The sequence below is a fragment of the Spermophilus citellus genome, assembly GCF_964194105.1.
Source record: "Spermophilus citellus genome assembly, chromosome: 17".
NCBI lineage: Eukaryota > Metazoa > Chordata > Mammalia > Rodentia > Sciuridae > Spermophilus > Spermophilus citellus.
The window spans coordinates 46665310-46809488 of record NC_138199.1 but is presented as its reverse complement, the minus strand read 5'-3'; positions in this window follow the sequence as shown (position 1 = coordinate 46809488).

Sequence of the window (144179 nt, the reverse complement as noted above, 5' to 3'; positions counted from 1 at the left end):
TTTGTGTCTGGTGAATGGTGTCTCCCTCTGCTTCTTGATCATCATGTGAGCTCTCTTCCCTTCACCACATTCTTCCACCATGATGTTCAACCTCATCTTGAGCCCTGAGGAACGGAGTCTACTGTCTATGGATTGAAGCCTCTGAAACTATGAGCCCCCAAATAAACTTTTCCTTCTCTATAATTTTTTCTGTTCAGAGTTTTTAGTCACAGCAGTGAAAAAGCTGCCTAACACAATATACTTAAGCAAATATTGCTTCTCTGCTTTGAGTATTAATTGTGGACAAAAATATCAATGGATATTTATAAATCAAGTTATCATATAACTTCATCACAGTCAGTCATCACTACAAACTTGGGAAGTAAATATTTGGAGCTCAGTTTTATATATTTTAAGAAAAAAAAGAAAACAACAACTACTCTGTATTTCAGAGATAAAGCAAACTTCCAAATTCAGTAGCCTGACAGGAATATAGAATCTGTTCCTTTGACTTTGGGTTTCCTTCCATATCTGATAGAACAAATTGCCTCTCATAAAGCAAAATGAAACATTATAGAACAATTTTTGGTCAACTCCAAATTCCCTCTCTGAAAATAACATGAAGACACTGAAGGAAGCAGATTCATAGCTTCTGTCATTCTCAAGTTCAAAGCTATAATCCCTAACTCTCTTGTGCCTCTGCAGGACAAGCTGGACCAAGAAATTGGGCAATCTTTGTTTATGGAATTGTAGGACCTGAGATGTGGAAGCTGTGAGGTTGCTTAATTGGAGAACAGAGGTGGAGGTATGCTTCACTAGACTCTGTGGGAGCAGCTGGAGATAAATCAAAGACAGCACTTGCTTCTGGTGGCTGTGAAAATGTCAAGACATGGAAAAAGTCAAAGTCAAGTTTCTGATGGTAACAGGTGAGAGCTAGAAAAATGTGAAAAATAGAGCTAAAGCTCTCCAAAAGGAAAAAAAAAATAAAAGGACAAAAAAATTGAGTGTGGCCCATACCATATGCCATTTTGCTGAGTTAGTCTGACACCCATTTGCCTTCACAGATTAAGTAGACAAGTCAGGTGGCAGGACACCAGGAAAACATGGACTCCAATGTCATTTTTAAAGGGGGCTGGGTAGCTATTGAAATCACCCAGGACCAAAACATTTGAAGGATTTGTAACTATGCCTTCATTATGACATTGCAGCACAAATTGCCAGTTAGAAAGTAGTGGTGATGTCTGGCCATCAAAGAAGACTCTCCAACTTTCTCATGGCTTAGATCTTATCCTAAAGGTGAATCAAGTCTTCTATGACTTAACTTACACCCTGCTGCTGCTTTTCATGTACAGTTGCCAATCTCTTTTCATTATGTTTTGAATGTTTTAAAAATTAGCAATCACAGACCCACACTATTTTAAAATGAAATAAATTATAAAGAAAAATGATCACATATTTGAATGCCACAGCAATGTTAGATTATTATTCGTATTTTCTGTTTGCTCACTTAATTTCTGTACTTAAATATTTTTCCAATACTGTAACAGTTTTTGGACCACTGACAATTGAGGGACCACATGTTAAGAAGCACTGGAGGGCTCAGAACTTCCCTTTACACTATTATAATTATATGTATGGATATGATCTTTATATATTGTATTAGAGTTCTAAAGTTTGAGTTTTAAAAGAATTTTTGCAAGTCTCATTGCTCTTAAAATAATTTGCAAAATAATATTAAAGAGATTTCAGTGCCTTCAATTAAATTTGGCTTTTTCTAAGGGAATGAAATAAAAAATGTCTATGGCACTGTCCTGAGTCTTGCTGAGTTTTCATGATTGCTCCCAGGTTTTCAAATTGATATCTGCAGGGTAAAGCACTGTTCTTCAGTGTTAACATGTTGCACACATACTGTGGTTAGCTTCTGCATGTCTTAAATTGAACAGTTCAAAGTATTATGAATCAATATTTTTTTTTTCTTGAACAGGCACAATGACTAGTTTGCAAGCTTGGTTAAACATTTATTTAAGAAAGGTATAATAAATTAAAATTCTAAGTTGTTCATACTTGCGCTGCACATTTATCAATTTGACTTTCAATCATTGTTGAAAATGAACACATCAATTTGTAAACCAAACATTGTATGTTTTGTAAGATTTTCAATCTTCTTTTATTTTATTTTTTTTTTTTGGTATTGCCGTAATAAAAATATCAGTTTCTTTGCTCACTTGCCCTTTAATAAAAATCTCCTAGTCTCAGCCGAAAGATCACAAATCACTAATAGGATTTTAGGACTATTTTTGAATAAATTGAAATGCAATAATAAGATTATAGTTAATCCATACATAGCATTTAGTATGGACAGAATTTGCTCTAAACTTTTTATATGCATTAACATGTTTGCTCACCTACCAACTCTGAGAAACACACACTGTTAACATCCACATTGTTCATGGCACTGTTATCATCTCCATTTTACCAGTTTGTGAGGATGAAACAAATGGCTGTCTTAGAGGATAAAGCACGGCTTTGTGCTGCAGTTACAATTCCCCATGTTAAATTATTGCAAATGGAATCTACCAAAGACAGCAAAGGAACACCAGCAGCTCTGTTGAGGTAGGCCAATTAAATGGCTTTGTCATATCCCTGGGCTGGGCATTTCTCTCATGCCATTTCACCAGGTAGAGCTTTGAGGCAGCAAACCAAAGAATCCTTTTTTCTCATTACATCTTCCATTTCCCATTAATCCTATTTGAAAGCAATGTCTCCTCCACATTAAAAAAAAAGTCAGTCTTTTATCCAGATATTTGCAGATTCTCCAATGGTTAAAACATTTAGACAGCATCATGGTGATTGTCTCCTTTCACTTTCAACCCAGTTGTACTGATCTGAAAACTATTTTTTTTTTTTGGTACAAGGGATTGAACCCAGGAGTGCTTAACCACTGAGCAACATCTCCAGTACTTTTTTTTTTTTTAATTTTGAGCCAGCCCACTAGACTGCTTACATATTTGCTAAGTTGCCAAGGCTGGCTTCAAACCTGCTATCCTCCTGTCTCAGCCTCCTGAACCTCTAGGATTATAGGCATGCACCACCCCATCCAGTCTCATCTGAAAACTCTTGATTTTATTTTTGCAATTGCAATTTTCACCTCTTTCCCTTTCAAACATGGTGATGCTCCAGCTTGCTGGAGTGTCAATGAGTTAATGTTATGGATTTGGGGCCAGAGTAACTGGTGCAATGAAACAGAATGCATTGATGATGTGTTATGTCAGCTATGATTTCTTCATTGCAACATTTCCCCAAAACCTTTTTTATTCTGTTGCCATTGGTCATGACCAAAACCACTCATAACCTGCAATGCAGTCTGGTGACATTTTCAGGAATGGAAGCCTGAAAATAGAACTTTCTCATACTTCCCTTGTGTTTTCTTTCTTTGTGTGACAAAATTCAGTCATTGTATTTTCTTCTTCTGGAAATATGGCATGGTCTAATATTCTACAAGTGCCAGTGGCCACTGAAAAAATGTCCTGAAGAGTCCTTCCATTATAGCATTGCAGGTGCTACTTGGGGCCACCGTACCATCTCCAATGTCAAATGTTAACAATGATGCACTAAATAGGTTAGAATTAAGTGACCTTCCTATCTATTTACCTACCAATCTGTTATTAAAGTCTTTTAGGAAAAACATAGTGTACTTTGTATTCAAATGGCTGTAAAGAAGAGAAAAGTAACGGAAGTATCTAAACAGGAAAGAAAGAAAAGTGCACTGAGGCCAGACTTGTGGGAACTGTCCAGTGACATTATACCCTTGTTTTTTATTCTCAATAGCAGATAAATCTCCCTCTGTTATTTCTTATGGAGACCCCTATTATATCTGTGAAACCCAATAAGTACACAATCTCCCTAGTATGTGAATGTACTTCCGTATGTAGTTACCAGAACCATTTATCCTCCAGTCCAATCAGTTTTACTCCTGAAATATAATTGAGAGTTGTCCACTTTCTCCAGCTGCCCTCCTACCACACAAGTACATTCTGCCCATGACTCTGCCCCTCTTCTACAGACATCAACTTGATTTGTTGCTTTGACTCTTCGATAAGGTACTTGACACTTCACTACTTATTGTGGAAATTGGTAGTACTCTAATCAGATCAATCCTTTTTCTGTTCCTAAGGGCTGAAGAAAATTATCAATGAGTCAGTTCCATCCTCAGAGTTTAAAAAATATCATTGATGGACTCTGTCACTTTTTATATTATCTCTACAACTTCACAGACTGTGCATTTCACACTTAAACACATTCAAGAGCTCATCATACTGTAACACAGATACACAGAAACTTTTCTTACCATAGTGAGATGAAGGCCAGAAATAGGCCTCTGTATTCATGCCCACGATATTTTCCTTATTGCCTTTGCATTACAATGATGTGGATTATTGCTGAACCAATAACCCCCAAAGTCCTGAGAATAACTTGGATATCAATGACCCATGAAAATCTGCAATATCACTGGTCACAAAGGAGGTCTGGCTCTCCCTACAAGCATGACATACAGTTATGTTTATGTTCCTCTAGAGAATCTTGCCTTTCTCCACCCTTTTATTTTATTTTATTCTATTCACAGTATTGTAATTTCAGAAGAAGAGAATAAACTACACCCTGTGGCCTCAAACCAAAACCATATTTTTATTGAATCTATCAAGTGACCTCGGACATCACAAAAGCAAAATCCAAGTGCACATTTTATCAATACTGCAAAAATCACTACATTCCTTATGCGTGTACCTGATCTTGTTTTCTGATCCTTGCATAAACCTAAATTCTTTATATATAAAGGTTCTAGTAGATGCAATTCTTGTGATTTTTCTAGGCAAGTCAAAGGGGCATTCAACTCAAAAGACAATGTATGCATATAATTTATGTATACTTTGTATAAAACAAAAATTTCTAGCTTTGAACTTGATTGTGGCATTTACCATCTATATTAACCCAGCTGTGCCTCAATGTTCTCATCTATAAGACAGGGAAAATCATAGTAACTACCTGATTAGGTTGCAATGAGAATTAAATAAATTAATATGTGTAAAACTATCAGACAGTGACTAATATACAGTATTTACTATAGGAGTGACAACAGTTATTACCTTTGGTAGATAATAATTCATAATGCATTTCAATCTAAAATGAAAAAAATATATATATCAAACTAGATTAGCTGCCAACATGGAAAAAGTAGAAATTCAATGATAAATAAATTTCAAGATACATCTCTCCACTTAGACAAAAGTAGTCATGAGATCTGTAATAATTTAACTCAAGCCTTTTGTTCATTCACTATTCTAAGAACCAGAGCTAGGGTAGTGTAACAAGAGACAATATCTGTGTTGTATTTTAGTGGTAGGAGACACGTGAAAATAAATAAGTGCGTTTGATTGTGATAAATGCAAAAAAAAATGTTAAGTTGATATGATAGGGACTAAATTGGAGGAAGGTTAGAAAAGCCTGGGGGGATTGGCATTTGAACTGAAACTTGATGATGATAAATAAGTGAGCCATACTAAGGGCTGGAGGAAGAAAGCTCCATTCAGATGGACCTTTGGCCTGTCATAGGAACTGGAAGGACCATTTGGCTAAAGCATGGAAATCTAGGAGGAGAGTCATGGAAATGGTATTGGAAATGGAGGAAGAGGGCAGATCAGGTAGAACATCGTATGCCAAAAAAAAAAAAAAAAAAAGGCATCATTATTATGGTCTGAGTGTATCAGAAAGCTATTAGAAAGTTTTATATAGGAAAGTGATGTAACTGGACACTAAAATACATTGAAATCATTCTAATATAAAGGAAAATGGATTTGGATTGGTGTTGTACTTAACAAGAATGAAGTCAGATAGGCTTATTAGAGAAAAAATGTTGCAGAAGTCACAGGCAGAATGTCCTTGTGCGGTGAGAGGGCAGCTGGAGAAAGTGGGCAGTCCTCAATTGTATTTCAGGTGTAAAACTGACTGGACTGGATGATAGATGGTTCTGGTAACTACATATATGGTTATATGGATTCTTCCAACCATAAGATCTGTGCAGGAAAATATCAGGCCAATGCTTGGTTATTTTTCTACTTCTTCAGCATCAGATGATGTCAAAGATCTAATGTCACCCTTGGCTTTGGCCCATCCCTTTTCTGTTTCAGTCTTCTCTAATCTTCTAGCTTCTGGGGACTGGAGTTATCCTTGAAAAAGACTCTTGTACCTAGTGGAAATTCTGTTTTCCAATTGCTAACCCCAAATTATTTTCCCTCAATTTCTAGTCCATCTTGAGCCTGGGGCAGCTATCCCTATAATAGAACTCAAGTGTCAGCTCAACTATTTTCCAGATCTGTAGTTGAGATTTGTAGGAAATAAGATCCTCTGATTTGATTTGCAGCCTACTAGGTAAAGCCTTGAAAATTAAAACCTGCCTATCCTTTTCCAATATGTTGTTACTAGTTCCCTAATAACTTGCTTCCTAGAGGACAAACCAGAGTGAATAGGAGGAGGCAATAAAGCTGTGGTGTTGCCATTGTTCTTATTTCAATTGCCATTTCCCTGAAGACACAACTTCATTCTACCTACAATATTAAACACCAGTATTGCTTCAAGTGGAACTTAATTTCATTCACTGGGCATTTTGATTTTTGCTACTATATTTTTTTCTTCAGGACCAACACCTACAGCCAATTTTCTCTAGTCTCAACTTATACCCCTTTCATCTTCCTTACTAGCTGAGCCCAATAAGAGTCTAGCACATTCTACGTGGTCACATTAATTCTTATAAATATTAAAGTAGCTTTGTTGGCAATATCAAAGAATGCTACACATCTCCAATCCTTCCATTAAAGACTGAAGTGAAATGTTATTTAGGGAAAAAAAGTAGGCTCTCATTAATCAGAGCACTGGCCCCCACGTAGGTCCTTCAAGATGCAAATGGGCAAAATAATGTTGATATAACTATACTGAATTATTAAAAATTTCCCTAGGTTGAAACCACAAAGACTGGATTAAGAAAGAAAATGAATGGCACAGATCATGATAACTTCATGCAGTTCGTTTGGAAGATGAACAACAAAATAATGATAGAAACCATAGCCACATGAAAAATCCAGAGTTGGGTAGCTTAGATTTATGATTAATGAGGCACTCGATTAGGTGCTTTTGAGCTTGTTTTTATTCAACATTTCACAGAAGATATGTCAGTGGGTGGAGTCTCTTCTCTGTGAAGGTCAAGACAGACATCAAAGATGGTAGGTTCAATCTAGAAGAGAAACAAATGCAGTTGCTTGGAAAACTAAAACAAATTAGGAAGGATTGACTGTCCCAGAAGTGGCCAAGTATATTCTCATTTTTCTAAAGAACACTCAGACTTGAAGTTGAGGCTCTGCTGTGGCCCTGAGTTAACCAGTGCAGGGTATGCTCTTCATGTGACTTGTCCTACTCCTCTGTGGGAGATTCTCTGATCATTTCCTCCACCACAACCACTATATTTAAATGCTCACTGTCAGATCACTTTGGTGTTCAGTATTACTTTTTCTCTTTTGAGCTATTTGCTCAAATAGAACTCAGTTTTCAGAAAGTCGATATATTAATTTTCTCAATTTCAGGAGACTTTTGCCCTTTCAAGAAGGGAAGAGATTGGCACATCTACTTCAGATGTTGTCAGAGATGTCCTATGCTTCCCGGCTGCAGTGGAAAAGACTTCATTTTTCATCATCGAGAGTTAACATCTTGGTAGATATATGTGTGACTTGGTGTTCTTGGGAAAGAGCTTCATAGTTTTGATCCTCAAGCCAAATTTATTATTAAAATTCCATAAATAAAGGAATAAACTGAAGTGCAGAACAGCCTTGAGACATTATGATAAAATCCCTGGGGACACCTGGCTTGTCAGTGACTTCTCAGGAACCTACACTTGTGCTTGAGGTCAGGCAAACAAGTTGCCAGAATTCCCAAGAACAGTTAGAACGAGGCAGAAGGCTGTTGCATTTCAATGACAATGTGCCATTCCTATTCATTGCAGGGATGACGTTCTTCCAAGATCAAAAAGCCAAAATGACTATTTGAGAGTTCAAGGCTTTTAATCTGTGTGATCATTTCAGTATGAAACAAAAGCAAAGAGGCAAATAAACAATACCAATGGCAACGTGCAAAACCCTACTCATATCCTCCAACATAACTGCTACGTTTATCTGACAAACATTGCCATTTCGTACAATCAGACTCATTTATAACCTCTCTGTCTTGATTCACAACTATAGAGTTAACTTCAATTGGATAATAGTACAATACGCACATACCCAAAACAGCTTGATAATTACATAGTATCTAAATGCAGATTTATAGATTTTAGCATTGATATCTCCATTAGCTATCTGTTCCTCTTGTTTCAAGTTAGGATTGGGTAGCAAGTGAGGATGAGGTAGTAGATACTAGGATATGTTCTGTTCTCCAGCTGTTGGCGATAATATAACTTCATTGCAGAATTGCTTGAGCTCTTCATCATTTGCCTATCAGAGTCCAATTCAGTTCACACTGAAATATTTTCCTTCTTTTAAAATTGTTATCTTCACTGACATTATGCCAATGCGTTTTGCACTGATTCACAAAAATGCTTTTTCCCGTTCATTTGATTTTTCACAGCCTACAAAGCATATGGGCTGTGCTCTCTCAGAATCTCCATAACCTAAAGGAAAGAGGTCTGGCTAAATGGATTTTTGAAGTCCCATTCAGCCCTGCCACTCTGTCATCCACCAAACATAATCAGAGATTTGTGATCTTTTGTGTCATCTTTTATATGATTACCCACATAGAAATTCCACACAACAGCGAAAGGATGATTTTCCATAGATTATTATATCATTGCTATCGGAGACCTTTTTTTTCCTTCTCTTTGCAATACACTACCTTTTATGTCATTCAAACCTTCTTTCACAGTAGGAAAAAGATGGAAATATTAAGTGACTTTCCAAGTGCTACCAGAGCAAGCCAGAATCAGAGTCTGCATCTGGCCTGAGGACATAGTTGATGGGTGTTTCATCCACAGGCCTGTTAGCAGCACCAGAGAAGGGCAGGGCTGGCAGAGTATTCAGAAGGAAGGAATGGAGATGGATTTAATAATGTATTGCAACTTTATAAAAAAATCTCTTCTGCTAACTGTAATCTACATAGTCTTCTTAAATGGGAGATGCTCCTAATAATATCCTAAATATCTTATACAAAGTCTTAATTTATCATCAACATGTCAGTTTCCGGAAATTTGTGTTCCTATCCAAAGTTTATACAATAGATCAGAGCTTTGGATTGGCAATATAGCAGTGATCTCTGTTTGCTTTGTTTCCTCCCAAATAAGCATATTTAAGAATAAGAATTAATTCATATTATTAAGGATATATTAAGTGAAAATTATAAGGAATTCATAATTTAATTCTTAAACTTGTATAAAACTTAAATTGATTTCAGGTCAAGTAAATTATATTTGATTTTGCATAATGCTTTGTCAGAGTCTACTTTTACTGTAAAAGTCTAAGGAAAGAGAATTATGTAATTATTATTGCTCTCCTTTTCCCCCCACACACATTGAGTGCTTTTAAGCTACATTTGATTGTATTTATATAATCTATACACTTTACTTAATGAATTTATGATATATACAAAATTTATATGTACATATTATAAAACTCATAAGAATACTAGCTACAGTTAAAAAACATCAAAATACCAATTAAAATAATCATAGTACAGTAAAAAATAAAAACACGTTATAGACCATATTGTACTTCTAAAACTCAAACTTTGTGCTCCTGAGAGAAATTTTACACTGAAAAATACTTTAAAGGTTTATTAATAAATAAAACATCTCTTATATTTCTATGCATTTCAAACTTTATGAAAAAGATTCAAAGTTTGGTGAATATTTTCTTCCTTATTCCTTGTAATTGAGTCATAGTAGCTATGACTAATAAATTTATACCAAAATAATATCTTAATTAATACCAAAATGATACATCAATTAACACCAAAATAATATATTAGAAAGATACCAACTTAAGGAATCTTTTTTTTAAAGATTTCAAGTAGCTATATTTTGCCTTAAATCAGATTCCACAGAAGCAGACTCTGACAAGAGGATTCATTTACAATTGCTTGCTGTAGAAATGTTTCCCTGAAAAACTAGAAAGTATGTGGAGAAAATAGCAAGAAGAAAAGGAAGCCAAATCTGTGTGAGTTTTGAAAATTCCATTCTCATCCTATTCTTAGAGGAAGCTCTGGGCTTTGGTTGTGCCTCAGTATTTGGTTCTACTGGACACAGGGAGCTGGGCTTTCACACTTCTGCACTGGAACCCTAAGATGAATAAAATTCCCATGTCCTTTGTGGACAAAAGGAGTTTCAGTAACCAAAGGACCTGTATCACAGAAGAGAGTTTTACTGTAGGTCTTCACAAGCAAATTTACACAGTAATAGAGACCTGTCTCAAAGCATCTAAGAGTACCCAAGCAGAGGACCAACAGTAGCTACTACACATTTGCTACAGGTAGCTTGAATTCATCAAGGAAGTAGTCTTTCCCAAAATGTAAAGTCATACTTATTAAGACTGTATATAATTATTCTCAGAATATATAGGAAAGTGTATACAAAAAATACAGTTATGTAATCTTCATATATCACTTCCAAGAATGAACTTGATTTTCTCTAAGATCTCCTTAAGAATTGTCTTCAACAGCAAGATAGTCTTAGTATGTGGCCATTTCAGTTTCTGAACTGTGAGTCCCATTCTATGTGGAGACAAAGATTGAGAGTAAGAATTTAGAGATAATTATAGTAAATGTTTACAGACAAATTCAATAGAATAATGTAGGGCATGTGTTTTCTACATATCTGTTTCCTAATTTCAGTTTTTTCTGGTAATTAGTTTATTTTTATTATATTTAACAGAGACATTGTTCTGTAATAAATTAGAAAATAAAAATGCTTGTCCTTCAATTTTGTAAGACAATTAGAATAGCATTCTTTTGTGCTATTCAAACAGTGATTTCACTCTCCTTATCCTTTCTTTCTTTTTTTAGTACCAGGGATTGACTCAGGGGCACTCAACCCCTGAGCCACATCCCCAGTCCTATTTTGTATTTTATTTAGAGACAGGGTCTCACTGAGTTGCTCAGCGCTTCGCACTGTTGCTGAACTCACTGGCTTTGAATTTTCCATCTTCCTGCCTCAGTCTCTGGAGCTGCTGGGATTGCAAGAGTGTGCCACCATGCCCGGCTCTCTTACTGTGTTCTTTACTCAACCTATTTCCAAAATATGCTTTTGTTTACTTTCTCTTTTAGTTTCCCAAGGCTGCCATCACCCAAGTACCAAAAGATAGTGGGAAACTTAAAACACTGAAAAATGTATTCTTTCTAACTTCTGGAATCTGGAAGTCAGAAATGAAGATGCTGGCAGAGCCCTGCTCCCTCTGAAAAGCTCTGAGAGAGAACCCTTCTGAGCCTATCCAGCTGGTGGCCTCAGGGTCTACTTGGCTTAGGGTTCCAAAACTCCGGTCTTTGTCTCTCTCTTCACATGGCCTGATTCTGAGTCTTCTCCTCTTCTTATAGTGGCGCTCTCACCAAATTTAAAGCCCTCTATACTCCCGTTTGTTTTCATCTTGCACCAGAATGAATTATACTTATAAAGACTCAATTTCCAAATAAAGTCACTTATGAATTTTGTTATGGACACTATGGGGGAGATCCACTAGAATTCTCCAGTTCTCCGGGTAGACTTATCTTCCCATTTCTAAATTGAATCAGTTCTATGTCCTCATCTTACTTGATTGATAGGGATCATGACTGTTTTGTTTTTAAACCATCGCGCAACACAGGTTTTGTTTTTACTCTCTAATGTGTTTGGATAACTGATTGAATGGCCACTAACTTTAACCAGTGTCTAACATCCTCTCCCTTCTGCCCCTCCCTTCCCCCCATTCCCAGGACAGCACAGTAGTTTGACTTTTCTTTTGCCTCACTGACTTACCATTTTCTTCCTCCTGACTTATCATTTCTTCTCCTCAGCCCCTTGAAGTTGGTTCACCTTAATGTCCGGTTCTTGGTCTATTTCTCTTCATTATGTATTCAGTCTTGATAATCTCAGGAATCCAAGATTTTAAACATCTTTCTAGGTCCAGAACTTCCAAATTTATTCATCTGGATTGATGTTCATGTCTGTAAATCAAACTGATTCCTCAAAGTGCCCACCTGGTGACTAACAGAAAATGGCATTTTGTTCATCAGTGAACGAACATCTCACTCCTTCACAGTGCTGCTTAATCTATGGCTTCTACATTTCAGGGGTGGAAAAGATGAGTAATTCCTGTATAAAAATAAGGGTGATGAGGGTAGACCTTAGTGATATTACATTCAAACCACAGACTTGAAGAACAGGAGGGAGTTTATCATACACATATCTAAAAAGTGTTTCAAACAATACAGTAACTAGTACCACAACCAGAGGGAGAAGCATGCAGCCTGTATGTTTGGATCTGCAAAGAGACCAAGATGGTTGGATAAGAATAAGCAAAGAGAGAAGAGTAGCAGAGAGCAACAGAGCATGCCAAGGAGTTCAGCCCAAAGTGAGGATTTTGAGTTTTACTTTGGGCCTCTGTAGGATGTTTTTAAAGGTATTCTGAGAGTCAATGTTTGTATTAAAGTATAACACATGTAGAAAATTGTAAAAGTTATAGAAGTCAATAAATTTTCATATGTTAAATACACCTTTGCAGCCAGTACCCATATCAAAACAGTATATTGTCAGCATCCCAGCGGCTCCATTCAGGTCCCATTCCAGCCATTAGTCTCATCTCAAGTTCCCAAGAAGAAAATTTTTGATTTCTAATAGCATAGATGAATGGACAAACACGTAACTGTAGTAATGGAAGATTCAATATAGATAATGGGTTTATAAAGGATGTGTATACCTTTTTAGTTTTAACTTCTCAGGCACAATTTGGTCAATCATTTTTTTTTTTTTTTTTTTGTAGCAAAGACTGAACCCAGAGGCACTCAACCACCAAGCCACATCCCCAGCCCTTTTTACCTTTGTTTTGAGACAGGGTCTCACTAAGTTGCTTAGGGCCTTACTGAATTACCAAAGCTGACCTCACACTTGTGATCCTCCTGCTTCAGTCTCCCGAGCCACTGGAATTACAAGTGTGTGCCACCGTGTGCAGCTTGGTCAGACTTCATGGGAATCAAGAAGGCCCCTCAGGAAGAGTAGTAGAGCCAGGAATTGAACTAGCTTCTGGGTTGATGGGAATATCCTAAACCCTGATGGTGATGGTAGTTCTGCAATAGTCTACATCTGAAAATACTCATAGAACTACATACATCAGAAGAATGGATTTTAATATGTGTAAATTACAACTGCAACATGCCTATCTTTAAAGATGAAATGCACATTAGGACTGGGGGTCATGAATAAACCAAGACAGTTTTAGGAATCCAGAAGCAGGAGCTCTTTGATTTTTGTTTCTCTGTTTTACTATTAATGTGCCTCAAGGATTTCCCTTTAGTCAGCCATTTATTTGTGCTTTGAAACTAAATTTTTTTTTTTTTTTTGGTATTGAGGATTGAATCCAGGGGAAATTTACCACTAAGCTCCATCCCTAGTCTTTTTTTTTTTTTAATTTTGAGACAGGAAGGGTCTCACTAATTTGCTAGGAACCTCACTACGTTGCTGAAGCTGGCCTTAAACTTGCGATCCTTCCGTCTCAGCTTCCCAAGCCACTGGGATTACAGATGTAAAGTTAACTTTCAAAAGAAAACAAACTAAAAAGAATGAAGAAAGCCTGTGCAATTTGGGGGACATAGTCGCCAAATACACCCATAGCTGAAATTCCTGAAGACAAAGAAAGAGGAAAGTCTTTGAAAACCTATTTCACAAAATAATGGCTGAAAACTTCTCAATTCATCAAAAAGGTATGAACATCCAGATCCAAGAAGGTAGGTTAACCTCAGATACTGCTGATTTTAGATCCCTTAAAGGTTCAGTTAGTACCTTTTTTTTGCCCCCCCACTTGTTACAAGATCTTGGATCTTGCTGCACTGTAGCATTTGGATTCCTGTCTCCATCAGCTCTGTTGCAATGGGGTCACCAACTCATAGCATGACACCCAACACTGCTTCCTAATGGCAGGTTGTGAGATGGTTCTACTTCGGAACAGCTATGCTCATGCCAGCAACAGGAATTCATACACGAGTGGATTTTCAAATTGCAGTATTTCCCATAATAAAGCATGAATTAAGCTGAAGATCTAGCTAACTCCTCATCATTTTGTGAAATCACAAGGCTTATTCTAGTATCATCCATCCTCATCAATTGCACTCCATTCCATTGATTTTTAACTACAGAAGTTTGACTGGCAAAGCTCTTGGGTTTTGTGTGAAATGATAGAATATCGAATCCTTGGTTAAGAGGCTGAAATTTTCAGACGAGGCGACTGAAGTATTACAGAGAAACAAAACTTAGCTCAGATACAGATTTGATCCATTAAGAGATAAATTTAAATTTGATTTAAATTCATTAGAGAAGGGCTATGCATATAATTACTCCAAACTCAGAAATAGCTATCACTTGTGATTTTGATTAATTTTTGATTAATGGATAATTGAGAAAGAACATATTTTTGAGGCCTCAGTTCTTCACTTTAATTTGTACTGAAAAGAAGGCTTATTTTTTCCTTATCTGTAAGCCACTATAGCAATGGGTTAAAAAGTGTGTGGTGGGGGGAAATCCATCACCAAATGCTATGTTGTCTGTAAAGCAAGAGAAAATAGTTTAAATTATATTTTTCATCTATTCAACAAACATGATTTAAATTTACGCTCTGCACAGGAGGCTGTGCTGGCTATAGCAGGCACGGCTTCTGCCCTCCCATAGGATGCATCTGGTGGGAGTGACTGATAAGTAAGTCACTATACAAATTGAAATTCGATATGCTGCAGGAGTGCAGAAGAGGGAGCCATCAATTCTGACTTCATGGATAAAGGAAGACTTTTGAATTGGGTCTTCAAAGATGAGTGGAATCTCAAGTGGGGAAATGGGAGGAGGGAATTCCAAATGGAGGTAAAACTACAAATTAAGGCACAAAATAATCAGCCTTTTTCTGAGAAGGGAATGAAATCCAATGTGACTCAGATAAAGTATGGAGAGGAGTAGGAAGAAATTTGTACCTAAAAAGAACTTAGTTCATATAAGGAAAGTCAGTAAGCAACCCTATTGCCGGTTACCCTTCTCCCTGTGATCCCCTGTGCTGTGTCTGTCTTCTCCATTGGAGTCCATCTCAATGGAAAATAATAGTTTTTACCTTTTTAAACACCTTAACACCACAGCCTAGCAGAGACCTTGCACACATTAGGCAATTGTATTCTATAAATGTAAATATTAATGAAATGAACAAGTTAATGTTGTGTTAACAATTTGCAGTTACTCCACTTTGGAGAGACAGAAATAAGCACTTAAAAAGTAAAAGTGAAATAACTGAAGACACACTTCAAACATAACAAGTAAGGTTTATAAAATGGATGTAATGGGAAGCAGGAGAAACTGGGGGTAGGGAGATCACACAGAATATATTGCAATATCCAACTGAGAAGCTCTGAGTGAGTGAGATGAAAATTGAGAAGATCACAGGAATTAAAATGTTCTAATAGAAATAGAATAAATAGGATCAGCAATGTAATTCTGTGTGAGGGGTGAGGAGTTATACATCAACGATGACACTGAAGGTGACATTAATTGAAGATGGAAACAAAAGAAAGAAACCCATTTGAGCAGAACATTAGGTCACTTTGGAGGATTTGGGCCACTGGAAAAATAAAAGAAAATGTCGAAAAGGGAGATGAAAACACTTCAATTGCTAAGTAATAGATTGAATAAAATCACCTACATTAAGTTACTTCAGATCAAAGTAACTAGACAATTTGAATGTTCTGTTCTGAGTGTTACTTATGATCCTAAAGTAGAATTTTAAAAACAAGTATTTTATTGTTCTTTTTTCATAGTTTACATTTGACTAAAATAGGCAGAACCTTAATTGTGAGGGCTGATTTCACTCTTAGAGTAAATATGTGTATTTCCCAAGGACTTTCTAATCATCACCGTGTGCTAATGAAGTATCTTTCATAGGGGGAATTGGCTCCCCACTACATATTGCTGTGAGCTAATTGGATATTTCTTTATATCGGTGGTTCTCCAAGTACAGTCTTTAGGTTGGGATTGTGAGTTTCCTCTGCGGAGTTATTAGAAATGCAGATCTTTAGCTCCAGGTCAGATTGACTCAGTCAGAAACTCTGAGATGCCTGAAACCCACTGGTGAACATCTCTACATAACAGCCACATGCTCAAGTCAGAAACCACTGCTCCATGTCATGGCTTACTTGTCTCCTGAAATTTTGTAGTGTATGTAAAGCATGATTGACCTGAAGACATCAGGTTCCTAACACAGGTGTGCTTAAGAAGCATCATGGAACTTCTTAAAAGCTGTGTGAGCATGGGCCCCCAATTTGGCAATTGCGATTTGCTCTGTTGAAGTAAAATCTTGGAGTCTGCTGGCCATTCTGGTAAAGATAGTCTCAGAAGTATTTCAGCTTCAATATTTCAACCTTTACTGATTTAAAGATGATATCAAATATGAGGATATTCACAATTCTTGCACCTTTGTATTCCACCATTCATGACTCTCTTTATTCCTAGAATTATGTTTTGCTGTAAAGCCTATTTTGCCACATATTGTCATTACTACATAGTCTTTGTTGTTGTTGATGTCAATATTTGCCAGATGTATGACTCTCCATTTTTCTTTAATATAATTTAGTATGTCTTTTATGTAACAAAATTACTTGAATCTTTGTATTCCTATTTGACTCTTTGTGTTCAACATTGTGACTTGAAATTATATTTCCTGAGACTACAAATTACTTGTTTTGAATATCGTTTTCTGTTTCCTTTCATATTCTTTTCCCTTCTTTTGATCCCTTTTCCAACATCAATTAGATCTATCATGTTTCTTTCCCTTCCCATGGCTTAAATGTTCAGTCTCCTTTTCAGATGCTGGGAGGAGGTCATGGGCTACCAGTATTTCTAAGTACCCTGTGATTCTCCCTTTATGTTGAATAACTTGCTAGAATGGCTCCTGGAACTCAGGAAATTCCTGTGTTTCTCACTTTTCAAAAAATGTGTATATAATGAATTTATTATTGTAGCCACTGGGAAAGTACACATAGGACAGCAAGGCAGGGTGTGTGCATGTTTGTGTGTAGGGAAAGGGGGATGAGTGGACCATCTGCAACCCTTCAGGTGTACAATCCTCCCACAAAGTTGATGTATTCATTGAGAATCTTTTAAAATCCCATTGGCCAGGAGTTTTCATAGAGCTCAATCTCCAGCTCCCACCTCTTTCCAGAGATTGTTGATGGGAGTGAAAGTTCCAATTCTCCAATCACTTGGTCTATCTGGTGATCAGTCCTTTCTGCTAAAGGTATTTAGGGTCCTTATCCTAACTCAAGAGCTTAGATTCAAGCATGGTCAAAGGGGCTTCTCAGGAATGATAACATGCACTCCCACACTTGGGAAACTCTGAGGGTTTTAGAAACTCAGTGTAAGGAAGTGGGGACAAAGACCAAATAAATATGTATATTTTTAAATATTTCCACACATTTAATATTCTTGAGGGAGCTCCATGATGCCATTGTGGAACAGAGAGACCACCCAGATGTTTCAGTCCTAGAGGATATCATCTGTACTAGATGGAGGAGAGGAACATGAGAAAAATAAGCCTCACAGAGTAAATTAGAAAGACTTTCAGAACTTTGAGGCAAAGGTTGACAGGAACTCCTGATGGGGCAAAGAGCAGTTATTCTGATTTCATCTAGCCCCTTAAGATGGAAAAGTCTGATTCTGTCCTACTGCATGTTAGAGACAATTATCCATTATTTTTATCTTATGTACTTTCAAGAAATATTTGTCTATTCACACTAACACCTGTATAACATGAAGACACAAATGCACATACAGATAGATAATTTAATTCAACTTATCCAACTTCTACCGGAAGCTTATTCTGTCTGTGTTAGTTATTGTGGTACATAAATGGGAGCGAATGGAGCCCTGCTCTCCATCCTGCTATGTGCATCCCAACCCGCATGTGTACTCACACACACACACACACACACACACACTGCACCATTAGTTACATTTGGTACAAAGAACACGTGTCTGGAATCTTCTTTCAATATCCTGAAATAAATAACCAATCAAACAAGAATAATTGTTGCCTGCAACAGGACTTTCTGAGAATGACTATTAAAGTCTATCCATATTGCCACTATATTAAACATGAGTGAAATATTGATTTCAAAATAAAACACAACTCCAAGGAACAGAACAGATCTGGTATTAGAATAGTCATTTATTCAATACAATGTTTTGTATTGAGAGAAACAGGTGGTTGTTAGAAGAATTTCATACACATGAGAAATAAGATATTTGTAGTTGCCTTGTATCATGCAGAGTTCCAAAGAAACAATTCTATTTCCTATTTGGCTATGCTCCATAAATCAAAGAAAGCATCAGAGGCAATTTCACTCAGAGTGACATAGGTAACTGTCAATATGCTATGATTTCAGAAGTGTTTTCTACAATATAGTTTTCTCAGTTGAGTCGTCTGTAATCTCAGAAATTCACTGCTGGATTATTCTTAAGTTCCTCCCACCCAAATTACAATGAAACACTTTTGAAAGCTTTAAGGATCCCAAGTTAACATGATTTATCAGTTATTTTACAGAATGTAGAGGAACAAAGGGGTAGAAAAATCCGACTCACTTAGTAGTATAGGAGAGAATCAAGATTCTTGGTATGAGAGTAAATGGGAAAAACCACTGATATATTGATTAGCAAATATTTGTTTAGCACCTATTATGTGTCTGGCCATTATGTTTTAGTCACTAGAAGTTGTAGGATTGAATAAGAAAGACCCAATCCCTGTTGTTTTGTAGCTGAAAATAAATCTAAGCTAGGAGTTCTGATGAAATACAGTTTTAATTTTAGTAGATTGGAGATTTGCCAGGGAAGTACTCTTTGAGAATTAGAGTGCAGTTTTGAATAAAATGAGGGGGCCTTAGATTTGCCTGTGTCTGGAAAAAAATGCTCGGTAGGCAAAAGAAAGAGCAAATACAGAAGCTGGGAGGCAGTTGTGTGGTCTCTATGGTCAAGGAAGAGCTCAGCCTGTCAAATGGCTAGAGAGACAGAAGGGGAAAGCCAACAGCAGGATCTAAAGACAAAGGCTGACAAGGCCCCAGTCATGAAGGATCCCGTGGGTTCTACTAAGCCCTTTGACTCAGATCAATAGCTAGTGGGATATCTTTTGTATAGAATGATCACAATCTCATTACTATTTTAAGGGGAATCAATTTTCTGTTTTAAGAAGAGATTATAGGGGTCAAGGAGGATAGGAGGAAGAAGATCCAAACTAGAAAAGATCTTGGCAGTGTAGCATATTAGAAGTAATCAACTTCTGACCACATTTTAACAAGATTATTGAAGAGTTCCAAGTGGGTGTGCAAGAACAGTCAAGGATAATTGGAAGATTTTTTACTTGAGCAATTGAAAGAATGAGGTTGCCCCTAAATAGAGAGAAGCTTCAGGTGGAGTTTGTGGGGCAATAGCCTGAGCTCAATTTCGGACAAGCTTGAGCCACATATTAGATTATCAAAAAGACAGGTCAAGTGAGTAGTGGGTTTATAGCTGTAGAGTTCAAGGCAGAGTTCAGCAGGAGATATGAATATGTCATGTATATCATATAAAGCCATGAATGTAATTGGTCCACCAGACATGTACAAATATCATAGCAAAACAATATAGGAAGAGAAGAGATTCAACATTTGAAGTCGGGGACTTGGGAAGAATCAGCAAAATAGTCCAAGAAATTACCAGAAATAGGGAAAACCCAGTCAAATGGATGTCTGGAGGCCATAGAGAGCAACTATTGTTAGGCAGTGCCCTAATAGGTCAGAATGGACAGGCCAGTGGGAGGAGGACCACAGGGTCAGCTTATCAACATGAGATAAAAGAAGCCTATGAAAAGGCAGAGAGAGAAGAGCATCTTTCATCAAACTGGCATTCAAGATGGCTCTGACATTCCACCCCATTCACCCTTCACAGCCTCTGTTGGTTTTCCCAGTGTATGTCCTTCAGTTTTCCTCCTGTTTCAGTCCTTATTCTGAATTGCTCTTTTGTCCCCCACCCTGTGGATACACGTTTGTGTTTTGCCTTTAACAGTCGAAAAACTTTCCTTTCAGGATGAAACCTTCCATAACCATCCACTACAGCAATAATCTCTATATCTTCTGAGTGTCCATGAGTCTCTTTTTTCTCTCTTCTCTTCATGACCACTTTCTATCCTATATTTATGTAGGTGAATATCTGAGGCAGAGAAGGCTAATTGCTTAACTCATGTACATTCCTCCCTGTCTTTCTCATGAAGAACTACCGTGTACTCACCTAAAATACATTTTCCTGGGTACTATGTAGCTAATATTTGGAGTATGAGAGTTAAGCAGAAATTATTGGGTGGGACTTCCAGGCACAAATCCTAAGAAGTGAATGGTCTCACTGGCGAGAGCCTTTCATTTTTTTGTCTTTACTGTTTCTTCTTTCTGAGATATAAATTCAGTCCTTTGTATGAGTCAGCCCCCTTGTGATGGGGAGGTGATGAGAATGTGCTGTGGTTGATTGACAGCAAAAGATGGGGTTCTTGTTAATATTTGGGATCTGTTCTGGTCTGCCTGACAGCTTACTCTGGGGACTTTGTACAGGGGGTGGAGGGGCTAGTTCCCAATTTTTAAGTCACTATGGGTTTTGTTTTGTTGTTATTTTTGTAGTAGGGGATCTCTTTGATTCATAAATGAAAATGAATTGTAAATGATAACATAGTTTTAGGATTTCATTCATTCATTTCTGAAATTCATTTCAAATTTAGGCATCCTCTTTGGATGCCTAAATTTCTTAGCAAATTTTATGGACTAAAGAGAAGTCAGCAAAGGACAGCCCTGCCCATGAGCCAAATTCATTTCTAGGTTTACCCAGTGTTCCATAGGAGCTCAGTAAATCTTTAATAGATGACCCTCTGGGTATTTAAAAAATTTGTATAAGGAAATCCAAGAATGGATGACATGTCACATACAGTGTTGGTTTCGTTTAGTTCAGGCTGGTTTTCTAGAAGATTCCCCCTCTTCCCTCATCTATACCTCACAGCAGAAGCAGCCATTTACAATTGAACCCAGATTTTGAGCACACCTGAGCAGCCAGACAGAGCACAAGCCTCAAATCCAAGTTAGACTGGTCAAGTTCCTCCCCGGGCGGGCACTTTAGACCTGGAGGTGAGAGCTAAAAGCCAATACCTCTTTGGTTGCCTAAATGTCTGGTCCAGGAGGAGGCAAAGACCATGTTGGATGCTAATTGGACTAGAAGCTTGAGCAAGTCATCTTGATAGATGGACAAATGAAGCAGATGGGAGGAGAGAGAGAGAGAGAGAGAGAGAGAGAGAGAGAGAGAGAGAGAGAGAGGAAACCAGCTATCACAGCACACAAATCCCAGTTCCCAGTTGTGCTTTGCACCTAAGGACAGTTGCCTATGTGTATTCGGTGACACATACTGCTGTCTGTTAAGAATGTCTATGATAATTTATGGTGTATTTCAAAATACATAGAAAAGACAAGCCTGAAGTTTCCTAACCCATAGAAACAAAAAATGTTCAAGGACATGGAAGTGATGATTTGATTGTTAGATATCATATATGTGTGTGGAATTACCACATATGCTCATAAATGTGTTAACTTAAAAATGATTAATTTAAAAATGTCCTTCTCTGCCTATGTAATGTTAATTTAAATTTTTTGGTTCTTTCCACCCAAAGAAGCATAACTAAAATGGAAACTGTAAACAAGAAAGGAATGTTATAGTAATGGATCAAAAACATGAAATGGGTCAGTTCAACACATAGTAGGGAAAATGATACACCTGACATGTTAATCACAATGTGAGCAGCCCTGGTTAGTAATGCCAGTGAGCCTAGTTAAACCACTATTTACTCTGGATACTCTATCCATAAGGGCACAAAGAGTAAAATATTCAGATTCACAGTCACAGACAACCATGATTTTAGAAATTTGTTAGCAAACTTTATGGACTAAAGAGAGGTCAGCAAAAGACAGCCCTGCCCATGAGCCAAACACACCTAATTACCTGTTTTTATAAATCAAACTTCCCTGGAATACAGTCACATCCACTTGTTTACATACTGTCCATGACTGCTCTCACACCACAGGGCAGAGTTGAAAGGTTGCTACAGAGGCTGCTTGGCCACAAATCCTAAATTATTCAGAATCTCACTCTTTGCAGGAAAACAAAACAAAAGCAAAAAACAAACAAACAGAAAAGGCTTGTGGACCCCTGGACTTGATGGAGACAAGAACCCAGAAAATTCCAGACCAAGGTGACCCTTCTGAAAACAGGACAACTTGGACACAGGAAAAAAAATAAAACAATAAGAAAGAAATTGCTGTGCATAAATTATGAGGACAAAATCAGACAGTTATTTGAGAACTCAGTTCTATTTGCTTGTGAATCTGAACACCCACCTGCTTTTATGTTCAATGAGAGCGCATGAATATTTTAATACATTTTCTTCTTTGTGCTTAAGCTAGTTGGAATTGGCCAAGAACAGACAAGATGGAATGGATCCTAGAAGCACAGAATCACGTTGTCTGGGTTGAGGTTGTGCTTGCTTCTGTAAGGCAAACTCTTCCAGAGACTCACCTATGAAGTGGTGTTAACAGAATATTAGTCAGCAGTAAAAGAGAATAAAATCATGGCATTTGCATATTAATGGATGGAGTTCGGGAATATAATGCTATGTGAGGTAAGCCAATCCCAAAAACCAAATGCCAAATGTCTTCTCTGATAGAAGGATGCTAATTCATAATGCGGATGGGTGGGGAGCATGGGAGGAATAGACAAACTTTAGATAGGGCAAAGAGAAGGAGAGGGGAAGAAAGAGGGAATGGGGGTTGGAAAGATGGTGGAATGGGATGGACATCATTACCCCAAGTACATGTATGAAAAATGGTGTGGCTCTGCTTTGTGTTCAACCAGAGACATAAAAAAATTGTGCTTTTTTGGTGTACTATGAATTGCATTGCATTCTGCTGTCATATATAACTAACAAGAATAAATAAAATTAAAAAAATTTAAAAAGTAATGTCTGCCCTTTACCCTCTTGTTGTGATGGTCAAAGGAGATTAACAGGTTTAAGACCTTGAACATGTACAAGAGAGAAGTGATTCCTCTGACAGGTGCAGCAGAGTCAAGGGGCAGCCTTCCAATTCTGATGGGTTGTCTGAATTTTTGCTCTGACACTTATAATCTATATGATCTTAACATCTCCAAATTCCAGGTTTCCCTTCTGTGAAAAACAGCTAACAACAAAGATCTTGTGAAGAAGAGGAAATAACAAAAGTATATAGTGCTATGAAAGACTTAATATTTACTAACTAATCACTATCATTCCTAAAGAGAGAGAGAAAAAGGCAACAGCCTTTCTACTACCCTTTTTAAAAAATTTGTTACAAATGTTAGGGGTGTCATATACAAGGAAAATTATTCAACTGTCATTCCCATTTAGATATGACCTAGCAGGGTACCATTAAGGGAAAGAGTCCAGGCTGTACCTGATTCTAACGTAGTAAGTGCTGGGCTGAATTTACAATACTGTGAAAACAGATCATTTTGCCAACCATATAGCTATCTTTTACAGTTTTCAAACACATGCTGATTTGCTATTAAATCAATTAAGTTGGTCCCCCTCTTGTCCCATTTATACAATGAGTTGCTAAAAGATAAGATTTATCTGAGGTTGAGAGAAAAAAGACACCAGGAAGTTTAAGCCGTGATCCCACTAGATACATTACACTAAAGCATTTGAAGGTTGGTTTAAATAAATAGTCACTGGAGTTGAATATGACTGCAGCTTACCACATTATTCCTGTCTCAATAATCTTTATGGTTCCCATACCACGATAGCATGAATTTCATTTGCAAAATAATTCATTAATGAGAAGCGAATGAGAAGGTGGGTTTTTTTTTTCTTTATTACTGAAAAAGACAGTCTCAACTTCTTGCTCAGAAGGAGCAAGGTTTTCAAAAATACCTTGGAAACATTCAATGTCATGGCATCTATTACTACAATTCTAATCAAATCAATATTAATTTATGTCTTCAACTTGCTGCATTTAAATTTAGAAGAGATAAGATTCAAACTAGGAGAAACAAACAATAAAACATAATAACATCACTATAATAAAACCAAGATTTACAATTCTGCATGCTTATAATTGGAAACATGTATAATACAGAATGTGGCTTGATTTTAGAAAACTTAGGTTTTTCTACAAGCAGAATTAAATCAAGCAGAAGAATTTGTATTATTCTCCTGCTTCTTAGGTTTTCTGAGTAGTGAAGAAGGTTAAGACGGTCATATATTATCTGGCAGGTGCTCATTAGAATAGATTTTCCACTTTTCCTGTGTACTAGTTTATATCATCATGGTTTCAATAGCAAATCATGCTATTTGATTCATAGTGTGAGACATGACTACTTCACAGAAGCTTTGCTCACAGTTCTTGTCACATTTAGGCATGAATGAGCTTTGGAATCTGTATTCACATGCCTGGGGGAGAGATCCTTGTTGACCTAGCTTGGGGCTGTATCTGTTTCCTTGGGGGAACAGGGTGACAAATATGGCTCTGTGTACCAGGAGCCATCCTTATGGATCAGGAATCCATTAAAAGGGCTTAACAAAAACTGGGCAGATTTTTCCTCTGTCTTTGACAGAGAACCCATGTACTCAGCAACGATCACCCACATACGCCCAGCTCGGAGAATAGTACATTGCACCTTCCTCAACAGAACGGATTTATTTTCTCATTCTAAAAGATGTATCCTTTTCAAGTAAAGCTCTTTAAAGCCCATGTGTTCAGGGTCAGACACTTAACATAGTTGAACACCTAGTGAAAGAATTCCTGTTTGTAAATTTAATGAGGAATTGGGAAAAGGGGGGAGATGGGGCAAACATGAAAGCTTACAAGGCCTGCGGGTAAAAGACAATCTGTCTGAGATCCAGTCAGTTATTAGCCTTCCCAGCATGCAGAATGCGCTACCAGGCCTTTTGATTTTTTTCTTGGGATTTCTGAAATCCAGATTCTTAGGGGAAATTTTCCTATTTGAAGATAAGGGAACAATAATAGGTTTGGGGTCTGCACCCAGCCCACTGACCACTAGATTGTGAACTTTGCTATGCACAATGCCTATTGAACAAATGTTTGAATGAGTGGATGAATGAATTCTCTCTCTTTGGTAACCTTGATTGCTTATCTTAACGGAAATGTCATGTCCTTCTGAACTATTCATATCTTAGGGGGAACTTTCCATTTGTGATTAAAAGTCTTAGGAATTTGCAAAGGAGGTAAATTTATCTCCTACATGAACATGTTTTTGCTAAGACTCACCTGGCTACTTTGAGTAATTCAACATAGGTTAACCTATTGATTACAGGTCAGCCAATACGAGTCCATTGCTCATTGTAATGCTTCGAGAGACTGGACTGCAGTGGGGTCAGGGCAGTCTTGCTGAGGAAAATAAATGGAACAGAGTTGGTGATGAATCCTCAGCAAATTGCCACTTAGTCCAATGGAGCATGAATTGCTTTGTGACTGTTCCAATAGGTGTCATCCAAGTGCTACCTGAGCTGTCCTGACATAACTAAAATGGTATGTCACAGCTTCCTGTTTTTGCCACAAACGGGAGAAGAGCTATTTAAGATGGAGAAAGAATCACCTATTGTATAATAGGTAGGCCGCATGTCTCCTTTGAAAAACCAGAGACCCAACTGATATTTTAAAGGTGGCAAACTTGGGCTACTCTTGAATAAAATAGCTGGGGTAGCTTCCTTGCAGGATTTCTGCTCCCCTGTAGCTGAAAGGTTGACACACTGAAACAAAGCTTCCATTTTAATTACCAGACAGATCTCAGAGCACATTAGCATTTAACCCATGCACAACATTACTTTTGGAAAACTTTTCCCTCTGGGGTTACATCTTGTAATTCATAGCTGTCATCTTCCCTGTACTTCACGGCCAGGGGAGTGACATTCCTAATGAGCACACTTGCATCATGTCTTATAGGATTTGACTCCAACTCTGACACTACCCACAGGATTCAACCCAAGAATCCAAATGGGAAAGATTGCTCTGGGGAAAAAATCTATTTGAGGAAATCACTATTTTTTTTTTCAGTGCCATTTCCCTGTCTTTGACATGAAGAACTATCCACCCCACAGAAATCATAATGAGACCTGTGAATGCCAACCATGTCTTCTTGCCATGAGTCACCTCAACTCCACCCATCTTGGCCTGCCTGTCAGGTCTCCTGGACTCTTGGCTCCTTATACCATCTGACTCTGATTCCCAGTTCTCCCACCCCATTGATTCATATACCTTCCATGGGATTCCTTGGAGTTTAATTCTTTTCTAAGTACTCCCAGTGTAATTCTCTCTCCATTGCTTCGGAATCCAGCTGATCAGTTTCCTCTATATTTTCTTTTGTCTTCTATTTCCATGACAAAGCCTGATATAATGTCTGCCTCCTCAAATCAGTAATCTCTGATCCTACCCCTACTTGATTTCTTTCCTCTTATTTACACTTTTATTTATAGTCAGATACCTCTTACCCATCAATGATGTCTCTATCATGACAAAAGTACTATATCAGATTTTTTGAGAATGGGCTATATTTCATAGCCCTTGAGCCCATATTAGCCAGTTCACCAAGGAATAAGAGTAAGAAAGTAAAGGGGGCATGTAGAACAAGATAAAGGAGATATGTTTTAGAGACCTCAGAAATAAGAACAAGCATATCAACAATAACCTGCTTGAATCTCAAGATTAGTCTTTCAGTTCAAACTTAGGTATAAGGAAAAATGAATGGATATCAGTAATTATCAGATAAAACCAAGTTAAATGCACACTCTGACATGTTCAGATTCCCTACTATTTCAAATTTCCACGTCAATTTGGCATTTTTGGTATTTCCTGTTTCCAGTTCACATATCATTCCATGTATTAATTCTTGCTGTCTGTTGGGGTGAAGTGGCTTTCCAGGCATCACTTGCAAAAGTTGGATAGGATATGCAATGGGATTTATGATCCTGTTTTTCTGGGTCAGGAACATTAATATTTGTATTTAATTTAGCTTCTGTCACTAAGGAGCTCTCAGAAAATAAAACACTTTTATAATTTAAGTTTATTGCACCTACATTCATCTCATTTCATGAGAATGTTATAGGTCAGCAAATTAAATTTCAGTTGTACTTTCCTTATGTCTATACATTATTTTCAATAATCAATAATTATATTCAAAAGAGATGTATAACTTTTTATTTTATGGGGTAAAGAAGTATTCCAAATGTGTTGGATAAAAACTTAATTATTTAAACTGACATTTATTAAATTTCTTGCTTGATTAAACATAGTAGCCGTCAGTTACACAAAAGGAGAAATAAAAATTGGATATACTTGAAACTACCCAGAGAGTGTCATTATTAACATTCTTTCCCTTTTGTTTGCTTTTAGACATTATTTTGCCAAAAAAAACTGAGAAAAAAATTTCTAATGATAGGTTTGTAAAGCATTGATAACTGTGTGGTTGCTACAATAATGGAAATTTATTCCTGAGTGACATTATTTTTAAAGTTAGAAGCTTTTTTGCCTCCTACTGAGATAATAGAGCCCTTTGTGCATTATTGATTGCTATAGGTTTAAAGATTATTCTATAATTCCAGATCCTACTTTTTGTATATTATATGAAATGAAACTGGGTCCTGAGTTACACATTTCTACAAACTGGTGAATTTGTGGAATCTATTTTTTTTCAGGCTAAACTTATTTATTATCTCTCTTCCTAGTTTTATTTATAGTGCCTGGATTTAGCATGAAGAAACAGCACTTCTCAAAGTGTGCAGTGAGGATCTAGGGTATATGCTTATATGAAGTTACTCCCAAAGTTTAAAAACTGATCTCTTATCTTTGAACCAGAATAATTCTCAACTCAAATGAAATAGGCATTAAGGAAGTTGAATGATATCAACATAAAAAATATAAAAAAATCAGAATCTAGAAATCCAGTAGTTCCCCAAATTTATTGTAGCATCACAAACCACCCCAAAACATGTGACTGAGACAACAACATTTACTTGCTTAGCCTTTGGTGAAAGCTACTTATTTCTGAGCTGTTGGCTTTGGCAAGAACAGTTAGAGAGTTAGATGCTGAATCAACTGAATAGTAACTCACACCAATGTCTGGTGAGAGGTCTCAAATATCTGAGTACAAGGAAGCTGGAAATTTGGGGACTTCTCTTCCTATTCCTATGTGATCTTTCTATGTGGCCTTTCCAGAATAGCAACTTCAGAATAGCTGGATGTCTTACATTTAGACTAAGGGATTCTGGGGCCCATATCCTAGGTGGAAATGGTATTAATAGCTCTTTATGACATGGGCTTAAAAGAACCCATTAACCTCATAATCTCTATTAAGAAGAAGTCACTGAAGTCTCCCGAATTCACTGGGGAAGGGATTAGACTGTATCTTTTGTGTGTCTTTGTGTGTGGTGCTGGGGATTGAACCAAGGGCCTTATGCATGCTAGGCAAGCACTCTACCAACTGAGCTATATCCCTGGCCCATAGACTAGACCTTTTGATGAAAGAAGTTCAAACCATTTGAGACACATTTAAAAACCACTAATATCTGAATAGTCTATCATTAATATCCATGTAACTAAATTAAGTATATTATTCTAGTGTTTTCTAGACTCACCCAAGCAATATCCCTCATAGTTAAAACTCTATTCAAAACATTCAGCATATTTCTCTAAATCCCAAACTACTTGCATCCTTAGTATTCACTATTTTCTAATCAACTGATCCATTTTTTCACATTAACACAATTGCTTGAAAGAGTATTTGTGTTAGATTTAGTCCTTCAAGAAGTAAATACAAAAAGAATTAGATATATGAGACTTATGGAGAAATTAATAGAATATTACTTGAACCTCCTCCTAATGGAGGGAGACAGAGAAGGTTATGGGAGACTTCAGACCATAATACAGGTCTGACACGTGCGAGAGAAGTGGAAGGAAGGAGAATAGGACATGGAGGGTGTCATGGTACATCACCATCCCAACAAAGATCTGATCAGGCCAATCTGAAGTTCTTGGGTCAAAGTCACTCTTTGAAGACTCATGTAGTTTGCAGGAGTGGATATGCACCTACACCTTATACTCTGTCACTGACTGTGGATGGCCTGTGGGAAGTGTGACCTTGGGATAAGGTCAGAGGCACATCAAGCAAGTCAGAAGGCCTGTGAGTTAATTCTAATTATGGTTTCCCATACCAGGACATTAGAGGGAACATGTATAGTGTCCTTATAGAAACTTTATAGAAATATGGTATAATAAAACAAGATTGCATAGCACCATAGACTTTAATCACAAAATACATATTGTGAATCAAAAAGATGGGTAATTAAGAAAACACAATTTAATAAACTTAGAACATTACTTCCTGGAGTATGAATACAGAGGACTTTCCAGTAGATTTCAAGATGGTGGACTAGAGGAGGGAAGCGCTTTCCACTTGCTCTGCTGTTTGGAATTGCAAGGACAGCAATATGGCTTCATAATGAGGTGGGTTTCTGAAGAAAACCATTATAAGTCAGTATTTGTCAGAAACTCAGAGAAACCTAGTTCTGATATGACAAATGGAGGATATAAGGAAATACACCCAAGCCAACAGTGACAGTGGCAGTAGTGTTGTATCACCACAGAGGGACAGACACCACAAAGGGAAGGAGAAATACAGCAGACAAAGATGGCGCTCAAACACCAGGGTGATGTAAAGACTGTCACATCAAGCGAGGTTTTAAAATGTGCTCCGCTCCGTGTTTCTAGACTTCCAAGCAAAGAACTAAAGTGAAGATCCAAATGGAGGAGTTTAAGCTACGTCTTATTCCTATGGGAACAGAGAGTTTTTAGCAAACACTGCCACTCTATCTCTGTCAGGCCTTACTGTGTGACCTAATGTACACCTGGCAAATCATGATCTCAAAATAGTAAAAAATAGTGGAACTAGGGGCAGAAGAGTGCAACCTGCTCTCCCATTGAGCTCTGTGGTGCAAACAGCTAACTGAAATGCATTGATTAGGTTGGTGTGATTACATACAGTGTAGGAAGCTTGGAAATTCATATTCGGCAGTGTGGAGATGATTACAGGAAATCAACTATGCACCCAGAGTCTGTCACCCTGCTCTACAGGTGGAATTTTTGTGAGATGCTAAAAACCCAGATGAGTAGGCAAGATTGAATCAGCCCTAGGTGTGCAAGGATTCAATCCCTCTCAGAAAGACACCCCAAATAAAAGTCCAAAATCCTGTTTAGAGCTTGACCCTAGCAGCTGGAACCTCCCTAATAGATTTTGCCATTCATTAGGAAAAGTAGCAATCTAAGGTATCCAGACAAAAATCTTAATAGAACCACTTCCAGTTCAATCCCCCCAACTGCCAGTATAGGCACATACAGAAGCTGAGAGCCATTTCAACCAGCTACATCTTCAATCTACTCCAGCAGGCAAAGTGGTGTGAATCACAGAATGAGGTTGAGTTTAATTCACCTGCCCTTGCTCTCTCTAAGAGATACATACCCTAGAAGTAAGGCAAAGAAGGAGGACTGGAATAGGATGCAAATACTCAACTTTAGCTTCCTCAGTGGAAAAATTTTTAATTAAGATTTTTTTCTCATTTTCTTATTGTTTTTAGTTGTTTTGGCTATATTTGCTGATTGGCTCACATATATTCATATATACATGTGGTTCTAGTTTTTTCCTATTTTATCATTTTCTTTTATTAATTATTTACTATCTCATTCTGGTTTGCTAAGAGGTAGTGACTGTTTGCTTTTTATTTGTTTGATATTGGGGATTCGGTTATGTTCTGCTCTACTTCTCTGCCTGTTTTATTACTTGTTGTTTTTTACTTCTTCACATTCTTTCTCATTAGGCCCTTCATGCGCTACCTCACTTCCAATTTCTCTTTCACCTGTTGAAAACTCAGGCTTTCTTTTGCTCTCATATCCCAAATTTAGTCTTAATAACTATAATTTTAACATCCTTTATATCCATGTGGTTTATCCCTTTGGAGAAGAGAGAATAGGGGAGACCAGAGGAAGCTCCATCATCAAAGACCTAGGCCTTAGATCAGAGACGGGGCACTTGCTAGAAGAAAAATTAGACCCAAATCTCCATCATGTCGGCTTAGGAACCAAATTCCTCAACAAAACTCCTGATGTGCAAGAAGTAAAATCAAGCATCAATAAATGGAATTGTATCAAACTAAAGAGTTTCTTCTCAGCAAAAGAAACAATCAAGAACATGCAGAGAGAGTCTTCAGAATGGGAGAAAATCTTTGCCACCTGCACCTCAGGGCATTAATCTCCAGGATATAAAATAACTCAAAAAACTTAACACCAAAACCACAAATAACCCAACCAATAAATGGGCAAAGGACCAGAAGAGACACTTCTCAGAAGAAGAAATATGAATGGTCAACAAGCCTATGAAAAAATGTTCAACATCAGTAGCAATTAGAGAAATGCAAATTAAAAACTATACTGAGATTTCATCTCACTCTAGTCAGAATGGCAATCATCAAGAATACAAGTAACAATAACTATTGGCGAGGATATAGGGAAAAAGGTCGACTCACACATTGCTGGTGAGACTGAAAACTGGCGCAACCACTCTGGAAAGTAGTATGGAGAGTCTTCAGAAAACTTGAAATGGAACCATCATTTGACCAAGTCACCCCACTCCTTGGTACATACCCAAAGGACTTAAAATCAACATACTATAGTAATGTGACCACAGCTCAATTCAAACTAGCTAAGCCATGGAACCAATCTAGGTGTCTTTCCATTGTGAATATGCACCACATTTCCTTTATCCATTCATCTATTTAAAAAGACTTACTTTACATCTATGAGATAATGAGATGATTCCTTGCATCCTATCAAATTATATTGTAGTGAAATTATAAATCAAAAATAAGGTAAAAAATTAACAACTGGAATTTAAGTAATATAGTTCTGAATGAGGAATAAACATAGGAGCAGTTGGGTGAAATAAAAAAATTATTAGAAATAAATGGGAACAGACACATAACATATCAAATCTCTGGGAAAGTATGAAGGGAGTTTTGAGAGGATAAATTACTGCATTAAGTGCCTACATTAAAAAAAATATAGATTTTTAAACAATGTTTTATGGAAATTCAAAATATTAAAAACAGAACTACTATACTATCTAGCTATAACACTCCTGGGTATATATTCAAAGGAGTCAAGTCAGCATACAAAAGACCTGCATAGCAATGTCTATTGTAGTGCTATTCACAATAGCCAAACTCTGGATCCATCATAGTTCTCCACAAATGGATGAATGAATAAAGAATATGTGACACACACACATACATGCAGGAATATTATTCAGCCATAAAGAAGGAAAAATTTTATGTTATTGGTAGGGAGCTTGGGATCATCATGTTAAGCAAAATGACAAGTATCACTCAAAATGACAAGTATCACATGTTCTCTTTCACATGTGGAATCTAAAAAAAGAAAAAAAAAACATAGACAATATGAAAATAGAAGGATGATGTTTAGGGAAGGGGAAGGTAACTAGGAGGAAGGATGCAAATGTGGAAGAGAAGGTTATAGGAAAGTTAGATCCAACTAAATAATGTTATATTAATGTATGGAAATGTCACAATGAGATACATTAATTTGAACAACCAATATGTGTAAATAATAAATAAGAACTAAAATAATTTAAAAAAAAAGTTTATTTAGAAAATTTGAAAGTTTGGGAATTTTTCCAGCTCCTTTAATGACCAAGTGCAGACAATTCCAAGATAAATCAGTGAGTGTGGGATTTAACATAATGCCCAATTAGCCACTGTTTATCTCTTAACAAAATTGAAAACAATATTTTGAAAATTCGTAGGCTTTTCCTTAAAATAATAAAGAGAAAGAGACAAAAAGAGAGAACTCTTAAAAATGATTCTAAGTCGTTAAAATGTAAGGAGACAAAAATGAACATTAATGAATCATTTACATTTCTTGTTTTTTATTTGTTTGTTTGTTTAGTTTGTTTTTGTGGTGCTGGGATTGAGCCCAGGTTCTCATGCATAGGAGGTAAATGCTCTACCATGGAGCCACATACCCAGCCCCATAACTGCATTTCTGCACACTAACAACCAAGTGTCTGAAGGAAAAATTAAGAAAACAATACTATTTTAATCATCAAATAGAATGGAATACTTTGGAACAAGTTAGGCAAGAAAGTTAAATATCTGTCCACTAACGAATTATACCATTAATGAAAGAAATTGAAGAAGACACAAATAAATGAAAAGATATCCAGTGACATAGATTAGAAGAATTAATGTTGTCACAATTTCCAGACTACCCAGAGTGGTTTGCATATTTGATACAACCCTTATCAAAACCCCACAGGCCTTTTTTCATAGAAAAGTATAAACCATCCTAAAATTCATATGGAAAACACAAAAGAGCCCAAATACCCCAGGCAGTCTTGAGAAAGAACAAAGCTAAAAGTATCAGCTTCCTTGATTTCAAAATATGTCATAAATCCATAGTCATCACGACAGTATAGTACTGGCACAGAAAGAAATACAAAGTAGATCAGTGAATAGAACAGATAGCCCAGAAATAAACCCAAGCACATTAAGTCTGCTAATCTTCAAAAAGGGCACCAGTAATACACAATAGGGAAAAATAGTCTTTTCAATAAATAGTGTTGAGAAAACTGATATCTGAATGAAATTGTACCCCTGTTTTATATCATATACAAAAATTAACCTGAAATGACTTAAACACATAAATATAAGGTCTGAAACTATAATAATGGTCTTGTCAATGATTTCTTTGATATGATACTGAAACTACAGGCAACATAAGAAAAAGAGGCAAGTTGGAGTACAGAATAAATGTCTTCTGCAAGAAAAGGAACAATGAATAGATTCGGAAAGGCAATCTAAAAACAAAATATGAACAAAAAATCCAGAATAGACATTTTCTCAAAGGAAACATACATCTGCCCAACAGTCCTATGATAACGTTTTCAAAGTTACTTGTTATAAGGCAAATGAAAATCAAAATCATAATGAAATGTCACCTCACAACTGTTAGGATATCTATTATGAATAACATCAGCCACAAATTATCAACTGGACAAGATGTAACTCTTACTGAGAGTGTGGAGAAAAGGAAACCCTTGTATACCAACACAGCCACTATGGAAAACAATACGCAGGCTGTTCAGACAATTAAAAATAGAACTGTTATCCAGCAAACCAACTTTTGGATATAGACCAAAGAAAATAAAATCAGAATATTAAAGAGATATCTGTTCTCCTCTGTTCTTTGTAATATTATTCACAAGACCAAGGACTGGAAACACCCTAAATGGCAATTAAAAGATGAATGGATAAAGATATGTGCTATGTATTTATACTAAATCCTGTCTATATAAATGCATATGTAAAATGAAGTATTATTTGGCCATAAAAAGAAGGAAATCTTGCCAGTTGGAACACATAGATGGACCTAGAGAATACCATGCTCAGTCAAATAATCTAAGAAAGAAAATGCTGTATGAGAATTTACATATAAAATCTAAAAATTTGAATTTATAGAAGCAGAGAGGAGAATTGTGGTTGCCAGGGGCTGGGTTAGGGATGTGGGAGCTGTGGGTCACAGCATAAAAACTCCCAAATTTAAAATGAGTAAGTTCTTGAGATCTAATGCATGAAATAATGATTTTAGTTAACAATATAATCTTGCTTACTTAAAATTGAATAAAGAGTACATTTTAAGGGCTATCACCACACACATATATACACATATGTAAACAGGACACATTCATTGGTGGTAACTATGGACAGTCATGAATGCATTAATTAATTTCTTGTGGTAATCATTATAAGACATGTATATATGTCTAATCATCACCTTGTATTACTTGAACATATTCAATTTTATCAGTTAAATGTTTTTAAGATTTAAAATAAATTCCTGCAAATCTAAAAAAGGAAAAAAATGGGCAAGCATTTTAAAAAATTGCTAGGAAAATAGAGCACTTATAGCTTGATAAATATGGACTCACAATCCAAATTTTAAAGCACATGAGGGCCTAAGTATGCATTTCAGGAAGCCTGTGTAGCAAAGAGAAAATCTGATTCCTAAGGCATTCAAATATTGGGATTTTCAGGTTATTTGAAAGTGGAATTTTAATGATACACTAGTATTAGCAAGTTGTTTACAAAAGTTAAAATGCATAAATCCAAGATGTTGCAATGAGATGTTTTAAATGATGCGGTAATATGTTATAAATGCACCTGAAAGCAGAAGAAAATAAGTATACAGAAGTAAAGTGAGAGCATGAGATTGATTGATTGATTTACTCCTCTGTCATTACCTATTTTAAAGTACAGTTTCAAATCATATTTATTGAGAGACAACTGCATGTCAAATACGGTGCTGAAAAGTGGGAGATACTGTAGTGATACAACTTTGGTTTTCATTCAATAAGTAGAGGAAAGGAATGTTTATGAAAATAACTGGAATATAAAAATCATAATTTTTAAAATATGGAAGTTCACAGATATGTGTTATTATTTAAGAAGAACTTATATTAGCCAGCTTTCTGTTACTATAATGAAATATCTAATACAATCAATTTATAAAGAAAGAAGGCCTATTTTGGCTGATAGTTTTGGAAATTCCACTCCATTAATATTTGCCCCTTGCTTTGTCCTCTGGCAATCCCATGTCCTCTGGATCATGGCAAAGGCACTTGGTGGAGCAAAATTGTTCCTTTCACAGCTAGGAAGAAAAGGCAAAGAGAAAGATGTGGGGTTCCACAATCCCCTTTGAGGGTACACCTTCAATGACCTAAGGACCTCCCACTAGGGCCCACCTCCTCAAGTTTCCACCAACTCCCAACAAGTCATCCTAGGAACCAAGCTTTTAAGACAATGAATATCCAACCTATATAGCTTCCGTTCTGGTTATAGATTTAGGAAGCAATATTTTTGTCCTGATGTCACCCTTAACAACTTTATCTCAAGGGAAATTAGTTTTCTAACCCCATGATATACAAAGCTTCTTAGCATGACTAGTGAATAACATAATTTAAGGACATAGGTTATAACACTGTTAACACTTTTAAGGCACATTTTATCCTTGATTTTAAAGTATTTACCAATTAAAAATAATATGTATAAACAATATAACTTCAAATCAAGCAAAAAATATATGGAAATATACAAAGGCTCTTTCACATTCTGAATACCTAGATTGGTATTTCACAAATATTGGAACATTTTCATCTAAAACATAGATGATGTGTGTTCAAATCTAAAGCAGGCTATGTACTTGAGTCTGCAAATATATGTATACTTTTTCAATTTTAAACATATGTCTTAGCGATAGTTCTACGTTAGAAGCTGTGTTTATATATGTAGAATGCATTTCACTAGAAAAATACACAATACTTTCCTACTAGTGGTTATATGCTTTTTTTTTCTTTTCTATTATTTTCCTGTTATGAAACAATGTTATAATTAACCTTACCTATAATACATTTATATAGCTGCATTGAAATCTTTAAGTCTATGTTCTGGGACTCTTTATCTCATTTTAGCCTGTCTACCTAGTATTTGTCCTTGAGTCAATATAAGCAAATTTTTATTGTCATATGCACACCTATACAGTTAAAGTCTTTTTAATATATTTTTTTAATATTTATTTATTTATTTTAGTTCTCGGCGGACACAACATCTTTGTTGGTATGTGGTGCTGAGGATCCAACCCCGGCCGCACACATGCCAGGCAAGTGCGCTACCACTTGAGCCACATCCCCAGCCCCTTAAAGTCTTATTTTATGTTATTGGATATGTTGTGGCTTAGAGGTTGGCCCCATAGTAATTCAAGTTTTTGATTTTGCCCCGTGTTCATCCAAGGAGCTGATAGCATAGGGGAACATTCTTGAATATATTCTAGGAATATTTATAATGACACGTACACAGTTTTCCAGAATGCCATTGATTTTATTTTTAAATCTGACATGATCAAAGCCACCTTGATGTAGGATGCAAAAAATAAGAAATAGGTAGAAAGGAGACATAAAAAAGGGCAAGAAAGAAGATTTTAATGCAGAAATTCTGCATACCTTTCTCAGCCTATTGCTCCCTAAGTCTATCTCCTTTTCAGGCCTGTTTCTCCCCAATTCCTGGGAAATCTGTAAACCTTCATGTGCACTATTAATTATCCAACATATAAATAGATTAAGCAAAGAGAGATATGATGCCTTGAGGAAACTATAATTTAGGGGTCTTTCCAATGCTAATTATTGATCAGATAATGAAGACCACATCAGCCTGAGGATCCTGAGATTGACCAAATCACAAAGAAACTGTCTTGAAGTCACTTTCCCATACCCACTCCTCACCATGTTCTCTTATAAAAAGCACTGGGTTACTTGGGCAGCATGTATAATAAAATTGGAACAATACAGAGATTGCAAAAACATAAAGATGACATGCAATTTCAATAAATGTTTCACATTTTGAAGTAAATAAATAAACAAACAAATAAATAAATACAAAGTGCCAGCAACCCCAAAAACCTCATATCCCACTCTTGAGATGGCCTTTTCTTCCCTTTTGAATGTATATTCCCATATTTCTTTCTGTACTCCCAAAGGTATTTCTATCTTAATATAACCTGCATTCTCCCTTTGTGTATTCTCTTTCCTAAATAAGCCTTTGTCTATATCATTAGCACATAATGAAATTCTTTTCCATCACAGATGCCAATAACCCTGCTTGTCCTGAGTCCTGTTACCCCTTCTCTCCAGGCACTCCACCAACCCTTCATCAGAGACACTTCACTCATGACAACCTCTGGTCACAGTAGTCTATTTCAGGATTAGTGTTTTCTCAGAGGTTATGACTAAGCCCCTTGTGCCAGGGAAATCTCCACTCCATGGGACATATAGGATTTGGGGAATGTTCTCATGTTTCCTCTGTGTTCTTGTCTTGCTGATCCTGAGTAGATGTGGTCTAGTGTGTGTGCACAGCCATTATGACTCCCAGTTTACTGTGAGCTTAGGAGGGCTCTTCTTGGCTACAACTTTCCTTGGTTTTTGAAACTTCTGCAGCTGTAGCATTTTCTTGGTATCATGCATGTACTAGTATCCATGCTCATACTAAATGCATAAGAGTATCAAATTCTGTCAACCAAGATCCCCATTGTTTTCACATTGTTAGACATGGATTTCTCCATGATCTATTGCAAATGAAGTCAGTCCTGAAACAGACTGAATTTGTTCCACCCTGCTCCCTGCACCCCCCTGAAATTAGGAAGATATAGATGCTGGCTCCAGAAAGTCCTGGAATGATAAGGATGATCCAGGGACTCAGAAAGAGGTGAGACTTGAAATTCTTTTAGGCTACAAATGACTCAAAGAAAGCAAAAGCTTCTATTGGATGCAGGGTCTCTGGTTTAATTCCTAGGTCCTTGGTCCACTTTGAGTTAATTTTTGTGCATGGTGAAAGATGGGAGTTTAATTTCATTTTGTTGCATATGGATTTCCAGTTTTCCCAGCACCATTTGTTGAAGAGGCTATCTTTTCTGCAATGTATGTTTTTAGTGCCTTTGTCTAATATAAGATAATTGGAACTTTGTGGGTTACTCTCTGTGTCCTCTATTCTGTACCATTGGTCAACCAGTCTGTTTTGGTGCCAATACCATGCTGTTTTTGTTACTGTTGCTCTGTAGTATAGTTTAAGGTCTGGTATAATGATGCCACCTGCTTCACTCTTCTTGCTAAGGATGGCTTTAGCTATTCTGGGTCTCTTATTTTTCCAGATAAATTTCATGATTGCTTTTTCTATTTTTATGAAGAATGTCATTGGGATTTTGGTTGGAATTGCATGAAATCTATATAATGCTTTTGGTAGTATGATCATTTTGATAATATGCATTCTGCCTATTCAAGAACAAAGGAGATCTTTCCATCTTCTAAGGTATTTAATTTCTTTCTTTACCTTTCTGTAGTTTTCATTGTAGAGGTCTTTCACGTCTTTAGTTAGGTTGATTCCCAAGTAGTTTATTATTTTTTTTTTGAGGCTATTGTAAAAGGGGTAGTTTTGCTCATTTCCCTTTCAGAGGATTTGTCACAGATATACAGAAATGCCTTTGATTTATGGGTGTTGATTTTATATCCTGCTACTTTGCTGAATTCATTTACTAGTTCTAGAAGTTTTTTGGTGGAATTTTTTGGGTCTTCTAGGAATAGAATCATATCATTGGCAAATAGTTCTAATTTGATTTCTTCTTTTCCTATCTGTATCCCTTTGATTTTTTTTTGTCTGACTAGTTACTCTGGCCACTGTTTCAAGAACTATATTAAATAAAAGTGGTGAAATAGAGCATCACTGTCTTGTTCCAATTTTCAGAGGGAATGTTTTCAATTTGTCTCCATTTAGAATGATTTTGGCCTGGGCCTTAGCATAGATAACTTTTACAATGTTGAGATATGTTTCTGTTATCCCTAGTTTTTCTAGTGTTTTGAACATGAAGGGGTGCTGCATTTTGTCAAATGCTTTTTCTGCATCTATTGAGATGATCATATGATTATCGTCTTTAGATCTACTGATGTGATGAAATACACTTATTGATTTCCATATGTTGAACCAACTTTGCATCCCTGGGAAAAAGTAGATCCAAATCTCCATCATATCAGATTAGCCCCCTACTTCCTTAATAAGACTATGATAGTGTATAGTGTAAGAATTAAAATCAATAATTAATAAATGGGATGGATTCAAACTAAAAAGCTTCTTCTTAGCAAAATTAGCAGTGAAGTGAATAGAGAGTTTACAGCTTGGGAGCAAATTTTTACCACCTGCACATCAGATAGAGCACTAATATCTAGGGTATATAAAGAACTCAAAAAATAAAACACCAAAAAAAAAAAAAGAAACAACCCCCCCAATAACCCAATCAATAAATGGGCCAAGGAACTGAACAGACATTTCTCAGAAGAGGATATGCAATCAATCAACAAATATATGAAAAAATGTTTATCATCTCTAGCAACTAGAGAAATGCAAATCAAAACTACTCCAAGATATTATCTTACTCCAGTCAGAATGGCAGCTATTATGAAGACAAACAACAATAAGTGTTGGCGAGGATATGGGGGAAAAGGTATACTCATACATTGCTGGTGGGACTGCAAAATGGTGCAGCCAATATGGAAAGCAGTATGGAGATTCCTTAGAAAACTGGAAATGGAACCACCTTTTAACCCAGCTATCGCATTCCTCAGTCTATACCCAAAGGACTTAAAAACATCATACTACAGAGACACAACCACATCAATGTTTATAGAAGCACAATTCACCAAAGCTAAACTGTGAAACCAAACTAGATGCCCATCAGTAGATGAACAGATAAAGAAAATGTGGTATATATAAACAATGGATTTTACTCATCAATAAAAGAGAATAAAGTCATGGCGTTCAAAGGTAGATGGATGGCATTGGAGAATATAATGCTAAGTGAAGTTAGCCAATCCCAAAAAACCAAATGTCAATTGTTTTCTCTGATATAAGGAGGCTGATTCATAGTGAGATTAGGAGGGGGAGCATGGGAGGATTAGACATACTCCAGATAGGGCAAAGTGGTGGGAGGGGAAGACAGGGGGAATGGGGGTAGAAAAGATGGTGGGATGAGATGGATATCATCACCCTAAATTCATATATGAAAACAGGAATGGTGTAAATATACTTTGTATACAACCAGAGATACCTAACATTATTCTCTATATGTATAATACGAATTGTAATACAATGTAATGAATGACTGTTTCCCCATTTTCTCTTGGCTTTGGGGAATTTCTAGAGATTTTAAATATTATTTTTTTCCTTTTAAATAATATTTGCCAGTTAAATTGTTGATTTTTCTGGAAAAGAATAAAAATTCTATTATGCATCAGTGTTCTACTTTAATTTTCTCATGAACCTTTTTCTCCCTCCTAACCTTGAACTCTCAAACCTTATCCTAACTTCATTACTCAACACCTGCTTTCTCTCCATTCCCCTAGGTCTCCTGGTTTAATGTTTTTTTTTTATTCTTTTGAATGCTGTCTCAAAAGTTTGGAGAATCATATTTAATCACATATTAATTACATAATATTGTATCTAGACTCCTTAAGCAAAGAACAAAGATATATATTCAGATTACTGCAGGTATTGGGATTTGCTTTGAATCAGAATTTCCATTAGTGTAAATAAAAGCCTTATGCATAAATCATTATTAAATTTTGTTTTACCAAGAAAAAAAAAGATATTTATATCCATTTTCATTCTATCAATTGATGTACAGTGCTTGGGAAGCACAGATAATACAATAATATAAGACTGCTGTATTCAAAAGCTCTGGGGATAGAGTTTCATTTTTTCATTGAAGAGTGAAATTCTTAGCTACCTTTCAGAAATTATGTTTACATCAAGTAAATTTTATACTTGTCTGGTGATAGCAATTTGAATAATGGATATCCTCTCTGTTGTTCAACTTTCAAATTGGTTTCTCATGCAGTTTTTAGATTTTACAGCTATTTGTTCACTTATATTTTCTGAAACCAAAAGCATTTTTATCTCATTTTTCACATTGATATTTTCTAATACAGAAAGCAATGTTCCACTTATAGGAAATCCAGTTTCCTAATCTGGTAAACTAATCCCTTTCCCATTTTTGAGAAACACACACACACAAAAAAAAAAACAGTCTCTTTCAGATAGATTATGTTCTCTAATCATAAAAATCTGTCATGTATTCATATGGCTAATTAATGAATCACCTTTATTGCAAAATGTCCATATAAACATAAACTATGTCATACATTATGTCTATAAGGGATGAAAAATCTTTTAATTTCAGCTGCTCTCAACGAAATTATTTTAATCCTACTGATTGCTGAAAAGCTATATTGTAACAAAATCTTGTTGGAAGTGATAAGTTGAGCTGAGTTGGCCACATGAACCTGTAAACCAAGGGTTCAGATAAGGAGCCTGTATTTCAGTCTGCATGTGAATACCAGACTGCTCCAATATTTCCTAGGCTACAAAATTATGGTCATGAGATACCACTGAGGCACATTAAAATAGTCTAGGGGAACTGTTTAATACTCTTCTCAGTATTTAAGACAAAAGTTAAATACTTATCAAGAAACATGGGGCAATAATTTAACATTATTTGTGAAAAATCCTTGCTGAATTTCATTAAAAGACCTTTATTTTTAATACAATACTTGAAACATTATTCTCAGTGATTATTTATAATACACAAAACAGTGTATTTTTTCTGTAAGACTATTATATTCCTTATAGCTTAGTAATGTGATAAAAAACATAATTTGTGTATGTGTGTGTGAGAGAGAGAGAGAGAGAGAGAGAGAGAGAGATTGAGGATTGAACCTAGGGCCTTGTACAAGTTAAACAGAACAATTAATTGCATGTCACTATGTAAAAAGTTACCCCAACACTAGTTGTTTAAAATATTTTGCAGGCCTGATGTTTGAAAGAAGCTTAGCTGAGCAGTTCTGGGTTGATCCATCTTGTGAGATTGTAATCAAGATGCAGACCAGGGCTGCTGTTGCAAAGTTGAACTGGGACTAGAGAATGCTCTCTAACTTAGTGGGTTAGGGCCCAGTTCAAATGGAATCACACTACAATTTCTGGGTACTAGAACCTAGCTGAACTTGTTATGTTTTATGATACACAGTAATCCTCAAACTCAACCAGATGAATAGGCAGGAATAAAAGTGTTAATAATGATCATAGCATTTTTATGGACTTGTTACTGGAGTCCTATACCAAAGGCCCAACTGTGGAGGTCCCAAAAAATCAAGTCTGGCCATTTATCACCCCCGCCCCAGGGGCAGGGGAACAAATGGAAAAAGTAGTAGTGAAAGCAAGAAAAGCCTAAACATTATAGGTAGATTGGGAAGGCAAATGAGATTCAGCATCTCAGTCATTTCTTTGAGGAATTCACATAAGCTTTAGGCTTAGAAGAAAAATCAGGGCAGGGGGTGAGAGGTGTGCATAATTAGTCTTGATCTAACTAACTTGATGATCATATCTGGGCTAGTTCTTGGAGGTGGCTCCAGAGAAATTCCTATCACTTGAAGGGGTAATCTCCTTTTGCTTTGTAGACCTGTGATCTTGGAAAGCCGCAACTCAACTCTTATAGACATTGGCCATTACTCCTGTTTAGGGGAGAAGTCTCATCTTGGGGCAAATTCCTATATGACTCCACTAGCTGTTCCGGAAGGTCAGCAATGAATGGAAATCTTCAGGCCTACTCTAAGGGTTTTTAAAGTTGGCGGTTGAATGTTCCTACAAATCTTGAAATTATTTTTGTCCCTCTTCTGCTTGGGTCTTTCACCTGGAAAGGAGTGGATTATCAGCTTTAGATGAACACACTTTAAGTGATTAACATACCTATTAACATGTAGAGCTGAGCAGGAATCTGACCTCACATTTAAGGTAAAAAAGGAGACAGACACAAAATAAAGGCAGAAATGCCAAGTTTTGTTCTGCTTTTATTTACCTGTTAGGCATCTGCCCAAATAAAGAGTTTGTGCTTTTATCAAAGCAACTTCTAATTCTCTATTACAAACTAGAAACACTCATTGGCTCTGCTACTCCTTCTATCCATTGGAACAAACACCATGGTCAACAGATACGAAGTGTAGGTAGTCTCACAAACAGCAGTTAAACACAGTAACATTTACTTTTAAAAGTTATAGCCTAGATGCACCTATAATCTCTGCAAAGTGGGAGGCTGATACAGGAGGATCCCAAATTCAAGACCAGCCTTAGCAGTTTAGCAAGACCCGTAGCCTTTTAGTGTGACCCTGCCTCAAAGTAAAAATATAAAAATTATTAGGGATGCTCAATCATTGGTACCAATTAATAAATAAATGTTATTGTCTAGTCTATAGTCAATGAATATGACATGTCGTTTCATGTCACAATGCTGGACTTCTATTGAGTTCTTACAGCAGTTTGATAGTCTTTAGATGATGAAAAAACTGACATATATTTTACATCCTTATACAACTTGTTTGCCCACTAAAAACCTCTGAATTGTTTAAAGTTAAGAATAGGATTTCTGAGAAGGGACCACTTTATTGGTTTCAGAGTTCAGACATTTCTTTGAATCAGTACGAAAGCTTTTTTTCTTTTAATTCTTATATGACTCTCTTAAGGTTAATAAAGATACAGCTGACATCACAGAATAGATTTCAGAACAATTATGTTCATATTTCAGAATATTTCTTTTTATTTATAACCTTAGGGTTTGAAACAGACTTAGACTATTTTTAAGTCACATGCTATAACCTTTTATGAAAACATGTTGAAATCAATGCAATTTTCAGAAAAATACACAAAATTAAAGGAATAAGGGGTCTTTAATCTAAAAATATATATATTATTCTGTACCTTGTAGAAAAAAATCTGTGAAGAATTTTCAAATAGACTCAAATATGGTTTTTAATAACATTTTCATTTTTATTGTTATATTTAAATTTTAAGTAATATTTTTATTGTATCAAAGACAATTGCTTCTAACGGTGAAAGATGTGCATATTTTTATCTATCTAGATTATTTTAATCTTGGTCTCATATGAAGAAAAGTGAATTTCATAGTTGAAATTCATTTACTATTTCACTACATTACCAAGTTTTCTTAGTGTCCATACTGAGATCCATTGTTACCAATTTTAATTAGTTTTGATTCATGAAAAGAAAAAAATGAATGGGCAATTCATTCATTGATTCATTCATTTAAGAATCACCAAGCCACTCTTTTTTAAGATTCAGAACTAGGAAATCTATGCCACATATTATTAAGATAGAAAATGTACTTTTTCTTGAAAGTTCAGAGCTATGGCAGATTGAGGTTTGTTTTATTCCTGCAGCTCAGGGCTTTCACTCATGTTTTTGATGTTATTTACTTCCTCTCCATTTGCCTTCCCTGGAATTAGTAGCATCTTAAACTCCTAAAGGTCACTAGAGAGCTACTTCAGCTTCAGGGATCACATATTTTTTGCATTCAAGGTAAAAATCTAGTGTTTCTTTTCTTAAACATCAATAGAAGGGCTTATTTGCATTACAACTAAATCCATTTAAGACTATTTACCCTCTTCCACAAATATACTACTCTTGGTCCTAGAATATGGTGCACAAATTGGACAATTGACTTCAGACTGGCCTGTTCATCCACTTCTCAACTGTGACCAAAACATTAAAAGGATCCTCCCCATATTATGCCAATCAAAGTATATCCCTGGATCTGGGTATACAGTAAATCCTCTCTTCTCCACCAAATTTCACGGCTTATAGATAATAAAAAAAGGAGGAAATGACTCATAAGTTTAAAAGATACTTAACTGCAAATATTAATTCAACTTGTCATTGTAAAAGATACCAGTTGGTTCAGAGTACACTCTCTTCATTACTGACAGCTGTGTATAATTTAGAATAGTTTTGTTTAGGATTTTTGCATTTATGTCCACAATTGAGATTAGCTTGGAATTACTCTTTATTCATGAATATGGTCAGACATCATGCTCTTTGGAAGACCTTCAGTACAACAGGTTTCAGGTCTTCCTTGAGTGCTAGTACACCCATGGGCAAGCAATCTGCATGAAGTTCCCCTTGACAGAGGATGTATTCACTGCTGTTTGGCTCAGTTTAGTCACTAGAGGGGTTTGCAATTTTTTCTATTCCTTCTTGAGTCACTTACATTTTTCTAAGAACTTATCCAGTTGATTTGTATTTTCAAAAGTTGTTCATACTATCCTCACTATTTTTAATGTCATTGTCTTTTGCTGTGATGTTCCATTTTTGTTATAGTTTGGATGTGAGGTGTCCCCTAAAAGCTCACTGTGGGACAGCACAAGAAGGTTCAGAGGAGAAATGATTGGGTTGTAAGTGTTAAGTGATTTAATCCCCTGATAGTAGGGATTATCTGAGGGGTAACTGAAGTGGTAAGGTGTGGCTGAAGGAAGTGGGAATTAAGACATTGGTTAGAGTTATTTATTTCTATATGGTGAGTGGAGATCTCTCTCTCTCTCTCTCTCTCTCTCTCTCTCTCTCTCTCTCTCTCTCTCTGCTTTCTGATCATGATGTGAGCTGCTTCCCATCTTGCCATGATGTTCAGCCTCACCTTAACCCCCCTAGAAATAGATTCAGACTTCTATGGACTAAGACCTCTGAAACCAGGAGCCCTTAAATAAACTTGCTCCTCTATAGTTGTTCTGGTAGGGTCCTTTAGTCACGACAGGAGAAAAAGCTGACTACAAACACTTTTGTAGTCTTGATATTGTTTGTTTGTATAATCTCTCCTTTATTTTCTTCACTGGTCTCAGGAGAGGTTTATCCTTTTTATTAGTCGTTCCAAAGAACCAAATTTGTTGGTAATCATCATGTATATTTGTGTCTTAATTACTTTCAGTTCTAGTCTTTATTATTCCCTTCCTTAAACTTTTTGTTAGTTTTCTGTTGTGGTGGTAAGTTATCACAATTTTAGTAGCTAAAAATAGCATGGCTTTATTGTCTTACAGTTCTAGAAGTGAGAAGTCTGACACCGGTCTCACCAGGCTAAAATCATGGTGTTAGTAGGGCTCTGTTCTTTTCTAGAGGCTACAGGGGAAAACCTGCTTCCTTCCCTTTTCCAAATTATGGAAGATGATCATGTGTCTTGACTTTTAGCATCCTTCTCCATCTTCAAAATCTACAGTGTCAGGTCAGATTCTCACTTTGCATTGTTCTGAACTCAATTCCTGCCTCCTTCTTCCATGAGGACTCTCATGATTATGTAACACAAGAAATCTTCCTTGTTTTAGGATAAGCTGGTTAGCACCTTACCATGTAAACTAACAAATTGACTCTGGATTAAGACTTGGATATCTTTATGGAATCATAATTCTTCTGCTATACACTTTTTGGTGTTATTTTGTCTTATTTTGCTGTCTTTTAAAAATATTTATTCTTAAATTTCAGGTAGACACAATATCTTATTTTACATTTATGTGGTTCTGAGGATTGAACCCAGTGTCTCATGCATGCTAGGTGAGTGCTCTACCACTGAGCCACAGCCACAGCCCCTGTCTTTTTTTGTTCATTAATATTTAGTCTTCCACATTGTCTAAGGTATTACTTTAAAGCTCAATTTTTTGTTAAGTACTACATGAGGTTCATCCTGTAACTTCTAATGTGCATGTTATACATTATTATTGAGAACAAATAGTACCACTTTTGACTATTTTTTTTAATTTAGAAAGGCATTTCTTAATTTCTAAATAGGAGATGTCTTGCTAGTTAGCCTTTTGTAATTGGTATTAATTGTATTGTTATCAGAGAATAAACCATGAAAGTTTTATCATTTAAAAGTATTCCAATTGGCTTGAAAACAATGTATATTTCACATTTATTCTGTTGGGTATTATATGTATGTACATCTTGGCATTAGTTAATTATTTTTAAAATATTTTAATCAGTACTGAAACTTTTTCTTTTCTATCAATTGCTGAAAAATTGATAGAATATTTTACATTGGATTAATGTTTATATTTACATTTGATGAGTATTTGTCTACTGTGTTTTTTATGCGTTTTTAAAATTTGTTTTAATTAGTTACACATGATAGTACAATGATCTTGACATATCATACATTTGAATCAGATGGGATATAATTTCTCATTTTTCTAAGTGTACAGGTTGCAGAATCACATTGGTCATGCAACTACTGTGTTTTAATATCTGTCAATATTCTTTTTACTTCATTTATTTGAAGGTTATTTTATTAAGTACATACCAGTTTAAATAGTTATATACTTGTAAAGCTTATTGTATGAAATGATGCTGTTTTTAAATAGCAATAGAAATATTTTATCAAATAAACTTATTTATAGAGATAACCAAGTGGGTCCACTGTAATCACTAGGTATTCAAAAGTGGAAAAAAATCAAAAGTAGAGGTCAGAATAAATTTTCCAAGAGGTTAAATAACTTTTTTTCCAAACAAAATTTAGAAAAAAATATTATAAGTATTATAGCTTTGCTTAGCCAACTAATATTTGTTTATTAGAGGCAAACTAAAATTCAACCGCTGATCAACTTCTGCCACAATTCTGACTATAAAATATAATTTGTGAGATGTTACATTTCTATCAATTAAAGAAATTTCAAAAGAAAATCAGAAGATAAATCAACTGTTGTTTCAGGGACAAAAGTATCCTACTGCATATAAACTTGCTGAGTCCTCACCTCTGCCCCAACTGCAATTTAATCTGAGCTAGGATTAGATGTATGAACTAAATCTTTGGGGAACAGTGAATGAAACATCCCACAAACTTTCTTCATAAAATAAGAATGAATGGCTACATTTAAAACTTCAGACACTCCACAAACCATTTATAACAGAATTTCTTTTAGTTGATCTTGATATTTACACTAAGCATTTATTCCAAAAATAAATGTGTGGAACTGTTTTTGTGGATGTATTATGTAATGGAACTACTATGCATCTTGTTATTGCAGTTTTTTGTTTTGTTTTGTTTTTTACATGCCTACTACATGCAAACCACTGAGAGGCATGGTGAAGAATTTGTAAATGATCCTGTTTTTAAGGAGGTTTCAAAAGAATAGGAAAAAAGTTTGCTTGAGATCTACCGTAGATGGACATAATTATTCACAGGAGGAATTGATATAAAAGAGAGAACCAGACCCATCTCTGGGCAACCAAATCTGAGTCTGCAAGGTTAATAGTCTAAGGCATCATTAACTTTTGTCATGTCTAGGAATTTATTCAAAAGAAATAATCATAGATGAATATAAGGTTTTCCATACAAGGTTTCCTATCACATGCACATATCTATAGGTAGATGTAAACTCACCCATAGATATAGAAACAACACTAAAACATTTACTATTGCTGTGTAGTGGGAACATGAATAATGTTTAATTCTTCTTGAAATATTCTCTCATTTTTTTTGCACCAAACATGTTAATGTTTTGATCAGAAGAACATCAAATCTTATTTTAAAGACTAAGCCAATGCTATGGCCAAGCACAGTACCTTGTACAAAATAGTTAACAAATAAATGTGATTTGAAGTGTATGTATGCATCAAATTAATTTTTGTATTTTTTTGTTTGAAATAATCCAAGATGCACAAAAATGTTGTAGAAATATGACAAATAATTTCTCCTACCTTCTGTCTCTAGATGCTACCATCATATATAACCACAGAACACTATTGAATTGACATTGTCAAATTGCTATTAACCAATATAAAATATTATTCAGATAATTGTTCTGTTTCCACTGTCTTTTTTAGTTTTTTTTTTTTTGACCAGAATTTAGTTACAAATCACACATCAAATTCACTTATCACATCTGCTTAGTGTTCTTTAACTTGACAATTTTGCAGAGTACTGACCAGTTATTCTGGTTCTTCAATTGAGTTTATCTGGCATTCTCTTAAGATCACACTCAGGTTTATTTCTTGCCAGACCATCAGTGAAGTGGGGTTGTGCCTTTCCAAGAGCATCATGGGAGGAGGAAAAAATAGTGTCAATTTATTTCATTATGAGTAAATGATAACTTTTATGGTGGTATCTGCAATGTTTCTCCAATACAAAACTATGAATTTTCCTCTGTAATTAATAACTAATATTATGATAAGTTACTTTGAGATAAGGTGTAAACATATCTATTGATTTTAGCACCTATTGATATAACAATTATTTCTGTAGTATTTACCAAAGAGAGATTTTTTTCCATTGCCATTATTCCTTCCATTTTGATTGGAAAATTCTATAAGAATTATAAATTCGCTCCTTTGATTAACTTATTCTACCATTTATTTATATTGGTATGACCTCATGGATATGTTTTCTTCTGTGGGTTACAATTCACTTCTTATTTATTTCCATTTTTACTTTATTGTCCCATTAGCTGGCCACTGGAAACTCCTTCAAGATGGCATTTGATAAATGGACTCTTCATCAGCAGTACTGAAGAGGACAGAGTGAGGTAAACATGGAGAACACAAAAGAATCATTGTAGAAAGTCAGTGAGAGTCGAAGAAAAAAGACATTTTTCTGGGCCTTCCTATACATGAAAATTTATCTGTGAATAGAGCTTTCCTCCTACAAAAGGAGATGGTCTTGGGGGAAGATGGTGGTGAGGAAGATAGAGATGAAGGAAATTCATGCAAAAAATCATGTGTAATGTTTCCCAACAGAAAGAAACCAGGGATTGTGTGACATAAAATAATTGCAGACAAATGGCATATTAATGACACTCAAAATTATAAATTTTAAATATTCTTTATGATTCTTAAGAAAAAATGAAATTTCTTTCAAATAATTTCTGAGTCATGAACTTTTTTCTGTGTGTTTTTTTAATTCACAGTTGACTAATATGGGAATAATTCCTAGAGACATGAAGGCCAATAAGCTTAGATAACCACAGAATATTCTATACTCATTTCAAAACAAGGTTATATAAATTAATTATTTTTACTGTTATTTCAATATTAGCACCATTATGTTTTTTGATTATTTTAAATCATTAAAGAAGATAATCTGGGGTGGGGTTGTGGCTCAGTGGCAGAACACTTGCCTAGCAGATGTGAGGCACTGAGTTTAATTCTCAGCACCACATATAAGCAAATAAATGGATAAAGGTCCATCAGTAACTAATGAATTTTTTTTTAAAAAAAGATATTCCATGGTAGATGAATATCAAAATAGCTCATATTTCCCACTTCCACTTAACCTCCTAGAAATAATTTGTGGAAGAACAGAAGACAGCCAGGTTTGGAAGCTTACTATTAGTGAACTTCTGTCTTTCATGTTAGAAGTTAGTTCAATATTACTTGTAGCATATAAGTATTACTGGTCAAGGAGAGTCTTTTTAAAAATGCAAAGCATTTACTCATTCTTATCCAGGCCTGCCCAAGTCTCTACCAAAATTGAGCTAAAAATAATCTCCATTACTAATGGGATATGACTTATCCTTTTGTTAAACTGAGGCTGGAAAGTACCGACACCAATAGATTACTACATCCCATATTTTACAGATTCAAATTTCTGACAGTAGTAAGTGCTTCTGCTACTCTCTACTTTGCTAACAGGATGCTTTCTTTATTTTCCAAAAATCTTTTTTTTTTTTTTTATCCCCAGTGCATACTTAGATTTATTTTATAGGTGATTAAAAGAGGTTTATTTTTTTAAGGTCAAATAACATAAAACTCTCTTCAAATTGATATTTATCTCTGTTCATCAATTATTAATTCTACTAAACAGTTTACTTGTGTGTTAGTAATCTTGCTTCTCCATTAAAAACATGACAACAATTATGGGTGTGTTTGCATAATAACATATTTAATATGATGAGAGAACTAACAGAACAATTGTTAGAGAATATAGAACTCTATGTCAATAATTATAGTTCAATCATATCTCAAAATTTTATGGACATTAGGCAGCCTGCACAAACAACCCTGAATGATAGAATCAAGACTAGATTACCAAGTCAATCCTCTCTTGAGATGTAGAACTCAGCATGAATCTTCATATATTTAGATGTTAGTTTTCTTATCTCTAAACTCAATAGAAGAGATTAGACAACCTTGAATATTCCTTACATGTTCAGAGATAAAGTATACTTTATATATTTATTTTAAAAATACATATTTTTACATATTTAATTAGATGTTTACTGTAATATTTTTTTAAATAAAGATTGTACCAATTATGATTTGTCTTACTGTTTAAAGCTTGACTAAGTTTCAAAATTTCCAAATGGATTCAACTTTATGGCAAATCAAATAAAGTATATGTTGAAATCCAGGAAACCAGGAAACGGTTGTAGATTTACAGAGGTAATTTTCCTGACACTCCCACAACTATAATTTATAGAGTGTTACTCCAGATCCATTTATTTCTTGACCATACATGAGGGCCTATGTAATGGCATCACATAAATTCCCTAATGTAATTTCAGAAACGATTTGTATATTTTAAAAGAAAATACTGTTTTTTAAAGGTTGTAGGTAAAACCTAAATACATATATTCACCAAATTTATAGGAAGTGTTAAATAGATTTGTACAAGTATAGATGACCTATATGGAGTTCAAGCAGATAGAAATGTTCAAATGGGTTCCATTTCTTTTAGACCCTCTCTCTCTAAATTGTGTTGCCACAGAGATATACCAAAGATGTGACAGTAGAATATATAATTTATTTGTAACTTTACATTTTTCCATTGTGTATACAATGTTTATATTTTTCACTGTATACTAGAGTTTTGTACTTTAGCTGTTTTGTGCACCCAAGGTCCTCCAACTAGCCATAAAAATCAGAAGATGTTTCCAAAATATTCTGTTTGCTCTATTGAGATGTCAGGAAAAGAAAACTATAATTTCTCATTTCTCGTAACTCCAAGTTATTCCTTAGAGTTAGATGCATTAAGAATTACAGTTTGATTTGCCAGTCTTGGTCAGCAAACATTGTTTGCATGTATTTATATGTGAGCAAGATGAGGCACAAAAAAACTTAAGACACTGTTTAGGATGCATCTAGCTAGTGGAATCTGGTTTAAAACTCAGATCAATTAGATTTCTTCAGGCTTTTGACAAGGAATTAAGAGAAAGAATAATTTTAACATTAAGAAAGTTTTTCTCTTCTCCAAGAATGCAAAAAACAAAAACAAAACAGGAAACTAAACCTGGAAGTTGTCAATTTTAATAAAGTGATTGTGTTGCCTGCACACTGATGTGAGCACCTTCTTATTGACACCATGTCATATGATCATGCCATGCAACCCCTGGGGGACATTTCCAGGAGTACCTCTTGCCGCCTGTGCCTCCTTTGTTTTTACAACCTCTTCCTGTAAAGAGAGAAAGAAAACATGGGAAGAAAGAGGATCCAAAAGACATCTTGCTAATTCAGTGCAATGATGGAAATACTTTTTTAATTCTTTCCAAACATTCATGAAAAATAAATGAAGAGATTTGGGCTCCTGAAAGCAAAGCAGCATTTCTTTCAGAGATATCTATGTACCCAGTACGTTGAACCTGGTACACTTTTTGCTCCCCAAATCAAAATTTCCCACTACAGCATGGTTTCCCAACCTTTGTATCACTGACATTTTCTAGGGTGGGGATGCCTACAGGTCTTTATGATGTTCACCAGCAACCCTGGCTGCTCTACATACAGGAACATCCTAACAGAGGTGGCAATCAGAAACAACTCCTGGGGGGAAAATGTCATTGGCCACCAAGAACCACTGCTGTATGGGGATCGTTAGTGTTTCACATTTGGGGTTACACAGGGTCATAAGTCCAGATACTAGATTAATTTTATACTGTAAGAAATATTGAAAAGGAACTTTTAAGGTGCTTTTTATAGTTAAGAATAAAAATAATTATCAGTTTCCATTTCCCATAGGTGGTATACCATTCCCAGATCCTATTCTTATCTATGGCATATATTATGCATCCAAATTCTTTCTCTTCTATTAATCCTTTCACGGACAGGGCAGTATGGTTTATGACAAGAACACCAAGCTTTCTATCTATCTATCTATCTATCTATCTATCTATCTATCTATCTATCTATCCATCATCTAGCTATTCATCCATAGCTTTTGTTATATGTTTAAATCTGAAACACCTGTGCCAGACATTCAGTAGAATTATTCACCAGTCTCTTAATTTTCTGATCTGTGAAATTCTTAATTATAGAAGCTTGATATATTATTGGATAGATTAATTGGGAGCATAGTAAAACACAGAATTGCCACTTGAAGCTTTCTAAGTCCAGTAGAGTTTTACTTACGCTCTTTTATAGTCCTGTTCTGCTCTCCATGGATCCCTGTTTTCTTTGGAGCAGGTGCTGCTATTTGCTAACTACTCCTTCTGTATGGATTACCTCTTCATCAGGTGTTTTTCTTCTATTCCCCTGTCTCCAGGAGTAGGGATCAGCTTGCTCTTTGCTGTGCTATTATCAGACCATGTTTTTCCCATCACTCAAAATTCTCCATTTCACATTTCTTCCTCCATTTTTAACACATTTATCTAAAGTGAATAATCATTATTGCAGAGTCATTTTCTAGTAATTCCAGACACAGCATCACCGAAGGTCGTCTTTTATGAATGCTTTGGTCTTATGTACGGATCATCTTTGCCAGCCTCTTTGCATGACCCATACTATTATTTACAGACAGGGTGTATAACAACAGGACAGAAATGTGATAATATTTGCCTTTGTCTGTTTATCACAGTGTGCAGCCACCCTTTTTTTTTCTTTCTTTCTTTTTCTTTTTTTGTCTAGCAGATGTACTGAGGTACTGGATATTCAGACTTCTTTCACTGTTAAGTTGAACCACAGCTAAGTCACAATTTTATCAGAATGAGTTTTCCTGTCTTTAGTTCTGCCACCAACCTTCTGTGTTTTAGCTTCCTTGTTATATATTTGGGCTGGAGGAAGTTGGCTGCAATTTCAAATACTTTATGGTTCACTCTTGAGCCCAACTTCAGCACTGGCCTGGCGTATTTTTACCTAGGAGAGTGTGCAAGATTTTACTACTTCTCTCTAGACCACCTCCTGTAACAGCTAAAAAACTGGGGAGAAGACAGTGTGAGAATGAGCAAGGTCTTTTTCCATTTGGGTCTCAGCTTTATTTATCTTTGGTTAAGGATTTGGTTAAGGAAAGCTGAGCCCATATCTAACTATTTTTTTAACCTATGTAAAAACACTACCCTATTAAATGCCATTTCTTAGTTTTTCTTTTTTCTTTTATGCTATTGGCAAGTCATGAACTATAAAAATAAATATGAATGGTCCAGTCAAGGAACTAGATCATTAAACATAATTGGGATACTGTTTTTTTCCCCATTCCTCATATCTCATTGTTTGAACTAATCTTTTAAAGACTAGGAACTTAGGCTATTTTTCATTTGTTTATGTTAGACTGAGTAAACTCTGATGTCTAAAACACAGACACATTAGATATGAACAAAATATACCAGTTTTATTGCCCCTTTTAACTGAAGGCAGCAAGAGCAAAACTTCTCCAACTTAAGTCTTTTCTCTAGCAGGCCCTAGTTAGTGGAATAGGTTAGGTGAGTATCTTGATTATCCTCTTGTCTCCAAGTCTCAGTCTTCTGGGACCAAAGGAAGCAAATTTTCATTGGATTTTAGCAGGTACAATAGTTTCAGAGTTCTTATCCTAGTTTTCCAGGTTAATTTTGAAAGAGTGCCAGAAACTTCTCATTTATTGATGACACCCAGTGTTCATATTTGCAATCAGCCAGGTGTTTAAGTGCTACAATAAATGAAATGAATCCAGAAATTCTTTTCAAATATTACTAAAGCTAATTTACAACTTAAACATACCATTTTTCCCCTAACTTCAAACTATTCTACTCTAAAAACGTCCATGATATTGCTTATAATTTAAGTTCTAGAGGCCTAAACCAATTTTGAAATGGTTTGGTGACTAAAGAGAGAACATACTGCCACATGGTTGCTTTTACTGCAAGGATCCAGATCTGAAAGTGTCTTATAGCAAAGACTTCTTGATACAGATTTCTGAAGAGGATGTCAACATCATCAGCCCTCTTTTTTTGTTTTTACCTGCCTGTTCCCTGTCACCATGTCTGGGTTTGGGGGGGGGTCATAATTTTTCTCTTTGAAAATATGTGTTGATAGTTATTGATCTATCAGTCAATAAGAGTGATGCTTTACAAAATACCCCTTTTTTTGTAATGCCAGGCACTGTGCCAAAAGCACCATTATAAAGAAATATCTCACATAATCCCTGCCTTTCAATAAAAATACAAATCAACTAGTGCTCATTTTCGAATTAATACCCATGGTATGTGCTCATTTGTGTCTATGCACAAAGTGTGAATTTACACAGAACTTGAAAACACACAAACTTGAGGTCATAACAGAAAAGGTCAATTCTAAATCCATGAAGTGAACTTCAGTTTGTATTACATTTTGTTCTTTTAGTTACTTGGTGTGTTTTCACTCTAACCTGCTGATTTTTCAGGAGGTCTTTCTTAAATTAAAATTTTATATTGTGACACAGAAAGAATCCCACACACTATTTGCTCAGTTGTATCACCTGGAAAAAATGATAGCAAAACATCATAGGTAGGATACTGACTTTGATATATTCAAAATGCAGAACATTGCTACCTTCACAAAGATTCCTTGTGTGATACCTTTATAATCATACCTATTTCCCTCCACCTGCTTTATCCTTTACCCTAGCAATCAAGAAACCGTTCTCCATTTCTATAATTTTGTTGCAAGAATGTTATAGAAATGAAATCATACAGTATGTAAAAGCTTGGGATTAGATTTTGTTTGTTTGTTTGTTTTTTACTCAGCACAATTCTCTTGCAATTCAGCCAGTTATTGTGTGTGTCAATCATTTCTTTTTGCTGATGGGATGGATAAGTGGTGATTCATTTTAGATATCAATATCGAGTTAAAGGATACTGGAATAGCTGGTGAAACATTATTTTTGGGTGTGTTTGTAAGGGTCTTTCTGGAACAAATAAACATTTGAGCCAATAATCTGAGTAAAGATGATAACCAGCACAAAGGTGAATGAGTATCATTGAGTCTATCAAGGGCCACGGAGGGCAAAAAGCTGGGGAAGAGCAAATTCACTCTCTATTTTGAAGCTGGAACATTCTTCTTCTGTTGCTCTTGGACTTCAGAATTTCAGGTTCTCAGGTTTTCAGACTCTGGGACTTACCTCAGGAAACCCTCACGGGTTCTTAGGCCTTTAGACTTGACCTGAGTCACAACTTTGGATTCACTGGATTTCTAGCTTACAGACAGCATTTTGTGGGACTGGTTGGTCTCTGTAGTTATGTGAGCCAATTAGTATAATGAATCCTCTCTTCTATCTATCTGTCTATCTATCTCCCCATCTCCTGGTGCTTTGAAAAACTTTGACTTGACAGTATATGTGACCGATTGATTTATCTTGCTATGGTCTAAATGTCTGTGTTCCTCCAAAATTCATTTGTTGAAATCTATTTCCCCATGTGCTAGTCTTAAGAAGTCAGACTCTTAATGCTGTTAAGTCAGGAGGGCTCTTCTCTTATGAATGGAGTTAGTGCCCTTATAAAAAAGGGTGAAAGGAACTGGCTTGTCATCCTTTCTGTCAGGGCACATCAGGGACCATGAACAAAGAACAGGCCCTCATCAGGCTTCTGGTTTGCTGGTGTTGTGATCCTGGTCTTCCTAGCCACCAGAATAGACTGCAAGGGAGAAATTTTTGTTGTTTATTAATTACTTAGTCTAAGTTTTTTTTACTTATAGCTGCCCAAACAGTCTAAGACCACCATTCATCCAATGAATGATTTCAGTTTTTAACTCTTATAGATAAATTTCTTAAAATACTCAGGCACAATTTTTTTTCCTGTGATCCTCACACTTTATTTCTCAGTGATACATTCCCAACAGTGCAGTGGTTTGGTCTCGTGGTAGTTGTAGATTGTTAGTGATGCTGTTGCTGGATGCTTCCTCATGTGATCATTTACCATATGCATGTCCTCTTGAATAAAATATCTCCTCATGTTTTGCCCATTTTCTCATTGGAATTTTGTCTTTGTATTTATTATTATTTTAGGCATGCTCTTTATACATCTTAGATATGCTTTGTTGGATATGAAGTCCGGAAATATTTGCTCCCAACAAGTAGCTTGGCTTTTTATGCTATTAATAACATTTTTCACAGAGCACAAGTTGTATGTGTATATGTTTTATTTTGATGAAATCCAATGTATGAAATTTTTCTTTTTTAGATTATCATTTGTGATTAAGTCTAAGAAATATTTGCTTAACCCCAGGACACAAAACTTTTCCATAGTTTTTCCTAAAAGTTTTATAATTTTAGTTTATAAATTCATTCTGTGATCTGCATTAAATTGATATTTGCATAAAATGTGAGGACTTAGGTCAATTTTTTTTCCCCTATACATGTCTAATTAGTTTTCCACCTTTGTCAAAAATCAGCTAGGCATATTTTTGGAGTCTATTTCTGGATTCCATCTTCTGTCCTATTAACTTATTTGTCTATCTTTCCACCAATATAACACAATCTTGATTACCCTAGTTACATACTAATTTTTTTAAACAGGTGGAGTGATTCTTCTCACATTATTCTTCTTTTTCAAAGTTTATTGTAGTTCTCACATTATTCTTCTTTTTCAAAGTTTATTGTAGTTATTCTAGCTCTTAGCTTTTCCTTATGTGTTCAAATATTATTGTTTATATCTCCAAAAATGCATTTTTATTTTTCTTATTACCTGCATGCAATTTTTACTAGATAGAATTACCAAATTTATGAACACAGTAGCCATCTCCATTTATTTATGTCTTCTTTGTTTACTTTTATCAAGGTTGTATGTGTTTCATCACTGAAGCACTTGCATGTGTTTTTCATATTTCCTTCTAAGTGCTTCACTTTTCAGCAGGTATAAATAACAATGTATTTTAATTGTGGTGTTCATGTTTTCACATCAACACTATCTAGAAATATGAATGATTTTTGTTTGTTGACTTTGCATCCTGTTATCTTGCCAAGTTAACTTTCCAGATCTTGAATTTTTAAATTTACATAGTGATTTTTCAGAAACACAATAACTGGTCAAAGGGATATGAAAATCAAAACCACAGTGAGATATCTCCTCACACCTAGTAGGAATGACAACTGTCAAAAAGACAAAAAATAGCAAATGTGGGGTTTCCTACATAGATAATCATGTAATCTACGAAAAGGAAGTTATTTATTTCTTTCTAAGTGGCATGTGATATCTTATTCCACTGTCTATGACTTTTAGCACTAGGTTGATTAAGAGAGGTTGGAGTGAACAAATTGTCTTGTGTTTCTGGTCAGCCTTATTGGGAAATCATTCAGACTTACATGTAAAAAAAAAAAAAAACCATAAATAGGACTTTTGGGTCTGGTTTCTTTTTTGTAGATGTCCTATATCAATTCAGGAAGTTATTGTATTTCTGAAAGTCTTCAGCCTGAGTGGATGTTGCCTTTTATCAAATATCTTTTCTGCAATGTATGATGTTGGTACCTTTGTGGAGAATCTCTGCTGTACATGCAGAGATTTCCTTTGGGGGATCTCTAATCTGTTCAATTTGCATGTTAGTTTTTATGCCAGCACCATGCTGTCTTGGTTACTAGAGACCTATAGTATGTCTTGAGGTTGGGTGTTGTGATTTCTCCAGGTTTGTCCTTTTTGTTCAAGATTATTTTCACTATTCAGGGCCTTTTGTGTTTACATGTGAATTTTAGGAATTGTTTTTTTTCTATTTCTGTGCAGAATGCTGTTAATATGATGATTGGGATTATATTGAACCTGTAGAGCACTTTGGGCAGTATGATTACAAAAGGAGAACCTCTTCAATATTATCTGTGAAAACTGAATGTCCTTATGTAAGAAAATGAAATTTCCCACCTGTCTCTCACCATATACAAAAAATGAACTCAAAGTGGATCAAAGACCTCAGTGTAAGACTGTAAACTGAAATACTTAGAGGAAAATATAGGGGTAATAATTCAAGACATTGACATAAACAATGTTTTTTGTGGCTAGGACACCAACATCATAGAAAACCCAAAGCAACAATACGTAAATGGGATCTTATCAAACTAAGAACCTTCTGTACATCAAAATAAATGGTCAACACTGAAAAAAGAACCAGAAGAACGGGAGAAAATATTTAAAACTATTCTTTGGCAAATAATATCCTGAATATATCAAAAATGAACTCAAAAAGCAAAACTCAACAAAATGAATACACAAATAATCCACTAAAAAATAGGCAAATGATCCTAATAGACGTTTCTTAAAAGAAGGAAGAGAAATGATATTTGAAAAATGGTCAACATAATTGGTCAAAGGGCTTCAAAAATCAAAACCACAGTGAGATATCTCCCCACTCTAGTAGGAATGACTACTGCCAAAAAGACAAAAGATAGCAAATATGGGTGAGGAGATGGAGAAAGGGGGGTCTCTGAACATTGTTGGTCAGTATGTAAATTAGTGCAGCCATATGGAAATAAATGGAGGCTCCTCAAAAAACTGAATGTAGAACTATCAGATAATACAGCCAGCCCACTCCTCAGTAGATATATCCAAAGGAGATAAAATCAGTATGCAGTGCAGAGACATCTGCACTCCCATGTTTATTGCAGACATATTTAAAATAGCCGAGAAATGGAAGGAAAACAACCTAAGTGTCCATCAACTAGTGAGCCGACAAGAAAACAATTGTATATCTACACAAAGAATATTATTCAGTCGTTAAAAAATCATGGCAAAATGAATGGAACTGGAGAATGTTATGTTAAAGACTGACACATAAAAGCAGAAAGCTTAGATTCTGTCTCCTGTGTGGAAGCTAAAGAATTTGATCTCAAAGTTATAAAGAGGAGAATAGCAATTACTAGAGAACAGGAAAAGCAAAGAGAAGGGGAAGAGGAAGGATATCAGGTATCAAAAACCAGAAAGAATAAGTTCTAGGTCGAGCACCACAGTAGGGCAACTACAGCTTACAATAACCTATTAAATATTTTATGAAAAACTAGAAGAGAGAAGCTCATAGTCTCCAACAGAGAAATAATTAGGACAAAGAAAAAGTAATTATTGTGATTAAATTAATGTACCTTGAATATGTGTATTGAAATATCACACTCTACTCCATAAATAAATGCAATTATTATGTGTTAATTAAAAAGAAAAAGAAAAAGAATCACAACCAATAGCTAAATAATGCTTTTCCTGTATAGATCTATATGACCATTTTTTTCCCCTCTTTAGTCTGTTAATACATAGATTACTTAATTGATATTTTTGATGTTTTGTATCCCTGGAATAAACCCCATTTGCAAATGGTATACAATTCTTTCTATGCATCCCAGAATTCTATGTATTACTACTGAAACCAAGGGAAAATGTGAATAGACCTACACAGCTTCACCTTTTCTTGGCTCCTTAAATGAACCCTCTAGACTTAAACTGCTTCACCTGCTCTTAGTTTACCTCCAATCACCTTGCCCCATGCCTAGCCTATAAATATCCCCAAATCCCACCCTCAGGAAGTGAGATAGGAGGCCTTTTCTCTCATCTATGTACAATTGGCTGTCTCATGAACGGACAGTTTTGCAAAACTGGTGGTTTCAGCAATTGGCATGCTGTGTGACTGCAAAACAGACCTGGTTCAGTAACAATTTGGAGAGCCAGGCAGAAGTCAAGCCCTTACAGAACTTTTGTTCCCAGGCTGCTTGTCTGCCTCCATGTGGAAGAGTTAAAGCAGTTTTCTGAGCCGTTTGTCTCCAGAATCATCCCCAGGACATTCCCTGGCTCAGGGCCATGGGCCTTCGGTACATAATTTCACTTTGACAAGAGAAGGTTTCTTGGTGTGGAAGACATCTTATTTGGTGAGTAACTTGGGCACAGGTGCCTGGATTCTTGTTCTTATTTCTTCTCTCTAGTTTGGCCTTCATTGTGAGAGTCTCAATGTGGAGATGCCCGGTACTTGTGAAAGGAATCCTTGGTTTGGTCTTCCTTGTGGGGGTCCCAAAGCTAGGGAAGGATGAGGTATCTCTGTTCACAGGAGTTCTCTTATTGATTCTTGAGATCTGGTTCTAGCTGCAGCTAGTACACACTTCTCACCAGCCATGTGTGAATTCTGAAGCAATGGGAAAGGTCAGTTCTGTTCTCCTGTGGACCCCATCTGATTGCATTCTCCCAAATTGGGTAATATTCAACTACTGCCTGGCCCCAGTATTCTTTGGATTCTGGAGAAAAATGACCTGAAAATGAGTATTGATGACAGCATGAGGGAAAATTTAATTCAAACCCATAATGGTGAACTGCCCCTGAAATTCCACTTCAGCAAAGTTCCCCAGGCTGCTCAGCTCTAACCTGGAAGAGATTTCTCCTGCTTGTCATTTTATGACCATTTCTGAAGAGTTTGCTTTTGGTTTTGTGCAGTTTGCTATTTTGCTTGATAAGCATGCCTACTTTAAAACATTTTTTTGAATACCTTTAAGATAATTCTTAAATTGCCATTGTAGCGTTAATAACATGCTAAGGACATTTAACTATTTCCCTATTGAGTCTTATTGCTTGAAAGTTTATTTCAGCTAGTCCTAGCTAAAATGTACACATCTAAGAGTTAATTCCTGAACTCAAGTTTTGAGTCTGAGAAAAGGAAAAAAACATAAGTGGCTTTATTTTTTTTTAAAAAAAGCAAAGTCTAGCATGGGATCTGCTTCACCTGAGAGCATGGTGCAGAGCCTATATTGGTCTTGCAAATGAAAGGCTTAAAGTTTAACCACATGAACGTGAGCTTAATTATTTTAATTTGTTGGTAAAATAAAAATCAAGATTTCCTCTCAATTGTTATCCTTCTCCTCCTGCCACAGCAGCCACTGCAGTTCCCTGATGGTCTAGGGGTCAGGATGCAGTGTCTCATCCACATGGCCTGAGTTTTATTTTAAGTCAGGTGTTTCATTTGACAATACTCAGAAACCTCCCTCTTCTACCCTCTTCATTTTTCTTTTTATTCCTTCAATACTTGGAAAAGAACCTAGGGGGGTTCTATCACAAAGCCACATTCCCCTGATTTTATTTATATAGAGAAATTTTTTTAGACTGGGTCTTGCTAAGTTGCTGAGGTTGGCCTTAAAACTTGCAATCTTCCTGCCTCCGGTCTTTTCTCTTATCCTAAAACCTGAGACATAAAATTATCTAAGTGGAAAACCTGGGCCCTAATAGACACTAATTAGAGACATTCTTTGAGATCTAAGGTGATGGAGGAAATAATTGGAAGACTGATACTCAAGGGGGAGGAAAGCTTTCTAGAAGATAGCAAATGAAGATCTGTGTGTGTGCGTGCGTGTGTGTGTGTGTGTATTATATATATATATATAATACACACACACACATACACATACACACACACTCACACACATATATACACATATAATTTATGTATGTTTGTGTATGTGTGTATTGTATGTGATGTGTATATGTATGCTTATGTCCATATATGTTTGTGTATCGTCTCCATGGTAGCAAACTGATTTAGAAATAAATGAGCAATCATGAATTAAATAACATGACTTGAAAAACTCTTAAGATTTGTTTAATATTGTTGTCTTAAGTTAAAAAAAAAAGTTTTTTTTTCCTGATCAGCCAAATAACAACTTTATGAAGAAAAGTAAATGAAAAATTTGTAGTCTACATAATTGCTAAGGTATGGTAACCCAAACTAAAAATGCAAATGGAGCAGCTATATCTTTTGTTGGTTGATCTGTATTCTAGAACAGTCCATGTGAGGCTAAATGAATTGAGAAAACTGACTTCTGCAGAATATTTTAAGATGTATTTACCACAAAATTAGTAATGTTTTCATTTCTGTAGATTAATGACAAGATGACACTAAGCTTCTTAAGCTATTTGAAACATTCTATATAAAAGTGTAATCTGAACTATTAAATCTGTTTTGATTCCATTGTGGTTGGAAAACACTCCATGATTTTTGCAGAATGTGATTAATTTATGGCACAGGTTATAGTTTAGTCCATAGGCACTTGATAGTGATCATGTGATCAATTAGAGATTAATATTGAGGTTTGCAACTATAATCAGATTTTTCTATTTCTCCTTTGGCTTCTATCATTTTACTTCAAATATTTAAGATCTGTTCTTTGTTACATATATACCTAACACCATCGTTTTCTTTGTGGATTGACTATTATATCATTATTTATTTATTTCTGTTTCTGGCAATTATCTTTTCTCTGAATTCTACTTTGTCTCATATGAATATAGTCACACTTTCCTGTGATTAATATTGCATGCTGTACCTTAGTTCATTGTTTTTACTTCAATCCATATTGTTATTATTTGAAATTAATTTCTTATAGACAGCATATTATTGTGTAATGGTTTTAATTGTCTTCCAATCTTTTTTGTTATATTTAGAATATTTAGATTTCATGAAACTATTGATGTTTATGAGTGCTCTTTATTTTCCATTTTCTTTTTCCATTCTTCTGCTTTACTGTGGATTACTTTAAGCCTTTTTTTAGAATAGAATTTGGATTTTTCTATTAGTTCATCTTTTATTACTATAATGAAATACCTGAAGTAGGCTATATTTATAGAGAAAAAAGGCTTATTCTGCCACACATTTATGGGGGAATATGTTTCAGTGGCCAGATATGATGATGCTTTCTTGCTGGCAGAGAGGAAGCTCAGAGCAACACGTGATAAGAGATGGAGCAGAGCCACGGGGCCTTAACTTCTTAACACAGTGATCACACAAAGTTCCAGACTTGGAGCTACAGGATTAATGCCCATCCTCCTGGGTTTCAATCTTACTTTTGATCTATGCTCTGCTTTCCCATTTCTCCTTTTTGGTGTCTATTATGCATTTGTGTCTTGAAAGTAGATAGCTCGTGTTTGGGTATTTACAGGCTCACAGGAAGAGTTTGCCTTGAATGTCAGTTGAAACTATTGACTTTTCGATTAAAGCTGGAAGGAGTTGAGGCTTTGGGACTATTTGGATGATTGCACGCTTTATGTAAAAAGAACATGAGTGTTGGGTGACCAGGAATGAATGCTATGATTTGACTCGTATGTGATCCCAAATTTATGCTGAAATTCAACCCCACGGTGAGATATTAAGAGGGTGGAAACTTCTTGAAGTTCAGAGGTGAGGCTTTGGAGAGTTGACTAAGATTAGATAGTCATGTGTTGGGGCTCTTGTGATTGAGTCCTGGCTTTACAAGAAGAGGGAAGGAGAAGATACCTGCATCTGGTTGCTTGCTGTTTTTTTTTTTTTTTTTTTTTTTAGCCAAGTGATGCCCTGTACCCCTGGACTCTATCAGGAAGAAGACAGGCTTCACATTCTGCCCTTTATCCTTGGACTTCCAGAATAATAAACCTCTTGTTTTATGACTTACATAAGTCAGTGATATAGTGTCATTGGCAACCCAAAATGGATAAATCCTCTATTGTGTTTTAGGTTTTTTTCCTACATATTGTATAATCTACATGTAATTTACCAGACCCCAGGGGCTTCATTGTTTTATGTATTTTAGTAGAATGAAGAAAACTTACCTCTTCGTGTCTTTTACTCCCCTATTTACGAGTGCATTCCACATGAGGCATACTCAATGTTTACTTCAACCATCAAACACAAGTTAGAAAAGTCAAGAGCAGAGAAGGTTGTTGTATTCTGTATTCTTCTTTCTGAATGTTCCTAATACTGTCCTTGTTGATGCTGACCACAGTCCCCTGGATGAATACACAAGAACTTTCAGGAACTCCTGCATAAATAAAAACCACGTACATAAAAGTATGACTCAGAATTTATCATATATTCTATAAATATGTAGTTGTTGAATTCTGGCTTGTGCTAGAACAATCAATAGAATAGTCACCAAAATTTGGATCTGAAATTAAGGCCATGAGTTCATTCTATTTACACCATATCTAGCACTGTTGTTTCAGATTGTGACTAAATTAAGATTCCAATGTAAATTTCACCTTTCAAGTAGAAAAAGTAATACGTTCTAAAGTTTAGTGAAGTGAATTAAGTCAGAGTTACAATATTTCCTTTTCTAAGCACAATAATCCCAAAAGAACTTGTTAAACTTTATTTTCACAATGTAAAGTATGCATTTTAAAACAGCATTTCAATATATAGAGAGGAATTTCCATTTCTATACTCCTATCCCTGAACAATCTTAAATTGTTGATTTACTTAGTGACATGGTGAGATATTTTTTTCTTTTTAATTCAGAAAGCTTAATTGGATGCAAATCTCTTCAACTCCTTGAATTTTTCATTTTCTCAATCACAAAAGCACAATATAATTTGGAAAAAAAATGTTGAAACCACCTTATTTAAAAACAACACAGTAGATACTAAGGAAATTAATAATTATTGCATTAAGATATTTATCCAAGTTAAATGACAGTATTATGAAGAAAAAAGTTTTCAAATTTGTTTATATACATCCAACCATATGAATTGGGAATATATCTGTTGGTAGAATATCTTGCCCTATAAAATATGAAAGTAATTATGTGCAATTAGCAGCATATATATTTTGCTTGCAATTATTATTATTTAAAACTTATGCAAAAAAATCAGGAATAGCACAAGCAACTCACATATATAGTCTTTTCTGAGACTCACTATTAATTTGCATTTTCCCCTATTTGCTTACTCATTCCTTTCATAAGTATGAAATTTTTTGAGTCATTTGAGAGCAAGTTGGAGATACAGTACCCTTTACAACAAAAAACTTCTGAGAATGTTTCTTATATAACCACAGTACAGTTTTCAACAAGTGCAAATTTGACCTTGATACAACACCATTTCATTGATAGTCTATCTGTAAGGTTTTTCAATTGCCCCAATAATATCCTTCAGGACTGTCTTTTTCCTGGAACTAGGATCTAATATGGGCTCATGCACTGAATTTCTTCACTGTGTCTGCTCCAGCTTTTCTTTGTCATTCTTCACTTTAATATATTTATTTGGGTAAAGACTAAGTGTTTCATACACTGTCTCTCAATTTGGGTTTGTCTGATGTTTCCTCATGAATATATTTAGGTGATTCATTATTGTCACGGACACCAACAAATGTGATAGTGTTTCCTTGTGTGTGTCACTTGGAGAGAGAATGTCAGTTTATCGAAATAAGCAATGTTAGTATTGACCACTTGATTAAAGTGTTCTTCAAAAGTAGCTCAGTGGTAAAGTGTTTGCCTCACATGTGTGAGGCAGTGGGTTCGATCCTCAGCACCACATAAAAATAAATAAAGATACTGTATGTTCATCTACAACTAAATAAATATTTATAAATAAATAAATAAATAAAAGTTTCTTCAAGGGAAATCTGGCATTTTTCTTTATAATTAATAAGTAACTGATAGGACCATAGTTTTGAATTATCCTATTTCTCATCAAACGTTCACTAAATCATTTTACCACGTATAAATAATAGTCAAATTTCTCATCCATTCTCTATCATTGATAATCTACTGTAAAAAGAAATTTCTTGTCTCCAATTATTTGATTCACTTATTGATAGCAGTACAGACTTATAAATTCTTAAATGTGTTACAATTTACCATTATCTTTTTTGTTGTTGTTGTTGTTGGTACTGGGGATTGAACTCGGGGGCCCTCAACCACTGAGCCACATCCCTAACTGTATTTTGTATTTTATTCAGAGACAGGGTCTTGCTGAGTTACTTAGTGCCTCGCTTTTGCTGATGCTGGCTTTGAACTTGCTATCCTCCTGCCTCAGCCTCTTGAGCCAATGGGATTACAGGCATGTACCACTGCACCTAGCTATATCATTATCATTATTTTGAAGCTCAGGTTTTTCCAGAGTTGGTCAGCTAGGGCACGTTCAAGCTGGCTGCTCTGTCCTTTTGGTAAAACTCATTTTGTGAGTGCTTCTTTACATTTTTTATGGCAAAAAAAAGGTGCTTATACTTTTCTAGGCCCATCTGAGAAATCAATCTTCAGGAATTTATAAAATGCTTGTTGGTACAAGACATTCCAGCAGGCTTGGTTTCTTTTATGTGCTGATTGGTGTTTAGAAAACAGACTTTGGATGTTTGATGTACTCCTTGATTCTTGTATATAAATGTTTCTAGGCCTTGACAAATGAAGCTAGGATGACATAATTTATATCTATTTAAAAAAAATAAAACCTATGCTATGGGATTCATTCAGAGCTTACTTTTAGTCCCCCTCTCCAGTGAGATCTCATTATCCTCAAGCTCAAGGCTAAGAATACTCAGAAATTAGTTTTAGAATTGAGAACACGTACCACTGTTTAAAGCCAAATAAATCTGAATTGGGGGCTTTTTGTACTTTTCTGTTTGAGATAAAATTTACATAATGCAATGAACAAATCTTAGATGTGTGATTAGGTTTGTTTTGAAATGTGACTACCCATACCACCTACATCCCTAATGAAGTATGAAACAATTCTATCTTCTCTACAGAAATTTCTCTTATACCTTCTTGTCAATATACACTCCCTTCCCTAGAGCAACAAATTTTCTGAAAGTTCAGATTCATTTTGCCTACTCTAGAATCTCATACAAGTGGAGACATGTAATATACCCGGGATTTTACCCCCCAGAACATCAATGCTCACACAGACTTGGGGGGATGCCATTAGGTGAGATTCCATATTTTCAGCTACTCTTTTCCAAATTCTTGCTGTTATATTTCAGGACCCCAAAACTCTCAAAAAAAAAAAAAAAAACTGTTTCTCAACTTCTGGTTCACTTTTCTGTTTGACTTAAGGAGCATGCTCCAAACAGAAAGCTGAGGCAATTCTGATATGACTGATAAGTACGCCTCAATGTGCCCTTCCATCAAACAACATAGATGGATATTGCTGCTTCAGATATTTTGTATACTTTTCTGGTCATTTCTCATAGAAGCCCAAGTCTATTACTTGTTATTCTGTCTTGGCTAACACCTGAAGTCAGCAAGACCCATTTTCATATAAAATTCATTACAGTACTTCATAACATCTACCTTTTGTTGTGAACGTGCTACTGGGAATGGAGCCCAGGGGTGCTTTATGACTAAGCCACATCCCCAGTCCTTTTCTATGTTAAGTTGCAGAGGCTGAACTTTGAACCTGGGGTCCTTCTATTTCAGTTTCCTAAGTAGCTGCGATTACAAGCGTATCTGGCGATTTTACTTTCTTTTGAGTACACTAAAACAGCCTTTAACAGTATGAGTGAATTTTTGTATGTGACGTATGTGTGTGCATGATATGAATTATCTAGATACTTTGTCTAATACTCTAGAGCTCTACCTTCCAATGGAGTCTCTTATTTTTCATTTTGTAAAATGGTGTAAATTACTGCCAACTTTCTAAAGGTGTTTAAGAAATAAAGGAAATAATCTACATGAAAGTTCTTTGTAAGCTATAAAGTGCTTGAAAGTGAAAGGTATTATTATAGGGCAGGAGTAAACTTTAATTCCAACTTTGATCATAAATTCCAATAGGAAAGAGTTAGAATTGATAGTTCTTAATGGCATTCTTTTCCCTTAAGATTTTTATAAGAGCATTAAAACTGGAGAAAAAAATGAAATCTTATTTCAGTTTGTTGTACAAGTGAAGATGACCCAACTATTCTGAATTTTAAAGTATTTGGATATAAAATAATTCTCCTGAAATATATCTTAATTCCTTAAATGGCTATAGCTTTAAAAATATAATCTCAAGGAACAATATGAGTTATTTTAGAAAATATTCTGATGCCTTCAAGTTCAGACTTTTGCCCTCATGGAGAGTTCTTTACCTGTTCTATAAGCAAATTAACATCAGAGCACCTAACTGTCACAATCATTAGAAGACTTTTGCTAATGGAACTGGTATTTCCCCCTTCAATGTTTTTTCAGATTTAATTAAAGGCTTCACTCTTTGTCAACTATGAGTTGTCTTATTTAAAAGTTTAAGATAGTTGCTTCTTTTGTTAAAATATTGCAATATTTACCAAATAAATTATGTTATTCAACAGAATGTTTTCTCAAGATTCTCTTCTGGGAGGAAATTAGTTTCTTGAAAATGCAAGCCAAATATGTTAACCATAATTTTATGTATTTTTTTAAATTAACAGTCACATAAGAATGTTTGGCATGGAGCACAAAATCCTATTAGCTTCAAACATCTGTGACAGCATAAGAGCAGTACCCACCATGGAAATCTCTCACAGGCTAATCATTCTCCTGAGTTATTCCTGGGGAATTGGAGGAGAAATTCTGTTGTCTCAAAAAGGGACATTTACTTCTTCCCGATTTAGCAAAATTAATTTAAATTGGTTGGCAGCTTCTCATACCATCTGCAGGGGGTATTCCTAGGAAGGAGGAAGACAGAGGAAAGAAGCATCCAGGCACCATTTAGAAAAGGTTAAAAAGGGGGTTAGAAGAATGCTGCAGGAGGTCAGGGAAGCAGGCAGTCATCAAGCAATCGAAGGTCATAACTGTTTTCCAGGATTTTAAGCAATTCTACTGCTCCACATTTCCTTGCACTCCATTGGGCAAAGTGGGCTATGTCTGGATTTGCTAACAGTTCAGAAGGGTTGTGATGGGCCACATGGCCAAGGTAGAACACTTGTAAGGACAAGGATAGCACAGGTTTCTCCTCTGGAGGTCACTGATAGATTTTTTGCACTGCAGGGACTTGGGAAGCTTCTGTGGATGGTCAAGGAACATCCTATGAGGACAGCTGTGAAGGGTACACTGTTTCATTGTCAGAGCATGAATACTGTGAGTGCTGTCTCCTGCAATGAGGCAAGGGTCAGTAGAATCACCAGCACACACAGAAGGAAAAGGCACAAGGAAGAAGTGGAAAAGAAAGACTGAGCCAAGGAGCAGTTTTGATGTAAAGTGTTTCTTCATCGAAAGTGCTTATTTGTAGCCAGGCACAGCAGTGTATGCTTGTAATCCCAGGGACTTAGGAGGCTGAGACATGAGGATCTAACCTCAGCAATGTGGTGAAGCCCTAAGCCAATTAGCTCTCAAAATAAAAAAAAAATAAAATAAATAAATAAATAAATAAATAAATAAATAAATAAATAAATAAAAACTGAGGATGTGACATAAAAGTGTACCTGGGTTCAATTCCTAGTACCGAAAAAAAAAAAAAAAAGGCTAGGGTTGTAGCTCGGTGATTGAGCCCTTGCCTAGCACTGGGTCTGATCCTCAGTACCACATAAAAATAAATGAAAGTATTGAATTCATCTACAACTAAAAATATTTTTTAAAGTCTTTTTATGGAGAGTACACTGAAATTGTTTCTAGAATGGGTTATCCCAGTTCTATAGTTGTAGAGAAAATGGACTTTCCAATGAGTGATCTTCATTATAAGTATGATCATTTCCCAGGGAATAGATCACAAATGATCAGCAATTTCAAGTAAGCAAAAGAGTACATAAACAAACAAAAGAATACTTATTTATTTATTTATTTATTTATTTATTTATTTATTTATACATACCAGGGATTAAAACAGGGCCATGTAATCACTGAGCCATATCCTTAGCCCCCTTTTTTTTTTTTTGCATTTTATTTAGAGACAGGGTCTTGCTGAGTTGCTTATGTCCTTGATAAGTTGCTGAGGCTGGCTTTGAACTCTCCATCCTCCTGCCTTAGCAGCCTGAGCCAATGAGATTACATGTAAATACCACCACACCTGGCTACCATCTGTTTAAAGCATCCAGCAAAGCCCATTATGAAAGAGAGCATAAGTGGGCTGTCAAATTCATCTCTGGCTATTTCTTTTCTCTAAGGAGTTAAGAATCCTCAGCTCTTTACTCCTACCAGTGCCTTACACCCACTGACACAGTGATAGAGAAGCCTGGTGCATTCTGAATACAGTACAGGGAACAGTTTACAGGTATGGATGGGAATGCAGGATATCTACCACCACAACTTCATTGATATTTATGGATTGTTAGCATTCTTTCTCCTGTGTATTCTGTACTTCAGAAAATGGCCAGACCTATAAAGAACGGTTTACAACAGTGTAAAGCTTCTACTAGAGAACATTTCTCAAAAGAGAAGAAAACAAACAGGTGTCAGAGGAATATATGATGCTAAATTTTATTTTTTTAACAGTACCATATGTGTCATCTCTGGCATATTTTGTAATGAATTACATTCAATGGAATGATCTGAAAACATAAGCATTTATTTTCCCATTCTTTTAGGAAATATTTTCCAAATACTATACAAGTCATTTACAAAACAACTTTCAGAATATAGTCTATTTAGAATTAGAATCATCATGTATTTATTTCTCTGGTATTTGCTTTAAATGGTGACACTACATTCCACCTTTGCCCAGATTAATCATAAGGGCATTCACTAGCTAAAACCTGTAATGAAAAAATTTAAAAACCACATATTTCAAATTTTTCATAATCATATTTTATGTTTTCTCTTAAGTTAATAAATAACCACATCTACCATTTCATATTTTGGTTCAAAAAGTTTTGAGTTTTTTTAAAAAGACATTTCTTATAGACCTTTGAAACTATTTACATGTATTCTTTCAATCACTAAAAATTTATTGAATCATGGGAATATATTTAGCTTTTGATTTAGCATTTTGTGATAGATAGGTACACAAGACATTCTGTAAAAAAAAAATTACACAAATATTTGTAGTGAAATGTATTCAGTGGGATAGAAGATGTCTATAGATTACAAAGGGAGCAGATATTCTTTATTGAAAAGGGAGAGAAAATTCCACAGAAATGATTAAAATTTAAATAGAGATTCTCATGGAGAAGAAGGTGGTAGCTAAGAGTAGAACATACCAGCAACAGTGGATATTGGGGATCTGGGAGGACAGAAGAAGAGGCCAAGACACACATATTTGCTCATTTATCAGTTTTTGAACCTGAGGCTCTGTGCCATATACCCAGCACTCTTCTTAAGCTCTGGAAACACAGTAGTGGAGGAATATGGTGGGGGGTGGAACCAAAAACCTCTCGAAAAGTAGAACTTAGGCCCTAGTAATTGATTTGACTATGGTCTGTGAATGAATTTGAATGCTTTTTTAAGGAATTTGACATTCATCTATTTGGACATTAGAAACCGTTGAGGTTTTAAGTTTGGGAGTGATCAGGTATGCATATGAGAACACCAGGGTTGATGGCACTGTAACAGATGGGTTGTGAGAAATGATGAAAAAGGAAGTAATATGAAAACTGTCTGGAACAAAACTGAAGCAGAGGTAGGGAGCCAGGGAAAGGAGGAAATATAAGAGGGGTGTTTAAGCAGGTAAATTTCATGACTGAGGACTAAGGGAAAGGGCTATGTGGACCAGTGTGAATGTCATGTTTCTAGAATCTTCTAAATTCAGGAGAGGGGGTACCCAGTTAATCTTACTCATTGAGTTTCTTTTGTAGAGAATAAAGATAATGCAGATTTGGGGGTGAGTATGGAGGGAAAAGATGAGCCATAAACTAAAAATACTGATTTATGTGAAATCTAAAACTCAAAACGGCCAGAGCCATGTACTGGATAGAAGCTGAAATTGTCCAGGTAGAGATCTGTGTGAAGACACAGGACTCAATAAAGATTTCTAAATGTAGATACTTAGATGAAGTCACCAGACTATTTAGTTTTTATGAAGCCCCTTTTTGAGCTGGCAGTGCTCCCGTGTTAAATTTGTGAACAGTTAATTGTTTGACTAAAAACTTGTAGTTGGGAAAGGATGTATTTTGAGGTATAAGCAACACTCAAGTTTGTTCTAGAATATTTTTTCATACACATCAAAGGGGAGAAGATTTTCCTCAAGGCTGGTTTTCACCCCAGAAACACTAATGAACAAGTGGTTGTACACTGAATTAAATATGATATCAGAATTGTTTAAATGCTTAAACAGTGTGACTATGATGTGTCAATAAGAAGCCAGGTGCTGGGGTATAACCCCCATCTTACCTATCCATCACCCCTGAGAACTACTCAGAAACCAACCTTGGAATCTATGGTTTGATGCCTGAAAATATCTATTTCTGTGTTAAACGAGCCTTGGAAATTGTTTACAATTTCATCTTCAGGTTGTACTCTGTTTTGCACTGAGGATTTAGCTTCTAGCTTTTTGAAAGAATAAGTTATAAGCCAATCTGGCAGTCGAGTGGAGGACAATATTATGGTTAGGATTTTTCAGTAGTTTCCCTAGAAAACGGGATTGATGTTTCTATTATGACACAATGCTATAAATACAGCTATTTACTGCTGCTTGCTATGTTGTGTCTTCCTTATTCTATGTCTATCTCTGCAAATTTTCTGGGGCTCGACATTCGATAGTGATTCAAGGGCCTGTAATTTTGAGAATGATGGAGGGGCTCCCTCTCAGGGCATAAACATTTCATTCACTTCTGTGTCAATAGACCAGCCTGGTGTAATTGCAGAGTGAACAATTTATTCTTTTCTCTCTTTTTTTTTTTTTTTTCCTGTGAGTAGAAACACCTGGTGTGTTTGGAAACCTACTTCAGGGAATGCCTTGACTAAGACAATGTCCAAAGGAGGAAACTGCCATGTCTGTTTTTAGGAAAAAAATAGTAATGGACTGTGTAGTATACCTGACCTTGAGGTTCTTACTGTGAGGTGATTGGGAAGACAATTCTACAGAATAGACCGCAGATTACTATCTTATGAAGTTAGTGAGATTGAGCCTTTCTCCATGAATATTCTTTTGCTCCTACTTATTTTCAGACAAAGCTCAAATACTCAATGGAAATAGGCTTAGGTTTTTAGCTGGAGAAAGAAGAAGTGATGCAGATTCCAGGAAAGGTAGGGTTTTGATCACTAATCAGGTTTCCTTATTCTGGGTGGAGATGAGGAAGAAACCCCAAGAAACAGACTGCTGACAATACACCCAACCAAAAAGCTCCTGGATCTAAACCGCTGTCAGGATCAAGGTGTGCACATCCATTAGAATCTCTGCTGAATTAAAATATGTTAAAAAAATCACAGTGGAACCTAGGGTAGCAAAAGTTAGTGGCCTGGGTGGTTTCCTTCTATATCATCTGCAAATGCTTTTGCTAGTTTTCCTTTCTGTAGTTTGTGTTCCTCTCTCAAAGCCAAAATAGGATATATATATTCTCTTTTCTCTGATTTTACCATTCATAAATAAAAGTTTTCAGATGGTTATGTCTTTGTACCTGCATTTCCTATTTTATCTTTAGTGAGTGTAGATTATCATTTTTATAACTAGAGTAGAGGTTTTAACGTGTCTTCCAACTTTTATTTTCCTCCTTTAAATTTGAATGAAGCAATGCTGGTATTTCTTTCATTAGAGTTAGCAACCTTAATATCCTTAGGGTTTGGACAGGCCTGCAGATGTAAGATTGTGGGATTTAAAGAGGAACAGACCGACTCTATTCAAGTAGCAGTGTGTTCTTCTAACCGGGATGTTGTCCAATTTCTTCTTTAAAAACACACACAAAAAAATTACTTTTTTCTTCTCTTCCCCTTATTCTTCTTCTCTATAGTCAGAATGCTTGGAGCAATAGAACTAATGAAACTTGTTAATCATCAAGCGAAACTCGGGGGGAATATTGATTAAGTTATTCAGTAAGTATTTACTGAACCTTCGTGGGCCAGACACTGTACTACAACGCATCTCAGAATAACCTTTGGGCAAGTGGCATTTGCCACTGTCCATGAAGCTAGAATTTCACATATGCAGTTTCTTAAATGAGAGAAAAGTTCAGGAGGTGTGAAAATTCACTAGGATTATCTTACTTAACCTACAAGGATTATTAAAAAAATACATTGAATAGTATAATGTAGATTATATTTGGAAAAAAATCTGAATATTTTAAAATATAAATTTAGAATTAAACATGGCAGATTTTGCAGTGGGGCAAAGTAAATATAAGAAACTAAGGAACTCTGGGTTAAATTTTATACCCACCACTGCCCCTGCCCCAACTCCTTTTAGAAACTGGTTAAAAAGAAATTGAAACCTAAAAAGAAATTAAAACCTAAACTAATTTGAAATCCAAATCCCTGAGCATGATCATAAATAGACTGGTCAAGCTTCAAATTTAGTTTTTCCATCCTAAGTCCCAAAACCTGGATCAAATATGGCACTCCACCGTCAGTACCACTCCAGATCACCTTATTGCCTTCCCTGGTTTCCTACCCTGTCCGTTGCTGTTTTACCCTTCCCAAAGACCAACCCTCCACCTTCTTCATGATGGGGTTACTGCACACTTTTCATTACAAATGCTCCAGCTGGAGATTCAGGTTCAGAGACCATTTACAAAGCAGAGAGGTGCCAAGCACCATAGTGTTTCCATACATATCACCACCTGGTCTGTGATCAAGACCTGATAACATCCCCAACCTAATAGGCAGAGTGACGTGCTCATAGACCAGTCAACACTTGTAATGAATATTCACTTGCTTCCAAAGAACCAAAATATATAGGCTGAAGTCAAAATGAAGGTCCACAAGAATGGCAAGAGCTGTCCCAGAATACCTTGCAAATAACCTTGCAAATAACATACAAAGGCCTCAGGCTATTAAGACAGTCACTTGTCTCCCATTCTCTTCTTCCTCTCTCCTGCTCTCCCTCTGATTCCTGTTTCAGTGTCTCCATAGTTTTCCTATCTTCACTTTTGCATATCTGCTATAGTCATTACTCTGTACACTGGTTGTTATGGTTTGGATGTGAGATGTCCCCCAAAAAACTCACATGTGAGATAATGTAAGAGGGTTCAGAGGGGAAATGATTGGGTGGAGAGCCTTAACCCAATCAGTGAATTAATTCGTGAGTGGATTAATTGAGTAGTAATTGAGGCAGAGGGGGTGTGACTAGAGGAGATAGGGCATTGGGGGTGTGGCTTTGGGGTATATATTTGTATGTGACAAGTGGAGTCTCTCTCTGTTTCTAATCATCATGTGAGCCGCTTGCTTCTGCCATACTCTCCAGCCTCACCTGGAGCCCCGAGTAATGGAGCCTACTGTCTATGGATCGGGATCCCTGGATCTGTGAGTCCCAAGTAAACTTTTCCTTCTCTAAAATTGTTCTGGTTCAATCTGTAGTCACAGCAGCAATAAAAAGCTGACTAAAACATTGGCTTTCTCTGCAATAACTTTAGTTTCTGTACCTCTCAATGTCAGCTTGCCTTTAGCTTTGGTTGTCCACCATGTTGAGGGTGGTGGTAAATCTGGCTTTCTAAGTACCAACATCCTGCATTTACAATTTAAACAGAATCTGAATCCTTTAGCCCATCCACATTCTTGAGCTGAGAGCCACTGAGATCAGCGGACAGGCTGGTGTCACACTGTGGAAGCCTGCCCAGCTGGGCCTTCATGCCACCCTGGATGGTATCGGGGTTCTGTTTTGAAGAAGGGGAAGGAATCATGATTACAGTAGAACAGCCACGTTAACTCTTTTCAGACTTCTGGCCTGTGCTCTTCCCACTAGACCTCCTGAGGGACTGTGGTGAATCCTCTTATATTCCCACCACACTTCATCCCACACCTAGAAACTGCAGCTACTGATAAACTGCCCTGTGATGTGTTAACCTTGAAGGGAATAAGATGAACCTTGAACTGACACATTCTGATTTTCCATCTGAAAGTCCACTTTTGGAATGTGATCTAGGGCCTGCCTGAGCCCAGTCCCCAGAAGAGTTGAGCAAGAGGGAGAAGGGAGAGAAGACAAGAAGGATTTTTAAGATATTTGATCAGCTTCCTGAGCTAGGAATGAAGAAGGAAAACAAATGGAAAAATCATTCTTCCCTGTGGTTACTTGATATTCCTATGCAGATGCCTGGAAGAGAAAAATCAGTAGGAAAAATAAATTTTTTTAAAATACCAAGGCAGGAACTGCACCAGGAAAGTGAAAAGCCCAAACATAGTGAGACCCTTCCTCTGCCCTCTCCCCATTTACATGGATAAGTCATGAGACAGAGACTTGGAGCTGGTTCTCTTTCTAGATTCCCAGAGACAAGAAGGCCAGGAAGGAAGAAGCTGAGGACAGATCTGATGCCCTCACCAGCTTTAGGTGTTCCGACTCAGACTCATCTATATTTCATCTGCATCTCGGAGTACAGAGTCTTTCCTTAAACCCTCTTGCAGTGTTTTGCTGATGATAATTCAGGGACCAGAAAAGCAAACTCTTAGAGATTTAATTTTTCTCCTATCTTTTTTTCCTTGCAGCTCAGGCAATCATCCTTGCTCATTTGTCCCTCCTACACACTCTGGGGAGTCCCCAATGAAATTCAGCTAGTTTACCAGTTGGGGCTGCACTGTAATTTGGGTTGGCAAACACTGCAGAGTGGCAAGTACTATCTAATATTTTTTTTTCCTCCCTTGCACTGTTCCTTCTTCTATTGACTTATCATCTCAAACGTTTACAATCCAGTAAGAGGTCATAGAAATTTATTAAACCTTTATTTTTTTTTCTTTTCCTTTTAAAAAGATGTTACTTTAAGTTTTTCTTTCTGTTTCCTCTGATTTTCACAAAGGGTCCTCGGGGCTCTCATTATGTGGATCTCCCATGGACTGAATTTTTTTTCTAGAGCAGAGTGCTTGGAATTTCTTCGGCTTTAAGCTGGCACATAAATCCCTTGCCAAGCCTTAAAGGGTTTAGGGTGGAGCCTCCTCTGATGGAGCTGCTGCCTGAGTTGCTATAAGACCTGCAAAGACCATGTCTGTCTCCTCTGTGGAAAGTAATCTGCCCCCTGCCAGCACCTCAGCTTTGCAGCCACAGTAGAGCAAGCCCTGTGGGAGACATTAGCAGCAGTGTGGACTCCATCCAAAGCTAAGATAACTCTTCCATAACTTCTAACTCTGGGCCATGTCCAGAAAGGGGCATGGCAGAGCCTACAGCAGCCCCCTGCTCTGGCCAATTCTAAGTGTGAATCTCCTGTGAATCAGCTGGGAAGGAAAGGCTTCCCACATGCCTGTCTTTAGATTTTTTTTTTAAATGGGGTTTTTAATTTCTACCCCACTGTTTTCTGAATTTCTTATTCATTCTCTGCTTTCCTCTGTTTCCCCCCCCCCCCCCTGGTAGTAGGGATTGAAACCAGAGGCATTCTACCACTGAGCTATATTCTCAGCTCTTTTATTTATTCATTTTCAGATAGGATCTTGCTAAGTTGCTGAGGCTGGTCTTGAGCTCAGGATTCTTCTGCTTCAGCCTTCTGAGTCACTGGGACAATATGAATTCAAATGAATTGAACCCCACTGAATACAAGTCCTCTTTCTTGAATAGAGATCTGAGCTTGGGGTCCTCATTCATCCTAAATGGAATTTTCCTTAGCAATGGTAGAACAGAGGCTTTTGTATTCTTTAAGCATGAGCTTACTTTGAATAAAATATTCTCAGAGTGTAGAAGAAATGTCTCCTGGAAGTTTCAAACTCATCTCAGTGTGTCTCTCTTCTAAACTGCTAATTTCTACTTTGAAGGCTGAGTTCCTGTGAGATCCATAATTCCCCACATTTCCCAGCACAATGCCTTACATATATTATTCAATTCAATGAATAGACATGGAATATGTGAGTATATATTTACTATATAATGTTCTAATGGATTTCTAGGGTAAATATCACCTATTTACTCATATAAAGCTCAATTTTGCTGTGTCTATACAGCAGACTAGGTAGTACATTCCTCTGTCATCCATGGATGATCTCAAAATTTCATTCCTTTTGGTCTAAATAGGTCTTTTCAACTTTCCCTCCTCTAATCATGATACCACCATAATTTAGAATCCCCGGGCTGGGGATGTGGCTCAAGTGGTAGCGCGCTCGCCTGGCATGTGTGCGGCCCGGGTTCGATCCTCAGCACCACATACAAACAAAGATGTTGTGCCCGCCGAAAACTAAAAAATAAAGATTAAAAAATTCTCTCTCTCTCTCTCTCTCTCTCTCTCTCTCTCTTTAAAAAAAAAAATAGAATCCCCTCCCCCAGTGTATTCTCTCATTTCTTGCTTGTCCCTGCATTCTTGTTGTTCAATGTGATTTTCCTCCTGGTAGGCTGGGATCCTCTCAATGTGACTTGTACTTTCCATGATGTAAATCCTCCTTCCTGGAACTGGATGCACCAACCTATTCTCCCAGAGTCTTCTGCTTCATGCTTTGGGTCTTCTGCAAGGCTAGCTACAACTCAGAGAAGAGTTGTAGACACAGAGAAGAGACCCTAGACACTGCCAGGGAAACTTATTATCAGCAGCTCTGTAGATAGGGGCAATGTACAGTGATGAGGGATGAGTGTGGGGCCTGGGCTCTACAAAGAGCAGTAGCTTCTCACACCAAAGACCTATGCATTAGACATCAGATTTCAGAGTACTGATGCCTTTGCACTGTTGGCTCTTTCTGCTTGTATGATACAAGTAACATAATAATCTATTAAATACATATTTCCCTAAAACTAAATTAGTACTGCTTTGGCCAAAACTTCTCACTCACAAGCTTTTTATACCAATTAATCTTACATCTGCATCCTCAATTTGGATCCTTACCTAAACTGCCACGTCAGTTTAACATCTATCCATTTAACATGTTTCGGTGGTATTCTCTACCATCAGTTGTTGGACAAAAAATGAGGATGACATAAATTCTTTTCCTGTCTATTGTGCTCTTATTAAAAAAACTTTCAATTATTCAGAAATATTTACAGAGCAAATCTAAACCAGAGGTGTTTTTTAAGATAATCAGTATATATTAATGCATGAAACAGACATAATTCTCACCCTCACAGAATTTATATTTTAATAAAACTGCCAATAAAACTCATTAGTATTCCTCTTAAAATCAAATCCTTTGGACACTGTCTTGTTTTCCTTGTAATATGCCCTTGTTTAATTGAATTTGTGAATTTTGGCTTTACCGAGTTTCATATATGATAATCCCTTTGTTCTTATTGAGCAGTTCTTAATATTTTTTGCAGTGGTCTCTTATAGAGCTCAGTGCTCTTTTGAACCTCTCGGTTGTCTTCCAGTTTCACCCACACTCCACACTACTACCAACTCCACTACTAACAACATTAACTGTCTTAGTCAAAGCTCGTGGGGTTCTAAACCACATAATGTTATTCCAAGGAAAATAATGCAATATAAAGATGCAAAGGTGGAGTGAAGTCACCAAAGGTAGAAATTAGGAGGATTCAGAAGACATGGATTAGTAATTGGCTGTAAGGTAAAAAATAAATGTATTTTCTCATTTTCCCCAGTAAACTGATATTTCATCTGTTTCAAGAAGGTTGGAGATGGTGTGCAAGGTCAAATCTTATACATCCATTTTTGAGGGCTCCATGCTGCAGTAAGTGGGTAGGTGATCCTAGGATAGGTGGTCACTCTGAAACTCCTTGGAGGAAGCCTTCTGGACTCTTTCATAATTGATCAGGTTAAACAATTTTCACCTTCATTCTCCAGATCTTTTTCCAATAGATAGGACCAACATTGTGTGTTCTTTCCTCCCGGATTCCTAATCTCTTTCACCAGGTGATATAACTCACTTCCTTATAATTTTGTCATTCTTTGCTGTGTCACTTATACAATCGGTTATTTAAACTTTCTCTATTATATCTATTTCAAAGAACCAAAGCCCACGTTGACCTCATGGTTAAGCTTGGATTCATCTCCTCACTGATTCCCATCTGAAGTTTATTATGAGTTGGCTTTAAATACTAGTTTTTTTCAGTAAGTATTATTGATAATCACGTGTAATTTCTCTGCTTGTAAATCAAGACTTTTTGAATTTAAATAATTTCATAAGTTTATATGTAAGCTCCTTGAGGTCACTCCCTCAGAAAACAGAACGAAGTACCAGGCACATAAGGTGGTAAATAAAATATAAAAGAAGGATTTAGAAAATAATAATTATATACTGTGCCAGACATTAGGATGAATACTAAATTGGGAAACCAAGGTCACAATAACTTTCCCAGAATGTTGTTAGTTTGTGGCCCTACCAGGATATGAACCCTTAACTTTTTCAACTGAAGCCCAATGGTAAATGGTATCTAATGATGTAGGAAGCAATTTATTTTAAGGAAACAAACTCTTTTCAAGAATTGTAATCAATGACCCGTAAATTGAGTTAGCTAACATGGTATTGCAAGTTCTCCTTATCCACTCAGTATTACTCTGCTGTGCCTTTCTTGATAATCCTATGCTAGTCATTAATTTGGACTCTATGTACAAGAAACTAATAAGATAGCCTGTCTTCAGCAACATTACTTATTATAGATTATACTTGTTTAGACTGCCAGGGAAATGAATCTGAATAAATGTCTTTATTCTATAGTGCCCCAAGACTCAAGTCTGTGTTAGGAGTTCTATAGCTCCCTTGAAAGACGGACTGAGACTTTTCCCCAACCCCCTGCATATTTCTTCCTGGCAGAAGAACATACACACCCTGGGTTTGGGGACAGCCCATTGTGCCTCATAAAAAGTCACTCTATGGAAACTACTCATTCTTTATTTGGAAAAGTTAAAAAAAAATATAAAGAGTTCCCTTTTTTTGCTTCCTATTTTGATAAATGGAAGCCCCAAACTATGAAGGATTCTGTGAAGCTATTCAGCTCATAAACATGCACTGGTGATTATTACACCTCTAGCAGAAGGTAAAGTCCATAGCACATAAAAGGGAAAAGCAAAAGGAGCTATCAGAGCACAGTTCCTCATTCTCGTGAAGTAAAGGGTAGAAATGGAATAGTGACAAATATTGAACAAGGAGTCATATTTTTGAGTTAATATTGCATTTACCACTCTCACTGAGGGTGATGTTTCTTTCAACCTCATCACCACAAGGAGCCCTGGCCAGAACCTTGGCAAAGGAAGTCCTAATTAAAGTAGGTAGAAATCAATGGCTCTGTTAGTGATCGTGTTTGGTACAAATTGTTTGCCTCCCTGGCTTCTGGGAAAGGATTCAGGAGTGAGAGTGAATGGTCTGCTCCAGCAGGGGCAGGAAGAGCAAAGCTCTGATAAGCAGCACATCTCCACATGGCGCTGGGTCTTACTCTGCTTGTTGAAGATATTTTTTTCCACATAGTGAAGCTGACTGTTGAACTCGGCGTGGTGCACAGCTATGCTTCATGAAAAGTGAAACACTTAGACTCCAGGCCTCCCTGCAAACAATTAAATCTTACCCTCCTGAGGGAGGGTGGATTGCTCATAGCAAATGACTTCTGTACTTATCAGTGCTGAGTTTGATTCTTGAGCCTTGATTATATCTCATCTCATCCTCATGACAACACCATGGGATAGGAGCAATTATGTGCACTTTGGAAATGAGGAAAATGGCAAAAACTAAAGAAGATGTTCAAGCCCATGCAGACAGGATGTCGGGGATGGGACTTATTTGAATTCAGGTCTCCATGGTAGACATCAATAGATGTTGTTTTCTAATTGACAGTTGCATGTATGATGAGAAAGCCAACTCTTAACTACATTCAGAATGACTGTGGAAGAGAATGGAGACCAAGGATAAGAAGCAGTCCTTCAAATATTGGGAACCTCTTTCAGAGTGACTAATCCATTTCCATTTTTTTCTTTGTATGAAGAGAAATAAAAGTAAACTGAAAAGGGTGCAAGAGATTTGTGCTAAAGAGGTGAGGGAAGTTACAAAAAAACCCACTAAAATAGAAGGGAAGGAGATAAACATGGGATCAGTGACCATTTGCTCCTCCCAAAGATACTCTAAAGGGAGGATACACATCAATTCCTGCCTGGGCCTGGTCAGAAGGCAGTTTCCCCTGTGTCTGACAGGCTAACGTGGAAAGACAACTTGCATCCATTATTGTTCTCTGTCCCCTGCATTCCTTGATATTCTCTTAAACTGTTTTACATTTGTTGCTGTCTTGCATAGTTTATGTTGTGAGAGACTGGGTACCAGATCAGCAGAAGAGAGATCATTATGGAACACAGTAGTGGGGGAGACAGAAGGAAGCAGGAAAGGCAGGGGGTGTGGGGTGCAGGAAGAGCAAAGGGAGGGTATTAAAGGGAAAAAAGGAAGGCCCTAATAATAAAAAAAAAGGAACACCCTTCTAAAACTGCCAATATGGGAAAGTTATTTCAGAAGGAATCAGAAAATTGGCCAATATGCCCGTCTTACTACTCTGTATTTTCTTACCAAATCTTCATCCTTCATATAGTGAGGGATTACACAGCATCAGTTCAAAAGTGTCTGAGACTTGGGTTGATTTAAAAAAAAAAATCAATACAGTTTAATCATATTTCAAGTCACTGACTAGTACATGTCCTCTGTAATAATGTGGGCTATCTTCTGAACGAGATGAGGCAGAAGACTTGGGCGGAGATAAGAAATACTAATACAGGGCAGCGTTTAAACAAATCAATGTACCACTGTACCTTGAAAGCCACCAAACACACAATGGGTACCCAGCAGGCCCAGCACTTAAGGTAGCTCCAGGCAGCTACCAGGCCAGCCATTATTTCCATACCTTCAGAGCATCATCAGCAACAGGGAAGCATTAAGATGGCAAGTGGGATGGATTCACATCTGTCCAGGTAACTGTGAAAGCCGCTCTGTTTGAAGCACTCGAGACCTGCTTAGAATGGTACTTTTGCTGATGGCATTAGCCTCACCAGAGTGACTGCAAACATCGTTGCCAAAGGGATTGCTTCAGCTTTGTGTGTCTCCATGGGAAAACCTTTATTTTTCCCTAAAGAGAACTGGCAGGGACTGACTTTGCTTTCCAAATCATTTATTCTTCTTTAAAAGAAAACAAACAACAAAAAAAGTGGGGGTTTGCTGGTTAAAAAAACAAATCTGATAAGACAGACCACAAAGTGCTAGTCAAAAAGAGTATCTTAAGGCCTCCTTATTTACAGACTTCCATGTACCACCCCCCACTTCTTTTTTTTTTTTTTCTGATTCAGAAAATAAATGTTTGGGGTAAACAGTCAACCAAGGTTTCTGTTTTCTCTTTTGCTTTCAGAGTATGTTGTCAAGCTTGGTAAATTTTTTAGCAGCTGTCAGAGTAAATTTATTACCAAAGATGTCTACATCCTTATGTAATCCAGAAGGGAAAGTCCTGGCTATTGGTTTTATTTTAGCCTTCTGAAGACTAAATACCTAGCATGATTATGATGCAAAAAAAAAAAAAAAAAGAGTTGGCAATGTGAAATCTCCAACTGCTGTCTATTTTGCAGTAATGAATAAAAGCAGATTGTCAGAAATTGCAGTACTTGAAACTTCCCTTCAGTCACATAACCAAGACACAGAAGAGCTAGCTCATCAGGAATTACAGATATGTTTTAGAAGATTTAACATACAGTGGAGTTTATTTTAGGAAAAGAGAAAACAGATTCCTGCCTTAATGTATGATTTTTTTTAAATCATAGGAACTATGCTCTTTTTGTTTCTATGTTCAATGGAAAAAATACAGAAAAAAATGGTTATTATTTACAAAGAGACTATTAATACCTTCTCCCTTAGTAGTTTAGGGAGGATTATTATTGAGAGTGAGGGCATAGGGCATGCTCAGAAACAGGTGATGGATTTTACAGTAAAATTTTTCATGACCCAAATGGCCTGCCACTACAATAATTTACATGAAAATTAAAAATATAATGTGTCTATAGACTTTATAGATACCAAGCATTTGCAATTACTGCAAAGCTGTATCACAAATAGATAATCAATGGAGACATCCAGTCTGGATATGTTAATAATGTATACATAAGCAAATGTGTATAGACTATCCCTGGACATTAACATACTTAGAAAAGATTCTGGGAAATTATAAAATGATTTTAGAAAAAAAATCTCATCAAAGGGTATACAACTTGAACTTGTAAATAACTGTTAATATACAATGAGTATCTAAATCAAATCATCTTTCAGACATTTCTGTTGATCAATATAGTATAGTAGTTTAGACTGGGGTCAGAAAACTATGATCTGTGGAACAAATCCGCCCTGCTGACTGTTTTTGATCAAGCTTTATTTGAACCCATATTTTTACATTTTGTCTATGGATACTTTTGTGCTAATAAAGTAGAGTCGAGTAGTTGCAACATAGATCAAAAGGCCTGCAAAGCAGAAAATATTCATGAACTCACTCCTCACAGCAAGTTTTCCCAGTTCCTGGTATAGATAGGTCTAGAAGCCTATATTGATAGTCAACTGGGATGGGTAACCTAAGACATATTATTTAGTTTATTTGTGCCTGTTTCCTCATCTTTAAAATGAGAATAGAAACCATAACCAGGTAGAGTTGCTATAAGGATTTAATGAATTAATTGGTTATACAAAAATATTGGAACAGAGGCTTCAGGTAGTAAGATATCACCGAGATTTGATATGTTCTTACTGGAGTCACTACTACAACTCCAAATAGTTCCAGTGAAAGTGAGTTTTCAGCTCTGATTCTCTTCCTGAATTTCAAATGTGAAAGATTGTGTAGCCCCGTGGATGACACTTAAGTGACAACCATGGGATTAGACTAAATCACCTAGTATATTAGCCAGAGTCCAAAAGGAAAACAGAAACTACATTAAGTATTTCAACAGAGACAATTTAATACAAGAGATTATCTGAACGAATGTTGGAAATTGAACACATAAAAAGTAAACACTATTATAAATAGTAATTGCTCCTTGTGTTAGATAGCTATATCCTCCTTCAAGGCTCATTTTCACTATGTTTGAGAACACAAATGGAAGAAGTTGATATTATGAGAACATGGAAATTATTTTTTTTTTTAATCAGCGTTGAACCCAAAGGCACTTAACTACTGAGCCACATTTCTAGTACTTTTTATTTTTTGAGACAGGGTCTTTTTAAGTTGCCCACAGCCTTGCTAAATTTCTAAGTCTGGCTTTGAATTTGCAATCCTCCCGTCTCCACCTCTAGAATTGCTGGGATTAAAGGTGTGCGTCACTATGCCCGGCTAGAACCTAGAATCTTGGAGATGAGACCACACAAGGCTAGAAAGCAGAAGTAGCCTCATGGTACTGGGCTTGGGCCTCTGAGGTAGGTGCCATACAGCTAGACTGAGAACCCTGATGGAGTAATATAAAGCTGGTTTCAGTCATACTAACAAGTGAGATTAAATAAAACCAGAGATTAAAATCCTGTAGAGATTCTCCTTAAAGAAGTAGTGATCACCAAATGTAAGTAGTTGATGATTATTATTAAATTCCAAGATCATGAGTAAAATATCAAAAATTAAAAATTCCATCTTTTTATTTATTTTAAGAAAAGCAACATCTGAGTTAAACTTTCAGAACTGAATTAGATTTTCTTGGCTAGAACTGAGCATAGGAGGAACCAACTTAATAAAATGTGCTGGGTGGTGGGGCAAGTGTCATGGAAACACTGGGGGTGTGACTAAAAGAGAGATGAAAGACAGGAGGTGGTGTTTGGAAAACCGAGGGCCATTTCTCACTTCCACAAACAAGCTACTGCTGTAAACTAGTCTGGTCAATGGTTAATACCGAGACACACTTGAAACCTCGTTAGGATAAAATATCCTGTGAAAGTTTTCTTTGGGGAAAAGAGGAAAAGTCATCAGAGGAAGCCACAGGCTGATGTCCTAGGAGGGAAGGCAGTGAACTCCAATCCTCTTCTGACTTCCATCTTCTCCATGCCAGCCAGGTCACTCTCAGCCCCCCGTGGATCATGGCACCCTGCGACTTGGATTGTCAATTGAGCTTTGCCTATCCTGTGAAAGCTTCCAGAGCCTTATCTCCATGTTCTGTAATGAGCCACTTGTATTTAGGTTTTAGTAACACACACTATCTCCTACTTCCCCGTGCTCTTTCTGAGCTCACATAGTGCCTTTCATCTCAAATGACACCTTTCTCTTTCTTAGGGGGAAAAAGTTAGATCACCCACCCAATCAAAAGTCTCCAAGCCTGTCTCAACCTACTTGCTAAGCCAGCTATACCTTTCCTATGTTCTCATTACATCACATGCAAATTTAAATCTTGTCATTAACAAGAATGTCATTGTGACTATTTTTACGGATGCCACACTCACCAGAAATCATCAGGAGGAAGACTCAGGGTTTGTTTGCATTTATATTCCATGATTGAGCATATAATGCTTGTACAATGGGACCTCATCAGGCTCTTATTGAAAGAGCAAAGGGATGGTGGTCTTTTATTGTTCTCAGTCAAGTTTCAGAAATGGGCAGAGGAGGACATGACAATCTCCAGATGATGCTGAGCATCCTGCTGAAAAAGAACAGGCACCATTAGATACGGTTAAGACAATGCTATAAAGCAGGGAGAGAAGGAGCAGAATGAGTTGGGGAGCATACTTCTACCAGAACTTTCTGCCATAGTGTCAGTAATCATTAAGGAAAGAAAGGTCTTGGGAGTTAATCTGTATATTTATGCACCATTGAAGCTGTTGATGATAATGGTTTTCTAATTAGCTTCCTTGTTTTTTTTTTTTTTTTTTTTTTTTGTCTTGCTGACTACCTGAGCTACAACTCCTTAAACAACCTGGAGCATTACCAATTTGCTTTAGTTCACTTATTCTCACTTATTCTGAGGGCTAGAAAAGGCATCTCTGTAGGTGTGAATCTCAGAGCAAGCCCTAGTTGATCTGGGTAATTACAACTACTTTCCTATGCTGCAGCTTCTCCCACACCAGCCAATAGACTGTTAGACTAGGGAGATTTCATCAACAAGAGCATAAGAAATTACTATTCATTTTTTTTAATATACTCAAATAGCTGCCGTGTGGTGCATGCCTGTAATGCCAGAGACTCAGGAGGCTCAGACAGGAGGATCACAAGTTTGAGGCCAACCTCAGCAACATAGTGAGACCCTGTCTCAAAATAAAAATAAAAAGGGCTGGGGATGGAGCTCAGTTGTAAGTGGCTCTTAAATCCCCAGTACCCAAAAAATAAATAAATAAAATACAAATAAAAAGATGGTCAAAGATAAGCTGCTCTGCTGCAGGTGGCTATGAGGAAGGATGGAACATGGAAAGTCAATTTTAGTGATTGATTACATGTGTCAGGCACTGTGAATGATTCATTTATATCTATTATTGCATATGATCCTTGTGACAGCTTTTTGATAGAAATATTATTTCCACTGTAAACATAGGGAATCTGAGACCCATAAGGTCGAAGTGACTTAACCTAGGAAATCAATCACCATCTCTGCATAATTAACCAGTATACAAGTCCATGGGTTGAAACAAACCACCTTTTTCCTTCCCAATGATCATGGGATCATTACTTCTGTCTGGGTTGGTTACTTGGCCTTCCTTTTCTTGGTCATGTGGCTTTTGTTATCTGGTTGGTGATGATGCTGGTTAGGCTATGTGTTTTCCAAAGACTAGCTTCACATAGTCCCGAGACAGCTGAGTTTTAAAAGTAGTAAAAGAGAAAGCAAGCTCCAATACAAAAATACTTTTCAAAAACCTTCTTGGGTCAAGTTTCCTTATTCTACATTGGTCAGAGCAATCCGTGTGGCCAAGCTTAGAGTCCATGTGGTGGGAGGGACTCTAAAGAGAAGTTCAGAGAGACAAGAGCCACTGGGAGGCATTACTATAAAAATCTACACGTGTAGTCACTGGCCGAAGCAAGATACAAGCCATGTGGATCTGACTCTCCAATGTTTTCTCTATATTCTTGCTGTCTTAATACGTAAGAAACTGTGCATTCATGAAGCATTCCGTGAATGCTTAAATCAATTTATTTTTAATTTAAAATACAAAAAAAATTCTTAGGGGTGCCTGATATGCAAGATGTTATTGATTAAATACGTATTTTTATCAGGTATTACTTAGGGTAGTTTTCAACTAGTAGGTTCTTAGCAATCATCTAATACATTAGCTTAAAATTTAAAAATACAGTGCAGTTGACATGACTTTCTTTTCCCATGGGCAGCTTATTAGGTTCCTGTTTTTATCTTAGCATGGCTTCTAAGTTTCTTTCTTGGTGGAACAGAGGTTATTTAAAGAAGGTGGAGGCTGTATGAAGAGATACATATCTATCCCTTCTATTACCTTGTAATGGAAAAAAAATATTTATATATAAAATCAAGATAATCCACACTTAGTTTGTGTCATCAGGAACAAACTTATAACTATCATGAGTGCAGGGAGCTTTCTCAGTCTTGCATCTTTAATATAAGTAGCTCATGGCAGCTAAGCCCCCAAAAGTTACTTCTACCAACACTCCTTGGGGTAGAAGCCACTCATATGTCCAGCCCAGATGAGCCACAGTAGGGAGGATTACATGAATATTCACTGAGCTCTAAAAGTTTCTGGTATAGTATGTCAAGGTCTGAAAAAGTTCAAGCTCAATCAATACCCATTTATCTAAAATTTTGTAATCCTAGCCTGAAATCTATAAAGCAAAACATCCCCCCTCTGTTAACAGAGGAATAAACAGAGCTTGGTAAAAGTCAAGATATTCTGACTTCTATAGAAAAAAAATTGAATTGGTAAACCATTTTAAAAAATATCCCTATTTGTAATTGTATGATAAGAATAATGTAATTGTTGGATAAGAATAATTTGACTGCCTATCCCCAAAATATATCCCATTTGTGTCAAATATTTTTTTTTCATAATTCATTTTCCACTTTTGTTTCTAATTAACATTTATTTATTGTAAAAATTAGTGGGTTTCACTGTTACATTTCAAATGTGCAGATGTTGTGTATTGATCATGTTTACCCTTCCTTCTATCCTCACTAGTCCTCCTATTTCCTCTGATGTATGGTTTGACGGGAGTATACCTGCATGGTGGGGAGGGAAGATGGCTATTCACTTGTACCAATTAAGTTCTGGTCATCTAGGCATGAGCAATCTACCAAACTCAACCATAAATTGTGAGAATGGAACCTACTTTGAGTTGCACTATCTCACTTGCATTTACTGGAAAGTTCTTCATAAAGGATGATATTTGGAGTCTGTTAAACCTGCACTGGATCTTCTGTATTCCACCACTTATCATTACAATGCATAGAGAAAGTTTTTCTTTCTGGACTTTAGTTTTATCTTCATTACAACATAGAGGTTCATACTGCCTAACTTTAGTGTTCATTTAACAATTTTTATTGTTGTTAGTTTAGACAAGTCATTTCCATAAAATCCTTCATCAGTAAAATCATATGCATGGTTGTTGTGAGAATTAAATAAAAGAAACATCCCAGCTACACCTTAGTAAAGCTGGAAGTGGGGAGAAAAATAAAAAAAATAATAATAATAAACCAAATAATTTGGAAAGGGACTGGGCATTAATGCGTGTGCCCTTACTGACTGAGCTTAGTATTTCATGCACAGTATTCCATTCCACTATTCAATTTGAAAATCTGCTTACTATAAAACATTCCAGCCATCTGTTAAAAGATAAGATAAAGACCGGATTTTAAAATCAAAATTTTGAAAAATCAGTAAAATTCTGACCTTTTACATATTAAAATCCTGTTATCGGGATTTTATTTAAATAACTCCCTAGTGATTCCAAAGGATAGTTAGTTCATAAGAAAATAATGCGTCAAATGTTTGGGCTCTGGTATATATGAGAAAATATCTTTACCTAATTGTTTTCAGACAGTTGAACACTGAAACCTGCGTATTATGAAATATGTAGAAAAGCATGCCATAATATATAATTTACCTGTCACCTACATGTCTATATTATAATTCTACAAACCTTAAACATAAGACTCAAATGGAGAGAAAAGCACATTTTAGTATTTAATTTAAATATGGATTTTCTTTTCAGATGTTCCTGGGTTATAATGGAAGATGATGATTGAGGTACCCTAAAAATTTTCAGGAAATATATACTTTGGTATTGAAAATGTGGTTCTTGGATTAGTAGCACTGATACCACCTGGAAGATATTCGAAATTCAGGGCTGGGGTTGTAGCTCAGTGGCAGAGCGCTTGCCTAGCATGTGTGAGGCATCGGGTTCGATCCTTAACACCACATAATAATAAATAAAATAAAGGCATTCTGTCCACCTACAACTATAAAACAAAACAAAACAACAAAAAAACATTTAAAAAATATATTTGAAATTCAGGATCTCTGTACCCTCCCCCTAAACCCACACACTGAATGAGAATCTGCAGTTTAATGTGAGTCTCAAAAGATTAACACATGAAAGATTGAGAAGCACTGCAGTCTACCAGTATTCCCTCTGTTCAGAGCCTGAGACTGTCTTCTCATTTAACAGTCCCTGCCCAATCTTCTTAATTAGGAAAAAAAAAAAAAATACAAACAAGACCTAACTCCTCCATCCTGTGTGGCAGGTGATTTGTCTTCTTTTCTATGGATTCAAGAGAGACAGAACACAGAAGTTACTGTGAATGGTGCATTTCCAATTCATTTCACCCAGAGCCGCTGGCTTCCCTCTCCTTAGCTCACTTTGAAGCCCAGTGTTTACACTTTGATGAATTAGCCACGTATGTCACTTACGCCTTGACAACCAGAGCCCTCCCCAGATACCATTTCCACTACCTGTTCATTTTATTTTGAATCCAAATCCTAAATATTAATGCACACCTACCACAGCTATTACAAACCAGCCTCCCTCCCTTGTTCCTGCCCACTGGTCTGGTGTAGCACGCCTCTGTTGAGCTTTTATTAACTTCCTTGTCTTGTTCTCTGGCCTCATTACCCTGCAGTGCTTTGCATTAGACTGCTAAAGCAGCGACTTTTACATCAAGCTCCTTCTGAACAGTATACCTCCTATATATTGTTATTTGTGCTCTCTGCTTAACACTTCTCACCTCTGTTTCCCTCTCTCAGCAATTCTGGCCATTTTGCAGCATGTGCCTCCTTTCAGGTCATTAACATATAAAGTGGAAAAAAAAATTGGCCTTAAGATTGACCCTTGTGGTTCTCCATTTCCCAGCCTTCTACCTCCGTAAATGGTTTCCATACCCAAATGCTCTTTTCATAACAAATAATCCAATTCTCCCTCCACTTAAGTATGGCATAAGAGGGGGTTGAACTCCGTGTTATTTTTAACTATAAAAGCACGATTTAGCCAGTCTTTGAGTTTAATGAAGTGCAACCCATAAAAGATTATGCTTGGCCAAGGTCCTGAGGGAACAGCATACCTAGCCAGCACAGCCGGGCAGACAGAGGGCAGCTGGGAGGCAGAAAAGCCGAGGCTCCACTCAGCCTCACTCCCACCTTTCCCAAAGCAGGTGAGAACATAGTAAAATAAGCAGCAAATTGCCACTAAGGGATGGATTCCTCTTTCCAAAAAAATAATTCTCATGCCACTATTTCCCAAACCAAGTGCAAAGTTTTAGCTAGTTAATGTTCCAAATTCATTGGGTAGTTTTGGTCTGATAGTAAATGGGGCATGTACTGGTTAGTGCCAGAGATCAATAATATGAATGACTCTGCCAGCAAGTTAAGGATGTCGGATGTCGGGTGCCAGAGAAAACCCCCAAACTGAAAAAAAAAAAAAACCGAGGCAAAATTCAGGGACCAACAGGAGGTCAATTATATAAAGCCGAAAAAAGAAAAAAAAAATAACAGATTAATACTTGATTACAAAATGCCTTGGCAATTGCTTATACTGTCATTAAATTCTAACATTCAAATGAAATCCTAATCATGCCTCATTTTCTTTGATTTTTCTTCTTTGTTCTTTCATGAATTATACACTTATAATTATATGTATGTAATTATGTACTTATTAAGAATTATAGCATATGGTCTCACACAGTATGTAAATACTGTGAAATCATGCCATTTCTTATAAACTGGGATATATGTGGGAAAACAGCAAGCCTAGATAATTTGGAGTCCTTTTGCTTTGCTTTAATCTCAAAGCAATCTAAAAGGGAGGAAAAGAGTAGTTAGAGAAGTTTCAACCTTCAATACTGATTTATCATTGCTAACTTATATAACCAGTATTGTTTGATGCCCTGAATGGCATGCGATTAGGAAAAGTCATAGCTTATATTCAATTTAAACAGCAATATGTATTCATTTCGAGGAAGAAGAAATTTAATCAAGACTGATTTGCACATATAGAAGTTTCAGTATTCAGCAAATGTTTATTTAGAAAATGGGAAACATGGTAAATACAATTCCACATGAGAAACTGATGGTTTGTTAGAATGAGTACAGAGAGAGATGTATGATTTTCAATTTCAGCAAAGCCATTAAGAATTTCTCTGACCTTGTGCAAGTTACTTATTTTCTGAGCCTCAGTTGCCTCCTCTGAGAAAAGGGGGTGATGATCATACTTAAATGGTTATTTGTAGGTTACAACTAATAAGTGAAAAACTAGCTAGCACAGTATTGGTTTTAATAGCAATCATTAAATAGCAATGGTATTGGTTTTTACTGTTAGTTTCATCATGATTTTTATTATAATCAGAGGAATGTTTAGGACAGGATGAAACTAAAAACCTAGCATGAATCCTGATTTTATAGAAATGGCTATTGAGGATTGATGAAAGTGAGTGAGTGAGTGACAGAAATAGAACTGGATTTCAGTTCTCCTTGTTAAATGGTCCAGTGTGTAATACCAGCCCCGTCACAATGGTGCCAGGCACTTTGGGTGCCACAGCTCCAAGAGTCTTAGCACAGGAAAGTCAGGAGACCAATGCCTATGAAGGACTCTAGAATCAACCAATGTCCACACCTGAATCTCTGCCTCTTATTGCCTGAAAGACAGTTATTTAACTTCTTTGTGTTTCCTGGTCCACATTTATAAATGGAGATATGTTAGAAATCCTCTCTAAAGATTTTGAGGATTTAATACATTCATGTAAAATAGATGAAGCAATACTTTGTATGTAATAAACACTCAAAAGTAATAACTCTTATTTTTCTTAAACCCCATTGCTCAGCAGGATTTTTGTTAACTTTCTTGATTTCTTAATAAAATCTATTGAGTCTTGGCTCTTTTTGTTTGCATGTTCGATTAAAAAATTCACAAATGAGCTAAAAGAACTGTTTTTTTCTATTAAAGATTTTGTGATAGAGTTGTAAAAACAACTTGGGGAAAATGATTTAACATCACTAGAAAACACTGCACATTTATTTTTAGAATCGATATTTTGCAAATTGATACATTTCCAATTCAGAGTAAAGTTAACCTTCAATAAAAGAGAATGAGAATACAACTTTTCTTACTAGAGACAAGGTGAATTTTTTTTTCTTTTTTAAATCTGGAATTCCTCTTATTCATCAAACCATAAAAGCTTAAAATGTAAAGCTGAATGTCTATTTGCCATGTCTGTTTGCATGTAATATTTCAAATGCATAAAAAATAAATACGTAAATAAAAGAGAATAATCCTATGACCTCCATGAACCAATCTCCCAGTTTCATTAAGAATCATCATGTGGCTAAGCTTATGTATGTATCCATTCAACCACCCAGTATTCCCCACCACTTTGGATTAACATCAAACAAATTTTGAACATTTTGTCATTTTATGACTTCTTAGAATTCTTATAGGATCTAAAACCTTCCACTGATCACTTCTAAGCATTGATCTTAGTGTGTGGGCTCTGGAGGTGGCCACACCTGGGTTTGTATGTCAGCTGTAACACTTAATAGCTGTGGAACTTGATTTCAGCAACTTTATTAACTTCTATAAGTCTTGGTAAATTAAGGATAATAATGCTTAACTCTCTGAGTTATTGTGAAAATTAATGAGAAACTGTAGAGGAACTGCCCAGCTCAGAGTAAGTACTAAATGAATACTTTATTACTACTGTTCCATGGGAATTTGAAGGGAATAAAATTACTTCATCTTCCAGGAAAAATGCAAGTTGTAGCCAAGACTTATAACAAGATAATATCTCTAGAAATTTGCCGATGTCTTCAAGATCTTCTGTTTTATTGGAATATAGATTTTCAAAGTTGCTTCTGATTATCATCTGTATTTTGATAGTGTCTGTGGTAATATTTCCTTTTTGATGAATTTTAGTAATTTGAGTTCTCTTTCTCTTCATTAGCTTGGCTAAAGGTTTATCAATTTTACATTTTTAAAAAACCAACTTTTTGTTTTGTTCATTTTTTAAATTCTGTTTTAGTTTGTTTCAATTTCATTGGGTTCAGCTCTGATTTTAATTATTTCCTGTTGTCTTCTGCATTTGGTGTTGATTTGGTCTTTTTCCAGGGCCTCGAGGTGTAATGTTAGGGTATTTTTTTGGTGAGTTTCTATTCTTTTACTAAATATGGTCAGTGCTAAAACTTTCCTGTTAGAAATGCCTTAATAATGATCCAACGATTTTGGTATGTTGGGTTGCTATTCTCATTTACCTCAAAGTATATTTTTATATCATCCCTGATTTCTTCTATCTATTGTTCATTCAGTAGCATATTATTTAGTCTCCAGGTGTTACAGTATATTCTACTTTTTATTTTATTGTTGATTTCTAATTTTATTCCATTATGATCTGATGGAATGCAAGGTATTATCTCTATTTTTCATATTTGGTAAGAATCAAATTTGCTTTGTAGCCTTAGATATGGTCTATTTTAGAGAAGGATTCACGTTCTACTGAGAAGAAAGTGTGTATTCAGTCATTGATGGATGAAATATTCTATATATGTCTGTGATGTGTGAAATTATTAATCATGACTTTTAATTCCATAGTATTTTTTATTTAGTTTGGAAGCTCTATCCAGAGGTGAGAGAGGTATGCTAAGTCACCTTGTATTTTTGTGTTGTGATCGATTTGATTCTTGAAATTGTAAAGTACATAGATGCTCCATTGTTTGGGGCATAACTATTTATGATTGTTGGGTCTTGTTGATGTATAATTCCCTTAAGCATATGAAGCACTGTTTTGTCCCTTCTGATTAACTGTGGCTTGAAGTCCACTTTATCTGAATACTATGTTTTTTCCCATCATTTTACCTTCAGTCTGTGGATGTCTTTGCCTATGAAGTGACTGTCTATAGAGAAAGGAAATTGTTGAGTCTTATTTTTTTTAATCCAATTTGCCACTCTGTCTTTTGATTGATGAGTTTAGGCCATTTAAATTCAATGTTATTGAGAGATGTTTTTTTATTCCCTGTCATTTTGATTTATTTCTGCTTTTTAATTTGAATTAGTTTCTCCTTTGATTGACCATTCTTCTAGTGTAAACAGAGGTTTGCTGTTTTTCACTTTTTTATTTCTTCTTCATGAAATGCTTTATTGAGTGTGTTTTGTAGTCCAGGCTAGAAAGTTATAACTTTTGTTGATCATGGAAGGTTTTTATTTCATCTTCACTTCTGAAGCTTAATGTTGCTAGGTATAGTATTCTTGGCTGGCATCCATTCTTTTTCAGAGCTTGGTATGTCTCAGTTGAAAAATCAGCTGAGATCTGAATTTGTGTCCCTCTAGATGTGATCTGTTGTTTTTCTTTTTTTTTTTTTTTTTTTAATCTGCTGTTTTTCTCTGGCAACCTTTAAACTTCTATCCTTATTCTGTATGTTAGGCATTTTCATAATAATGTGACTTGGTGTGGGTCTCTTATAATTTTGTATATTTGGGGTCCTGTAAGCCTCTTGCATTTAATTTTCTATTTGATTCTTTAGTTTTGAAAATTTTTCCGATATTTCGTTGAAAAGACTGTGTATTTCTTTGATTTATATCTGAGAGCTCATCTATTCCAAAAAATCTTATATTTGGACTTTTCATGTCATCCCATATTTCTGACATAAGTGGTATTTTTACAAAGAATTTGAAAGAGATCATGGAGTTATACAGGTAGGAAATGACAAGAAATGACAGACAATGACAGAGGAAGAACAAGGCAGCAGTTGTACAGTTGCTAATAATTTTGCAACAGTAAGCTCTACCAATGATTATCAATAACTGTTCCAGTGTAGTCCAGTCAATTTAATTATGAAATTCCAATACCATCCCACACGTGAAACTACTCATAGGTTTAGATGTATTCATTTTCTTATGAACAATGTAATTCACTAGAGCGCATAACAGAACACAATTATAACAGGATAAAAGAGGAAATTATGTAAACTTTCAAAGGTTTCTGTGTATTAAAGCCTATAAATTTCTGTTATCTAAACATACCAACTTTTACATTGGAGTGTTCTAATTATTAAATTTCTGTCTGTGTGTGTATGTGTGTGTGCATGTGTGCATGTGTGTATGTATGTTTTAAAGTAAACTTTGCAGGTATATATAAGCAAAAAATCAGTTTTACAGGCTTGTCATTTTGCCTAAGGATTGCTTAAAGATATTCACTTTGTACCCTTGTTTATGTATTACCTCTAAACTATTTTGAAGAATATTCCCTCCCCTCTCCAAGTCCACACCCCATTTAAACCACATTTGCTTCAACATTTTACACGGTAGAATACTCAAGCAAAGATTCAGCCTGAGAATGCTATGGCTCACAGTAAATTGGGAATAAATTACCCATGAAGTTCATGCACATCATGTGAGCATTAAATGAGGAAGCAAATTTATGGTAAAAGGGGAGTCACTGTGTGTGCCTTAATGCTGAGTACATTTGCTGGTGTAGTGTGATGTTTGATTTTATTGCACAAGAGACAATGCATATATTAAAGGAGACTCTTCAATCAGAATTTTTATATTCACACATTCTATAGACGTCAGTTCATAAACTCAAACATTTGCATCTTGAGGTTGGAAGTCCTGGTGTTGAAAGCTAGACAGTCGAACAAAGTGCTGGGATTCCATATGTTTTTCTCTTCTACTTAGTGCTTTACTTAACAAAATTATAAAATCTATGAAATATGTATATTGATAAAAGTATATGATATTCTCATAAAGTTCATTGACAATTGTAATGTGGTATTCTACTTTGTATTTGAAAAGGTCCATAAACCTTAGCTACTTTTGCATCTACATGAGCAATTCACTACAACAAAACACATCAACAAACTAAATTTTGTGTGTATAATGTAATGCCAGTCACCCTCCTCATAGAAGGTGGAGGTGTGAGCTATCATGACCACAGATACTTGGTAAAACAAAAATTTTTCCTTCCTACTCCTGATTGTCCTGGAGAAAGAAAATACATTCTTTTCTCTGATACCAGGACAGGTATCTGGATCAGAACCATTAACGGGGGCTAAATTTTTCATTCCTTAAACAAGTAAATATTTTTTAAATAAATGTATCTATAGTTTGTGCTCTTGGGTTGTTCATTTGGAAAATGTAAGATACCTTATTGGTAGCTACAACATGATTGTCATCTGACACTTGGGGCAAATTAAAAGTGCTCTTAGGATGGTGTCAGTAAACTTACTCTGTAGCCCAGTACATTTCTCAAGGATTTTCACACCTAGTGACAAGAAACCATTGCGTTCTGGGGGGGATGAGAAAGAAGGGCACCAAGCTCCCCAGGGTGGAGAGTGTGTAGCACACACTACACCAAGCCTGCATTGCTTGATCTGGATAATAGAATAGACAGGAGACCCAATGCATATGATTTCTTCCTATTTTCTTACACATTCAAAGATCTCTTCATGATAGTTCTCAACACAGAACATTTATCCCCTGCTTGTTTTGGGGAGAGGTTATAAAGAAGAGTATTCGGTAATAATGATGCTCACTGAATTCCAACCTCGTTGCCTGTGGCAGCAGCTCTCAGTCATGTCTTACACACAGGAGTACACTGGTGCCCTCAGGCCAAAAAGAGGACTGGAACAGATGAAAGCCTTCTTTCAGCCCTTGATTTCTTGTCCCATGATTGTGCCAAAATCAACGGGAATGTTTTTATTAGGTACTAAGCTGTAATGCTATAGAATGGGGCTCCTGAGCAAGTGGAACGTGTGATTTAAAATATAGCCATCATAGGAAATTATTCTTTTCAGATATCTCTCCCTTTGATTGCCATTATATTTTTCTATTTCTGTTGTGGGAAAAATGAATCTGTGACTCTTGCCCATGCAGAGGCAGATCCTGGCCTGGGAAGGCCGACATGGAAAGCTCTGTTCTAGGCATTAGGGGTAGATTGCTATTCTTCCTTCAACCCATCTTCTCCAGACTACTCACACCTGGAGTGGAAGACTTCAGGGAGAAAAGATTAGGGTATTAGCTAAAAGGAGGCTGAGAGGCCTATTAATTCTACTTAAAAAATATACATATATATATGTATATATAAAGCATATATACATATATATATATATATGTATATATATATATATATATATATATATATATAAACTTAAGCTAGTCTTTAATCTAGACAAGATGGTTCCTTATAATCCCATAATATCTCCATTTCAGCATATATAAAATAAGAAATACATGCTGTTGCAAGGTAATGTTTGTGTAATTTCCCATTATATCATGTCCACGGCAGGTCCAAGATGAGTGATCCTGGGTCTTTGCAGCAATTGATAGTACAGTGCAGAAGATGTTCTTTGGACAGAGGCTTTCCATGTAGCTAGTTTAGGTTTCTTGCTACCAGGAGTGTGGGAGAACCTGTTGAAACCAGTGATGTTTCTCATGGTTGTTTCTCCTGAGTCTGCAATAAAACTCTCCCTGGATTACATCCTCTTGCTCAAGCAGAATGGCCCCATACCTCCACCAGCCTTGTTCATTGTTGAGCTATTGGAAAATGTAAATTCCTGTTAGATAATTTTTAATATGTGAATTTTTCCTACCTCAAATATCAGGTATATATATATTTTATAAATCAAAATACTCAGGAAAACAAGGAGGCAAAAAAACAAAAATCACCCATGTTTTTATTACCCAGAATTTTTTCTAGCCATATGCACTGTGAATGTATGTTATTTTTTATTGTTTGCTAAATAAAAGATCACACATGTCTACTTCTACTCATGCTATCATAATTGTGAATCTGCCAGAGAATTTATCAGTACTGGACAAGACCTAACAATACATAACTGATAGTCTGTTTCAAGTCATAATAGATAAGGTAACTGTGACATTAAAACTTAAGTAATAATTTAGCTGTAGAGCCTGATAACATAAATTATATAAAATAATAATTATATAAAATAATAATCTAATCTGGGGTATCATGTCTTAAAAATATATATCTTGATGAAAAATAACTCCATCTTATAATGAAATGATTTTCCTTTTCTGTGGGCTCTCCAACATGACTACAGAAAAGGTGGAAACACACACACACACACCCCCAACACACCAACATATGCACACTTTAGATAAAGGAAGAACAAAAATAAACTAATCTTTCAGATATCAGAGATTTTTAACACCGAGAAACACTGCCTGAAAATTTACACATGGCTCTCTGTTGTTAAAACTAAAAATAGATCTAATGAAACACATAGATATTAAGGTTATCATTTCCTCAATTTCACAAATACACCAGTTATTCCTACAATCTAGAATATTTCCTTCCTTCTTTGTGCCTTCTGACAATCAGTTCTACTCCCCCACTTTTGAAATAAGCACTGTCCTCATTTCTGTCAAAAAGGGGGGGGGTGCCTGTTCAAAACTTCAAATAAATGTAAGCATTTGTTGTTGTTGGGATTCTTTTCTCTGCATATTGCTGTCAAGATTCACTCTTGCTATTGGAATTTAAATAATTAGTTTCATTCCTTTTATTGCTGACTACTCTCCTATTATGTATTTTTTTTCTGATGGGCTTATGGGCAAACTTTCAGCCTGTGCTTATACATAAAGCTGTTCTGGACATGGATTGTCTGGGTTTTGTGAATAGAGGTTTTATCTGGTTAAATATCAAGGTCTGGAATTTCTGCATTACAGGGAAGATACATGCTTTTAAAAAAAAAAAATGATACCTACTTTTAAATATGATCCTCCAAGAGGCTGGGATTGTGGCTCAGTGCCAGAGTGCCTGCCTTGCATATCTGAGGCACTGGGTTTGATCCTCAGCACCACATAAAAATAAATAAATAAAGGTATCGTGTCCATCTGCAACTAAAAAACTATTTTAGAAAAAGGGTATGATTCTTCAAATTAGACTTTATTGTTTTGTGTAATGTATATAGTCATGTTCTATAGCCAAATAATTTTGCAAAATATTGACCTGTTTTACACTGCTATCAGAGCAGTATTCCACCTGCTCCACAGTTTCCTGACATTTGCTATTAATGCTTTTTTCCTTGATTATGACTATTTTAACTAAACTACAGTAGTATTTTCCTATGGTTTTAGTGGTCATTTACATGATGATTAATGATTCTTAAAACGTTTTATTCACTTATCAACTATAGATATTCTTTTATGAAGTGTCTGTTGAAATATTTTGCCTATTTTTTAAAAAAATTGTCATTTTAGCATTGCATTGGAAGAGGTACTCATATAATCTGGACAAATGCACCTTGTTATTTGTGTGCTCATAATATTTTTCTCAGTAAATGCCTTACCTATATGTTTTCTTAAATTTCTAAAAATTCATATTTAAGATACATTTAACACACAATAGATGCAGTTTATATAATCGTATGCATTTTGACAAGTAAACATGTCCATGTATCTACTAAAAATAATCAAAATATAGATAGTTTCATAGCCCCAAAAGGCTTTGTGCTTCTCTGTGGTCAGCCATCTTCATGATTTCCATTTTCAGGCAACCACTAATCTATTTCTTTCATTGTACACTAGTTTTGAAAATTTTAAGAATTTAATATAAGAAGAATCATGCCATCTTTTACATCTGACATCTTTTGTCTAGTCTGGTATGGTGTTATTTGATAGTGCTTTCTTTTTTGTTGCTGAAGAGTATTATAATGTATATGACAATTTGTAAATTAGTTTCTCTGTCAATGGGTATTTGAATCATTTCCAATTTTGGACTACTATAAACAGAGCTACTTTGCAAAGTAAAGTGTGATTCATTTTTGCATACACATATTTTTAGTTGTCATAGTAAATATGACTAGAATTACTAGATCATATGTTAGCTCCTTTGAAGTATTTATCATAGCTTTTGAAGTAGCTGTCTGATAATTTAAATATATAAGCCATTGCTAGATCTGATTCTATTGATTATTCACTTTATTGGTTGTGGCTCTCACTTTCTTATTTTTGTCATGCCTCATAATTGTAGAATGCCAAGCACTGTGTGTAAAAGACAGTAGAGATGATAGGAAGTGCTTACACCCTAAAAAAAGTATTCACCTCTTTTTTCTAGCAAGCAAATAAGGAATGTAGAGACTCATTGCAACCTAGGCTGTGACTGAATTAGGCATAGAATTTATGGATGCTGATAGTAGATTCACGACAGTCTCCATACTAATTTAGAACCGACTCAAATTCATTTGTTTAGCAAGGCTTAGGCTTTCGTCTGCCTTGATATAGGATATGAACCTACCCTACTTGCCTCCTGAGTGTCTTGTTCAGGTGTCTGGCTCCATCTCTGGCCACAGACTAGGACTTTTTTTGCATTCCTGTAGAGTTCTAAATACTTGGGGAATGTCTCTCAGTTCTTTTTCCCTGCCCTTGGATGTCAGGGGTTTGAATGTCTGTGCCTCTGGGGGGACCCAGACAAAGTAGCCATTGTCTGGTCTTCAGAATGCTGGAAAGCTTTGAGGTTCCCTCAGTTCCCTCCCCATCTCTTACACTTTAGGTGACCCAACTTCTCTATGCCCAAGAATAGCTAACAAGTGTTAGTTTAAAAACCAGTAACAAACTGGTTATAAAACAGTTAAATTATGCTATATTAAAATCTAGGAATATAGCTCCAAAACAATGAAAAAGATTTTTATTAAATTAAAAAGGTGGTGATATATTGCCAAGTAATAGGTTACTGGACAATAAGTATGTGTCTGCATAAAATATGTAGACATGCAGATATGTGTATAATTTTGCATGTGTGCAAAAGTATAAAAATGTGCAAAGAGAAAGCCTCTGAATACACAGGTAATAAACTGTCACCTTAACTACCTTTGGGGAAAGGACTAGAATTTGGGGGTAAGAAGGTGGTTTTAGTTAGTATTATATGTGCTTTAATGTAAGCAATTTTAAAATGTTAATTGTTTAAAACACTTAAATTTTTTGTGACATCTCAAAAATGAAAGAAAACACTATAGAACGAAGGCCATACATTAAAATGTGGCTGAGCAGAACTATCTCAAGCTTAAATGACTTGCAAAAAAATACAAAACCAGACCTGACTTTTTATTCATAAAAGGTATGCTAAAAAATAAAACAATCAAGACACAGTTGGGCTGGTTTGAACAGATGGTGTGATGTTAAAAATAGGTGAGAACATACGATTATTGAGTTTCCAGTTTGCTTCAGACTAATTCCCTTAGAAAAAGGGGGAAATAAAATTGAAACAACAACTTAAAGTCAAATTAGGAGGAAAGATTAGCACCCCCTTTGTGTTATTCAGGTTCTTGTTGCTATTACCCAAATACGTAACTAGAAAACTTAAAGGAGGGAAAATTTATTTTGAACTCAGAGTTTCAAGATTTAGTTGCCCCAACCCATTGCTATGGGCCCAAGGTGAGGCAGAACATCAGGACAAAGAGTCTGGTAGAGGGAAGCTGCTCTGCTCATGGCTGCCAGGAAGCAAGGGCAGGGGAGGTGCCAGAGGGATAATGCACCCTTCCAGGACCTAACCCCAGTCATGCACATCTCCAGCCACAACCCACCTGATTACAGTTGCCACCCAGTCCATTCAAACTAAGGTGGACTGAGCATGTCACAGCTCTCATAATTCAATCACCACACCTCTGAACCCTCCTGCATTAACACAGCGATTTTAGGGGAGACCGCCAATCTGAGTCATAATGCCCTTGTTGCATGAAAAGACTTCTTTTGTAGACAAACTAAATCCCAGGGAACCAAAAGAATGTGCTGATTAACATTTGAAAGGTATTTTAAGAATAGGATGGAAATAATTCAAATATTAAAATAATAGAAAAGAAAGAACTCAAAAAACGTAAAAGATCAGCCAGGCACAATGCCACATGCCTGTAATCAGGTGGCTTGGGAGGCTGAGGCAGGAGGATTGCAAGTTCAAAGGCAGCCAGTAATGATAAAAATTATCTTGAATTAAACATATTATATTTAAATATCCAAAGTCTATCTAATCCCAACAGAACTGGACAAGTAAAATTTAGATGCAATAGCAGACCAGATTGCATGTTTAACTTGTTTTGATCTTTGATATATGGAAATATCAGTCAATCTCATGAATTTGTATGGTTAATATGTATCAATGTTTATAATAAAAATAAAATATTTTTATGAGAGCATTATAGTTATACATAGTAGTTGGGTTCATTTTGACAAAAGCATACTTGCATGCAATTTGATTTCAACACCTGTTCCTCACCTTTTCTCTCCCGTCCCTTTTTCCTCCCCCCTATTTTCCTTTCTATACTTTGCTGATCATCCTTTCAGGCATTACTTATCTATTTTATTTTTTTATTTTTACATTTTTTAAAGAGAGAATTTTTTAATGTTTATTTTTCAGTTTTAGGCGGACACAACATCTTTATTTTTATGTGGTGCTGAGGATCAAACCCAGCGCCCCGCGCATGCCAGGGGAGCACATTACCGCTTGAGCCACATCCCCAGCCCTATTTATTTTACTTTATTATTATTTTTCTGATACTAAGGAGCACTTAAACTCTGAGCCACATCCTCATCCCTTTTTTTGTAGTTTATTTAGAGACAGCGTCTCGCTGAGTTGCCTAGAGCCTCACTAAGTTGCTGAGGCTGGCTTTGAATGTGCAGTCATCTTGCCTCAGCCTCCTGAGCCACTGGGATTACAGGCATGTACCACTGCACATGCCTTTTATTTACTTTTTGATTGGTACTTTCTACATATACATACAGGTGAAATTCCTTGTGATATATATGCACATAACATGATTTTTGTTAAATTAATGCTATATATATTCCCATAGCCCGCCCCCTCCTCCCAACTGATCTTCTCCTCCTCAACTGATCTTCCCTATACCTTTGTGATATCTGATACCCCCATCTTCTTTATTTTGCTCCAGTTTCCACATGAAAGACAAGATTTGACCCTTGATTATTTGAATCTCTTATTTCACTTAGCACAGTGTTTGCCATTTCCATCCATTTTCTGGCAAATACCATAATTTCAATCTTCTTTTTTTATGGGTTGTTCACAACATTACAAAGCTCTTGATATATCATATTTCATACATTAGATTCAAGTGGGTTATGAACCCCCAATTTTACCCCAAATGCAGATTGCAGAATCACATCAGTTACACATCCACATTTTTACATAATGCCATATTAGTGACTGCTATATTCTGTTACCTTTCCTATCCTCTACTATCCCCCCTCCCCTCCTCTCTCTCTACCCCATCTACTGTAATTCATTTCTCTCCTTGTTTTTTTCCCATTCCCCTCACAACCGCTTATATGTAATTTTGTATAACAATGAGGGTCTCCTTCCATTTCCATGCAATTTCCCTTTTCTCTCCCTTTCCTTCCCACCTCATGTCTCTGTTTAATGTTAATCTTTTCCTCCTGCTCTTCCTCCCTGCTCTGTTCTTAGTTGCTCTCATTATATCAAAGAAGATATTTGGCATTTGTTTTTTAGGGATTGGCTAGCTTCACTTAGCATAATCTGCTCTAATGCCATCCATTTCCCTGCAGATTCCATGATTTTGTCATTTTTTAGTGCTGAGTAATACTCCATTGCGTATAAATACCACATTTTTTTTATCCATTCATCTATTGAAGAGCAGTTGGGTTGGTTCCACAGTCTAGTTATTGTGAATTGTGCTGCTATGAACATCGATGTGGCAGTATCCCTGTAGTACGCTCTTTTAAGGATTTCAGGGAATAGTCCGAGAAGGGCAATAGCTGGGTCAAATGGTGGTTCCATTCCCAGCTTTCCCAGGAATCTCCATACTGCTTTCCAAATTGGCCGCACCAATTTGCAGTCCCACCAGCAATGTACAAGTGTACCCTTTTCCCCACATCCTCACCAGCAGTTGTTGTTGTTTGACTTCATAATGGCTGCCAATCTTACTGGAGTGAGATGGTATCTTAGGGTGGTTTTGATTTGCATTTCTCTGACTGCTAGAGATGGTGAGCATTTTTTCATGTACTTGTTGATTGATTGAGAAGTGTCTGTTCAGGTCCTTGGCCCATTTGTTGATTGGGTTATTTGTTATCTTATTGTCTAATTTTTTGAGTTCTTTGTATACTCTGGATATTAGGGCTCTATCTGAAGTGTGAGGAGTAAAGATTTGTTCCCATGATGTAGGCTCCCTATTTACCTCTCTTATTGTTTCTCTTGCTGAGAAAAAAAAAAAAAAACTTTTTAGTTTGAGTAAGTCCCATTTGTTGATTCTTGTTACTAACTCTTGTGCTATGGGTGTCCTATTAAGGATGCAAGGATGGTTCAATATACAGAAATCGATAAATGTTATTCACCACATCAATAGACTTAAAGATAAGAACCATATGATCATCTCGATAGACACAGAAAAAGCATTCCGCAAAGTACAGCATCCCTTTATGTTCAAAACATTAAAAAAACTAGGGATAACAGGAACTTACCTCGACATTGTAAAAGCTATCTATGCTAAGCCTCAGGCTAGCATCATTCTGAATGGAGAAAAATTGAAGGCATTCCCTCTAAAATCTGGAACAAGACAGGGGTGCCCTCTATCACCACTTCTATTCAATATAGTTCTCGAAACACTGGCCAGAGCAATTAGACAGACATAAGAAATTAAAGGCATAAAAATAGGAAAAGAAGAACTTAAATTATCACTATTTGAGGATGATATGATTCTGTACCTAGAAGACCCAAAAGGGTCTACAAAGAAACTACTAGAGCTAATAAGTGAATTCAGCAAAGTGGCAGGATATAAAATCAACACGCATAAATCAAAGGCATTTCTGTATATCAGCCACAAAACTTCTGAAACGGAAATGAGGAAAAACACCCCATTCACAATATCCTCAAAAATAAATAAAATACTTGGGAATCAACCTAACAAAAGAGGTGAAAGACTTATATAATGAAAACTACAGAACCCTAAAGAGAGAAATAGAAGAAGATCTTAGAAGATGGAAAAATATACTCTGTTCATGGATAGGCAGAACTAACATCATCAAAATGGCGATATTACCAAAAGTTCTCCATAGGTTTAATGCAATGCCAATCAAAATCCCAATGGCATTGAGAAAGCAATCATGAAATTCATATGGAAAAATAAAAGACCCAGAATAGCAAAAGCAACTCTAAGCAGGAAGTGTAAATCAGGTGGTATAGCGATACCAGATTTCAAACTATATTACCGAGCAATAGTAACAAAAACAGCATGGTACTGGTACCAAAACAGGTGGGTGGACCAATGGTATAGAATAGAGGATACAGAGACTAATCCACAAAGTTACAACTATCTTATATTTGATAAAGGGGCTAAAAGCATGCAATGGAGGAAGGATAGCATCTTCAACAAATGGTGTTGGGAAAACTGGAAATCCATATGCAACAACATGAAACTGAATCCCCTTCTCTTGCCATGCACAAAAGTTAACTCAAAATGGATCAAGGAGCTTGATATCAAATCAGAGACTCTGCGTCTGATAGAAGAAAAAGTTGGCTCCGATCTACATATTGTGGGGTCAGACTCCAAATTTCAATCTTCTTTATGGCTGAGTAAAACTCCCATGTGTTGACATGTCACATTTTCTTCATTTATTGTAAGGCATCTGGGCTATCATGAGTTGTGCTGCTATAAACATTGAAGTGATTATAGTATGCTGATTTTAATTCTTTTTGATAAATACTGAACAATGGGATAGCTGAGTCTTATGGTGGTTCCATTCCTAGGTTTTTGAGATATCTCCATATTGCTTTCCAGATTGGTTGTGCTAAATTGCAGTCCAACCAACACTGTATGAGTGTACCATTTTCCCCACATTCTCACCAGCATTTATTATTATTTGTGGTCTTGATAATTGCCATCCTGACTGCAGTGACATGAAATCTTGGTGTTTTTGATGTGCATTTCCCTGATTGCTAAAGATACTGAACATTTGTTCATATATTTGTTGATCATGTGTGTTTCTTCTTTTGAGAAATGGCTGCTTAGTTCTTTTTCGTAATTATTGATTGGGTTGTTTTCATGGTGGTGTTAGGATTCTTTATATATTCTGGATATTAATCCCCTGTCAGAGGTGCAGCTGACAAAGATCTTCTCCCATTTTGTAGATTCTCTCTTCATGTCCTTAATTACTTCCTTCACTGTGCAGAAGATTTTAATTTGATGGCATCACAATGATTGATTCTTGGTTTTATTTCTTGTACTTTGAGAGTCTTTTTAAGGAAATCAGTGTCTGTGCCTATTTGATGGAATGTTCTTCTAGCAGTTGCAAGTTTTCTGGCCTAATTCCTAAATCTTTGTTTCATTTTGAATTGGCTTTTGTGGGGGAGGGGAGCTATGAATCTCATTTTACTCTTCCACATGATCAATAACCATTTTTTTTAAAAAATATTATAAAATAAAAAACAAATAAGCACATTTTATTCATTGTAGTCAAATCCATGCGTTGAATATCAGTCTCAAAAATGAAAATGCCACTTCTCTGGTAACAATCTTGACAATCTGAAGTCTCCAAGATGAATCACCAGTGAAGTCCATAGTCCATTTAATTAACTTATTTGCTTACATGCTGAACAAGTACTGTACCACTAAGCTACATCGTCTCCCTTTTTTATTTTTAAATTTAAGACAGGGTCACACTAAGTTGCCCAAGCTGGCCTAAAACATGTGAGCTTTATGCTTCTGCCTCCAAAGTGATTATAGATGTGTGTCACCATGCTCAGCTCCACAATTCATTTTATAAGTTAAAACATCCTGAACTTGAAGTTAGTAAAAACCTTGAAGTTTAGCCTAGTACTTCACTTAAATATTTATCACCAGTTCCTATATTATTAGGAATATGATTTGGGTAGATTTTTGAGCTATTAAATATATCAGATAGAGATAAATAAAATAATCATTTCTACATGTATCTTCACACTTTTACTACATTTAAGATAAGTTAGTTTCCCATACCTAGAGCACTCTAGGGAAAAATCACACTGCTGTGGTCAACTAATACCAGCATCAGGTACCAGTGATATGAGCTCTTCAGATTCTTTATTTTTTGCATTTAATACAAGCACACAGGACTAAAACAACAAAGCAACAGCACCAATAATACACTGAAATCTTAAATCATAACAACTAATTTTGAATGTAAGTCTCTCTTCAACTAGCTAAGTGACCTCGGTAATCTTTGTAATCTTTTATTTATTTGAGTCATTTCATTTTCATTGCTCTGCTTAGGATTGGGGAGATTAATTTGTTTAATTCTTAGGACATTATGTGAGTTTAGTAAAATATTTCTCTTCTCTTTCCTTCCTTCCTTCAATCTGTTCTTTACTAGAAAGAAAAGACAGAGATGGCTAATGTGGTAGCCAGTCCATAAGATAATCCCTAGTGTTATGGTTTGGACATAAGGTGTTCCCCAATAGCTTCTGTTAATGCAGGGATATTCAGCAGTAAAATGAGAGCTGCAACCTAATTAGTCCATCTTAGTTTGAATGGACTGACCATTGGCAGGTGGAATGTGAATGAAGCACTGGGGACCTTCCCTGGAAGTGTGCATCTTCCCTGTGGTCCCTTCCTCCTGCCCTCTCTGCTTCCTGACCCCTTCATGAGCTCAGCAGTTTTTCTCTGCTGGACCTTCCCCCATAATGTCCTGCTTCACCTCTGTGGGGAAGGTGGGCAGAGCAATAAAGTCGGCCCTCTGTGCATTGGAACTTCTAAAACCATGAGCTCCAAATAAATATTTCCTCCTCCACCTCATTGTCAAATATTTTGGTCAAACTTTGCAACAACTAGCAAAACACCTAGTGATCTCCACCCATGGCATTTGCATGTGACATTAAGATTTTGAGTGGTCTTAGATTTTCTCTTAAATTCAAGTTAATTTGTCAGTCTCATGAATGCTTACAGAAGACATGAGACTCCTATGTCAGAGAAAAAAGTTTAGTATTCATAGCAGTAGCAGTAGGTAGAGTACAATCAATCCTAGTCCCTAGGATTGTTTCTCCAGGTTGACACCTGCACATCCAGTAAATTATGTTGAAATAGAAGAACTTAAATCTCAAACAAACTAAATATTTTAGAAATTTTAATATGACTCTGAATTTTACCTGGTCCTTTTTGTTTTTCATTTTGATTCTATTTTTTTTTTATTTTTGCACAGTACTAAGGAATGAACCTAGACTTTTGCACCTGCTAGACAAGTGTTCTAACACTGAGCTTCATCCTCAACCCTTTTTAAAAATTTTGAGACAGTGTCTTGCTAAGCTGCTCAGGCTGGCCTTGAGCTTATGACCCTCCTGACTCAATGTTCCAAGTAGCTGGGATTATAGGAATACACCATGAGGCCCAGCTCAAACTGCCCTTTGATTTAAAGGAAGAATCTCTTTTCTCCCAAAGTTGTTGTACACAATTTGTTATAATCAGGGTAATTGGCATATCTATTACCTTAAATTAAACAGCTGATCTCATGAAAGAGTGTAGGATATGTGTGTGTGTGTGTGTACATATATGTATATATATTTCATATGTATTTATGAAATATACATATATATTTTAAACATTCACTCAGTACAAACATAAAAAAGTGAGATGCCCAAGAATTGTATCTTAGCTTCCTTCTTCTTGCATGTGTGTGGATTTGTTTTTTCTCTTCTAACAAATGGCATTAATAGCAATAACTAGATGTCTCTTCCAAGGTCAGGTTATACAAAGACTGTGCTTCTGTTCTCAACATTCTCATTCTTTGGGGTCTCTCACTGTGGGAGAAGCCAGCTACCAGAATTTGAGGCAGCCCTGTGGAGAGATTAACAAGGCAAGGACCAGCACCACAGGAGTGAGGCTGGAAGTGGAGTCCTCGCTAACTGATCTTTCAGATGAGCCAGTAGTGCTGGACCCAATGCAGTGTATTGGACCCAACAGAAGCACCCATTTAAGTCACCTTCAGCTTTCTAACCTGTAGAAATTGTTAGATAGTGCATTGTTTTAATTTATTAAATGTTAGGGCAATAGATAACTGTGGAAAGTTCATTTTTTATTTATTTAATTTTTTTGAGGTGGGGGATACTAAGGATTGAACTCGGGGCACTCAACCACTGAGCCACATCCCCTAGCCCTGTTTTGTATTTTATTTAGAGACGGGGTCTCACCAAGTTGCTTAGTATCTTGCTTTTGCTGAGGCTGGCTTTGAACTATCAATCCTCCTGCTTCAGCTTCACAAGCCGCTGGGATTACAGGCGTTTACCACCATGCCTGGCAGATAGCTTGTTATTAACTCTATAGTTTGCAATGAACAAAAGGCTTTTGCAAAGGTTGAATTTTAATAAGCATTAAACAAATTCACAATGTTTAGTAAGAAGCATTTAATGGAATTGGGGAATAAAGATGCATTTACTTGTTCTAAAGAGTCAGAAAGTTTGAAAGTTTCTGTTCAAACATCCTCAGCTTTTCTACCTCTTTCTTTATTCTATTGAGAAATGCCTAATATTCATCAACAAAACAAGATCATCATCCCCTCTGTAAAACTTTTCTATCACTTTTGAGGCAAATTTAGGTGCCCCTTCCATCAAGTTTCCTTTGTTCAATAGTAGTAGTCCATCATAGTAGTCACCATATTCAATAGGGTTTTGAAGTTGTCTCATGCTAGATTAAAAGCCATTTGAAATTAATGATAGTATTGCTTTACCTCTGGAATATAGAGGGTCTGGCACATAAGTCAACTATTTATTCATTGAACACATTTATTGAATATCTACTATGTGCCAGGCAATTTTTGTAGTTGCATGGGAATCATTAATGGGTTAAGCAAACAAAGATTTCTTGAACTGTGAACATATAATTAGCAGAAAAATATCAATAAATATTTGTTTCATGTTTAATGAACGACTGCATCAGCATATTCATGTTTCAGCATTTTCTTAATTCTTCCAAACTGTTAACTCAGGGCTTTTTAAATTATTAAAGTTATTCATAGGCAATCATCATCCACCCTGAAATATTAAAGTCTGACCATAAATACAGGATTGCCTTTCCACTGCAACACTCCCATTTTTATCAAGTTCTTCAGTGCTTCTATCACCCCAAATGGCTAATACTGACAAACTTTAACCCTTGGGGAAAGTTGGTGGATCAGATGCCAAGGTAAGTTTACCAAATCATATCAGATAGGTGTTCTACATAATTTATGCTTACAAAGTACTTTACAAAGTCTTATATAGGTTTATATTGTTTGCAATGCATTTCTACAGCTAATCCTTTTAACAAATGCAGAGGAAAGATGAGGAAACATTCTTCAGTAAGTACATTTTTTTGCTTTTCTCTTTTTTTTATTCTCACATCAAATAATATATAATACATGCTGAAAATTTGGGGCTTTATAAACACTAGTTCAAAGAAGAAATAAAAATATCACAGTATCACAACAAATAACTACACTTCAGACAAAATGTCAGCCTATTTCCTTGCAATGTTTTAGTGTACCTTTTTATTTTCACGTTTGAGATTCTATTTAAAATCTGGCATTTCCCATTTTCAGTTTCTGGATGATAAGCCATTGTATTAATTTGACATGATTTGTTCAATAATTCTGTTTTTTGGATTGTCATTGTTGCCAATGTTTTTACATTTTACAGTTATGTGATAAACATTGGAAACAAATATTTTTGTACTTTTTTTAATATCCCCTTAGGATAGATTCCAGAATATGATATATTATATGAAATGTAATGAATATTTTATGTAGTTTTTAGGAAAGACTGGAAAAAATAACATCCTTACCAGCATTGTGAGGATTCTTTTTATTCACATGCAATTTCCATAATATTTTCTAGCTAATCTTCACTAGTATAATAGTTAAAATTGAATTTTGTTGATTTAATTTGCATTTTTGATCACCAGTGAAGCAGAAATATATTTTTAATGTTTTAAGCAATTTGCATTGTTTTTGTGGTTTCTTTATCTGATGATTGGGTAGTAGAATTTTCAAATGTAGTAGTAAATATTTCTGTATAGATAGAATTAACCGCCTTGGAGAGGTTGTTCAGTGGAAAATCTTTTTCTTAACATGTATACATTTTTAATAAAAATGCACTAATTTTATGTTAGTTAAACAGCTTATTTTTATTTTTTGAACTTTTTTCTTAGTTATTTCATGGACCATTTATTACTTTCCCATTTTATGAATTGAAAAGGGAAATAAAAACTCTCCTAATCAGATTTTATCAAGACTGGAAATCAATCAAATCTATGTTCTCTGAAAATGTAATACTATAAATATTTTATAACATTTGCATATTTACTTACAAAACTTTTACACTAGGGTTAAATCTAGTATGTATCTGCTATTTCCCACTATCTTTCTTACATACACTACACCTAAAATGTTTTCAATTTTGACACTTAAGGAAGCTAAAGAATCTCGTGAAGCAATCAAGTTTAGGTTCCTAGGACTTTAAAATATTTCCCTTAACATTTTATAATTGTCTTGTTCAAAAGTTTTCTTCAGCTACTTGGCATGTCCAAATCACTGAATTTAATTTTAAATAGAGAGTCATTCTTCTTTGCACTCATATTTCATTATAATGTTAAACAAAGATGACATACACAGATAAAAGAATGAATACAACTGACTCTTTTTTTTTTGCATTTTTTTATTGGTTGTTCACAACATTACAAAGCTCTTGACACATCATATTTCATACATTAGATTGAAGTGGGTTATGAACTCCCAATTTTACCCCAAATGCAGATTGCAGAATCACGTCGGTTACACATCCACAATTTTACATAATGCCCTATTAGTAACTGTTGTATTCTGCTACCTTTCCTATCTCTTGACAAGCATACAATCTCATTGACAAGGAAAAATGGGTTCTAAATATTATTCTGTCATTCTAGTAGTTCAGTAAACCTGTTTCATGGGACTTAATTAAAAGATGTCCTAAAATATTAATGCAAAGTTTCCTTCCAATGATTATTATATCACATTTGATTCTTCCATCCCTCAGAATTTTAGGATAGGTATTGTAAAGTAATGATCTAAGCTTTTCCATTATATTTTATGCTTCAATTTATTAGTAAATCTTTGTCTCAATCTTCAAAACATATTTAGCACATGAACAATTCAACTGACTTCACTACTAGGATGCAATCAATGATATGAGCCATCATCTATCCCCTGGAGCATTGTAACAGCCTTCTGATTAATCTCCTGGTTTCTATTTTTCCATTAAGGAAAAAATTGACATATCATTAAACATGTCAATACATATCATTTCTCAAAACCATCTCATGTATCTCAGAATAAACATTATTTGCCATCCAATATATTCCACTGACTTCCTGACCTTATCTTCTACCAACCTCTTTGTAGGATGCAGAGGCTACCTCTTTGTAGCCTCTGTTTCCAGGGGCATCAGAGTCAACATTTGTTTATCAACTCCCCATGTGTGCTCTCACCTTTAAGACTGTCTTCATGTTTTCTATGATTGGAATGCTCTCCCCCAAAATTATTAAGCTGATCCCTTTATTTTTTTCAGGTCATCATTTGTAGTAGGGTAAAACAATTCCCTCTTCCCCCTACAAACATACCCTATCCCCAACCTATGAATACTTTGGTCGTCACTTGTACAACATAATGCAAAGTGACTAGATTAATGGATTTGAAATGGGGAGATGATTCTGGTGAATACAATGCAATCACAAGGGTTCTTACTAGAGGGAAGAAGAATGTCACAGAAGGCTCAGTGACAGCAGAAGCAGAGAGCAAAAAGATATTGGAAGGTACAATACTATTGGCTTTAAAAAGGGGGGGGGGGTGGATCCATCAGCAAAAGAATGCAGGTGGCCTCCAGAAGATAAAAATGCAAGGTTCTGGAACCCACTGACCCATTTTATGACTTCTGACATCCAGAAGTAAAGAAGAATAAACTTTTTAAAATTTAACTATGTGACTCATAACAATTTGTTGTAGTACAAATAAGAAACTAGTATATTGTTAAATGTCATTCCATCAAGGAGGTCTTGAATACTCTGAGTGCATTCCTCATCCCTCTATCTAACCCTCATTATCCACTTTACAACCCATTTTATGGTCTCTAGAGGACAACCACACCACATATCCTGTGAGTACTTATTGTTTATTATTTGCTTCACTCTGATGATAGGTTCTTTATTATTTTTTCCTTAATTTAATCTCAGCATTAGTGGTGGGTCTTGTGGATGGTCGACACTTATCAAATATCAGATGAATATAATTTCCTGAGAAGATTTTACAGACATATAAATTATGGTCCGAGGAGTTTGCAACTTAGAGAAATAAACATATGCAAACTTGGGTCCTTGGGTTTTTATCTGAAGTGAGAGTTTCTTTTGCTACATAAAAGTTATCTTACTTTGTCATCCACAACTAGTAAATATTAGCAGTCATATAAAAATGGCATACTCCTACATAAAACTACTTGCGAAAATATATTTTGTGTAGCAACTGTGCAAGTAAGTTTGAGTTTATTCTTCAGGTGATAGAAGAGTTTGAAAGGGAAGAAAAGAAAAATCATTGGCATTTCTCTATGATGGCAGTGAGTCTGGGTATTCTGATCAAATACCTCTATGGCCTTTATGGGCAATTAACTAGAATGGAGAATTTTTGTTCGATATAAAATAGGGAATGGTGCAGGAGATTAGACAGCTGTATCTGCAGTGTGCTCTGACATGTCTTGGTGGAATTATGACAGAAGCCTCCCTGGATGATCAAAGGAAGGTCACAGCACATCGGCCTGAATATTCTTCTTGACACAACATCATTAGTCATAAGTGAATGATCTCTCATCCAAGAGAAACCTCACTCTCATCCAAGTTAGATTAGATTTATACCATCATACACTTGACAGAGAGAAAGGAAGAGTGAGCAATAGAGAAGTAGAAATTAGCCCAGAAGATGCATGATAGAAAAAATTGTCAGAGAACAGTGTGATATGAAAAAGCAGTTTGGAAGATAGAGCTACTGGAAAGGTGAGGAGATCATAACTATTAAAAGTCTCTGAAAGATTAAAGTGAAGTGGTGAAAACTTTCCCAGGGACGGGGTGAAAAAAAAATTAGATTTATCTACAAAGCAGTCATAGGGTAAAGGACCAAAAGTCCAGAGGCTGTGATGCTCTTGAGAAGGTATATTAAGTTGTACATTTTCCAAAGAGGTAGCTGTATGTATTCCTAAATATCTCTATGCCAGTTTTATTTAATAAACTGGTTTAGTTTAAAAAGAATTAGCAGCAGATAAAAGCTTAGTTGTAACCCAATTTTATGTTCACTAGCTCTTACCTCTGTGACATATAGCTAGCTGAATCCTTCAGAGTGTTACTAAAATAATATGAAATAAAATTTCTATCTTCCTAGCATGGTTTCCTGTATATAGGAGATCATCAGAGTTGGTTGTTTCATTGAGGACACCGGCAGGACTCTCAGAATTCACTCAAGGCAGTGAATGAAGAGAGTTCAATGAAGGGATAATAGAGAAAAATGGCCAAGTGTTAGGAGATTAGCAACAACTAGATGCCATTACCACCCCTCAATTCTAAAATGAGTTGTGTGTTTGTGAGAGCCACTTCTCCTTAGGATCTGGGCCTTAGGCGAAGAAACGTGGCCAACGGTGATAGTGGGGAAGGAGAAGGCAAATGCCCTGGCCTCTCTCCCCTTCCGTGGGGTTTTCTGTCATGACTCCCATTAGCCTAACTTAGGTTGGAAACAGCATGCAAAGGAGCCCAGACCATAGGAGGACAAGCAGCAAATATACCAGGTTGTATAAGTAAGTAGCTCTAGAGGGGCTAATAGAGATTTTCCTTTCTCATCATGCACAAAAGTTAACTCAAAATGGATCAAGGAGCTTGATATCAAATCAGAGACACAGCGTCTGATAGAAGAAAAAGTTGGCTCTGATCTACATATTGTGGGGTCGGGCTCCAAATTCCTCAAGAGGACACCCATAGCACAAGAGTTAATAACAAGAATCAACAAATGGGACTTACTTAAACTAAAAAGTTTTTTCTCAGCAAAAGAAACAATAAGAGAGGTAAATAGGGAGCCTACATCCTGGGAACAAATCTTTACTCCTCACACTTCAGATAGAGCCCTAATATCCAGAGTATACAAAGAACTCAAAAAATTAGACAATAAGAAAACAAATAACCCAATCAACAAATGGGCCAAGGACCTGAACAGACACTTCTCAATCAATCAACAAGTACATGAAAAAATGCTCACCATCTCTAGCAGTCAGAGAAATGCAAATCAAAACCACCCTAAGATACCATCTCACTCCAGTAAGATTGGCAGCCATTATGAAGTCAAACAACAAGCGCTGGTGAGGATGTGGAGAAAAGGGTAAACTTGTACATTGCTGGTGGGACTGCAAATTGGTGCGGCCAATTTGGAAAGCAGTATGGAGATTCCTGGGAAAGCTGGGAATGGAATCACCATTTGACCCAGCTATTGCCCTTCTCGGACTATTCCCTGAAGAACTTAAAAGAGCGTACTATAGGGATACTGCTACATTGATGTTCATAGCAGTACAATTCACAATAGCTAGACTGTGGAACCAACTTAGATGCCCTTCAATAGATGAATGGATTAAAAAAGTGGCATTTATATACAATGGAGTATTTCTCAGCACTAAAAACAGGGAAATGGATGGCATTAGAGCAGATTATGCTAAGTGAAGCTAGCCAATCCTAAAAAACAAATGCCAAATGTCTTCGATATTAGGAGAGCAACTAAGAACAGAGCAGGGAGGAAGAGCATGAGAAAAAGATTAACATTAAACAGGGAGGAGAGGTGGGAGGGAAAGGGAGAGAGAAGGGAAATTGCATGGAAATGGAAGGAGACCCTCATTGTTATACAAAATTACATATAAGAGGATGTGAGGGGAAAGGGAAAAAAAATCAAGGGAGAGAAATGAATTACAGTAGATGGGGTAGAGAGAGAAGATGGGAGGGGAGGGGGGATAGTAGAGGGTAGGAAAGATAGCAGAATACAACAGTCACTAGTATGGCAATATGTAAAAACATGGATGTGTAACCAATGTGATTCTGCAATATGTATACGGGGTAAAAATGGGAGTTCATAATCCACTTGAATCAAATGTATGAAATATGATATGTCAAGAGCTTTGTAATGTTTTGAACAACCCAATAAAAAAAGAGATTATCCTTTCTATGTTTATGTATGTAACACACTGAAAAAGAGTTTTGAAGAGACAGGTGCTGAAGAGTAAGGATACACTCTAATGAGAAGACCAGTAATAACTTGAACACAGGCTTTTCTCTTTAGGGGATGTTTATATTGCAACATGTATTAACATTATTGAGGCTTAATGTTAAAATATATTGTAGTAAATAAAGCTGAGCCACTAGAAAACTCATAATCCTGTGTTACCCAGCCCCATTCAGAGATGTAATGTTATCTTAAAGCGTAAACCTTGAATCTTTCTTGGGTCTTGCCTTTATTTTTAGTGGGAGAGGGTAAGCAGAGTATGTGTCTGGTGGTTTGGAGGAGAAGAGCAATTTTAGTTTGCTATTTTAGCAAATCCCTGTGATTTCCCATATCTATCTTGTTTAAAAAATTTTATGTTCTCTGAAAAGGACCCAAATGATGATCTTGACTTAGAAATGATTGAGATGATTGAAAGTGTAATGTTCTGACTTTGGTTGTTATTTCAGTGCCATAAATAAAAGCAGGGCAGAGATTTATTCCATAGAAATAATGCATGTCAAATTTTTCTCCTTGCCATCAAATGCCAGACGACACATGGCTGTCTCCAGAGAAGACGTCATTTAAATGGAAACTTGTCTCAGATTAACATCATTAAAATGGAAACTTGTCTCAGATTAGCATAAATAAGTTTGTCTTTGTTGCGGTTAGGTTGCACATTATCCACATGATGGTTGCATTCTAGGAAAACTGTCTTGGTATCTAACAGAAGCAAGATCATAAGGGTATTTGCTTGCTGATGTAATTGCTTTCTCTAATATATTTGGTTAGAGGTTAAAAAGTCGAATAATACCATACATTACTTGCCTGCTCTGAGCAAGGCCTTTATTTTAAATATCATATTAACCCAAGGCCACATAAACACTGAATGGTAGAAAAGAGTTTTGTTATGGAGATCTGCCTGAATTTAATGCCTTTAATCTGTCTTACAGATTTCATAGCCTCTTGGTATAATGGAGGAAAGAGTGAATCAATAGAGGATTAACACATTGTCTATTGCCATTGGTATCAAATAATAAAAAGAATCAGGAAATCAAGCATTTATAAGTCAATAAATTGGTTTTTCTCTTCTACATAATGGAGTATGGTTGCCTCCAGTCTTACCTTAAAATATGAAGCATGGTTGATTTTTATCTAAACATAAACTGTATATTTCTTTTAAAATTAGAGTTTAGGCATTTATCACAGAAGAATAAGCTATTGCCCTTTTCACCATCATTTCTAATAACTTTAACAAATTTGTGTTAATAAGGCATCATTATGCAGCAGAGATTTATCCCAGCTATTGCTTATTGTGTAAAGAAAAAAAAACGAGATATTTTAGGAAAATATGTCAGAGTATGAGAAAGTGTGCCTAGTCTGAAAACAGGTGCATTTACTACCTCATCATGCAACATACAACTTCCTTTCTAGAGGAAGCAGCAGGTACCCTAATGGCTTTCCTGGGTTATCCTCTTTTCATCCATGTTGCCTTCCTCTGACACCTTCATTACTCTTTAAAACAGTCCTCAAGCCATTTTAAAAATATAGGACAAAACTAAAACTAGTGTTGCTTCTCTGTCACTTATAACTGGTACTGGACCTGTGAGGTAGGCGGGCAGGCAGGTGGCTGCGAGAGGCTTTGGAGGACATGGCCAAACCCAAGCATGCTAAAGGCAGCCCCGATGTGCTGCTGGGGCCGCCCAGGCTTGACAAGGGTACGCAGACTCCCAAATGGGCAGAAAACTTGTGTGTTTTGAGGCACTGGGGCTATGCTGAGGGCATGGTGGAATCCAAAATTGGGGGGAAAAAAATTGAAGGCAACTATGGATATTGGGAAGCAGGTGAGTGATGAAATTGTAGTGGAGCTCATTGAGAAGAATTTGGAGACCCCTCAGTGCAAAAGTGGCTTTCTTCTAACTACCCCTTAAATTTTCTGGTTGTATCATACTTAAAATCATTTGACCAGTGCATACCGCTGGGTTTTAGGTGAAGGTTATGTAAGAGCATATGGACACTGACCGGTGAAGTTCCTAGTGTGCAGAAGGGGAGCGAATATAGTAGTTCATTTTTTTTAAACTCCTATTTACAACGTAATTTTTAAAATTTTAGAATGATGAAAAGATCCAGTGCATTTTGAGAATCAAGAAAATAATCTGTTTTCTCTTTTCTCATTCAGATGAGACACATAATCAAATAGAAGGTTATCTCAAGGAGGTCCAAACTGCTAAAACTGTGGTTGATATAATGCAGGATTGCACGTTCTTTATCTAAAATGCTTGAGACCATAAGTGAACCAGACTTCAGGTTTTATATTTTGGAATATGTACAAATATATAATGAGATGGCTTACTAATGGGACTCAAGTCAAAGCACAAAATTCACTTAGGTTTCATATGTACCTTATACACATAGTCTGAAATTTATTTTATGCAATATGTTTAGTGGCCAGCACTTTATGATCAGCTATAGGAAGGTAGGTGCAGAATTTTTTACCTGTGCAGTCATCTTGGTCCTCCAAAAACTTCTAGTTTGGAGCATTTTGTAGAGATTCAGGAAGAAAACACATCTGAGATAAAATGTGCTTTTTACTTTACATTGTTTAAATAACTCATTGCACTAGAGGATGCTCTGATATTGCACTACCTTCCTTAATCTTAATTGTTATGTTGTATTATTTAATTTAATAAACTCTTGGATGTTTTTGTTAAAAGTTACTGGCTTCTTGTTTATAAACAAGATTGGTTTATATTATTAAATTTTATTTTTTTAGATATACATGATAATAGAATACATTTGGGCATATTATATAATATATATGGAGTATAACTTACTCTAATAATGATTCTATTCTTGTAGTTATGCAAAATGTGAAGTTACTCTGGTCATATTCTCAAATACAAAGATAAGAAAGTCATGTCTGTTTAACTCTACTATCCTACCTATTCCCCTTCTCTCTCCCTTCCCTTCATTCCCCTTTGTCTAGTCCAAAGGACTTCAATTCTTCCCCTCCCCATCCTCTCTTGTGAGTCAGAGACAACATTTGGCTTGTGATTTGGGGGGACTGACTGGTTTATTTCAATTAGCATAATATTCTAAGTTCCATCCATTTACAGGCAAATGCCATAATTTCATCCCTCTTTATTGCTGAGTAATATTCCATTGTGTATATGTATACCACATTTTCTTTACCCATTCATCTATTGAAAGACACTTAGATTGGTTCCATAGTTTGGCTATTGTAACTTGTGCTACTATAAACATTGATGTGGCTGAATCACTGTAAGATGCTGTTTTTAATTTCTTTGTGTATTAAAAAAAGGAGTTATTCTTCCTTTAAGGAGTGGGATAACTGAGTCAAATGATGGTTCCATTTGAAGGTTCCTAAGGAATCTCCATATTGCTTTCCAGAGTTATTGCAACTATTTGCAGTCCCACTAGTGATGTATGAGAGTACCTTTCTCCCCACATCCTTGCCAATGTTCATTGTTAGTTTTTTTCTTGATAATTGCCATTCTGACTAGAGTATGATGAAATTTCAGTGTAGTTTTTATTTTCATTTCTTTAATTGCTGGAGATGTTGAACATTTTTTCATATATTTTTTGACCATTCCTATTTCTTATTTGAAGTGTCTGTTCCATTTTAGCCCATTATTTATTGGGTTATTTGGTTTTTTGGTGTTTGGTTTTTGAGTTCTTTGTATATCCTGGAGAATAATACCCTATCTGAGTTGCAAATGGTGAAGATTTGTTCCCATTCTACAGACTCTCAGTTCATGTTCTTGATGTTTCCTTGACAGTGAAGAAGATTTTAAGTTTAATATATACCATGTATTGATTCTTGATTTTCCTTCATGTGTTTTAGGAGTCTTATTGAACAAGTTGGTTTCTAAGATGACATGATGGAGACTTGGGCCTAAATTTTCTTCTAGTAAGGGCAGGGCCTCTGATCTGATGCTTAGGTCTTTGATGCACTTTGAGTTGAGTTTTGTGCAGGGTGAGAGATAGGGGTTCACTTTCTTTCTACTACATATGGATTTCCAGTTTTCCTAGCACCATTTGTTGAACAGGCTATCTTTTCTCCAGTGTATATTTATGGCACCTTTGTCTCATATGAGATAACTGTATATTTTAGTCAGTTTGTTTTTTTTTTTTTTTTTTTTTTTTTTTTTTTTTTTTTTTTTGCTGCTGTGACTAAAGGACCCAACTAGATCAATTGTAGAAGAGGAAAGGTTTACTTCAGAGCTTACAATTTTAAAGGTCTTAGTCCATAGAAGGCCAGGCCATTCCTTGGGGCTTGAGGTGAGGTAGAACATCATGGTGGAAGACTGTGACAGGAGGAAGCAGCTCACCTGGTGATCAGAGAGAGAGGTCTCCACTTCCCACATACAAATATATACCCTCAATTCCCACCTCCTCCAATCACCCCTACCACTTCAGTTACCACTCAGTTAATTCCTTTCAGGGGATTAATTCACTGATGGTGTTAAGACTCTCAAAACCCAATCGTTTCTCCTCTGAAACTTCTTGCATTATGTCATATGTGAGCTTTGGGGGATACCTCACATCCAAACCATAACACTGTATTTATGTGGGTTTGTCTCTGTGTCTTCTGTTCCATTGGTTTTCATGTCTGTTTCTGTGCCAATACTACGCCATTTTATATCTATGTAGTATAATTTAAGATCTGGTATTGTAATGCTTCCTATATCACTTTTCTCGCTATGGATTGCTTTGGTTGTTCTGGGCCTCTTATTTTTCCAACTGAATTCCATGACTGCTTTTTTTCTATTTTTTTAAAGAACATCATTGGAATTTTAATAGGAATTGCATTAAATCTGTGTAGTATTTTGGGTTGTAGGGCCATTTGGACTGCATTAATTCTGCCTATCCAAGAACACAGAAGATCTTTCCATTTTCTAAGGTTTTCAATTTTTTTCTTTAGTGTTCTGTAGTTTTTATTGTAGAAGTCTTTCACATCTTTTGTTAGATTAATTCACAAGGGTTTTTTTGAGGCTATTGTGAATGGGATATTTTTCTTAGTTTCTCTTTGAGCTGATACGTCATTGGTGTAAGTCATACATCATACGAATGCAATTGATTAATGGGTGTTGATTTTATACCCTGCTACTTTGCTGAACTTATGAGTTCTGGAAATTTTTGGTACAGGTTTTTGGGTTTTCTAAATATAGAATCATGTCATCAGCAAATAGGGATAGTTTGAGCTCTTCTTTTCCTATTTGTATCCCTTTAATTTCTTTCTTTTGTCTAATTGCTCTGGTTAGAGTTTCAAAGACTTTGTTGAATAGGAGTGGTGAAAGAGGACATCAAGTATCTGTTAACAAATAAAAAAAAATAGAGATAATACCTTACATTTTACCAGATCACAATGGAATAAAATTAGAAATTAATAATAAAATAATTGAAGCTACTCTAACACCTGGAGACTAAGTGGTATACTATTGAATGACCAATGGATAGCTGAAGAAATCAGGGATGAAATTTTTAAAAATACTTAGAGGTAAATAAGAAGAGCGAAACAACATATCAAAATCTCTGGAACACTGTGAAGGCAGTTCTAAGAGAAATTCATTGCATTGAGCGCATTCATTAAAAAAATAGAAAATCACCAAATAAATTACCAAACTTTGCACCTCAAAGTCCTAGAAAAAGAACATATCAACTCCAAAAACAGAAGACAGGAAATAATTAAAACCAGAGGCAAAATTAATAAAATTGAAACAAAAAAATTTAAAAAATTGATGAAACCATAAGTTCTTTGAACAAATAAGCAAAATTAATAAACCTTTAGCTCTGCTCACAAAGAAAAAGAAAACTCAAATTATTAAAATTTGTGGATTTAAAAAGAATTATCACCACAGATACCACTGAAATGCAGATAATAATCAAAAACAACTTTGGAAATCTATGCTCCAGTAAGATAGAAAATCTTAAAGACATTGACACATTCCAATTTCCAAACTGAATCAAGAGACATAGAAAGTTTAAACATATCAATTTCCAGCAATGAAATTAAAGATGCCATCAGAAATGGTAGACTTCTTTTAGTAAACAAATAAAAGCCCAGGACCAGATGAAGTATCAGCCAAGTTCTATCAGACTTTCAATGAGGAACTTACACCAATATTCCTAAAATTATTGCATAAAATAGAAAAGGCAAAAACCCTTTGAAACTTATTCTATGAAGTGAGTATCACCCTGATACCAAAACCAGACAAAGACACATTAAGAAAACTTCAGACCAATATCCCTAATGAACATAGATGTGAAAATTCTCAATAAAATATGGCAAAAATGCATAAAAATATTAAAAAGATAGTGCACCATGATCAAGTGGGGTTCACCACAGGGAGACAAGGTTGTTTCAACATAGAGAAATCGATAATTGTAATTCACTACGTCAATAGACTTAAAGGCAAGAATCGTACGATTATCTCAATAGATGTAGAAAAAGCATTTGACAAAAGTCAGCATCCATTTAGGCTCAAATCACTAGAAAAAAATAGGGATAGTGAAGCCTGAATTAGGCAAATAGAAATAGTTTGAGCTCTTCTCAAAGGTAAATCTAGTCACGTCGGATCAAGGAGGTAAATAGGTGAATCTAGTCAGGTCCGATCAAGGAGGCCAATATTGGGTGAATCCTAGAAGTTGGAGACTGTCCCCTGAAGGACTGAAATGTTCCTTCAAAGCTCTTCTTCCACCTTTATCAAGAAGCTGTTCTACTCCAACCTGATGCCAAGATAACCTCCCCACAGGGAGCTGTAAAGTTGATAAGAGTCCTTGGCTGCACCACCCTGCCCTCTCCCTTTCAGCCCACCTGTTTCCCACATTTTGGCCATCCCACCAGCATTTCCTAGGCCTGGTCACATACACAGGAAGGTGAGAAGTAAGGGGAAGAGGGCAGGGAACAAAGGAAGCCTACGACATATACAAAGGGCAGGACACCTGCCTTCTTGGAATAACAGGATACCAGCTATGGGCCCCTTCTCCCTACCAGGAGGAGTCTATGTTACCCCTTTCCAAATAAACCCTGCTTTATATGCTTGCCTTGGTGTGCATCTGTAATGTTCAAACTTCAACATGTGGGGGAGCAGAACTGGTATCAATAGTATATGGTACGGATATACCTCAACATTGTAAAAGCTATATACACTAAACTCAAGGCCAACATCTTTCTAAATGGAGAAGAATTCAAAACACTCTCTATAAGCTATATTTTTCTTTTTGTGGCTATCTGTAAACATTTTAGTTTTCAAAAATGTGTAATAGTGTGCTTGCTTCATACAAAATTCATATTTAAATAGAATTTAAGCCAGAAATAATTTATTCTTACCATATTAGTATTAAAACTAATCAAAGGGATGTAAGACTCTGTAGAACTAACTTACAAACTTTATTTTTAAACTATGTAAAAACAAATACATAGAGGCTAGGGATGTGGCTCAAGTGGCAGAGCACTCGCCTAGCATGCGTGAGGCACTGGGTTCGATTCTCAGCACCACATAAATGTAAAATAAAGATATTGTGTCCACCCCCCAAAAAAACCTAAACAAATAAATATTAAAGAAAACAAATACATAGAGTCAAGCCATGTTTATGTTTGGGATTATTCGATATTAAAGAGAGAGAACTTCTCCATCAATGTATGAAAATTTGATCAAATTTTATCTCTATTGTCTGTTATTAGAGAATGTTGTTAAAACAAATTATAAGATACATATAAAAGAGTAAAGCTAAGGTCATTTAGAAAAAAATAGAAATTAAAATAGCTAGAGTTGTTTTCACGTGCTACCCAATGTTGATCTGAGTATGGAAGAAAGCAAAGAGAAATGAAGCAGACTAGAACTGTTAATAAACATAACCCCTCCTCCCCCACTTTTTTTAAGTAGAAAAATAACATCTGTAAGGTAGAACAAGAATTTTCTCAAACCAGAAAGCCCAGTAAAAAGGAAAAATAGACAAATTTGACAAAATAAAACAAAGCTTGTATTCAACAAAAGACAATATACTTAAAATTCAAGTAGACAAAGATTCTTGCAAGGTATATAAAATGTGAACCATTAGTACTCCATCGAATAGGAAGAAAAAATAAACTCTAGTAGAAAAATAAGTTAGTGACACAGTAAACAAGTCATAGAATTTTTTTTTCTTACTCTGGGAGGAAGTTCTTAAGATTTTGAGGTTACTCGTTGGGAACCTTGCTAGGAAGGGATTCTTTTCTCCAGTATGGTTTCCAAGCCCACTGTACATGCTAAGAATAATTGCAGGGAAACAAAATGTAGATCTAGACAAACAGAGGGCAGTAACATCTTTCAGCTGTTTTTCTAATGTAATAAAATCAGAAAACTATGAGCTTTGAAGCATATGGTAGAGAAGCAAACTCACAATAATAAAATTTGTGCACTTCTACAGGCAGAACCAAGAACTATCTGATGGTATTCATAAACACTCTGTGGTGAGAAGCCAACATTCTGTGTTAGAGAAATAGGGGAGAAGGTGCCACCAAGAATGTGTGATTAAAACAGAATACTTGGAAGACACAATTCCAGATGGGAGAACATGATTAAAATCTGAACTTGTGGACATTTGGGTTAGAATGGTGTCATAGATCCTCATGAAAAAGAAGAAAAATCTGATACCTAGTTAATTATGTATAAATATATGTATAATTACTAATATAATACTAACATAAAATTTGTGATATGTAATTATAATTATGTGCATTCTTAGGTTAATGAACACACACATACACACATATATTATTCATAAATAAAAACTTCATATGAAAAACTCTTTTACAGATTCACAGTGGTTAACAAATATCTGTGTACAAAATTACATTCTGCAAAAAAAATATATAATTGTAAAACATACTTTATTTTTAAAAGTTTCTATTTTAAACATATATTTATGCTTATTCTATTATTTAACAAAATAACTGAAAGCATATTTAAGAAAAAATTTTCCTGATCAAAGACATATCTTATTTTGGATTACCATTTCAGAAACTACATAGTTTAGACTTATGGCAGTAACATATAATTTCAATGATAACCCTCAGAACAAGTTTGTTTATGGTATTCCTTTGAAGCTCCTCTTTTTGTCTCTAAATGACTGATATTGTGAGATAGTAAATTATAACAATGGTTTGTAACATAAGGCCTCTTGATCTTTGTAAAATGAACTATTTGCACTTCAAATGAACTATACAGCAATGTATTTTATACAGAGAAGTTAGCTTATTTACAATGAAACACAAATATTAGTCATTTTTTCTTTTTCTAATGTAGTTTAAATTTTATTTGGAAAATAATTGATGACAAAAATGAATCTCCAGCATGGTAATCTTTTGAATAAATTTTCAGGGTCACTGGGGTATCCCAATAGAGAGAGGAAAAAAAAAGACTCCTAACCACTACCTTACCACATAAACAATAATCAGTTCTGGATGGACTATAATATTCAGTGTTAAACACATACACACATGCTCATAAACACAAATATTCTAAAAGAGAACATGGTAAAGTAGTTTAATGACTTACAACACATTTTGGAGTATTGTGAATTTCACCTGTGGTTTATATGCATTTCTGCATTGTATGTTTTACTCAATTACAATGCTCATTTTGGGGAAAAAAATCAGTAAAATAGAGGGATCTTTTATGTTTACACTCCCTCATGATTAAAATTCAATGAAATGTCAGCAAAAAAAAAAAAGGAAATCCATAAAACTCTAGGGAAAGTAGGAATAATGACATCAATGGATCAGAAATATTAAGGAGTCCTTGAGCAATAGAAATCAAATAACATCAGATGTATGAAAAAAATACACCAAAGGCTATCACAGCTTTGATGAGTGATTGAGGTTGGGTTCACAGGAGCTTAAGGTCCAGATTCAACAAATTAACTCATCAAGATGATTAATTTATTAAGTAATGAATTATTTATATTAAAATCTAACAGCCAGGTTTATTCTCCTTCTTTCTCTATATTACCAGCAACTGTGTTAAGTAGTGGTGTTTGGCACCAAGCTGAAAGAGAATGGGTGCTAAGTTGAGAATATCTAATAACTTCCAAAAGATTCTAGAATTTTTCACATCTGGATGAAAAGCAACCTGCATATTCACCCTCACCTGTAAAATAACCAGGAGAAAGAAGGCATCAGTCAGTTTTAGAGAAAACACCAAAGTAAACAGAAGACACCAAGAATGAATTAGAAAATGTGAAATTAGAAAACTGTTGAGGACAAAAAAAAAATCACAGTGGATGTAAATTTTACAAACAAAACAATGAATATTTTAATGAAAATCACATTGACAAAGCCAATAGAAGACATTAGAAAAGGCATAATTAATAATAGAATTAACTGGATGACTTAGAAATTAAAAATAAAAACCAGATTTAAAAATAACTATACTGATGGCAATAAGAAAAAAATCAAGATTAAATAACATGAAAAAAATGTTTTGAAGGGCACACATTACTCAGCTAAATAATCAAACCAAGAATGAAGAACAAATCCTAATCTGATATATTGGGGGAGGAAAATAAAGTTGAGACAGTGTATCCTCTGTTTTCTCATAAAATTTCTAAAAGTACATAAAAAAGGCAAGAAATAATCAAATACTTAATAAAACACTTATAACTGAAGAAGCACATGAGAATTTACATTGAAAGAATCCATAAGATGACCATGGAATCAAATTAAAGAAAACAACAATCCTAAACATTTAGATTTAAATACTATGAGGGAATTTCATTATGTGAAGATTAAAATGTGGAACAAAATAAAGAAAACATTATCTACAAAGGAATGAGAATCAAATGAAACAAAATGCAGGAAAATGATGAAACTTGCTAAGTTCTAAAGGAAAAATGCTTTCAAACTTTCAGATATAGCATTTTACATTACACAATACTAGTATTTAAATGGGAGATACAAATATTTGCATGTGTAATGTCAAAGTTATGACTATAGATACATTTCTCAAAGAATTAAGAAAGGTGCTTTTTTTTTTTTTTTTTTTTTGGTACCAGGATTTGAACCCAGTGGTGCTTTACCACTGAGCAACATATCCAGCTCTTTTTATTTTTGAGACAGTGTTTCACTAAATCACTTAGGTCCTTGCTAAATTGCTGAGGTCCTTGCTAAATTGCTGAGGCTGTTTACCTTAGAAAACCCCATACCACAGCTTAGAAAATGCCACATAAGGAGACCAATGTTTTCCTATCCCCATTGAAGCTTATAGGCACACTCGGCAAATATTAGACACTAAGTATTTGTTAAATAAATGATTGAATGTGGATTTTAGTTTCTTAATCTATATGGTAGACACATTTCTGAAATTAAACTTGGAGCAGTAAGTACCGACTAAGCCGAAAGCTGGATTATTCATCATCCCAAGTACTGACTTAGTGATGATATGGTTCTGACAGACAAAGAAGAGCACAGTATGATATTGATTCTGGCCACTGAAATACACGAGAGCAGAATTCTGTAATATTTTCCATTAGTTGCATTTGTGATTTATTTTACATTGTAAGAGAAAATTAATATTCTGTTCCTTGTAAATAAAAAAATAACGAAGTCCTCATATCCCAGACTGGGAAACATACCTCTCTTCATATGTTAAGCCATTGTAATTAAATATTGAAAGTACTTGAGCTCCATTAGGTCTAATGCCCCTGGTATGAAACACTTTTCCTACAGGTCCCCACATATGTTCCTGAGGACACAGTAATGTATTTTTTTTAATAGCAGCAAGATACATTTGGGATAACTAGATGAAATAGTAATCCTAGTATCTTTGACTAATTTACTTCAGTAGATATATTGAAATGTCCTAAAGCCAGATGTTCAAGTTGGCAAATTGAACAGGGAGACTGCCTAAGCTTTGACTTATAAACCTAGAAATAACAAACCATCTTTACTTTTGTGTGTTTGGAAAAATGAGTTGTATCGTTTCAGTTTCCCTAATACTGATTTACTCGAGGGTTTTATTAAGACTGTGATGGATAGTTTAGAGAAACTATGGAGAAAGATACACAGATATGTTGAAGGTCATTTCTTTTGAAAGAGTAAACATTTCCTTTCAATGATTATATCTTAGTGAAGGGAAAGAAGAACATCTAAATCAGGAGGAATTGTACAAAAGCTCTAAGGAATAGCAGTTTTGTAATGGAAGACATAAATACCCACAGGTTTTACACCATTGTTTTGGCTTCAACAATACCTAAAAACTCCATTCTTACATTGAAAAAACAAGCAAATTTTGGCTGAGTAGAGGTAAATAATCTCAACATGTAAATTAGCCATATGATTTGTTGAATAGTTAAACAGTATATAAGATCATATCTTTATCACAATAAATATCACTTCATCTATTTGTCTTCTACATTTCACTATGATACACTGATGGTAAAGGAATATAAAGGGAATATACTATGGAAACATTTCGAATGAAAATGCTAAAAATGACTACTATAATTACAATATAAGAAATTTTCTAGTCCGAGCAACCTAGCCAGATGGCATAATGGGAGTTTAACTCCATCTCCCAATAGAGCATTAATTATGCCAACCATCTATGTTTGAGAGTACCTTTGAGGGAGTCGGGGAGTTCACTGGAGGAATTCTAGCACATTGTTAGAGCAAAAGATCCAAGAATAGATGCATTGAAGAGGTCAATCCAAAATGACTTCAGGTGAGAATACAACACTGAACAACTTCAAATATCATCAAAACCAAGAAACTATGGCAACACTAAAGGCACACAATTACTTTCAAGCAACTGAACACAAAGAAATGGAGATCTAAAAATTGATTGACAAATCATTCCAAATAGCTTTTGTACAGAAGTAGTTCAGTGAGATGGAACAGACTGATAGACAACTCAATAAAATCAAGAAAAATATATACAATTAAGAAGTTCAGTGAAGAAGAGGAAAGAGTCGAAGAAATTATGGAACCGAAGAATGAATGAAAAATTCAATAAGTAGCTCAGACACAGGACTTAATCAGGCAGAAGAGAGAATTTGTGAACTCAAAGACACGTGCTGTGAAAATACAATATGATACAAAGGCAATAATAAGCCCTTAACCTATCAATAGTTAATTTAAAGGAAAAATTGATGGTATAGTGGTGAGCATAGTTGCCTCCCAATTGTTATTTTAAATGTAAATAGACTAAATTCTTGAATCAAAAGACATAGAGTAGCAGAATTTTGAACACAGGAAAAGAAAAAAGTCTTTCATATCACAGGAATCTTCATAAGACTGTCAGATTTCTCAGTAGAAACTTTGTATCAGAGCAAGAAAAAATATATTCAAAGTGTTTGGGAGTAGGTGGGTGGCTAGCTACTAAGAATATTTTGCCTACAAAAGGTATCCTTCAGAAATTAAAAGGAAATAAAGACTTTCCCAAACAAAAGGAAGCTAATCACTGCTAGTGTTTTTTATGTTTTTTATTCTTTCTAGATATACATCACAGTATAGTGTATTTTAATGTACTATACATACATAGAATGAGTATAACTTGTTCTAATTAGGATTCTATTATTGTGATTGTACATGATGTGGAGTGACATTGGTTGTGTATACATATATGAAAATAGGAAAAAGATGTCTGATTCATCCTACCTACATTCCCTTCATTCCCTTTTGTCTACTTCAATGAACTTCTAATCTTCCCCTCCCTTGATGTGGGTTAGCAACATGAAGATCAATGGAACAGAATTGAAGGCCAGTGTTACCAACATAAACAGTCATACTTGACAAAGGTACCATAAACATACATTGGACAAAAAATAGCAGCTTCAACAAGTGGTGCTAGGAAAACTGGAAATCCATACGTGGTAGAATGAAACTGAACCTCTCTCACCACTTCTCTTGACTCACAAGAAATGGTAAGATGAGTTCTTTAAGATGAAATGAAAAATGCCAATTAGTGACATGAAGAGATATGAAAGTTTGAATCTCACTGGTCAAGATTAGTACATAATCAAATTCAGAATACTGTGATTCTACAGTAGCATTGTATAAGTCACCTTTATCTTTGGTGTAAAGGCTAAAAGCAAAGGTATTAAAGATAACTAACAATTTTAGTAGATGTACAAAATAAAAAGACAAATTATGACATCAAAATTAAAAGTGTAGAAGTTTTAAATGTGATTTATTTTCAGTGGCTAACATTTAAAATATTTAAATTAAAAATAAATGTATTTTATGTAGCCCTGTGTCAACCACAAAGGAAAAACCTTTAGTGAATATACAAAAGATAGAGAATGGAACCAAAGAAACTATCATAGAAAATGTAAAAATTACAAGCTAGACATTAAGAGGGAGGAAGAAAGGAACCACAAGACATATGGAAAACATTGACAAATGGCAATGGTAAGCCCTTAACCTAGCAATAGTTAACTTAAAGGCAAAATTGTTTGTATAGTGGTGAGCATAACTGACTTCCATTTGTTTAAATGTAAATGGACTAAATTCTTTAATCAAGACATGAAGTAGCCAAATTTAAAAAAGGTTTTACAAATATGCTAATTGAAAGAGACTTGCTTTAGAATAAAGGATACAAATAGACTAAAAGGGATAAAGATATTTTATGCAAACAGTTTTAGAAAGAATGAGGAAAATTATATAAGGAAAAATATACTAAAAAATCATAATGAGAAACAAAGAAGGTCAGTATACATTGATAAACGTATAAATATGTTGAGGTTATTTTGATTATAAACATATATTCACTCAACACTGTAACATATACTAACAAATGGAAAAACGTAAATGGGTAATGATTCGATTATGGAAGGGGGCTTCAATATCCCACTTTCATCAAGGTACCTACAGCCAGAAGAACACTGTTGGCTTCACTACACTGTAAACCAATTGGAACTAACAAATACAAATAATTTAATCCACTAGAAGCAGAAAGCACATAGATTTTCAGGATAGATCACGTTATGACACAAAATAAGTCAGTTAACACATTTTAAGCCTTTGAAATAATCAAATATCTTTTTTAATAAAATGGTATGGATCTAGAAATAAATGACAAGAGATAAATTAATTTCACAATGAAAGAATACACTCTTGAACAAACAATGGGTCAAAAGAAATAAAAACTAAAAAGGGAAAAAATTGAGATGAAAAAATGAATACAGCAAATATTATAGATGCATTAAAACACATATAAGAGAGAAGTGTGATAAATGTCCACATCAAGAGAAAACATTTCTAACAACCTTTCTCATCAAAAACCTAGAAAAATAACAAATTAAGCCCCAAATTAGCAGAAGAAAGGAAGAGGCAAATATAACAAAAAGCAGAAATTAAAAAAAATATATGGGTAGAAAAAAAAAACAGATCCTCAAAACTAAGGGTTGGTGTTCTAAAAAGAGAAACAAAATGGATGGTCTTCTTGCTAGACTTAGAGGAGACTCAAAATCAGAATTGAAAGAGGAAAAATTACAGCGCTTACCACAGAAATCAGAAGTAGTAAGAGACTGCTATGAACAACAATACACCAAGAAACTAGACAACATGGTAGGAATGGATAAATTCCTAGAAACAATCTATCCAGCCTAAATCATGAGAAAATAGAAAATCTGAACTGACCAATAGTGAATAAGGCAATTTAATCAGTAATTGAAAAATCTTTTCAACAAAGAAAGGTCAAGACCAGAGGGCTTCATGAGGGAATTCTACAAAATATTTCAAGTAGAATTAATAGTGATCCTTCTCAAACTCTCTAAGGAAATTGAAGGGAAGGAAACACTTCCTAGCTGAATTTACACGATCAATGTTATACTGATGCTGAAACCAGACAAGGGAACTAAAAAAAAAAAAAATTAAAAATTATACACCTATATCCCTGATTAATACAGGTACATGAATCTTCAACAAAACCTTAATCCAACTACACTGTCACATCTAACTGCCAAGCAGGTTAGAGAATGTGTTTTGGTCATGGGCCTAGGAAAAATTAAACATTAATTATTTCAACACTTCCAAAGATTTTTGAATATCAACCAGTAATCATTGGGTTTAAAGTGTTTTTAGCTATCCTACTTTCCCAAAGGAATCTAGAATACATAGGTTTTAAAATTTCGCAAAACATTATTTATTCCTCCTGCCTGTATACAACCTGATAGTCATCTATACTACTAAACTTCATTTTTTTTCTTATTTCTCTTTTTAACTTTGGCATATGATTTTATTGATTTCTCCACTGATTTTATTATCCTCTTGACGATTATTACCTGTAGTTCAAAAGTCGAGGCAATACATTGGTGGCATCTGGGAGTTAACTCCTGAACCCAGAATAAAATACTGGGCTGGGAATATTGCTCAGTAGTAGAGTACTTGCCTATCATGAGTGAGGCCCTGTGCAACGAAAAGAAAAAGAAATACTTGATCAAGATTAAGATTGTCAATTAAGATACACTAAATCATTATCAGTATTTTTACAGTGTTCCCAGATGAGTCACATACATGTAAGTCACTGAGTTCATTAATCGGTAATGAAAAAAAAAGTTAACATTCTTAATAGTTTAAAAATACTTTTTTCTTGTTCATGGGACATAATGATCACAAGTAAATAAGACAGCCATGTTCATCACAGGTATTCAAGGACTATGCTCTCAAACATTTACATTTCTTCAATAGGTAAAAGCAATATCAAGGAGCTTTCTTCTGTTGCCACACTTTTTTTGGCGGGGAGGGTACTAAATATTAAACTCAGGGGCACTCTACCACTGAGCTACATTGTTGTTGTTGTTTTTTGTTTTTTTTTTTTTTGTTTTGTTTTGTTTTCTTTTCTTTTTGAAACCAGGACTCACTAAGTTGCTTAGGACCTTGTAAAATTGCTGAGACTGGCCTTGGACTTCTGACCTTCCAGCCTCAGACTCCCAGGTCCCTGGGATTACAGGGATGTACCACCATGCCCCATCAGTTAGCACACTGATAAAGAACACATTGCTAATGTTGCCCTGCCTTCTAAGTAAGCACTTGCTACTCCCCCTTTTGCATTTCTAATAAACCTTAAACTCCAGCATAGTTTACTCAAGTATAGCATTTCATAGATTATTTTACATTATTTTTTATATTTGTTTCTGTATTTCCTATATCAGGAAGATGCCTTAGACATTTTTCATGCTGAATATTATATTTACAAATGGTGATTAATTTGTACAGCTATCATTTTAAGTAGCATTTAGATTTAGAGATCCTTTTTCTCAGATTAATTAATACATCAATCGCTTTATAAGGGAATTTAGTACTAAAAAATCCACATTAAAACAAGTCACCATCTGGGCAAGGTCAGAATGAAAAGACCTTTCCTGAATTCAGTAAAGTTGATTGATGGGGTGAGCTCGATCCATGAACTTACCACCCTTGACAGCACTTTTTATCTACAGAAAGTGGATGCAAAGTTCAAAGTATTGGTAGATCCTGGATGCAGTACTGATCCTATAGAGGGTAAAACATTTTTTTTTAATGCTACCTTTCAAATTTTCCAGGTGGGAAAGTCTTATTATGGTTACTTTTGAATTTTAATTGGATGTTTCCTACAGGCAAATATTCTGCAAATTAAATGTGGTTTGCAGTTTTTAGTCATCTGCAACCGATATTTGCTGACTGCTGAACACCATGCCATGATTCTGTTTCTCATGAACTGTCTGTGTAGCCAAGACCTTTTCTGATAGTGCTAAAGCCAAATACAAGACACAGATAAAACAATATCAGTAATAGATTGACAGTTGTCCTTCAATACAAACTTAAGCAACCATCACCACAGATCTTTGATTATCTTTATGCAGTGGTTGAGACAATGGAGGCAGAATAGGTTGTAATTTTCTTAATGTTGAAATGCTAGTAGAAGCATAGAGACAAAATTAATTTCCCTTTATAATTAGTTTTGGAAAATTGAAAATAGATCTTTGGATGGATGAAAAATTGTGAACACCAGGTGGGTATGGTGATGAGTAACTAATTCCAGCAACTTGGAAAGCTGAGGCAGGAGGATCTCAAGTTCAAAGCTAGCGTCAGCAATTTAGCAAGGTCCTAAACAACTTAGTGAGACCCTATTTGGTATAAAAAACAAAAAAAAAGGCTAAGGGTTTGGCTCAGTGGTTACATGGCCCTGGGATCAATCCCCATAACAACAACAACAACAACAAAAAAAGCCAACACGTCTCTCTTTGTACCAAGAATATATTTCTAAAATAAGCATGTATCCACCCACACATACATCCTCTAAAATTTAATTAAATGTTCAATAATAGATTGAAAATGTGTAAAATTGCAAAAATATTTCATGCATCTTTACATAAAATTTACTTAAAATTTTTTTCAAAAAATTTTAGAAAACAAACTGATAGCACAGAATTGACATATAGATGGTGATAAGAAATAAGGTTAGAATAATTTGAGTTTGTTGCAAATTATTACTTTTAACAAGCTATCACAAAATTCCTAAGTGGAATTTTAATTAACCTTTTAATTTAAAAATATCACCTCTTCAAAACATCATTTATTATGGCGCCAAAACAATAAATTGTGCCTTTGTTTTAAAAATTGCAAAGATATCTATCTTCTTACCATCATACTTAGGAAGTCAGTTTAACTGAAAGAAGCAAAAAACATTAGGGTAAAAATGCAACTTTCCTTCTCTCTCTCTGTTATGGTTTGGATATGAGGTGTAACCCCAAAACTAATGAGTGAGTCAATGCAAAACGGTTTAGAGGTGAAATGATTGGTTATGAGGAGAACCTTAACCTAATCAGTGTGTTAATCCACTGGTAGGGAGTAGTAACTGGGTAGTAACTGTGGGCAGATTAGGGGGTGGCAGGAGGTGGATCTTTGGGGGCGTGTCTTGGGGATTTATATATTGTCCTTGTGGAGCAGAGTTTTCTCTCTCTGCTTCCTGGTGTGGAGTCCTGAGCCGCTTTCCTCTGCCACACTCTTGTGCCATGATGTTCTGCCTTCCTTTGGTCTCTGAGGAATGGAGCTGGCTGTCTCTGGACTGAGACCTCTGAAACCATGAGTGCCAAATAAACTTTTCCTTCTTAAATTTATTCTTGTCAGGTCTTTTGTCACAGTGATGAAAAAGCTGACCAAAATACTGTCCAAATATCTCATCAAATTTGCCAGTGACTGACTTAATCCAAAGAGGCAGAGTTTTAGGCTACAGTCCTTCATAAGGGAGAATCTTTCTCTCTGGGTTTTAAAAGGACAGCTATAGGTCTGCTCCCTTGGTCAACCTTATTTTACTTTTACTAGAAAACAAATACAAGACAAAGAAACAAAACACATTCTTAGAAGAATTTAGGAATAATTCCAAGTAAGACAAACAGAAGACTGTAGTAAGTTAAAAAAAAAAAAGTTAAAAGGATGAAAGCCGGTTGAGCATTCAATAAAGCAATATTATCACTGCAGTGTTAACTCAGTTCTGTTGGAATAAGGATTTGGTATCAGCTTTAGAATTATCCAAGATATTTTAAAAAACTGGTCCCCAAGCTGTACCCTAGACCAATTAAATCAGAATCTCCAGGGGTGCAATTTAGGCATCAGTACATTTTTTAAGCTCTCTTGGTGATTCCATTGTTGAGCTAAATTTGCAATCTACTGGTTCAATTATAGTCTATTCATAATACTACAACGACTGCTAGCATTATTCCTAAAAACTCCCATCAACAACAACATCATATGAATTACTTTCAGATTTTCCTTTTATGTTATGGAAGCCTATCTGATAAATGAGGTTATAGAGATTATTTGCATAGTGGGATGCAGGTAGGCAAAACAATTTGTTCCTCTAATAAAAAGGCTAATTAAACAAGTTAGGGACACTACATCAATGATAATGGAGAAGGCACATTTATGCTTTTTTTTGTAATTGTTTGCTATTTATTGTAACTACATGTGAAGCTGCAGCTAAATAGTAAGTTCAGATGTTAGTATCTGAACTATTTCTTTCCATCAGTCTATATTATTTCTTTTTAAACAGTTCTTATTATTTTCCTGAAAAATGTGAAACTCAGTTCACACATGAAAAAAAACAGACTTCCTCCAAATTTACTAATTGAAACCTTGATATGTAAGACTCATGCATAGGTGATTATTATGTTCATAAAATTTTCAGATACCATGATTTTTTTTTTCCGGTGGACACATCTTTATTTTATTTTTATGTGGTGCTGAGGATTGAACCCAGTGCCCTGTGCATGCCAGGCAAGCGCTTTACCACTTGAGCCACATCCCCAGCCCAGGTACCATGATTTTATGGTTTGCATGAAGCAAAAGGAACAGGGGAAGATTAAATGGGAAAAAATATTGCTTTTCATTAGGAAAAAAATCCATCGATCTATCCAAGCATCCATCTATCCATTCCTCTATTTACCCATAGAAATACTATACAGATTGGGAAAGGTAGTTAAATAACAGGAAACTCATAACCTAGACAAGAAATGCTTTCCAAACCACGCAACTGTCAATTGGGGAGAACTGTAGGACCCTTCAGAGATGCTTTTGTGATAATGACTCCATTATGCACCTATATTTTCCATTCATTATTTCTCACTAATGTAATTGTCTACTGAATTCCTTCATAGCAACCTTCTAGTCCTCCCAGGCCTTACTCTGTTCTCCCATTCAGTCCTTGTGAAAAAATATTCACAATTGTAGTTCTACATACAAACATCTCAAATGGAAGCTGCCCAATTTCAATATTATTTTTCTTTTAATAGTATCAAATGAGATTAGAGAATATAATACAAACTATGGATTTGTCCCTATTTTTTTCATAGATTTGCTTCAAAGCATTTGCATTCTTTTATATGTACTCTTTGGTATTATGGATTCAAATTAGTTTGTTTTTGTTCTTTGAGCTACAAAACTGTAAAGTATTATAAAACTTTGCCAAATTTGTAATAGTAGATTACACAGAAAGCCTACAAACATCTCTGCTATAAAATGAACCCATCATAGTTTTATTTATAGGCTCATTTTATATATTCTTATATTTTGCATACATATGTAATTTTTTTATAAATATGAATACGTGTGTGTGTGTGTGTGTGTGTATATATATATATATATATATATATATATATATATATATGAAACCAAAAGTTCCTGGCATTGTAACTGCTGCTCCATTTCACATCTTTATCTCAAATTCAGTGATGATAGCAATAAGTAATATTTGTGGAGCTTTAATTGATGCATCAGGAACCATCAATGACTTTGTACCCATTAATATATTTAAACTTTATAATAAACCTCTATGTGTCATTATTATCCAGCAATGGAGAATAAGAAAACCAAATTGTTGGCAGGCTAAGAAACATGTCCAAGATTTTAAGTAGCAAGTAAAAACATTAATGGAGTCCAACCAACACATGTCCAGTCTAACTCTTCCATTCATTCAAACGAATCACCTCATTCAAACTTACTACACAAAGGACAGCCAATGAAATAAATACTTTTAACTAATTCAGCAGCTACATATGTGATCTGGTTCTAACATTTCTAAAGGAAAACAAATAGAATGTATTTTCTTTTTCTAAACTTACCCTTGGCTTGTTTTATTTTGCCATCTGTATATCTTATTTTCACCAACAAATTTCCTTAAATATTTATTTTGTATTGGATGAATCTTCTAATACTTTTTAACAAATGAGGAGCCATATAAATAAGAAGAGACATGTAAAAATAATCATTAAGACATCTGAAATAGTGTATGTATATAAAAGTGCTTCCAAAGGAAAGAGGATGTGCTTGGAGTAGCTTGATCTTTATGAATTATTTATGAGGTCAGGTTTAGACATCCTCTGTGGTGTTAAAGTAATGCAGAGTTGAATGTCATATACTCTGATATCCGAAATAATAGTCCCCAGAAAAACAGAGGATTTGAATGGTATTTAAGAATTATGTAGCTACCCATATAATTTATGTTTTGGATTGAGTGGTGAGAAGTGTTGCTGGTTGCCACAACCTACTTTTGACAGAGTCTGGGTTGACTTTTTTCATGGTTTTTGAAATTAAGTAAGTGTTGAATTAATGGATATCAGTGTTTTAGTCTCATTACTAAAAACTTGAGCCACTGACTTCGGAATTTGACTGCCTTAATTTTAAAATAAAATTTTGTCCAGAGGAATAGAGACTCATCTCCCTGAGATGAAAATCATCGTTGACTGTCTGTCTAATGTAGCACCATATGAGGAAAAGGAGATGGATAGGAAGAAGATAGTAGTTTACACAATTGAAACAGGGATACTCAGACATGTTTAAAAAGTCTGATTATTGTTCAAAATGGCTCAATAAAACCATGCCAATTAGCATGACAAGGTACATATAAATCAAATCCACAGCAGCACTACTTGACTAGAGGGGTTACCACAACAGATGAATTAAGAATTCTCACAAGTAAAAATCAAATGGAATCAGATTTTGCCAGAAAAATACAACAGGATTAAGAAAAGAGATTGAAAGATTTCCCCCCACGTTCTCAATAATAGATTCCCCAAACACCCTAAATATTGCAAAATCCAGAGGTAAAGCTATTTCATCAGTTATTGGCTGCACATTTTTTCCTAATTTAACATCTACTTAATAATTATTTGTCTTGAAAGCATGTAGTCATATTTTAATGGGCAACAAATATTTTTAAAAATTTTAATACCAGGGATTAAATCAGGAACCCTCTACCACTGCACCACATCCCCAGACCTATTTTGTATTTTATTTAGAGACAGGTTCTCACTGAATTGCTTAGTGCCTCGCTTTTGCTGAAGCTGACTTTGAACTTGAGATCCTCCTCCTTCAGCCTCCAGGGCCCCTGGCATTACAGGCATGTGTCCCTGGGCCAGGCAGCAATTTTTGTTGTAGTGTTTTATGAAATAACAATATGCCACATTAACTGCTGTCTTAAGTTCAGTATTCTGTTATGTACAGTAAAGTAGAGGCTAGAGCACAGCAAAACCAGCTCCTAATGCAGAGTAGTAACTTCTGATATTTGCCTTTAGGCCAAGCCTGAGTACAGTTGTTATTCTTTATTCCCTGTCTGCTGTGTGCGTGTGTGTGTGTGTGTGTGTGTGTGTGTGTGTGTGTTTTCCTCTTTTTAAAACTGGGCTGCCACAGAAACTTCTAGAACAACATTGGGATAAATAAGATGGTAGTGCTCAGAGTGAATGTATACATGTGATCTAGGGCAAGAAGTACTGAGCATGGAAGAATATATGGAAGTGGCCCACCCATCTCAAATACATCCCTGTTTTCCTCTTTCTTTTAGAACTACTTGTGAAATGCACAGTAAAGAATAAAACTAGCTTCAAAATACAAAACCATTCAAAATGTTACCACCCGTGAACATCGACAGAATAAAATGAAAATGTTCTGTAGTCAACAATGATTTTACAAATCTGGAAAGATGAACACGTAGGTGAGAGTGCTAAACAGAACCTCAATGAAACAATAGTATAAATAATTATCAACAGGACAGTTGGGAAAATTAGTATAATGATCAGCTGGTCCCAAGATTCAGACTTCCCTCTTGGGAAACTAAAGTGTTTCTTTTTTTTAATGTAAATCTATAACTCTATTAATAAGTAAATATGAGAGTCTGCTGTGCAATGACATCCCTACATCAGCAACAAAAACTGTAACATGGAGTAGCTTCCCTGGCTAATATGGAAGTTCTCAAGCATTTCAGCCTCAGAACCCCTTGAGAGAGACACTTCAAGAATATTAAGGACCTTCCTATTCACATGGGTTTTGTCTATGGACATTTTTGTATTATAATTAAGACTTAGAATAAAAGAACGACAATTTATTTTAAATAAACCAATTATATATTTACGTAAATAATATCTCACTAAGAAATAGCTACATTTTCCACATCAAAATAACATAAAAAATAATACATATGGTCATTAAAATTGATGGCTCAATTTATTTAATAAAAATCAGTCCTCCTTCCTGATAATTCTTCTTAAGGTAGACATAGAATTACCTAGTTTGGTTGAAATATTTTCCACCAGAAACATAAAATGAATGCATTTCATTTATTTCAAGGCTAGTTGCCCTGTCAGTATATATATTATCCATCTGAGTTCTGTTGATTCTATAAGAACCCAGAGCTCTTTTGTTTCGTTGCTGACCCTTGTTCAAGACAACAGCATCCTCAGCACTTTGGAAACAGTTATGTGATGGAAGTAATGTAGGATTTGAAAAGCCAGGGGATTGAAAAGTTTGTGCCATTTAAGAACTACATGATCAAGAGTGATTACTATTATTTAAATACCCCATGATTCACTTTCCTCATCATCAAAGTGAAAGCAGTAATTCATGTCAGCTAAGGCTGATGATCATTTATGTAATAGTGATTTCCATGGGGCTTAATAAGCTAGAAAATAAGTATTTATCAACAAAACAAAAACTGAACCCAATTATTTCCTAAATTCCCTTGTGAATGTACTATAGAGCTGACTCTGGATATTGACCAAAAATAAAATAAATAAAGAACCTGGGTTGGACACCATGATCAGTTGGAAGAAGCTAACATAACTAGAGAAATGCTGCAATAATTCTAAGGTGGCTCCAAATCCATATCCCCTCTTGTTTAATATCCTCCTCTGGAATATGAAGGGACAGTGGCTCTCTTGATTAAGTTGTATTATGTGGCTGTGATAGAATAAAATTGTTAAGGTCTATAAACAAGTCAGGATGGCGCCTGGCATTTTGCCAGAGGGAGTGGTTTGTGAAATAATGCCAGCGAGCCATTAAGTGTGGAGATTCCTTATTGGTTGACTGCTGTATCTAGTTTATGTTAATTAAGATAAGCTGTGTGCATTCAGTAATGTATATATACCCCTCCTGTCCTACAATAAACGGCTCCCACTCCTGCTGTATCAATGTACACAAGTTGCTCGTCACCCCCCCCACCCCCCCACCCCCCCGGTTATTTTGCTGCAG